This window comes from Mytilus galloprovincialis, chromosome 12 (assembly GCF_965363235.1).
Source record: "Mytilus galloprovincialis chromosome 12, xbMytGall1.hap1.1, whole genome shotgun sequence".
In the NCBI taxonomy this organism is placed as follows: Eukaryota; Metazoa; Mollusca; class Bivalvia; order Mytilida; family Mytilidae; genus Mytilus; species Mytilus galloprovincialis.
In genome coordinates this window covers 28,108,160-28,236,783 of record NC_134849.1, presented here as the reverse complement: position 1 = coordinate 28,236,783, position 128,624 = coordinate 28,108,160, and the positions used below count along the sequence as shown (strand labels likewise).

The following is a 128,624-nucleotide window of genomic DNA, read 5'->3' as shown; positions in this document are numbered from 1 at the left end:
GACATTGCAGGTTTACTGTTTTTTATACTTAATCATGAACCTCGAATTTCAAGTTTACTGACTTATTGAATTTCAAATTATGCACCGTTAATTTAGAATCGAGAAGTCCAATCCCATATTTTGAAACGAAAGTATTAGACAATACAATCCAATTCCAGTATTCAAAATACATGCAGCATTTGGCATCCGAGTTGGTCCGGTGACGCAGTTATCGTCCTTTGATTTTCGCTGTTGACCGCGTATAACTTGCTTTGTTTTACAAATGGTTTTTTTTTTCATACACACACCAAAAAAATTCCTTTTTTTATATTAAATAGTAATTATGGGAATGCTATTATATGAAAACAAAATTTAAAGCATAAATCTTTAGGTTAATTAGTGATTTGGTCCTGTTTGAATAGACCCCCTTAACATAAACATGTCCATATTATGAGGTAGAGCCATTAAACTTTTGATAAAATTTGTCCAAAAGAAGTCAATACGCTGTAATTATCTTATATCGGTAGAGTAGGTGTTTATTTGCATTTTATGTGTAAAAGAAATACACTACGAAATAACTGTGTTCTCGGTTTAATTTCTCCATAACCTTCTATAAATTCTAAATTCAATATTTGAATTTGTATTCATTATCAATAGCCATGTCGAACTATTTTCATTTCGAAAGCAGTACATTGTACTATTCGAGATTGTTGAGCAGATAGGTATAGGGGAGGGTTGAGATATCAAAAAACACGTTTAACCCCGCCGCATTTTTGCTCCTGTCTCAAGTCAGGAGCCTCTGGCCTTTGTAAGTCTTGTATGAGTTTAAGATTTTATTTTCTTGTGTATAATTCGAAGTTAAGTATGACGCCCATTATCACTGAACTAGTATAGATATTTGTTTAGGGGCCAGCTGAAGAACGCCTCCGGATGCGGGAGTTTCTCACTGCATTGAAGACCTATTGGTGACCTTCTGCTGTTGTTCGTTCTATGGTCGGGTTGTTGTCTCTTTGACACGTTCCCCATTTCCATTCTCAATTTTACATTAAAAAAGGACGCCTTTGTTTACGCTGCCAAAAACAGTTGGAATTCTACTTGAAAGCTTGAATTACTGCAAACCTTACTCTGGAAGCAAGAAACACAATTGTCACCCTTAAGATAAGGATTTTACATGTATAACTCAGGACTTTATTAAAATTATTTGTGCAATCTTCAGAAACTGTTTTTTACCTGATTATTTTGCATATGCATATGACATATAGGTCTCCGTGGTAGGTAAATATGAAGCATTATATGTAATGTTTACATAAGTTAATAAACGTGATAAAAACAACATATTTTGTTTGTTATATTTTTTATTTAGAACCTTTAGGCAAATTTTATGATGTTTCATATGCATTTAAAAATCGTTGAACTGCGTCTTAATGTAAAAATTATATAAATATTGCCTATATATACTTTCAGATAAACAACCAATTAAAACAATGCAAGATAGAGGAAGAAATGTATAGAATGCAAGACAACAGTGCAGGCATCTACATGAATGCAAATTGTAAAACGTTTTGAAAACAAAACTATGATTTACTTAACAGGGAGTATAAACAATCTGCAAATAATGTAAAATTTAATTATCTTGAATTTTCTTTTTAGGGGAAACGCTAGTTAGGATTCTTGAAATTGAACATACACACGCACATGGCACAGGCTGAACAGTTGTATTTTTTTTTATCTCAGTTATAAAAAAAGAAGATGTGGTATGATTACCAATGAGACAACTCTCCACAAGAGACCAAAATAACACAGAAATAAACAACTATAGGTCACCGTACGGCCTTCAATCTTGAGCAAAGCCCATACCGCATAGTCAACTATAAAAGGACCCGAAATGACAATGTAAAACACGTGGTTTCTGTGTTGTGTCGAAGTGCATGTGTCGGGATTAAGCGATTTTTAAATTTCATATCCTCCCTCTCCACTTTCATTTTAATTTTTGTCAGTCTACTAAATTAAATAAGAAGAAATAAAGAGTTTTGGTAATTTTGCCAGCTATGAAAAAAATGATCCATCGAGGTCCTGATAACACGGATGCAAGTATCAGATTATTATATGGATTTTTCATATCGCATGTATTATCAGCCCTAGGTTCAATATCCGACCAATAGCCGCATGGCTTTTGGGCTGATATTGACCGAGGGCTGATAATACATGCTATATGAAAAATGACATGTTATGATCTTTTTATCATATATGCTTCAACAATGGAGAAAAATAACAGATTCATATATTGATCCTTTTACGTGGTTCCCAAATAAAAGTTCAAAGAGTGTAAAGTTCACGGACTTCGGACCCCAAATTTAGTACTTTATTTGAACTGATATTGAACCTAGGGCTGATAATACATGCGATATGAAAAATGCCATATGATAATTTGAAATGATCATACAGTAAAAATCATATGTTATTAAGTCTAAGTAATGATAAAAACTATTATGCACCATTATACCTATATAAGTGCTACTAAAGCTAGAGACCGATTTCATTGAGCTTCAACTCCTCTGAAACCATATGCATACAAAGTCAGAATTATATATGATATGCTGATAAATATAGTGTTTTGTACTTCCTTAATTTAACAATCTTCCTTCCACAGAAAATGCCAATTTTTGCGAAAATATCCCCATTCGGAGACCATTATCGATTTGTTTATAAAACTCTTATGGGGACTTATACTGCCCGCTAACTCTAAAAACTCTTTGTTTGAACAAGTCACTAGTCTTGTTCAATTTACCGTGATTTCGCAGGCATCTTCTATTAAAATGCAATAAAAATCAGTAGAGGAAAAAACTCTATGATAACGGTATAATTGGTTACAAAGTCTTATAAGCTATCTCATGAACGTATACCCAACATCTTATTTTATCATTTTATCCTTATGGAAGTACCTTCAAATCCGGCCACTTGAGAAATTAAAATCCTATAAGAATAAGCCATGAAATATAACCATCAAGAAAAGGAAATATAACAATAGGAAACGTTCACAATATAAGATATGATATGATTGTCAATGAGACAACTATTCAAAGTTTTTTTTTAATGAATGTCTTTGTGATTACTTTTAAAGTTATTATTTTATATCAATCCTGATTTGATCTCGACTGTGTCCATTAATTGTGTAGTCTCGCTGCACCTGAGTTATCGTTCTTACTGCAAAATCTACATATATGCATATTTAGCGTCTGGATAATCGAGACTAAGAATTATGCAAAACGTCTGTACCTACCTATTCATCAGTGACAATTCATACCCCGTCAATCATACCAGACGTCCCAATGTGCTGAGCCTATCTATCGATAGTATTAATAATGTGTTCGTGTTCTGAATATTTCTGAAGTATTTGTCACTGGACGTTGAGTAAACGATATTCAATATATAAATTTCAATTAATTGAAATTTCATGGTACATTTATTTCAAGTTTAAGTTTTTGCCTAGAGTATAAATGCCATGTTCTACCATACGCTACTAAGATGGTGTTATTATAATGTTAAATATTTCTTATATTGTTTCTACAGGTCTACCTGGTAGAAGTTTGATGTGGTAGTTGTATTCAAAGGGTGGTAATTCAATTGTACATATTATACTTAAATAAATTTTAGAAACTGTTCATGTAAACTCATTGATCCTTTACATACAGGTAAACTAATTATTAAAGGTTTCTCTTATATTATTTCAACATTCAAATCAATTGGTTCAAAAATTGGTTGTGTTTAAATGAATTGAATGTTGCGGAGTTTGGTGTGACCTGCATTTTCGCTGAACTTAAACTTAACCTACAGTAATTTGTTTAGGGGCCAGCTAAAAATGAAAGTCTTAATATTTTAGTCCAGGCAATTTCTCCATTTTTTCTCATGGTCTTCATTAGAAGACTATTTTCTTAGTAGAAATAATGTATCTATACAGTGCAAGACTACAAAGACCTCAATAGAATAGTTTACGTTGCTAGAGAATAGTTTTTGAATTAAATCTTGGGATAGAAAGCTTCCCCCTCCCCCAGAAAATTGGTATATAAGGTCTCTTTTTATATTTCTGTTAAAAATTCTCTGAATTAAATCAAAATGTATTTTTTACAAGCCATATGCAATTATTTCGAAGATTTTGCAAATTTCCTAGTCAAAAACGGGAATTGTTTTAATTCTCTGATCAATACAATGATTATACATACAAATACAAAATCCTCCAACTTCATATCTTCGCTAGCCAAGGTTTACGGTGGAGAGGAGGGGAGTGGATCGTTACCCTTGGCTAACGAAGATGGCAACTTCAGGGAATTCACAAAATCCCTAATTTTACAGATTCTCTGTAGCATTGCTGCCTAGTAAATAATTTTATTCTCTTAATCAAATTGAGGTGCCATTTCATTTTAATTTGAATGATAGAAATATGACGTTTGATAAAATTCTATCGTAATTCTTTATATGTAGTGGTTTAAAAGGAAGGGTGAAATCGACAGCTAATTATCTAATGAACTTATCAATTTTTTTTAGATAGTAATAAAATTAAGAACGCAAATGTGAAATGTGTAAAAGAGATCGACAACAACCCGACCGAAGAGTAAAAAACCCGACGGGTGCCCCATAAAGAATATTTATGTGAAAAGACGATTACGGAAATATCCCTGAGTTCGGACGGACACGGATAAATGTGATGTTAAATTGAACTATTATTTTTTTTTTAGATCTCAGCCAAACTCCGTTGAATCATAAGTCTCTAAAATATGATTCGTGATTAAGGAAAATCTAAATTCGGCTTTTTTCTTTCCTCCCTTCTGACACTTCAGCGGAAACGAATTAACAGGGTCTAATGGTCATGAGTTACACATAAAGCAAAATTTTTTATATGATACAATAATTGAGAATGTACATGAATTTTTAATCTTTGTTTAAAGAATCAATTCAAAAGTCGAAACAAAAATTAACTATATATTTTTCTGAATCACAGCCATGAATAAGAGTTTATAATAAATTGTTACAGACTTACATTTAATTGTCCAGCTGCGCCATCGAATTATTACAACTACTTGTGACCTGGTCTCCTTGTGACTGGTACTGTGGCACAAAACGATTAAAATAACTAATGTCATTATAGTATTTGTCATCAAGTTAGTTTTTAGGCTAAATATTGTGTTTTGTACAAATTTGTTTCAATTGTAATTATTTTTTGGGTCGTAATAATTAAAACAATGGTTGTTGTATACAATACTGATTTCTCTTTTTTTTTGTGAGGTTTTATCAATTTTTGAATTCTTAACTATTAATAGTTCTTTTCTTCATATTTTTTTTGATAAGCCAATTATACTTGATTTTATTCAAGACAATGTGTTTCTAAAAACTTACGGATAATATTTTGAAATAGAAAAAATAAAAATAAGAAAATATATATATATATTATGATGTCAAATTCAAATTTAATTCTCTACGAAAAAAAAATTTAGTTTGAATAAGTATGAATCAATATTTTACTCTAAAGATCGAATATAAAAAAAAATCAATTCTATGTAAGTGTTACTTGCCTCTATAAATGTAAATTTTAATTTTGTATTTTAAAAAGTACCTTTGATCTTATAATAATTCAGAACAGAAAAAATATTGATAGAGATTGATATATTAGTCTTCGGTGCATGTTTTTTCTTAGATGTTATTGGCTTTGAACCAGCTGTCAATAACTGCGAGTAATCTTAGATATGTTCTTAGTTCAAAATTAGATTTTGTATGGTTGCCAATGAGAAAACTATCCACCAAAGTCAAAATGAAATGGATGTAACCTAAATATAAATTAGAAGAAATAGAAAAAATGTAATGGTAAAAGCAAGTCTCCTTTTTGTTGTCGGGATATATAAATACCCTGCTACGTCCGAGTTTTTTTTTATTATTATACATGTACAAATGTATGTATTTATGCTTTGTAACGATCTGATGAGTTGAGCCCTTTTCAAACAATCTTTATAGTTTGTTTTTATATTTATGCTAATAGACCAGTGTCTCTGGTACGGTGAGGGTTCCTGTCTCACAAACTAGTTGACCCACCACATTCTGTATGTGTATGTCTCAAGTCAGAAGCCTGCAATTGAGTGGTGGTCGTTTGTTGATGTATATTACATTTGTTTTTCGTTCATAATTTTGTACATAAGGCTGGACAGGCCTTTAGTTTTCCCGTTTGAATTGTTTTACATTTGACACAGTCATTTCGGGGCCTTATTGACGACAGTGCGGTTAGAGTTTTTGTCATTGTGGACGACCGTATGTCGACCTACAGTTGTTTTAATTATATATCATTTTGGGCTGATGTGGAGAGTTGTCTCATTGGCAATCTTATCACATCTTCTTATATTTCCTCATTTTTTTAGTTTATGGAAAACAAAAGAGATAAGACCTTTGGTTCAAGTAAATAAATCCAGATAGAGGATAACAAACAATACAAGTGCAAGAAGAATAAAAGACAACACGAAAAATTGTACTTCACAGACATGTATTTTTTTATTGCACTTTTCATATTCCTCATGTTTGACAGCAATTCCTAAAATTTAAAATATGCTAAACGAATTTTAAATTCAAAATATTTTTTAATTAGTTTCTTTCCTTGATCAAGTACAATTATAAACAATTTGATATTTGTTCGTAAATGCCACATAAATGTCACGTTGAACATGTACTTCTAGCAGGTGTACATACTCTAAGCTAAACAAAAGTATTGGAGAAAAGATAATTGAATATAAAACACTTCAATATGATTGATTATTTTTAAATCAAAATAAAGTAATGATACCTTGTCGATTAGTTTATCATGTTTCCCTTGTATATTTGTTATTTTATAGGTCTCGTGATCTCTCTTTACGTCTTAAAGTGCCATTCTTAAAGGGAAATTCCGCGATTTTTTACTTATCATCTAATTATGTTCATCTTAACATAAAAAACACATTTGCAAAGTTTTAAATTTATATTCCTTCTAATAACGGAGAAAATCAAGTATTTGTAACTTTTTTGGTTGAATTCTCGAGTGGGTCGTGACGTTTTAGCCCGATTTGTTGAATTCTGGGAAAAAATAAAATCTGTTTAACTCTTATAGCTTATCGACAATATACGTAATTAAAAGCGCACAGCTGACGAATGGTCGTAGTTATTAACCACAATATAAGAATGAACGAAAATGAATATGCATATACCGTTTTGTATTGATTGAATTAAACTCCTATAAAATTATCTCTAGTAAATGTTTTCGAATAAATTCCATTAATTATTGTTAAAAAAAATTTCATAAAATATTTATTGAACATTTTTACTGATATTGAACTGAAAATATTTCAGTTCTATTTACCGTTATTGTTTTGTTTATCATTTCAATGCAACTAATGTGTGAGCAGAGTGTTTATATTATTTTGTAAAGGTCACTGTATATTTCTCGGCTTGAGGTCAATTCGTTTACCTTGTAGCTATTTAGCCGCAGGTGTGAGTTCAAGCGTACACAGGTATGAATGTTGTTATTTGGAAAGGATAAACAGAAAGGATTAGAAAGAGTATGCTGTATTTAATACACTAGGATTTAATACACGATGAGAATAAAGATACAATAATTAAATTGTGTAAATTAATTGAAAATAAAATTCAGATTCATAATTCCGAAAGTGTATAAAAATAAAACGAAACAATTTTGGATTACTTTCTTAGCGGCAATTGGCGTAATCAAATATGAAGTAAAAAATAGTAGTTTTAACTAAATGCAATATTTCCCAATTTGATATGCCATTGCACATCTGTTTGATATCATTGACTTTACCGGAATTTCTTAACTTGTATTCAAATCTGCATGGCTGTGTTTAATGCTCATAAAACTATCGCAATTTTAAAGTTCTTAATTGAACATACAACATGCATGATTTTTTTTAGTTTCTTTTTAACATTTCATTCTTACATAATTAAATTCATTTGACAATCATTTACACGAACTTTTTGTGAAAAGAATACCAATGATCTAAGCTTAGGCATTATTTTTTTTGAGGATTTTTGTACATTTAAAAAAAAAAATCTATGATAATATTTGTGCAATGTTGAACATGATAGCCGTCATTAATCCAAATAAGTAATACAGTAGTTGTAATAAAACTTATATTTTAGTCATGCATAACTGATATTGACGAATTTAGAATAGTTCGTCCATACATCGTTGTTCTTGAAACAATCATTATTAGTATACATGTAAGTTTCCTGACGTATAAGCGCCATTGAGGATGAGCTCTAGAGAAAGCAGACTAGTAGCGTTTCGTTAGTTTGTTTGTTGGGAAAGGAGAGGAAATGCAACCACTTGTACAGATAAACGAAAGAATTACCATACACGCATTTATAGTCAACACAGCCAGAAAGAGTTCCCATCGTTGGACGGGGAAATGAAGGCTTCCAAGAATGAACAAGTGACATGTCTAACTCTGAACAGTTAGAAAACGGACTATCGACATCGACCGCTTGTTCTTGATATTTGAAACTACATGCATATATACGTATACGTTTATGATAGTGATGAGTTCTTGCGTCTGACAAAAACTAAATTCCTTCATGGTTATATCTTGCCATACGTTTATATTGGCTTGTAAGGTGATTACTCAAAATCGTTAATTGAAGATGTAGATTCATTTCAGTACAGAAATTTCGTCTATATATTAATTTTCACAAGTGTATACCACGGAGAAGCTCTGAAGGTACATTACTCCCATTTTGTTTGGGTGTGAACCATCGATGTTTACAGCAATATCAAAGAATAAGATGATGATGGTAGAAAGAACTATGGGCGTCATGTGGCAAATATTACATGCATATCGGACCATGAGTTGTCAATCTGTATGAAAAGATTTCCAATACAACCATATTATTGAGAAGGAATGTTTACATGCTATACTCTCGTACTAGTATTACAGGGTTCTTGTGGCGTCCACCTTAGACACACATCTTTTTAACGATGTTTAAAAAAAAAGACAGAACCAATTTAATGTCATATTTCCCTTGAATACCAAGAAAGAAAATAAATCGGATCCCGAAATTAATTTGAAACTTTGATACTCAATAGTTTCCCAGCAAAATATTCACATCCCTTGGGGATAATTAGTGTTCGTCCAGTGGCATATATAACAATTGTGATGACGAATTCCTTCCCGTTTGTTCGAGAACAATCTTATTGAAATATAAATCTGTGATTTTACTATGTCCCCAACTTCGATGAACCAAAGCAAGTTATACATCGACCTGTATTTAAATCAAATTGGTTCTCTTCGTCTTCTTCTTCTTCTTCTTCTGGTATACAATAGTCTATCGACATTCGATGATTACATACTGTTGGCATTCGTGGACTAGTCTATTTACAAAACTTTTACCCCAATTTATTCAAAATATATGTTTTTTTCTTATGTTCAATCAGAGACATATAATAGTATTATATGTCTCTGGAGACATATAATAGTATTATATGTCTCTGGTTCAATGTATACATGTATATATTTTAAATTGCGCTATAGTTCCGTTACTTTCTACCCAGTCGTATAAACGAATCGTCGACAAGTGCGTACATTTTTTTAAATCAATATTTCTGGTATGTTCCAATCTGTCCTTCATTATTGACAATGAGTATATATTACATTTTCCCAAATTCACCCTTGGAAAAAATATTTAAATAGATTTTAATTTCATCAAATCTAATTTTTTGGGTATTATTTATATTTTTATGAATAATATTCTTTACACCAGAAATGTTATTTATAAACAAGCGTATGAGTTTAGTAATGACAAGTAAGACAGAGTTGTATATTATACATCTGATAGTTCAAAATGGAAAGTTATAAGTTATCTGTACACTGATCAATACCTGCAGTGGTGAAACGATGCATGAACTTGCAAGCCCGACAGGAAATCGCTTGAATACCTGGACGTGTCACCTCACACCCCTCACAATACCTTTGGAAGTAATACCTTTAGCCATGCTGGTGATCAGATGAGGGAAGATCAGAATTTATTTGAAAAAAGTTTATTACTTTAAAGAATTGTGAACAAATTATATTTTCACGGAACACTTATTTATGATTTCAACTTTGACTTTTTACCTAATTCCAATATCAACAGTTTAAAAACAACAGACCATGGTAATTTAAAACTAGAGGCTCTAAAGAGCCTGTGTCGCTCACCTTGGTCTATGTGCATATTAAACAAAGGACACAAATGGATTCATGACAAAATTGTATTTTGGTGATGGTGATGTGTTTGAAGTTCTTACTTTACTGAACGATTTTGCTTCTTACAATTATATCTATCATGAACTTTGCCCATTAGTAACAGAGAACTATATTTGGTAAAAATTTACATAAATTTACCAAATTAATGAAAATTGTTAAAAATTGACTATAAAGGGCAATAACTCCTTAAGGGGTCAATTGACCATTTAGGTCATGTTGACTTATTTGTAGATCTTACTTTGCTGAACATTATTGCTGTTTACAGTTTATCGCTGTCTATAATAGTATTCAAGATAACCAAAAAACGGCAAAATTTCTTTAAAAATTACCAATTGGAGGGCAGCAACCCAACAACCAGTTGTCCAATTCATCTGAAAAATTCAGGGCAGATAGATATTGACTTGATTAACAATTTAACTTCTTGTCAGATTTGCTCTAGATGCTTTGGTTTCATAGTTATAAGCAAAAAACTGCATTTTACCCCTATGTTCTATTTTTAGCCGTGGCGGCCATCTTGGTTGAATGGCCAGGTCATCGGACACATTTTTCAAACTAGATACCCCAAAGATGATTGTGGCCTAGTAGTTTCAGTGGAGATTTTGTAAAAGATTACTTAGATTTATGAAAAATGGTTAAAGATTGACTATAAAGGGCAATAACTCCTAAAGGGGTCAACTGACCATTTTGGTCATGTTGACTTATTTGTAGATCTTACTTTGCTGAACATTATTGCTGTTTACAATTTATCTCTATCTATAATAATATTCAAGATAATAACCAAAAACAGCAAAATTTCCTCAAAATTACCAATTCAGGGGCAGCAACCCAACAACCGATTGACCGATTCATCTGAAAATTTCAGGGCAGATAGTTCTTGACCTGATAAACATTTTTATCCCATGTCAGATTTCCTCAAAATGCTTTGGTTTTTGAGTTATAAGCCAAAAACTGCATTTTACCCCTATGTTCTATTTTTAGCGGTGGCGGCCATCTTGGTTGGTTGACCAGGTCACGCCACACATTTTTTAAACTAGATACCCCAAAGATGATTTTGGCCAAGTTTGGATTAATTTGACCAAGTAGTTTCAGAGGAGAAGATTTTTGTAAAAGATTACTTTAATTTACGAAAAATGGTTAAAAATTGACTATAAAGGGCAATAACTCCTAAACGGGTCAACTGACCATTTTGGTCATGTTGACTTATTTGTAGATCTTACTTTGCTGAACATTATTGCTGTTTACAGTTTATCTCTATCTATAATAATATTCAAGATAATAACCAAAAACAGCAAAATTTCCTCAAAATTACCAATTCAGGGGCAGCAACCCAACAACCGATTGACCGATTCATCTGAAAATTTTAGGGCAGATAGATCTTGACCTGATAAACATTTTTATCCCCTGTCAGATTTCCTCAAAATGCTTTGGTTTTTGAGTTATAAGCCAAAAACTGCATTTTACCCCTTTGTTCTATTTTTAGCCGTGGCGGCCATCTTGGTTGGTTGACCAGGTCACGCCACACATTTTTTAAACTAGATACCCCAAAGATGATTGTGGCCAAGTTTGGATTAATTTGGCCAAGTAGTTTCAGAGGAGAAGATTTTTGTAAAAGATTACTTTAATTAACGAAAAATGGTTAAAAATTGACTATAAAGGGCAATAACTCCTAAACGGGTCAACTGACCATTTTGGTCATGTTGACTTATTTGTAGATCTTACTTTGCTGAACATTATTGCTGTTTACAGTTTATCTCTAACTATAATAATATTCAAGATAATAACCAAAAACAGCAAAATTTCCTCAAAATTACCAATTCAGGGGCAGCAACCCAACAACCGATTGACCGATTCATCTGAAAATTTCAGGGCAGATAGATCTTGACCTGATAAACATTTTTACCCCTGTCAGATTTGCTCTAAATGCTTTGGTTTTTGAGTTATAAGCCAAAAACTGCATTTTACCCCTATGTTCTATTTTTAGCCGTGGCGGCCATCTTGGTTGGTTGACCGGGTCACGCCACACATTTTTTAAACTAGATACCCCAATGATGATTGTGGCCAAGTTTGGTTTGATTTGGCCCAGTAGTTTCAGAAGAGAAGATTTTTGTAAAAGTTAACGACGACGGACGACGACGACGGACGACGACGGACGACGGACGCCAAGTGATGAGAAAAGCTCACTTGGCCCTTCGGGCCAGGTGAGGTAAAAATAAGAATATTTTCCGTATCAAGTTAGTTAGTCGGATTATCGGATAAAACAACCGTACGATTGACAAGATATCGACACGCAAAATTTTACGACTACATCGGTTACTGTAGTTTTGTTCCTTTGTGGTTCATAGACATACCGTTGTTATTAATCGGGAAAGAAGACAAAATGGCCGAACGCAGAGAATTGATACTCTAAATTTAAAATCGATGGTGATCGCTTATCTAGCGGAATAAAACTTTAATAACTATGAATTTGAGCATTTTTATACTGATTGAACATAATATCAATTTTTGATTTTTTTGCGAAGTTTCCCTTTAATTTTATCATGACTGAGGATGTTGTTAATATAGCCCGGTAATTAAGATACGATCCGGGTAAATTTATCGATCCTTTAAATAAACGATGTAATTTAAAAATATTTGAATATTGGTTTAAATATTGATTTTGTTTTCAATAAATTAAAACCATGCCAAAAAGTATTATACCCATATGTAGTTTCAAGGTATTACAAGCTGTCGATACTTATATTTCGGCATTGCACACTGACAAGTTCATGTCTGTATCTGACTGTTTTGAGTGACGTTTTTTTACATTAAATTCGTTGGATGTTTGATACGTATTAATTGATATTTTATGAGTTGTTATAGTGTTTGTATTAGCTGTCTACTTAGAAGAAGAGGGACGAAAGATACCAGAGGGACAGTCAAACTCATAAATCGAGAAAAACCTGACAACACCATGGCTGAAAATGAAAAAGACAAACAAACAACAACACACATGACATAACATAGAAAACTAAAGAATAAACAACACGAACCCCACCAAAAAACTAGGGTTGATCTCAGGTGCTCCGGAAGGATAAGCAGATCCTGCTCCACATGTGACATCCGTCGTGTTGCTTATGAGATCAAAAATCCGGTAAATAGTCTTAATTCGGTAGGTTACATTTATGAAAGGGAAGGGGACTGTAGTTACGACGTAAGGAACATATCATTTGTGAAACGGTTATTCCATAACGGTCAACCAACTCGTGATGGCGTCCGTAAAAACAGAGAGATGATTTCAACTTCACCATTTGGAACTCTTGATTTAATAGTTAACTTGTGAGCAACAATCCTCTATCAAGAAAATCACCATAGGAAATGCAGGCACGGGAATATCGTATCAATTGGGAGATATATACACCGTATGCAGGTGCTGCTGGAATGTTGCTACTTAGAAATGGAGAGTTCTGGAAAGCTGAAATCATCTCTTTTGTCGTAAAGTTTTGTTTTCAATTGACCCTCATTGTCAATTTTTAGATGTAAGTCAAGATATGAGGCCGAATTAACTGTATCTGTTGTATCCTTTATCTCTAGTTCAATCGGATAGATGCATTCGACATAGTCACAAAATTTTGAATTATTTAGTGAAAGAACATCATCTATATAGCGGAAAGTAGAGTTAAAGGATATTGCTAACTTCTTATCTTTCTTCCTAAGAAGTTCCTGTAGGAAGACAGCTTCATAATAATAAAGAAACAAGTCGGCAAGAAGAAGGGCACAATTCGTTCCCATTGGAATGCCGATAGTCTGTTGAAAAACACGTCCTCCGAACGTAACACATATGTTGTCAATAAAAAAAAAGGATCTTGGAAATGTCAGTTTCAGAGAATTTTTTGTTTGAATTACAGTGATCCTTTACAAAGTAGGATTTATCCCTTGCTAAGACAAGAAACTTGCTGTCTATTCTTTTTTATGAAACAAAGCAATACCAACTCTTTCAATTTATCTTTTAGTTTGGAATGTGGAATACTTGTATAAACTGTAGAAAAGTCAAATGTTTTAATACTATTACAAGATGAAAGAGAGTTAGATAGTATGTACTCTAAAAAATCTTTGGAATTTTAAAGTATCCACATCTGATTCACGCCACCTCTAGAATAGGCACAATAACTTTGAAGCCTGTCTTTGATTGCTGATAAATTAGATGTTAATAATTTAGAAAGGGGTTTCGTGGAGCACTTGGAAGACCCAGCAATATACCGTTGTTTGTAAGGACACTTATGTAGTTTAGGTATCCAATACAGTGATGGAAGATCCAGTTCATCATCTTTAGTTGCAATTCCAAAGGAACATAGAACAAACTATGATTATCCAGGATTTCCTCTTTGGTAAGTGTCGTGAGGGTATACATTTGTATGTTGGGTTTCCAAATGAATTGTCAATACCTAAATCGTTTATCAAGCAATTAATGTAATGAGTTGTACACACAAAAACGATGTTGTTTGGGGCTTTATCTGCGGGGACAATAACATATTTGTCATGAAGGTATGATAAGTGTTTTGCAACATTTAGGTCTTTAAAGATTGACGTAGCATGGGCCTTGATAGACCCATTCAGTTTCTTAATTCTGATTTGTATCAACGACCTCACTGCCTTAATCCATTCGGAAAGAAGGTCTACGTCTTCCTTCTCACGCTTAGCCCATTTCCTGGCATAATCCTCGACTGAATTTATCAAAATTTTAAAGTTGTATTTCCAATTGATGGATTTCTGCTCACAATAGTTTGGACCTTTCGATAAAACATTTCGTAGTGAAGTGTTATTAACAATGTTGAGGTCACCGGTAATAACGTGGCCAGCCGGAATATATGTGAATTGGGAACTAGCACAAGTGCAATCAGGAGGTTTAGACTTGAAGTCCTTGAGATCCTGCAAAACGTGTTTGTAATTAAAATTTTAGTAACTGTTGCAATAGGTTTGGTATAGGTATAAGACATGGTTGGTACAGACTGGTCTTTGAAATAAAGAGGTATTTTCGATTGAACTAATTTATGATGAATGATATTGCCTAAGTTGACGCCATCGAGACCTTTGTTGGCAAAGGAAAGATTAAGGAAAGATCTTTTCTCTTTTTCATCTTAGTAGACCTGTGTCCTTTTTTGTTGTTGTCAGGGACGAGGGATGGATAAATACACAGTCCCGTCCGGTCTGTGCTTTTGTTTGGTGTTTTTTCTTCTTTGTATCAATCTAATGGGTTGAGCCATTTTCTACAGTGATTTTTATAGATTGTTCTTATGTTGTACTGTTTTATCACTATCCTAGGTTAGGGGAGAGTTGAGCGCTCACAAACATGTTTAACCCTGCCACATTACATATATGTTCCCTTCTTAGTAAGGAGCATGCAGTTTAATGGTTGTCGTTGCTTCAATTTAATTTGTCATATTTGTTTTTCGTGAACTGTTTTGTTATAAGTTAATTAGTTTTCTCCTTTGAATTGTTTAACATTTTTTCATGTCGGGGCCTTTTATGGCGGACTATGCGGTATGTGGATTTCTAATTATTGAATACTGTACGGTTGCCTATAATTGAATACATTCACTTCACTTGAACTTTAACTTTTATAGCTGACTATGCGGTATGGGCTTTGCTCATTGTTGAAGGCAGTACGGTGACCTATAGTTGGTAATTTCTGTGTCATTTTGGTCTCTTGTTGAGAGTTGTCTCTTTGGTAATCATACCACATCTTCTTTTTTATAGTCTAAGAGGCTGCAGATAAAACTTTTCATGCATCTTTCTGGACCGTTATTTTCGAAGATCTCTGATAAAATGACAATAGCCCAAAATGTTTAAGGCCCTTTTTGGAATTTAATGTTCATTTATACAGTTTGTAACACAATAAATTAATCATTGTACATACATTTGAATAAAATCCATTTGAAGTTGCAAACTGGTAGATTTTCGTTTTCTGCTTTTTGGTCAGGTTGTTGTCTCTTTGACACATTCCCCATTTCCATTCTAAAATTTATTTAAGTTATTCTCTTTAAATGACACATGTAACCTTCGAAATTAAGTTCTTTTATGTAAGGAAACGTCTAGATTGTGTCAACATTTTTACATCTGTTATAGCTTTTGAAACTTTTTATTTCACTAAATATCTCACATCTCATTCTATTGACGCATGTATTTATTGTTTGAATTATCTCCCTTTAAACGTTTTAAATATACTTTTAAAAAAACTATTAAATACATTATCCACCGTTTTCGCACTTTAATGCTAAGATGCAGTACACAATCTCTGTCTAATCATGCAACTTTTATTTTATATAAAGTACACCATCTATAACTTTCTGGTATTATGTATACAAGTACGATATATATCTATTTTTGTGGCAACATGTAAAATATGAATGAAACATTAGCCCCTGGACGTTTGGCTACAAACAAAATCATGCATTTTTCTTTGCCTTCAAATTATATTAACAGTATACTATTCCAAGAAGAGAACTTCCCATACATGTACTTTTTATTTTATTTTTAAAATAAAGTATATGAATCAGTCATGTGAGTGTTGGATGATGCCTTTAATAACTTTTGTTTAAAAAAAACCCATCACAAACTACTGACTTAAACATGTTAAAAAGTCACTTTAGCATGTTTAATGACGGTTCATTATTACTGTATTATGGATACAGAGAGGAAATAACGGCGCGCTAAATTCTTAGATATGGTATAAATACACCTTGTCGCTATTTGTCTGCCATTACTGGATATCACACAGGTTCCCGTAAAATTTTGACGTCATAAAACAAAATATCTGATGCCACAATGGAAAAGTCGACCATTGTTGTATGCTTCAAAAGTTCAAGAGGCCGGGTCAGCCAGGATTGGCGATAAGGTGTATTGTGTTTTAAAGTGGGTGTCATTTTTATCATATGATCCGTCCTCACATAGAAATAATATTGGTTTACCATGTTTACAATGAGGCCATATACATGTATATTTACAAGATAAAGTGTAAATAAATTCAGTTTTGGTTGATGCGGTCAATTAATTTTGTTAAAACAACTCTCACTCAGTCTGATATATCGAAACCACTGAAATTTGTTTACAATTCAATATTTTGAATAAAAAGAGGACTTGCTGATATTCTAAATTGATGTGGAAATTTTTTTGTAGCCAATGTGTTCCAATATTCATTGATATTGCTGTCATTTGAATTATATACAATCCATCGTAATATGTATTACTATAAGGGATTTAGTATGCGGCTATATATATATTAAGATTTACATAACAAAGTGTAATTATGGTCAGTATTGGTTAATGCTGTCAAATATGGTCAGTTTTGGTTGATGCTGTCAAATATGGTCAGTTTTGGTTGATGCGGACAAATAATTTTGTTATATTCATGAGTCAGTCTGAGATATCAAAACTACTGAAATTAGTTTACGATTCAAAATTTTTATGAAAAAGAGGACATGCTGGCACTATAAACTGATGTGAGCATAATTTTATTTACCAATATTGCTTTCATTTAAACAATCCATCCTGATATAAAAATATACGTGATTTACTTTGCGGCTATTAAGATTGACATCATGTACATAATAAAGTGCAAATATGGTCAGTTTTGTTTGATGCAGACAAATTATTTTGTTATACCAGTCAGTCTGGGGTATGAAAACTACTGATATTTGTTTATGATGCAATATTTTGAATAAAAAGAGGACATGCTGGCATTCTAAATTGATGCAAATGAAATTAGGTAGCATTGTGTTCCAATATTTCTATCATTTGTATTTTCATGATTTTACAATCCATCCTTACATAAAAATATTACAGATTTACTATGCGACTATTAGAGTTACATAAAAAAGAGCAAATATGGTCAGTTTTGGTTGATGCGGTCAAATATGGTCAGTTTTGGTTGATGCGGTCAAATATGGTCAGTTTTGGTTGATGCTGTCAAATATGGTCAGTTTTGATTGATGCAGACAAATAATTTTGTTACATGATTACATGTTACTGTCAGTCTGAGGTATGAAAACTACTGATATTTGTTTCTGATGCGATATTTTTGAATAAAAATAGGAAATGCTGGCACTCTCAATTGATGCGAGAAAAAAAAATTGATTTCCAACATTGTAGTTATTTATACACTACAGTCCCTCTTGACCTAAAATTATAACTGAACTACTGTGCAGCTATTTAGATTTACATAAAAAAAAAAGCAAATATGGTAAGTTTTGGTTGATGCGGTCAAAAGATTTTATTATACGACTCAGTCTGAAGTATGAAAACTACTGATATTTGTTTATGATTCAATACCCCCCACCCTTTTTTAAAATGGCTGGATCTGCCCCTGCATGCTGGCACTATAAATTGATGCGAACAAAATTGTTTTCCCATATTGCTGTTACTTGTATAGTACAGTCCCTCTTGACCTAAAATTTAAACTGAAGTACTGTGCAGCTATATAGATTTGCAGAAAGAAAGAGCAAATAATGTCAGTTTAGATTGATGTGGTCAAAAGATTTTTGTTAAACAGGTCCGTCCGAGGTATGAAAACTACTCGTAAACAGATATTATATTTGGTTAATGAGGTCAGATAATTTTGTTATGTGATAACGAGCCATCCTGACTCCCAGAATAACAAATGTAAAACAATACTCCCCCCCCCCCTCCCCCCCCAATAATACTAATTAACAGCCTAATTTACGTACAAAAAAAATGAAAGAAAAACAAATATTTTATGTTACACATCAACAACAGAAAATCACTGAATTACGGGCTCCTGACTTGAGCAGGCACATACATGCAGAATATGGCGGGGTTAAACACGGTTCTCTTGCCGATTATAAATCTGAAATAAAACCGGCAAAATAGCAAAACTCTATATAATATTAATCGCTATTTTGCCGAAGCCTTTATATTAAGACAAATATTTCTTAAAACTTATAAATCAATTCTAGCCGTAGAATTTATAAATTAATTTTAGCCGTAGAATTTATAAATTAATTCTGGCCGTAGAATTTATAAATCAATTCTAGCCGTAGAATTTGAAATCAATTCTAACCGTAGAACTGACCAAAGATTTGGTCAGTTCTAGCTAGAACTGTCTAAAACTGTTCTAGGGTAGAACTGTCAGGATCAGTTCAAGCTAGAACTGTCCAAATCAGTTCTAGGTAGAACTGACCAAATCAGTTCTAGCTAGAACAGTTCTAACCTAGAACTGACTAAAAGGTGTCAGGCTGACAGTTCTCCTGACAGATTCTGACAGAATTTATGAGAGGTTAGAACTGATCTCCACTGTATATCTGTTATTAGGGCTGTAGGGTCTCAGGAGTCTATTTCATTATTCAAAAAATCTCCATTCCATTATTCAAATTTGGCAATTTTTAATTTTCGAGGTTAATTTTGGCATATAGTCCGTAACATCTCTAATGGTCATTGCGGCATTTATTGTTTATAACCATTTTGTTCCTCTATCAATAGACTTTCAAATGGTGCAAACATCTCCGTTAACTCTCTGGTGGATAGTTGTCTTACTGGTTGTCGTTTGTTTATTTGTTACATATTTGATTTTCGTTCATTTTTTGTACATAAATAAGGCCGTTAGTTTTCACGTTTGTGTTGTTTTACATTTGTCGGGGCCTCTTATAGCTGACTATGCGGTATGGGCTTTGCTCATTGTTGAAGGCTGTACGGTGACCTATAGTTGTGAATGTCTGTGTCATTTTGGTCTCTTGTGGAGAGTTGTCTTATTGACAATCATACCACATCTTCTTTTTTTATATATATATATATACCACGTCTACTAATTTTTATGTAACTAGTTCTTCGTTTGAAGTTACATGCAATCTCGTTATTCAATTACTCACGTTTGTTACTTGTTTTTGAACCAAATTTATTTGAATTGTCCGGCTGACTCTATTCTATAACGTACTATACAAAACCCTCAAATAAGGGTCAATTCTTTTAAACGAAGAATAGAGTATTGTTATGTGATTATAAAAGAAAAATATGTAAATACATATTCAAATAATATCGAAAATATAACATCTTTTTTTAAAACGAAACAAAGGACGTTTATCATTTTAATATATTAATATAACATAAAAATTCAATATTTGTGTCAAAATATTGACAAGAAAAATGTATAGGAAAAACAAAACTTTTGTGTCTACGTAAAACCGCTTATTCTAAAAATAACCATTTAAACCGACCCTTAACCTTTTGATGACGACAATTGATTACTACGTCAAAGTTATCCTTGGCCTCTGGTTCCATCGTTTTGATTCTATTTATACAATCTCTTAAAAGAGCACAGAATATGATTTCAGGTCAAGGAACAGTAAAAAGGCTATGTCCCAGATTTTGGTAAAATTTGCATACATGTTTTGCTCGATCGTTGAGCTATTGTGATAATGACTAGAAATCGAAAATAACATTTCTGTTATATTTGTTATACCCTAAAACATTAGTGTAGTTGATTTATTTCAAAATAGGTGAACATTTGTATAGAAAGCACATTAAATCGGCGAAAAACGTTTAACATTTGTTTTGAATCATATTCAAATTCAAAGATTTTTCTTAAAAACTTCTATTTTGATGATAAATAAAATTCCGTTTTTCTGATATGAAAAAGTCATATGGTCACTGTTCTGGATATCATGGAATAAAATTGTATAACGTCTCACCTGTCAAGGGAACAAATTATAAAGAGAGCAATTTAAAATCGTTAGCCGAGAAACAACATATTATATACAATATCATTGGTTAAGGTGGATCATCGAAGTGAATTTCCTCAGATATGATTTTCTTACACTTTACCAAAATAAATTATCATGCTTTATTTTCAATTCTTTTTAAAGGTGAAGATCAGTGCGCTATTTTTTACACTTCAAGTTGTGCAACATGGCCTAAATGTACATAGATTTAGTGTTCTTGAAAAAAAACCCACTTACTTGTAATTATAAAGAAATCAATGTGATAGACTTTTGAAATAAAATATGAGAAGATATTAAGTTTTATAAAATGCTTTAAGAAAATTAAAAAAAAAAGTGTATCACCGAACTTATTATCTTGCTTCAAGTAATGAATGGAAATTTCACTATTAGGGAGCTACCATTTGATTTTTTATGGGGGGCTAGGATGAAAAATTTTGTCCTGCATTTTTTTTAGTTGAAATCTCTGTCCTACCTTTTTATTTTTCACTCTATTCGGTCCTGACTTTTTTTTACCTAAATTGTCATCCTGCCTTTTTTTTTACTCAAAATTCCTGTCCTGCCTATTTTTTTCAAATTTCATCCTAGCCCTCCCCCCCCTAAAAATCAAATGGTAGCTCCCTTATTCTAGTATGAAATTTATTGTAGTTTTTATGAGTATTGTCTGCCTCTTTTTTAAGATCTTTAAATGATACAATATGAAATATTGAAATGAAAACCGTTTTCTTTCGAGGTTAAGTTTGGACAGTGCAGTAATCAACATACATTGTAGAACAAAATTTCAAACAACACAAAAAAATTGGTGCAAAACAACATGCATTTGCGGGTAATCTAAGGGTCATGTTGACATATTTTCTAATCTAGAAATCCCAATTCACTATTGAATGGACATTTTGCAATTATTCGGTGTACATGTACACTTGACAGCATTTGCATTTCAGCTCAAATTGTGGTAGAAAGAGTCCTGCTAGACACCCGACATATTACCCTCTACTTTTAGGGTGGTGCATCATGTTGCTCAGTTTTTAGTTTTCTGTGTACTGTATTGTTTGTCTATACGTCGTTTTACCTTGATGTTGTCTGTTTCTCTTCGCCGTGGGACTGCCATACAAATGAGAGGTTTGGCTAGCTATAAAACCAGGTTCAATCCACCGTTTTCTACACAAGGATATTCCTGTACGAAGTCTGAAATATGACAGTTGTTTTCCATTTTTATGCCCCACCTACGATAGTAGAGGGGCATTATGTTTTCTGGTCCGTCCGTCCGTCCGTCCGTCTGTTCGTTCGTCCGTCTGTCCCGCTTCAGGTTAAAGTTTTTGGTCAAGGTAGTTTTTGATGAAGTTGAAGTCCAATCAACTTGAAACTTAGTACACATGTTCCCTATGATATTATCTTTCTAATTTTAATGTCTAATTATATTTTTTATCCAATTTCGTGGTCCATTGAACATGGAAAATGATAGTGCGAGTGGGGCATCCGTGTACTTTGGACACATTCTTTTTTTTTATGTATTTGATGTGTTTGAGGTTTAATTTGATTTTGCCACTTAATAATGGACATTCCGTTTTGAATTTTCCCTGGGAGTTTGGTTTTAATGATTTTTTTTTATGTTTTATCTGATTATTTACATCGTTCGTTTGTTGCTATTTCATTAACGATCTATATTCTGACTTTTTTGGTGTATATTTAAGCATAATTTATTTATCAGTATTATAGTTTAATATTTGACTTGTTATGTGAAATCTTTGTAATCGGGTCAAATTTTTAATTGTTTGCTAGACCCCCAGTATCAAATATTGACGCATTATTTCTTGTCATGTGATGATGGTTATGAAACTTATATTTTTTCTCCGGGAGAAAGCTCAAGATTGAATCTACTTAATGAACTACTATTGTAAGTCCGAGATTAGTATACTCTGGCGTACAACGGCCGTAATCTCGGACTATGCTATGTATAACTAAGAAATATAAAACGCTGATGCGTACAGCACGTGATTTAGAACAAATCCAAAATGTAAATGTTTTATAACAATGTTGTCTAAAATAAATAGTGTTTTGAAAAGGCAATGTTCCGTACCCTGTTGGTTTAAAGCGTCGTTATATAAACATTGTATATCAACATTTCGTCTCTTAAGAAGATATAACGTATAAAGATATTCAGAAAATAATAATTACAAACTAACATAAAATTCTTAATATTATCCTAAAGTTAAACACCCTCCCCTTTAGAGGATTAAAGTCGAAGACTAGAAAATATTTTTCTATCGGTTTAATTAACGTTAAATGCAATCAAGCTGGGATCTTTCTGAACCATTTTAGTAGTAGATGACAATCTGGAGCCTATTAAACTGAAACAGAGGCGGATTTGAGGGGACAGGGTGCCCGGGCCCTTTTTTGTGGGAACTATTTGGTTGATTATATATTAGGGAATCACTGAAGCATGAAGGCAGTCAGTGATCCCACCCCTTTTTTCAATTTCTGGATTCGCCACTGAAAATCATTTTTTGAAATACGCTACTTTCTAAAGTCTATTTGAAAAAGGCGTCTTCCGGAAGTCTATGAGAGAAAGGCGACTTTCGAAGTGATCTCAGGTCTCCGGACGGGTAAGCAGATCCTGTTCCGTAAATCACACACTGGATCATCATGACTACTAACATTACATGCAAACTTAAACTTAATAAGGGAGCTACCATTTCCTTTTAATGTGGGTTCGGGGGGTGGGGTGGGGCTATGGGGAAATTTGAAAAAAGGAGGCAGGACAGGAGTTTTGAGTAAAAAAAGGCAGGATGAGGAACTTGGCAAAACAGGCAGGATGACAAGTTATGTAAAGTCAGGATAAACTAATTGAAAAATGCAGGCCCTAATACAGTGGGAAAAAGATAAGGACAGACATTTTTTTTATTTTCTAAAATACCGAACTCTATAAAATAATACACCGCTGTCTATTAGTATACATTATACAATTTATTTGTCACTTAATTTGTCACCTGTATAATTTTTGTATATTTGATAAACAAACTAATTTATTTTAAAACTAAATATTTAAATATCGTATTAAAAACTTTGAGTAAGTGAATAATTATCCTTTATGAAAATATATTGGTACTGAATTAACAATACGATATAATGACCCATGTCTACGTCACACCACATGCGACACTGATAGTTTGGATGACCACATGTAACATTGACCTTTTCTTCGATGACGAAATATTATATTTCAACCATACAGATTTGTTATCTTTTTTTAATAAAGCTTATGATAGTTAACTACAATGCTACAAGAAAGCATACACGGAATAAATCACTGAGTCTTTTAGTCAATAGCACATAAACATGTAGCAATGTCAAAAGCATTAGGGGACCAATTTGTCTTTTGTGAGGGGAATAGCACACTCTGAATTTCTGCAATTTTTATTAAAGTCCGTATGTACGTAACCAGTACTGACGAAATAAAATATGAGATTAGGATATATGGATGATTGATTTGCCAAGACAACTACATGTATATACTAGAGTTTAAATGAAGTGGATATGTACTGATTGTCAGGTTGTCTGCATGTTGATATTGTAAAATATCAGCTGCTAGTCACCATATGAAGCTTTTTGTCGATTGAGCGTATAGCGAACGGAATAAAAAAAGGCCTTCAAATTGTTACGAGCCTCGTAACAATATGAATGCTTTTTGAACTCGTTCGCTACGCTCACTCGACAAAAAACTTCATATTGTGACTCGTATCTTATATTTTATAATCTCAATATGCAGATAACCTTATAATCAATTTATAGGCTGTATTTGCGTCTTTGAAGTGTTTTCTTATTTTCACAAGCAAACCTGAAGATGCTTGATAAGTTCGACAAAGCCGTGATATGCAATTTTATTGAAAGCTGAGCAGAGTGATAAAGACAGTGGGATGGCCGATAACATCAGTTATATATCACCGTATACGGACATCAACAATGAGAAAAAAACAAAAGTTTTAAACCACTAATTCATAGCCGAAATTGCTTTCTACGTTATAATCTGCAATTTCAAGCTTCAAATAAAGTGGTAGTTATTTCGTGTCAAAACTATACATTGACCTGACTTGTGCTGAAAACACAACTTTAATTGCATATTAGAGCGTACTGGTTTCCGAAAGTTTCACAATATAAAAATCTGAACACCAGGGTAAGTGTGCCCTGAATCTGGACAGCGATGTTACAGCACAACATGTAATTAATCTGTAAAAAATCCGTTACAATTTACCTGAATCAAATAATCGATACGATGCACAAATCAACTCATTCGGCAATCCTCGGTAGAATCCGCTACTCTCCTTCTGGTACGGAATCGGCCGAGTTGAGACGAATGAAATCAACTTAGATAAAAACAATAGACAGAGGCACTTAAATGATAGCTAGTCATTTCGTACCTCAACCATTTCGTACTGAAAATTACCATTTCTTACCATATGGTTTTTTTTTCTTTTTGTATCATGACTATGACCCATAAGGAACAAATTGGTACCATATGGAGAGAGAAAAAGACGCAGGAGTAATCGCAGTTACTGAAATCTAGTTCAAAGCAACAACAAACAAATACAAAAAATAATTCATATTGTCTGTGACGAAAAATCTGAAGATAGTTTTTTTTTTTTGCCCTATTGCAATTGATATTTTCAAGTGCCAGATCTTTATTTAGTTAAGTTGAAAATAAAGCAAGTTCGTGCTAGCAAAAGACGAAAATATACGTGAATGCGATAATTACCATAACACTACTCAAATATATTGACAAACATACTAAAAGTATTGACACTCATACTAAAAGTATTGACAATCATACAGTATTGAAAAATACAAATGTATACTAAAAGTATTGACAATCATTCCGTATTGACAAGAATACCTAAAGTATTGAAAAGTATACTAAAAGTACTAAAAGAAGAAGGTCAAAGTACGATCTTCAACGCGGAGCCTTGGTTTACGAACAGCAAGCTAGAAAAACTTGGTTTGTCATTCTCGTGCCTGATGCAGAAGGGGTTGATACATATTGTAATTTGTAAGATAACCCTACTACAAGAGTCACCAAGGGACAATGCTTAATGGCGTGCCAAAGTTTTCATAGTACCAAAACATTTAAATATAAAATATGGGAATAACTTTGATATATATGATATAAATTATATCAAATATCATTCGGCAATCCTCGGTAGAATCCGCTACTCTCCTCCTTGAGGGTACGGAATCGGCCGAGTTGGGACGAATGATCAAATATAAGACCAAGGTCGTTTTCAAACGTTCTCTACCAGCGGGGGAGTTTAAGTTATATAAATTTGAAATAATTCTGACTAAACTTGTTTACTTTTCATTTATCCTTTCAAGGTAGAATGCTTTAACTAAAGTAACATCATACAATTCTTAGCATAAATATTGTTGTTTAATGTTAAATAGTTATTAACTATTAAACATAGTGCTAACAATATCAGTTCAACAGCTATCAAACAATATTTGTACATTAGACCTCATCATGATAGATGTATTGACCTTTCCAGTTTATTTCGGATTTGAATAGGTTTTTAAGAATTGTGACTCGGACAAACAAAAATCTCATATAAATTATAATATATATTTGAAACTTACATATACGATTTGTCTAGCAAACATATTTTTATGTGAAGTAGTTTGAGAAAAAAATTATGATTTTATATAACTAGACAGTATTATTCCTATGTGGTATGAAAATTCAGAAATTTTTGCGACACATTTTTTCTTTCGATTTTGTAAAAAATGCGAAAGTCGACTGAGTCTGAATTCTTAATTCTGATTATGAGAAAGTATCTTTATCGATACCTAGTCTAAATGTTAGCCGTATGTTATTGACATTGATAGACTAGAAAGGATTTCACAGTCATTTATTATTTCCACTCTTTTTGTGTTTAGGGAGCTACCATTTGATTTTTAGGGGAGGGGGGGGGGTTGTAGGATGAAAAATGTTGTCCTGCTTTTTTTTTTAGTTGTAATCTCTGTCCTGCCTTTTTATTTTTTACTCTATTCGGTCCTGCCTTTTTTTTACTAGCTTATCCTGACCTTTTTTTTTTTACTCAAAACTCCTGTCCTGTCTATTTTTTCAAATTTCATCCTAGCCCCCCTCCCCCCCCCCCCCCCCCCCCCCCCCATAAAAATCAAATGGTAGCTCCCGTATTTGCATAGCTTTTTATAATTTGTGATTGCTGTGCTTTAGTTTTTATGATGCTGCTTTAATGTTGCTTTTAGCTCTAGTGCTCATGCATGTATATAAAAAGTATTTAAATTAGTTCAGCCTTGCCAAAATGTTCATTAGAATTAAGATATATATGTTCTATGTCTTTTATGTTTTAATATTAGTATTGTGTATGTTTATTGTGTAAATGTATGTAGTTGTCTAATTGTGACATGCCAACTTTAAATAAAGCTTTGAATTTGAATTTGAAATTGAATTTATACACTTTTGAGTCCCCCTTGCATATATATAGTTTGTTTCCATAGTTACACCAGAGACATATATGTGTATATATCTCTCTGGTTACATGTATTTATATTTTCACATGTTACTAGTGTTTTATTGCTATTATAGTATATTTAAAATATAATGCTTTTAAAGTACATTATTAATATACAATCTATACTCTATAAAGAGATTGTGATTTAAGCATATACGCAAGGGTATATATTTGATTAACTTAGGGATAGCAAAAAGATTTTCTACATATCTATTTTAAGTCTGCTTTTAACTATGACGACCCTTTTTGTGTTATCGAACATTCATGAATTGTTTATTACTTTTAACTCCGACACTTTGAATATCGAACCGGATACTACATGTAAATGTAGCAATCGAATGTACATGTATACTGAATATCGAAAATCGAAATGACTACTAGCGACATAATGGATACTGAACATCGACAATCAACCCAGTGGCGTAGCTTGCATCAACATCATTTTGACAAAAAAAAAATTTTTTTGGAAATAAATATATAATGCAAGAGTTGGCAGCATAATTATAGACATGGTGGTATCCGAATGTAACAAGGGTGAGGATATAAGAATAGCGTCTAATCATTTTCGAAGCAGTATGCGTGGTTTTTCCTTTATATATATATATATGTTAACAAGATGGATAAGTCCTGGAACAATTATACTAAGTATAATAGTCCCAGATAAATCGCAGAAAATTGTTCTTTTTTAAAAATACCCTTTTCCATCTAGGTAAAAATATTAATTTTATTTTCAATAAAAGAACAGAGTTCCAATGTCCCCCGCATTGGACATATTTTATCTATTCAAGATACAAGGGCAAAAACTAAACAAAGTTTTGATTTATATCTCGAGAGAAATAAAAGCTTCAGAACAAATACAATAGGATTTACATTATAATTCATGTTTCCAAGGGGCATAATTGGTTAAAAATATTTGATCAGTATTTTTACTCGCATGTGTGAAAGACATTGCTGCAGGATGATATAAGTTCCACAAAAATCTGGCAAGAATTGTACACATGACAGCGCTAACAAGACCGGACGGATGGACGCCATGTATATACATATCCCCTCGCGGCAATTAGTTAGGACAAGTAATCAAAAATCACATTGGGAGGCTCAAATTCCGGGAAAGGGGGGGATTTTTACGAGATAGGTCATGCTGAGCTAACTGCAGACGAAAAAATGTCGTCGAATTATCGTCTAGGAAGCTTGTAATTAAACAAAGTAATTTTTCTCAGAAAAAAGTTTATCTACATGTCTGTGTAAGTTTTAAAATAAAAACTAGTCATTTAGTTATAAAAAAAAAATATGCATCAATTTTGTTTAATTTGAAGTTTCATTTAACTGTAAATTGTTTATTAATACTCTAAATTGTTTAAACTCGATAAGATACTTTAAAAGTAAATATTTCATAAAAAATACAGTTAATCAAAATAGCTAAAAAAAAATAAAATGATGAAATTGTCAACATCTGAAGTTTAATACAGCTAATAATCAGATAAATAAAACATTAAGCGCAAATTAATTCATCTTTTGCGAATGAATATAAGTTTTCATATATCAGTAATTGTACATGTATGTTTCATATCAATACTAGTATTATGAAATTGCAGCAGAAAAAAAAATTCGATGGGGAAAAGGATTTTTGGATAAAAAAACAAAAATACCCCCCAAAAAATTAACACAGATATGAATAATTAAACAAATGATCCAGTTCATAATGATATGTAGGTTACGTTTTAGTTTTCTCTGCTCTTTCAATCTATTTCACAGGCTTTCACAAGTGTTTAATTTTATGATGTATTAGGGGATCTTTAATCTGCTGTCATCTTTATACGTTGTTAGTCCTCGTTTATTGGTAATATCTATTCTATATGAGTTCTACATGTTCACCTTGTGTTTGAACGACTACATAGATTTAATTGTTGGTGGATTTTGGTTTGAAAATAGTGAAAATGACCCATTTAATGTTTGAATTACGAATGTCAACAATATAATCTGTTCATCAAACACCATTTTCTATGTATACATGTACTTGTATAAATCTTTTCAAGGTCATCAAAAGTGCAATTGTATTTACCGACAAAATTGGTGATTTACGTATTTTAATAGAGGGGGTAGGGAGAGCTAGGATGATATTTTGAAAAAGGAAGGACAGGAGTCTCGAGTAAATATAAAGGCAGGATGAGCAAATTTGCCCAAAAAAAAAGGCAGGATGAGCAATTTTGCCAAAAAAAAAAGCAGGATGACATTTTATGCACAAAAAAATGGATAAACTAATACAAAAGGCAGGACCGAATAGAGTGGGGGAGGCAGGACAGAGATTACAACTAAAACAGTGCAGGACAATATTTCTTCCCAGCCCCCCCCCCTCCCCCTCTCCCTTGCCATACATAATCAAATGGTAGTTCCTTCGAAAAAATACTGTCTATATAATCTAGGGATCGGCCATTCATCTTTAGAGCTTTTTTTTTCTCACGAGACAAACGGGATAATTTCTTTTTCAAAATCGAACTGTCGTATATTACCCATAATTTTCAATTAAAGCAAACTATTTAATTTTTCACTTCCCTTCTTAAAACTCTTTTTATCACGGTATTAAAAATAAGGAAAATTATTAGAAAAAAAAGATAATATAAATGAATTAGTCGGTGCCTAGGTCGCGAGGACGACATCAATTGTAATTTAAATTGTAGTACGTACTTTCTAACACCTATTCAATTGTTAAAATTTATTTTTGACTTTTATTTGCATTTCAGCTTTTTTTCTATTTGATCGTACGATTGTAAAACGATCCTGTTTCTATTGGTCCACAGTTTTCGGAATTTTCTTATTGTGTAAACAAACCGTGACTGGCGTATTAGGGTAGCGTGTATATAAGTAAACCTTGTTCAGAAACAGTCATCATTCCACAAGTAACGAACACTAGCAGAACACTAAAAAAGGTAAGTTATATATATATGGAGTGACTTGGTTATTAACTATTTTACTTGGCTGCTTTGCCTGTACTAAGTCAGGAATATGACAATTGTTGTCAATTCGTTGGATGTTTTTGAGTTCACGTTTTTTTTTCTATTTGAATTTTCGATTTGAATTTTCTCGGAGTTCGGTACTTTTGTGATTTTACTTTTTGCATTTCAAGTATTTCATAATTTTTTCTCGTGTTTAAAAAAATTGTTTATGAAAAAAGAGTAACGTATTAATTTATTAAGAACGTCTTTTATTAACTCATACCTTGATTTTTAACAGAAATGCTAATTTTACTATACGAGCACTCAGTCTGGTAAAGCATGTTCCAATATTATGGTTAATTGGTAAAAAGTTTAATTTTGATTTGGCCTATATGATTTCATATATCGAGAATTAATGAAGATGTTTAATTTTATAATGATTTTTTCGTTTTATTGTGTTCACAATTGCAAAAAAAAATGTTTTTAAATTATAGTAGGGCAAATAAACACTGTAAATTGGTAAATAAATATAAATGCTTTTTTTTTTTAAATATTTTTAAGAAAGACACACAGTTTGTAACGAATTCCCGCAGAAAAAAATATGCTTGATTTAGTTTTAGAAATTAAAAAGAATATATAGGAAATGCCAAGGAAATCAAGTGAAATTTAAAAAAAAAAAAGCATCTTATTGCATTTTCAGTTGATCATAGGTCCGCCTATTTCATAGAATTTATTGTTGAATATGTTATAATATTTTTTTCACAGTCAATAGCGTAATTGATATTATGGAACTTTTGTGTTTTGTTCCGTCACAAATCGTTTGATAATTTTAAGTTTATTCTCCAAGCACTGATTTTTTATTGGTTATATATAGGATGTTAAATTTTGCGATATATATCAGCCATGTTTAAGTAGTAGTAATTCGCTTACATGTCAGTTTCATATTTTCAACAATTTCAATGTGTACAAATGAAGCTGTGATCCTTTGGATTTCAGTTCGATTGACCTCATCTTAAACAAATGATGGTAAAACAAAACCTATAGAAACTTGTCTTTTCTTATGCTTCCGGAAATGGCAATCACCTTATTGAGTTCACATTCTTAAAACAAACCGATAAAAGATACAAACAGGATCAAAACAAAGAATAACCAACAACATAATCATTGCAAAGAATGAGACACGACGGACGACAAACAAAAATTGTATTTCATGAAAACATAAATAAAAGAAATGTTTTTAATAGCAACTAAACCCGAGACGGTTTTATTTAAATTAAAAAAATAACGGTTGAGAAACCCAAACACATTTTTAAGCTTATTTATGAAACAACATATAGATATTAATTCAAACTTTATATTCTTTTCTATTTGTAGCATAATGAAGTTGCTACTGTTAGCCGTTGCCATATTTGGCATTATCAACGCCAGAACTCTTAAACAGAGAGGACTTTCAAAGGACGATGAATGGTTTGAGCCACTCAAAGCATTAGCCACTGAAGTCATTGTCGAAACTTTCGATATTGAAGGAGTAAAAGATAAAGTTGAATCAACCGTCGACACCTGTATGCAAACAGCTGATGTTACAGATTGTCTGGAAGGAGAGGTTGATGCTGTGTCCGATGCTCTTGGAGGAGATGTATCGAAAGAGGACAGAGATGACGCCAGAGTGAAGGTCGCTGCTCTCGCCGACTTCTTAAAGGCTGTTTATGACACATGCAAAGATGTTGAGGATGAGGAAATCGGAAAATGTGCTTTTGAAGAAGGAAAGCGATTCTGTGCTGCATCTGATTTCGATAAGAAGAAATGTATGGGCGGTGTAATGTTTGTACTTAAAAAAGCTGGGGAAATTGCTAACCGAAAAGAAGACAAAAGAGGCGTATCAAAGGATGATGATTGGTTCGGGCCCCTAAGTGCTCTCGGAACCGAGGTAATTGTCGACACCTTCGATTTGGGAGGAGTGAAAGACAAAGTTAAACAAACCGTTGAAGATTGCATGCAGAAAGATGACGTAACAGCCTGTTTAGAAGGAGAGGTCGATGCTGTTTCTGATGCTCTTGGTAAGGATGTACCACAAGAGGCTAGAGATGACGCAAAGATCAAGGTCGCTGCTCTCTCAGACTTTCTAGGAGCTGTTTATACGACGTGCAAAGATGTCCCAGTAGAAGATCTCGGAAAATGCGCCTTTGAAGAAGGAGAGCGATTTTGTGACGCTTCCGACTTTGATAAAAAGGAATGCATGGGAGGCGTTATGTTTATTCTTGGAAAGGCAAAGAAAATGGCTGAGGAACAAAAGAATAGCGACAAGAGAGGACTTTCAAAAGACGATGAATGGTTTGAGCCACTCAAAGCATTAGCCACTGAAGTCATTGTCGAAACATTCGATATTGAAGGAGTTAAAGATAAAGTTGAATCAACCGTCGACGAATGCATGCAAAAAGATGACGTCACAGATTGTCTGGAAGGAGAGGTTGATGCTGTTTCTGATGCTCTTGGTAAGGATGTCCCAAAAGAAGCTAGAGATGACGCCAGAATTAAGGTCGCTGCCCTCGCCGACTTCTTAAAGGCTGTTTATGACACATGCAAGGATGTTGAAGGGGATGAGGAAATCGGAAAATGTGCTTTTGAAGAAGGAAAGCGATTCTGTGCTGCTTCTGATTTCGATAAGAAAGATTGTATGCACGGTGTAATGTTTGTACTTAAAAAGGCTGGGGAAATTGCTGCCAGAAAAGACTAAAGACAAAAAGAAAGGATAAGAAAGGAGCAGAAAAGGGAGACAATGAAAAAAACGTTAATTGAATTAATATTCTAAATTTATCAATATGTTTTTACAATGTGAAGTTATGATACTCTTTATTTTAAATATAGTATTTTTATTGTATTACTTTGCACTTTTTTCTACCGTTTCAGCAATTTTTTATTCAGGGATAGCTAAGTAAAATTAAAAAAAGGGATGTTGCATTATCGGTCTAAATAAAAGAAAGGAGAACAATACCATAGGGATATTCAAAGTCGAAAACAAACTGACAATGTCATGGCTAAAAAAAAGACAAAAAAAAAGAGACAAAAAACAGTAAACAAAACAACTTAAACACTCAAACAAGAACTCAGTCAAAAACTGGGGTGATCCTATTGATCCGCTAGGGTCAGCGAGACTTCTCAACATGTGGCAGCCATAATGCAAGTACAAACCCGGTTAGCAATTTTATAATCGGGGATATACTCATAAACTCGAAAAGGGATGCTTCATTATTATTTTTAAGTGAGGCGAACGCTGCAAAGGCAAACTCCGAAACAGTGGTGACGTTGCTTCGCTAAACTAGTCAATGTAGCGTAGTAAAGAGGACGTAACCGCTGTTTCGGAGTTTGCTAGAAAGGAATATTCAAACTCATATGTCGAAAATAAACTGTCAATTTCATGGCAAAAAATGAAAAAGAAAGAAAAGACCAACAACATTGAACGAAACATAAGAAAGAAATATAAAAACTGAACAACAAGAACACCATTAAAATGCGAGGGTAAACTTGGATGCTCTGGAAAAATAAGTACCTGTGTTTACGTGTAAATGTTATATAAGAGTAAGTACATCTTTCTAGAGGCTAATGATGTGTAAACTTGGGTAATCTCTTTCAAGTGATTACATGTTGCATTAGTGAGTCACTGACCATGTTTACTCATCATTTACACCTGGATAAACGGTATGTCATTCACCATAGTTTTCAACTCGAAACATATGTTATTGTTTCCATTCTTGGAGCCTGATGATTTCATTGCATCGCGCATTTATATATCACAGTGAAAGCTACATAGTGTTTAAATACGTGAGACGTGAGGCAAGGATACAAAATGAACATTCATTACATCGGTAACAAAATAATTCGGTAACATGATTAATCAAAGTTTAAACCAAATGAAAAATTCTATAGGACCAATCACACATTCAAGTATATGTAGATATGTAAATAATGACGAATTATTGACATTTGTTTGTTTTGAGCGAGGCAATTATTATCTTCAAATTTGGGATGAGAAAATTTAACAATAGATCAATTCAGAAACTTAATATAGAAGTATTATCACGATTAAAATATAGGGGTTGTAAAAAGAGGCATGGCATGTAAAAGTTTCATGATACTCTAAAAAAAAAACCCCAGGATCTTCGATTTGAATGTTCCGTTTTAAATCAAGGCAACAATAGTATACCGCTGTTCAAAAGTCATAAATCAATAGAGAGAAAACAAATCCGTGTTACATACTAAAACCGATGGAAACACATCAACTATAAGAGGAACAACGAAACAACAGAAACACTAAAGTGCAACAAAAATCCAAACGATAATGTCACACAAACAGTAACGAACTATAAGATAACAACTGCCATTTTCCTGAATTAGTACAGGCCTTTTTAAGAACAAATGGTTGGTTAAACCTGGTTCTGTGGCTAGCGAGACCTCGCGCTGTTATGGCAATGTTAAATATAACACTAAAAGGACAACATTACATGACAGGACTACATACAGTACAAATAAATGCAAGAGCGTTCAGGACATACGACTAATATAGATGTCGCTTATCATTTGTTATTCAGCACAGCCAGACAGGTGCCCTCTATTAGCGTTACTTATTCTGTAGGAGGGTCTGGAAGGGGTTAACAGAATTAGTATAGAAAATTGGGAAAATACGTGTTCTTTTTATATCTTGCAGTATAACTTGTCCAATGGTAAAATGCAAAAATTGTAAAACACAGTATTATAGTCCCGGCACAGATCAATATGTTTTGGTTTTCATGCTAGCAAGCATGTCTTCTAAAAAAAATTGTATTGTCCTTTATATAGTGTATATTGGATACTATATATCGATTGAGATGTTGTGGTTTATTTATCACCTCTTCAAAGTTTGTATTAGACTTTGATGTTTAAATATAATGGGTTCGAATATCACCGAAGACCAAACTAATATCGTGTAGGTTTGCTATGGTAAGAACCAAGAAACGACGAATACACTGCAATTCATACATTACTTCATAGTAAACGTAATGCTACAGACAGATAACTCAATAAATAATTGCTAAAACATGTTCTGCGTTTTCAGATCTAAAAGCTTATTTGTGTGAGGCAGTCCTTTTAACCAGAAGACCTAAAATAAGAATCTAACACTTATGTATACAAATAACATTTATTTGAAATGCAATGCTTTTGAAATTTTTTGTAGGTTTTGCATTGATTGGGGAATATTTATTGGTTCGATATCATTCAAAAACAAACACCTATAAAAGGTAAAAATTGAATACGATTATTAGCATAAATCTGACATACACATATACAAGTATTCCCCATTTCCTTTCTCAATTTTATTTATATAAAGTACCATGATCTTTAAAGTTAGCATAACAAAATACAAAATACTGTGGATTATTTAATTTCGTGGGGTACCTATTTTCGTGGATTTAGGAAAACGTACATGTTCTTGGATATTTGATTTCGTGGTTTTGCGAAAGTCGGCATACATGTCTATAAAAAAAATTCATTCGTTGAACATTTAATTTCGTGGTTCACCTTTACCCACGAAGTCCACGAAAATTGGAATCCAATGAATAATAATGAATCCACACTACATGTAGAAAGGTTGTATTAAAATAGGTATATACATATATCACCTTATGGTTACAAATGTCAAATATCATTTAACAATTCTTAAAACCAATTTCTTTGCCATAGTTTCTTCGATCTTTTCAACATTTTTTTTCTCATTTTTTCTATCCGTTTTTGATTTTTCTTGTTTTTCTTTTCGATCTTTTTTAATGCTTTTCGTTCTTCCTTTGACATCCATTTCTTGTTTTGCTTTACATATGGAAACTTGGATGGTGCTCCAAGCAATGGGTTGTTACCTGAAATCATATTATATATGTTATATATATAAAGGCGTAACTTTTAATGTTTTGCAATGAATGTTTAAATATGTAGATCACATGTGTATATTTAAACATTGTTAAACAAAAGGCGACGAAAATATTTCATAAACTGTAAATTTTACAGCCAATTACTAAATTGGCTTAGCTTTTTTACATATTGATAAAGATAAATTATAAGCTTGAATGATTTTGTCATTTAACAATAAACAAGACAATCATAATATACAACTCATTGTTGCAAAGCAAGTAACCTCTGTCATGTCTGTAGACTACAAGTATATAAGTGTGGTTGACAACAATAAAAACAAACATGATCACTTATGATTCCGACAGTCTCTTTGGTATCTTTTTACTTGCTCATACAGTGAAACCTGATTAAACCGAATCCTGTATAAACCGAAAACCTGTATAAACTAATCATGTTTGTAAGCACCGTAATATCAAATAATGTGCGTTGTGAACCTGATAAAACCGAACATCGGCCAAAACCGAACGTAATCTTAAGTCTCAAAGAGGTTTGGTTTAAACAGGTTTCACTGTACAACAATCGTTAACCGTTGTCTCCTGCATGTATCTGATTGTCCTGTTGTAATAGTTTTCGTTTCTTAGGCTCTTGTTTAATGTTCGAACTGCACAAGAAGATTAACTATGCTCGTTTCCACCATTTTCTACATAAGAGAATGTCAGTACCAAGTTGGGAATATGACATGTGTTATTCATTCGTTTGATGTGTTTGAGCTTTTGATTTAGGTATGATATTAATGATTGCTTGAGCTGTACAAGAAGATTTACTGTGATCTTGATGAATGTTTAAGTTGCACAAGCAGATAAGCTATTAGTATGCTCTTTTTGAATGTATGAGCTGCAAAAGAAGATTAACTTTACTCTCGTTGAATGTTTCAGCTGCACAAAACGATTAGCTATGCTCTTGTTGAATGTTTGAGCTGCACAAGTTAATAAACTATGCTCTTGTTGAATGTTTGAGCTGAACAAGTTAATTAGCTATGTTCTTGTTGAATGTTTGAGCTGCACAAGTGTATAAGTATGCTCTTGTTAAATATTTGATCTGCAAAAGTTAATTAGCTATGCTCTTGTTTAATTTTTGAGCTGCACAAAAGAATAAACAAACATATCTATCGTACGCCTACGTCGAAATGTCTTTTTAGTATTCCTCTTTTATAACATTGTTACTCTTCAAAAAGTATGCATACATATTTACCTAATAATAGGAATTAAAAAAAGCAATTAACTTTATCATTTATTTGCTTTTAAATTGAATATGTTCTACAACGTATGAAAATCTAAAGAAAAAAGGATCTTACTCTACATATTTGAGGGTCTTATTTGCCGACATTCAGAACAAAGAACGTTATAATAAAACAATCGGCCTTAGCAATGTAAACGAGGGACGTGTCTTTGAACTAATGGAATTAATTTTTAAAAAACTTCATACCATATCTATATTTCCTCTTAGAAAAACGTCGCATGTATTTCTTAAATCTTTTTACTGAATGTCTTCTCCATTTAGAAGATGAATGCATCCAATATCTAGAACGAAACGGTTTCTTACGTTTAACTGTCCTCCACGGACGTCTCCACCACCCTGAGTTCCAACTTAATCCTGTACAGAACATCCAACAATGAGCGTTACTAGTAGTAGTCTGTGTCGAGGTTGGTGGTGATGTCAGAGCATTGGTTGTTGAAGTCATTGTTGTTGTACTGTATACCAATGAGGTGAAGATGGTTGGAGTAGAATAGATAGTTGTTACTATGGTAGTGTCTTGATTTTTGGTCGTCGTTTTTGGAAAAATGGAAGTTGAGCTTATTGGAGTAGCTCTGAAATTAATAAATTTTCTCTTATGCATATACATAACAGGAAATTCGGACCAACAAAGGTGCAATTGAACTTCTAATATACCCTTTACTGAGACATTCATCCATACACAGGCTATAGCTTTACACAAGTAGAACACATAAACCTAAGATACATCATTTTAAAATAAAATTTTGAAAACGTTCAGTTCCGAAATATTCTATTGAAGTCAAAATATGTATAATTTGCGTACAATCTTGCCAATTATTAATATGGCACTTACATGTGATACGATTTACTTATAAAGTTTGTTTTTTTCTGTTAAACAGACTAAATACATAGATTTTGAAATGAGGGACTTCACAGACATTTATATAATCATAGACATTTGAAAAGTAACATTTAGAAATTTACCACGAGGGTCGGTTTAGAACTAAAATTTAAGACCGAAGAGATGCTTAATTAAACCATTGTCAACGTTGTGTGTCTATGTAACGTCGTCCAGTATACCTTTCTTTGTTGATACGAAGTTCCAGTGCTTTCATTATCAAATTATTTTTTAGAGAGAAAAATAAAAGTGATACTACTATCAAGGGACCCATTGAAGCAAAGGGCCTAAATGGTCAACTGGAATATTTTCTTTGAACCGAACATGATTTGGTTGACCTTCATAGAAATATGTGTCACAAATGACCACAGATATGTATCCCCTTCCCTTTCATGAATATGACCTACCGAATTAGACTATTTACCGGATTTGTAATCACTTAAGCAACACGACGGGTGCCACATGTGGAGCAGGATCTGCTTACCCTTCCGGAGCACCTGAGATCACCCCTAGTTTTTGGTGGGGTTCGTGTTGTTTATTCTTTAGTTTTCTATGTTGTGTCGTGTGTACTATTGTTTTTCTGTTTGTCTTTTTTATTTTTAGCCATGGCGTTGTCAGTTTGTTTTAGATTTATGAGTTTGACTGACCCTTTGGTATCTTTCGTCCCTCTTTTAACTTGTCATAGACACTATCATATCTTGTTTCCCGCGATTTAACATCACTTAATGTGCTGTATTTGCCGCAAGCAAACATAACGGGTGCCACTATGGAAGTTGGAACTGTTTTTCTTTAAGTAAAATATGTGTTCACCACAAGTTTTGTGTTAAAGAGGACCGTGTTTCCTTTGCATTCAATAATTTTCAGTGTTTTATTTTGAGACGTTATAATTTTCGTTTGTTTCTACCGATAAAGACATTCGTGTATTTCCTTCGTTTGCCATTATTTATCCGTGTTATTTCAAATTTTATCATTCATTATAGTGTTTGGGGATTTATATACGTCGATTCATCGGTATATTGTAATGCGTCCATTTCGTAATTTGTAGTGGCATGGTTTTGTGCTCCATCCCCCCTCCCCACCCATCAGACGAAGGATACAAACGAAAAATAGTGTTATGCCAAGTTCTGAAATGAACAAGAAGTGGAAGTTTTCAACGACCTTGACTGGCTGTACGGTCCTTGCATGTTCGGAAATGATCAATGATTAACTGGCCAAAATTCACAGATGTAATTAACTTTTTTTTTGTTCTTTAATTTATCAAAGCTTATAAAAACCTGGATGTGTCTTTTCTGAGGTCAGTACTCGATGTGATCATGATTTCGGTGAAGGCGTTCTTTGGAGACGACACCACATCACTTGCTGACACATCCATAGTACCAGTTGAATATTTCTGTGTGCTCGACATTGTTGATGGATATTCAGTACCAGTTGAATACTTTTGTATATTTGAAATTGTTGAATCAAACTCAGTACCAGTTGTATACCTCTGTGAGCTCGATCTTTGTGAATCCAGTTCAGTACTAGTTGAAAACTGCTGTATGCTAGACATTGGTGTATCCGACAATGATTGGATATCTGTGGATACAAATGGTGGCATGACTGATCTGGATGTTTGACCGGAAGTTGTAAAATTTAATGTTGTCCTTATATTGTCAGTGGTAGTTCTATCGAAGATCCTTATAATTTCTACAATACAAAGATTCAGAAATATTCGCGAAAGTTAAGGGTAAGCCTATAATGCGGGGGGGAAATGAGAAAATATTCCCTGGCAGAAGTTTGATCCTTACTATAGGTCATAATTAGAAAAAACAGAAAACAGAAAAGTAAAGTCTCAGAAACAGGTTTCTGCTGTTGTTTTTTTCTATGGTCAGGTTGTTGTCTCTTTGGCACATTCCCTATTTCCATTCTCAATTTTATTGGTTCTAATTATCCTGATATTCATACTTCAGAAATAAACTTCTATACAACATGTCGTATTTAATAATTAAAATCTTAAACTTTTCAGAAAATCCTGTAATAAGATTCATCAGATAGAGTTTAACATGAAACAAAGATGATATATTATTAAAAACATTTAATTTACTGTAACAAAAGTTTAACCAATAAAAATGGTCATGCATTTAAAACCTAATATACAGTGTCTGTCAAGAATCATAAAACATCACATATGATGACTACGACGAAGAAAACCTTTTTTTTTTAATTATCCAAAGCAAATAAATTGTGTTTTGTGAGGATTCCGACGCTTGAGAGAGTAAATAGTTTGCTTTCCCATACAATATCCGGGTGTTTTAAAATCATTAAGTGGTCAATTATGTCGTGAAATTGAATATATATTCGTGAGAACTAAATACATGTTAACCAAAACAAAACACATTATTCTACCTGTACTCAGGAACATGCCAGTAGTTTTCCATTTGTTGGTTAAGTCTTACGTTAAATTTTGTCAGTTTTATGAATTCCAATCTTTTTGGATTTACCTTGGAAGTCGGTAATTTTGCTATAGTTTTTTAAGTATCCATAGAGAAATTAAAGTACATGACTCTCGAACTAATGACAATCCACTTTGGCTGTAAAACGAGGTTTCCAAATTGTTGTAGTCGTCGAGGCATTGTCGCATTAAGTATTTGTAATTCGAGTAGTTCAAACTAATTAAACGAGTTTCGTTTTTTTGTTTCTTTGAAATTCATACATGATCATTCATGGTTACTAATTATGAATCATATGATGGTATGCCTGTCCACAAAACGAGAATACCTGTTGTAAAACTCTCAAAAGATGTGTTGTGGTATTTGGTCATGAAATTGGGAGCTTTTGAATACAAGTTTTCAGACACATAACATCAGATAGCAAAATACCTTGGTTTTAGAAAAACAGACAACACAAAGACAGCGGTCAACATATTACTTCATAGATAAAAAAAAATATTGCATAGGTAACACGAACTGCATCAAAGCTCTGAGTGGACTCAAGTGCTCAGAAAGAGGTAAGCAAATCCTGCTTCATTAGTGACAAAAAATTGTTTTGTCATTGTAACTGAACTAGTTAAACATGCTGTTAAAGTCTAACCTTCAATTTCACCTCCACGTTTCAAAGTTATCAGAGTAATTCAAATCATTGACAGTAAGCAAAAAGTAAAGTTACAAAATTACTCCGAGGAAAATTCATAATCAAATGGCAAAAACAAACGATCAAACACATCAAGCGAATGGATAAGAACTGTCATATTTCTGACTTGGTATAGGGATTTTTTTATGTAGAAAATGATGGATTGAACCTGGTTTTATACGACAAGGTTCAATCCAATAATTGAATTATACGATTTTTTTAAGATCATACCTGTTGTGGTTCGTTCTGTTAACATTTCGGATTCTGGTGTTCCGAAAGTAACTGAAGTCATTTCCATTTCTGTTGTAGGTTCAGTTGCAGTCGATGTTATAATAGAAGATTTCGAGTATGGTTTTATACTACATTTACGACAGCATCGTACATCTCGTGTATAATTATCGTAGGTAGTACACAGGCTGGCGTTACACAATGACCATCTATCACCATATTCGCATCCTTATGAAATTATGTAAATTTTAAGTCATTCATTTGTAATAAGACACTTCACGGTTAGTTCGGCCATATTAAATAGGGGCAGATTTTATTGAAAGAGGATTACTTTGAAATTATGGGTGGGAAATCCTATGCATGTTCCAAAAACTGCTCTGTGTTAATGATGTTTTCCCGTATTTTATACTATTTTTACCTCCATTATGAAAATCTGCCCCCTATTCAATATGGCCGGACTAACATTTCAGGATTGAAATTTAAAATTTGATAAAATCAAGATATATGAATGTATAACTACTTGCCAAAATCAATAACTGAAGGCACAGATAGCTTTTTCCCTACATATTCTTATAAATATACTAATTAATACTTCAAATTAAGATACCAGATCACAGGACATGATTTTTGACGTCCAGTACCAAATATTTCAATTCTTTTCAGTACAAGGGGAATAGACAACAAAATAGTGCAACTTTACCTCCAATACCAGTGTACTGATCAGCACAGGATTGACAGCAAGTGGTTCTGATCTGTGGCTGATAACAGTCAAACCCGCGAATGGATATCCTTTCCTTACATATATCATTATTGGGTGGTATAAACGGCTGATCTCCAAAAGGACAATCCTCTGTGAATACAAACAATAAGAAGTAAAATCACAAAAATACTTAACTCCGAGGAAAATTTAAAAAGGAAAGTCTCTAATCAAAAGGAAAAATCAAAAGCTCAAACACATAAACAAATGAATGACACCTGTCATATACCTGACTTGGTACAGACATTTTCTCATGTAGAAATGGTGGATTAAACCTGGTTTTATAGAATGTCAGGTTTCTATGGAAACAACAAGGTATGTTTTGAGATTTCGTGTTAGGACGTTTCTTTTTTTTCCGTTTGTTTCAAATTGAATCATTTCCAACGTGTCAAACATGTGGTGTGCAATTAAATGTTAAGGGACAAATTAAGCCGTATTTGGCACAACTTTTTGGAATTTTGGGTCATCAATGCTCTTCAACTTTGTACTGATTTGGTTTTCTACCTTTTTTGATCTGAGCGTAAATGATAAGTCGTATGTCATTTGTATGTAGACGAAACGCACGTCTGGCATATTAAATTATAAGTATGACAACTATTTAATAATATTAAATAAAAAATTCTATCGACAAATACAGATGACTTAAATTAGGCTCCATCAATATTTATAAAACCAAATTTTACACAATCATTATACAAACAATATAAAAAAGATATAAGGACGACAATGGAGATTACCTACCAAGCGTTTCATTGGCTCTTTCAGCAAAAATGCATCTCGCTTCAAAGCATAGCTGAAGAATAATTTTTAAAAATCGGCATTTGTAAAAGTTGCTCATATTTTATAAATAGTCAATATGATTACTTTTAGATTTAATGTAGAAATATTTCATAATTTCAGTATGAAAAAAAACTGGTTTCTGTTCTTTTCCAAGTTACACGTATTACATATAAATATGAAACTAATAATTCTATGATTGAATAAGTTTTATTTTGACATATTTCTTTTCTTTTTTTCCTCTTTATGTTGTACGCTTATCGCTGTGTCAATGAAACTTACTTTCCAGTAGCCAGTACTTCGTTACTGGCATGAAATATGGATTAAGTGTTATTAAAGTTTTCTGCTACAAAATTTCTAAAATTAAGGTATATATCTTCTTCAAGCCGAGCTCTGGTTCCTCGCCCGACTTTGGCTGTAGTTTTTTGTCCTTTTTAATTTATATCTCTTCTTCCTCGTACTAAGCTTTTGATTTTCAAATATTTTGGCCTCAAGCATCACTGAAGAGACGTTCATTGTCGAAATGCGCATACGATGCAGACAATTTGGTACCGTTTATGTTATTATATAATTACTGTAATTATAATATGTGTTACTGCAAAGATTTGCATCTGAGGGTGGTATTTTCTAAAAAAAAAATAAAAAATCATCAACTTACATATTTGTTCCTAAAGAAAGTTTCATTTAAAGCTAGTATTTTTCTTTCTTCTTATTGTCCATATAAAGGCAACAGTAGTATACCGATGTTCGAAATTCATAAATCGATAGAGAAAAAACAAATCCTGGTTAAAAACTAAAACTGAGGGAAACGTATCAAATATAAGAGAACTACGACTCAACAGAAACTTACACAACACCAAAATGTAACACACACAGAAACGAACTATAATGTAATAATGGCCATTTTCCGGACTTTGTACAGGGCATTTAATGAAAAACAAAAAACTTTCAAATTTGTAACTACATAGAGTACTGTGTCCAGGTAGTATTTCCTTTTCTCCAACTAAGTGAAATTAACAGATTTTTTACTAGACAGATTACCATCTCTAAGTAGTATTCCCATGTCTCCTTCTTATCTCAATAAAACTTACAGATTTGTTACGACACAGAGTTCCATCTCCCGGAAGTATCAAGCTACATATCTGGGACTGTGGTACGTAACAGTATGCCCCATAACATATTGAACCAAGATCAGACCCTTGTAAAGCCTGTTAGGAGTATAAATTAGGTATACATATGCAATAACAGAGAATTATTATAACTGATGGTGCGGATAGGACCCTTCATTTCTGTATTCTCTAATTTTTAATGTCATTTTCCCTATTTTTTATAATCTAGCACCCCGTTATTCTCATTTCTTAACCGGTGTTGTCCATCGTTCTTTTTAATCTGTAAATCTAAAGCTGTACCCTCATAACTGTCTTAAAATATAAATCCCGATCAGGTCTAGTCTGAAACTTTAAATATTCTAATGAGATTGCAGTTCATATCTTAAACAATGTTTGCTTTCATTGTGACGTTGTACACATTTTAGTGTACGAACATTACCCATTGTCCTTTAGATTCTGAAACGGCTGATGATTGGTTAAATTATCTAATGAAACTTAGTTTGTTCATATCCTAACAGTTTCATTAAGTTTTGATCATTCTTTTCTATGATGTGTATATGTACCATTGTTTGACTGTTTTATTTTTAGCCATGACATTGCCAGTTTATTTAGACTTATGAATGTCAATTTGGTATATTTAACATCTCCGAGGAGACGTTATTTAAAAGAATTGAACGATGGACAGTCTGTGGGCTGAATGCTTCTAACTACCTGATTGGAAGATATTACGAGACGTGAATCATTTTCATTAGCTGTATTGTTACACGTACCCTGCACAAGAATGATTCTGGACCATAAACAGTTCTACATTGGTCATCTATGTTTACTATGTCAGCTGACCTCTGACGTAAAAATTCTGGTACATTACCAATGTACTCTGATGGCTCTGCTGTCCACAAACAGTTTTCAGTCGTTCTTGAAGGAAAATACACAATATAGCTAAAACAATCGTCCCTTATGGTATTTTTCTAGTATGCATGCCATTGGAAATTAAAGATAAAAAAGGCAGAAAGTTGCTAAGAAATCATTTGACAAAAGTAACAAAACTTTCATAATCAACATTTGATATGAATAACGTCACCCCTCCTACCTTTACTGATTCATTTCTTATATAATTATAGGTTGACTAATTACTTAATAAAATCATAGTGTGTAAGAGTTAACGTAATCATATATACCTGTTTAGCATTCTTGAAACTTACTTTTGAAATAGTCTACGCCACCATTTTCAAACCTCACATATGTGTGTATAACAATTTTCTTAATTATTGTATTTTTTTTATTTCTAAAATTTGCTTTTCAGTATTAAATTTAACATTATAGTACAAAGTACATGTACACATTTTAGTATTATTTATATATAATAGTACATGTATACTTTTTCGTACTATAGTACATAATACATACATATTTTTAAGATCTGTGATGTACTTCTCAAAGTATTCAATGGAACATGATGAAAATTTCCATAAATTTGGAGCTTTACTTTTACTCGGAAAAGTAAATTTTGAAGTCATAATGTTCAGGTTGAATGGAAAACAGTTGTTACCATCGAAATCTTTTCTTGCACCAAGACTGAAAGAATAAAATATAGCAATATGAATTAAAAAATATAGATTGACATGATTGAGGCAACAACAGTATACAAAACACAACATAGAAAAAACAAAAGAATGAGTAATACGAACCCTACATACAACCTGGCTCTCATCTCAGGTTCCGTAAGGGTAGGAAGATCGATCCGTCTCATAATGTTTTCACCCGTCGTCTTGCTCATCTAAGTATAAATGCGGTGATCAATCATTATCAATGATGTCACAATCAAGGAAAATTGAACAGGTTTGTGGTTACAACAAATAAACTCATCATAGATACAAGGATAGATATTTTATATTTACGCTAGATGCGCGTTTCGTCTACAGAAGACTCTCGAATAAAAACATTGCAAAGGCCAAATAAAGTACGAAGTTGAAGTGGATAGTATCCGTCGTCAGCAGTGAAAAGGATATTCCATACAAGTAAAGTAACTCGTGATGGTATTCGTTACAGTGTAAAACAGATAACTTCAACTTAGGTGGTACCTAACACCACAGGGAGATAACTCTGTAAAGTCAGCTAAACGTTTCAATTACGTTGTGTTGTAAAAGGAATATTAAGCTTCTCAATGATCAAAATTGGTCTTTGTCAAACTGCTATATAACCAGTGTAATTTTTCAGACAAACCGGTTGGTTCAAAAAATTTTAAATTTTTAAATTTTTGTTAAAGGGTTAAAGTAAATACTTTGACAAAATTTTATGAAAATTAAACGAGCCAAATTAATTTTAGTGAAAGTGTTGGGTACCACCTTAAAGGTTGGATAAATAGCTTCCTGAAAGAAACAAAATTTTTTTTTTCGTAAAAATTATGATAGAAAACATTAGCCCTGGAATGTATCCTCCATTTTGATGTGAGGGTTGCATGTTGCTACATATAAATGGAAGGATACCAATTGGGAGGCTGATATCTTCTCTTTTCTCGTAAACTTTTGTTTGCAATCGAACCTCGCTGTAAAATACGAGATATAGGTGAAGATGTGAGGCAAACACACCTGCATTATGTTTTATCTCTTTTTCTAAGTTCGATAGGATAATTACATTTGATTAGACAGTAGACATATTTAGTGAGAGTACATCATTGTGAAGTTAAACAATTATACTGCTAGCTTTCTTTCCAGACGTAATAACAAGCTCCTGTATGAAGTCTGCCTCGTATGAATAACAGAACAAGTCGGCAAGAAAAAGAGCACAGTTGGTTCCAATGGGAATTTCGATATCTTTCTGAAAGACACGTCCTTCAAATGTACAAGTGTCAATTAAGAAATCAAGCATCTTGATTATGTCAGTTTCTGAAAAATATTTATTTGAATTGGAGTAAGAAATGACAAAAGCTTTCACTCCCTTGTCAGGAACTGTTGACCGTTCCAGCGCACCTTCTTTATTTCAATATTTGGCTTCTTATTTGTGTAACTTGATTTTTAATTGTCATTGAGGTGCTATCATGTTAATTGCTGTTTAGATGTTCGTCTTGTTTCATAAATAGTCTTGAAACGGAGAAACTTATATAACCTTCCAGGTTTTTTTTCAATGTCCTGGACTAAGTCAGAAATATGGCAGATGTTATGAAAAAGTCTGTTTCTATGTATGGCGTTTGTTTTTGTTTCAATTCAGTGATTATGTTGTTCCGTTGTTTTCCTCTTACAGTTAATATGGTTCCTTCTGCTTGAATTTGGAACCCGGATTTTTTTCTCTCTATTGAGCATAAACTAGCTTAATTGAACCGGATTGTGAATTTTTTTGTTTCCTACTTTCATTTTCCCACCGTCATTTTTCAAAGATGATTTCCTTTGCACGATATTTTTCTCTTTGATGCTGACTAATCCTATAGCAATTCGACGGATGCCATATGTGGAGTAGGATTTGTCTACACTTCCGGAGCACCTGAAATAACCCATGTGTTGGTAGGGTTTGTGTTGCTCTGTCTTTAGTTTCTACATTGTTTTTGTGTCATGTTGTTTTCTTTGTCTTTTTCTATTTTTGTGCTATGGTGTTGTCAGTTTATTTTTGACTTATGAGTTTAAATGTTCCTTTTGTATCTTTCGCCGCATTTCAATTACCCTTTTTAAAGTGCAACCAACTTATTTCGAAATGAAAGGATACTTTGTGAAAATTTAAGCATGGCTACATTTTATATCGTATTTGTATTTTTATAATTTAAGTATTTCTTTATTGAATTAAGAAATAAATACTGCATGCGTGGACATTGGCAATGCACAAAACATGAAAAATATCGGAAAGGAGTAGGTCCGGTAAGGCCACTTTTTGGCCCCAAAATATAGCAGTTTTACAAAATTGTAAACAGTAAACTTTTAGTTATTTATTGGACAGTAGAATGCTTCTGCTACATAAATATGGGCTGTTTTTGACAATACAGTGCACATATATCGGGTACTAGCACCATTAAGTCATGCTAAATCACTGAAATCTTCACAATTCTAGCATTTTAGTTAAATTTTAGACGGTTTTCGTGTATAACGAAAGTGGCCGCATTCGTGTTCATCCTTAATATTAAAATGTAATGAGTATTTGATGATAATACATAACATTATATAAAGGTTGAGGATGAACACGGATGCGGCCACTTTCATTTTTGACAAAAAAACATCTGAAAAGGGACATTTTTCATATTTGAGCTTGAATCGGATCGTTTTTAATGTCAGAATCAGTTAAAATCTTTCACATAAACTAATAGAATCAAATAAAATAGACACTTAAGTGTTTAAAAAGTGGTAAAAATCTTTCGTCAGATGAACCTGAAATTTGAGGCCAAAATCGGTCCTTACCGAACCTACTCCTTTGTTGTACAAAAGACATTCAATCTATGTGAAAAGACTTAGTACCTTCGTCCAAGTTCTTGTGCTGCAATGCCAATTGATCGTATATCAGAAAACGATTCCTCCACTACAGCGACTGGTCCTCCCATAGTTGTGGCCATCAGCGAGATATTTTGACAAACTGATGAAGGATAAGACAAGCCTATAATAAACCAATATACATTATTGATATTTCCAAAAAAATACGTTTTTACATTTTTCTGTTAGGTATTCATTTTGGTCCTGTGAACAATAAACTGCAAAGTGGATTGGTTTATTTTCTTGGAGTTTATATTTCGCGTATTACCAACCTTATAATTGAAGCTCTTTTCTGGACTTTTATTTTGGTCATACGCCAAGGGACATTTTTACGATTTTATCTGCATCGTGAACTTAGCAAAAGTTATACACTTTATAGTACAAGAACGCGATGCAACGTGTATTATATTGCGCATCTTCAAGTTTTATAATGTACAATCACGGACGATCTATGTAAATGTTTCAAATTATTAAGGTATATAACCATGCAATGACAAAGATTTCCCGAACCTTATACCGTTAAAATCATTTGGTAGCAATGGACCTAGAAGTCAAGCTGCGAGTGTTTAGAAGAGTTTAAAGCTGACAAGTAATAGCTTTTCTAAAAAGCTAATTATGTTGATAATTGATTTTATTTGTAGTACCATCCTTTCAAAATATCATTCTGCTGCAAATCGTATTGGGGTAAGAAAAAGTTGAACATTGGAAAGGCCAATATGGTATTTAAAAAGGGTTACAATTTTTGTGTATGCAAGTTGTGCTAACGATTAATTGTTTTTGAAGTTTAATTAACACACACGATGCAATTTTCGTGTTGCTAATTCTTTCATGTTCTATGTAATGGTTTGTGGACTTTTTTCTATAATAATGGTGTTGCATTTCTTCAAATTGATTCAGGTAAACGTAGCTGCACAATCAGTAAGCATCTAAAAATTATTATCTTACCTCCTATACATTTCCAGGAATATGATTGGTTAAAAGCGTCCGCGTGCAAACCGTGTATATTTGATATTAGGTTAGTAGGGAGGCGGGGCTTATCTCATACACGGTTAGTAGTGGAGTTACGTCCCTTTATATTCCTTATTAGGTAAGAAGGGGGCGGGGCTTATTTCATACACAGTTAGTAAAGGTGTTATGTCCCTTTATAAAAAACAAAACGGTACTAAGAAAAAATCTTAAAAGTTCAAACAGACGAAGAAATTGATGATTAAGATTGAAAAAAAATTCATAAAACACATTTAAGGTGGCTCGTGGGTACAAAAATTTTAGCAAAAAATTAAACCTCTATTTTTTCATTACAAATTTTATTTATTACACTATTAGTTGTTACTTTATGATATGGTACAAAAAACAACCCAAAAAAATGATTTGGTTTGGCCCCAGATGACTTTAAAAATTGAAAAAGCTCCAAATTATCTCCCTTTGGTGCAAAAATGCCATTTTTTGGCCTTAAATTTGAAATATCTTTTTTAACTCATCGGTGACCTATATTTTTTATTATTGTTTTCAAATTATTGTACATAAACTAAATAATTGTAAAATTTAAGCGATTTCTTATATTAGGTTATTTTTTTATTTCGATATTTCCTCTTTTCCTTCTATTAGTTCAACAGAAAAAAAGGACATTAACAAAAATGTATGCTTCTTCCAGAGGCAGATTTTAGCTTATATGAACGGTGACCCCATTTTTTTATTTCATTTTTATTTTAAGTATATGATAAAGTTCATTCATGAAAAAATATAGCGAAATCCTATATTAGAAAAAAAAAATTATTTATACCCAGGAGCCCCCTTAAACCTTACAAGTCGTTATTGTTGGCATCTGTTTTTGTAGGATCAATGGAAGTATTTTCTTAGTAGACTTTCTCATTTTGAGAATCACTAGTCTCAATTTCACACGTTAAGATAGTCGGTAAGATAAATTCGTTACATAGTGTGCTAGTGACGTAATACGGTATATATGGGGTCAGTAAATTCCATATGGGAATTCGAGCTTCGCTCTCACCCCATATCGAATTTACTGACCCCATATATACCGTATTAGGTCACTAGCACGGTATATATGGGGTCAGTAAATTCCATATGGGAATTCGAGCTTCGCTCTCACCCCATATCGAATTTACTGACCCCATATATACCGTATTAGGTCACTAGCACACTATGTAACTAATAATATCTTTCGACACATTGTTCATTTACCTGTATTTGAAGCTGATCCTCCATAAGTCAGATTGTATCTGGAATAAAAAAGAGAAAAGGGAATTAAAATGAAAGCTGACGACGAAGTGTTTTTTTTTTTTTTTTTTTATGAAAAAAACTAAACCAATGATTTAAACTTGTTTAACTGCTTTGACAGACAATCGAAATTCAATGTAAAACATGCTAATGTAACTGTCCCCTTTCAGGAAGCTTATCAGTGGAGAGTCGTGGTGTAGTGGTTAGTGCCTGGATTGATTCCCGGTCGGGGATGAAAATTTCAGGAACTGAATTTTCGGCTCTCCCTTGACACCATTTGCGAGTATGGTCTTCAGGAAACGATGATAGTCCGTCGAAAGGGGGCGATAAATGGCTGACCCGTGTTAAGAGAGAGACATATCTCTTGCACGTAAAAGACAACCTTGTAGATTTCGAAAAAGAGCAGGCTAATGCCGCTACAAGGCAGCACTAGCACCCGCGAAGTGAAAAGGGATTAATATAAGTTGCAAAACTTGTTTCCCAATCCACTATAAATAAATATGTTTAAACTAGTGGTTGTGTTAAGTATTAGGTGTCCCTGTATTTCACGGTTATAGTTAGGTTAGTGTGTGTTATACGTGGGTGTTGGGTTTAGTAACGGCTTAAATGTAACGGTCCCCAGTCAGTAAGCTCCGAAATCCTTACTCAGGCGCTTCTAGTTGTCCTACTGCCAGTTGTTGTGTTTAGTATTAGGTGTCCCTGTATTTTGCGGTTATAATTTGGTTAGGGTTTGTTATAAGTGGGTGTTGGGTTTAGTAACGGTAAGGTACGTCAAGATAGGTCAAATTGAATGTTTGTTCGTTCATAAGATGTTGAGAAATCTGTACTATCCTTTTTTAAAGGTTAAGAGATACGATTAGTTTAATGTAGCTCTATATTGGGGCCCTAAAGGTAAAATAATGTCTAGTGTTCAGGCGTTAAAGATTGTAAGGTAGCTGGTTTCGACACTTATGTTATTTTTGGAGACCTCACACTAACCTTTACATGTATAATTTGGTTTTAATGATAGAACATACACCAAACAAATACAATTCATTTTGAAATGTTACCTATACTACGGTCTCTGGTGGTGTATGCAAGTGAGGGGCGGATCCAGCCATTTTAAAAAGGGGATTTCCCAACCCAAAGTAAAGGGGTTCCAACTATATGCTCCCATTCAAATGCATTGATCGTCCAAAAAAAGGGGGATTCCAACCCCCATGACCCCCCCCCCACCCCTGGATCCGACAATGCAAGTGTTAATGTTGGCATTTGTCTACAAACCCAGAAAACAAAATGGCGTAGTCGAAGTTTGGTAAATCAGGTGTGGACACTATCCAGTTCAGGAATAGATCCAGAGCTGATGCTGTGTCGACCATTTCTCTGGAGGATCCAACTTCTGGCGCCTGTTTTATTTGTGTGGTCCATACAGAGGTTTCTGGTTTCTACAACATTTAAATAAATATCTTTGTTAACCATGTGTCTTGTACCATAACCGACGTCCGTAGTATTGTTTGTGGTTTTTATTCATGACAATTTTTTTTAAACTTGTTGTCTTCATATTTTTTCTTTTTAACTAGCTGTTTATTATCGCCTTAAAAACTACCAAAAATAAATAGAAATATGAAAAAGAAACATGTATCTTCTCCATAAAGTTGTGTCCGTGCTTTATCAGCTATTGCATTTTTAATTTTTCTTTAAGGAGGCTCGAGGGTATAAAAATTTCAGAAAAAAATCAAACATTTGTTTTTCATTACAAATTTTATTTCTTTCCTTTTGTAGTTGTTACTTTATCATATGGTACAAAAATCATTCAAAACAATCAATTCGTGTTGGCCCCAGATGACTTTCAAAATGTATACATCATTGAAAAAGTTCCAAATTATCTCCCTTTGGTGGAAAAATGCCATTTTTTGGCTCTAAAATTGAAATATCTTTTTCAACTCATCGGTGACCTATCTTTTTTAATATAATTTCCATATAAGCTGTACTTAAACTAAATTTTTGTAAAATTTTAGCGATTTCTGTAATAAATTTCTTTTTTTTATTTCGATATTACCTTTATTTCTCCTATTACTTCAACAGAAAAAAAACACCTTTACAAAAATGTATGCTTCTTTCGAAGGCAGATTATGAGCGCAAATGAACGGTGACCCCACTTTTTTATTTTATTTTTCTATTAACTATAAGATAGATAAAGTTCATTTATAGAAAAATATAGAGAAATCCTATATAAATGATTTAGACCCGCGAACCCCCTTAAATATACAAATTTCAGGTCTCTTAAAATTATAAAAATAATGATTTGATATATTTGAGACGAAGTGTTGAATTTAAATCTGACAGTTCACAGTCTGAGTTTAATCATACTTTATGATAAAAGTTCATACATTCCCTAAATGATTAAGAAATAATTGATGCAAGCTATACTTTCTTGTAGTTTTAACATGGGTAGGCATTATATTCGTGATTATTTTTGCCCGAGCGATAGTGAGGGCTAAAATAAACCCCGAATATAATGCCTTATATGAAATATATCAAATGCATGCCAATTTGATAAAATTCATTATTCTGTAGTAGTCAATATACGCATGTGCAAACAAATTTTATTGGATTTAGAGCAGACATTGGGTTTATTCACAAAGCGAAAGAAGCACGTCATATTAGAATTCTAAGTATAATACCTTTGAAACATTGAGATCGCTGTACTTCAGAGAAAACTTCAATTCTGAGCTTTCTATTCCTTTATAGCGTCTGTTCATCTGTTAAATAATTAAATAATAATGATGTGTTCCAAAGCTTGAACCAAAGAATAAATCGTACAAGCAGTGTACTTTTTATATGAAAGTCAATAAATTCATTGCAATTGAAGATTTAATGTGTGGGGGAAGTTTCATATTCTTGCAAGCTACTATTTGGCCTACGGAATTAAAATAAGTTATATGATTTTTAAAGCATTTCTTAGAAGTTCGTGGTTTATACATATGTTTTGTCATAAATTTGATACTTTTGTGATGGTGATGAATATCGCCATCAATGTATATTTAGGGAGCTACCATTTGATTTTTATGGGGGGGCTAGGATGAAAAATTGTGTCCTGCTTTTTTTTTTAGTTGTAATCTCTGTCCTGCCTTTTTATTTTTTACTCTATTCGGTCCTGCCTTTTTTTTTACTAGTTTATCCTGACTTTTTTTACACAAATTGTCATCCTGCCTTTTTTTTTTAACAAGTTTCTCATCCTGCCTTTTTTTTTTACTCAAAACTCCTGTCCTGCATATTTTTTTCAAATTTCATCCTAGCCCCCCCATAAAAATCAAATGGTAGCTCCCTTATGAAGTATCATTTGTGCATGCATGTTGCATTTGTTTTGCTATGTTGTTTGCTTATTTTTTTCTGATACGGGTTAACAATGTACAAAAAATAAGTGTATATGATATGATTGCCTGTAATAAGACAACTAAAGGACAGTTGTCTCATTGGCACTCACACCACATCTTCCTATATCTATTATATGTTTTAGTTGTTTTTTCTCCATCAAATTGGACAATACAACGTTATCTTGCTATGAAAACAATGTCAAATGTGTTAATCAGTTTAAAAAACTTTCTCTCAAAAGTAAAGTAGTAAAATACTAACTCCGTCAAAAATCCTTGCATAGTAAATTTCAATGTGGTTTTCTGCATCTGTCGCACTGCCATTAGAAAAGTCTAAAAACCTTAAAATAGAATACCAAATGAATAGAGACAAATCGGTTCAGATCTACTTTTTTTTTAAAAATGTTGTTGCAAATGACAAAACACATGAAACAATAGTTAAAAGCTTGATCGTTGCCTGCTTAACATCCTGTGGCAAATAGTTCTTGCATAATGATATTTAAGTTATACAATAGGAAATATATTATAAAAAGTGGGGCTACCGAGATGAAGGATTGACCATGTTGGCCTCTGTAAATATTTTTCCATTTTGTACCCTTAGTTTTAATGACACGCTTCTATCATTGCAATTTTATATGAGCGTTCAGCTTGGAGATGTATATTCAAAGAGGGGGGGGGGGGGGGGGGGGGGTCTTCAAAGTGCTGCCTGATGTTGTTACATCTATAAATGGAATCTCAATCTCAAACAATGATAAATTCTTCACTTTGACAAAACTCCAATTAGAAGTTTTAACTAATTTTCGTATACTAAAAAAAAAAAAAATTGTATAAGATACGCCATTCCCGTTATTTTCAAAATCAAAAATAAAGTAGAGACGACTTTTCATCATAATCTCATGTAAAAAAATCAAAACAACACGTTTAATAATTTCAATGCGTCCGAAGCGCTTTTCTGGATTTACCTTCATCAGGAACACTCAAAGCCAAACATTTGAAGTCCGAGGATGTATAAGTACCGAAATTATTGAAGAGCTATATGACAAAAATACCTACAACTGATATCCAAATTCATCTAAAGTCAACTTTGCCTGAGGGAGTTGAAACCTTAGTTTCCTAATTATTTCAAAATTTATAAACGGTCAATTTTAGTAAAGTTTGTTAAATCATGTCAGTACCAAAATACTGACTAATGAGGTGATGATACCCTCGGGGACTGATAGTCCACCAGCAGTGGTATCGACCTGGTCAACTGTAATCAGCAAGACTCAATGTGGTACCAGCACTTTGACTAAAATTAATTTGGCCCGCTTAATTTTCATTAAATTTTAACAAAATATTTTATTTGACCCTTTAACAAAAATATAAAAATTTCAAAAAACATGATCCACACACTTTATGTGATATTGATATTCGTGAACAGTCTATCTTCGTATGTGTAAGAGAATGATAATCCCATTCTTCATGATTATGTACGAGCAATAGCGAAAGAGACGACTTACTTGCCGTTTATATATGGCATAGTCTACTACAAACAATACCTCTATAGTTTAATTGAACTTACCGTTTGAATATGGCATAGTTTAATACTAACAATACCTCTATAGTTAGATTGTACTTACCGTTTGTAGATGGCGTAGTCTACTACAAACATTATACCTCTATAGTTAGATTGTACTTACCGTTTATATATGGCATAGTCTACTACAAACAATACCTCTATAGTTAGATTGTACTTACCGTTTATATATGGCGTAGTCTACTACAAACAATACCTCTATAGTTAGATTGTACTTACCGTTTATATATGGCGTAGTCTACTACAAACAATACTTCTATAGTTAGATTGTACTTACCGTTTATATATGGCGTAGTCTACTACAAACAATACTTCTATAGTTAGATTGTACTTACCGTTTGTATATGGCGTAGTCTACTACAAACAATACTTCTATAGTTAGATTGTACTTACCGTTTATATATGGCATAGTCTACTACAAACAATACTTCTATAGTTAGATTGTACTTACCGTTTATATATGGCGTAGTCTACTACAAACAATACCTCTATAGTTAGATTGTACTTACCGTTTATATATGGCGTAGTCTACTACAAACAATACCTCTATAGTTAGATTGTACTTACCGTTTATATATGGCGTAGTCTACTACAAACAATACCTCTATAGTTAGATTGTACTTACCGTTTATATATGGCATAGTCTACTACAAACAATACCTCTATAGTAAGATTGTACTTACCGTTTGTATATGACATAGTCTACTACAAACAATACCTCTATAGTTAGATTGTACTTACCGTTTGTATATGGCATAGTCTAATACAAACAATACCTCTATAGTTAGATTGTACTTACCGTTTGTATATGACATAGTCTACTACAAACAATACCTCTATAGTTAGATTGTACTTACCGTTTGTAGATGACATAGTCTACTACAAACAATACCTCTATAGTTAGATTGTACTTACCGTTTGTATATGGTATAGTCTACTACAAACAATACCTCTATAGTTAGATTGAACTTACCGTTTGTATATGGCATAGTATACTACAAACAATACCTCTATAGTTAGATTGTACTTACCGTTTGTAGATGGCATAGTCTAATACAAATAATACCTCTATAGTTAGATTGTACTTACCGTTTGTATATGGCGTAGTCTACTACAAACATTATACCTCTATAGTTAGATTGTACTTACCGTTTATATATGGCATAGTCTACTACAAACAATACCTCTATAGTTAGATTGTACTTACCGTTTATATATGGCGTAGTCTACTACAAACAATACCTCTATAGTTAGATTGTACTAACCGTTTATATATGGCGTAGTCTACTACAAACATTATACTTCTATAGTAAGATTGTACTTACCGTTTGTATATGGCATAGTCTACTACAAGCAATACCTCTATAGTTATATTGTACTTACCGTTTATATATGGCGTAGTCTACTACAAACAATACTTCTATAGTTAGATTGTACTTACCGTTTGTATATGGCATAGTCTACTACAAACAATACTTCTATAGTTAGATTGTACTTACCGTTTGTATATGGCATAGTCTACTACAAACAATACTTCTATAGTTATATTGTACTTACCGTTTATATATGGCGTAGTCTACTACAAACAATACCTCTATAGTTAGATTGTACTTACCGTTTATATATGGCATAGTCTACTACAAACAATACTTCTATAGTTAGATTGTACTTACCGTTTATATATGGCGTAGTCTACTACAAACAATACCTCTATAGTTAGATTGTACTTACCGTTTATATATGGCGTAGTCTACTACAAACAATACCTCTATAGTTAGATTGTACTTACCGTTTATATATGGCGTAGTCTACTACAAACAATACCTCTATAGTTAGATTGTACTTACCGTTTATATATGGCATAGTCTACTACAAACAATACCTCTATAGTAAGATTGTACTTACCGTTTGTATATGACATAGTCTACTACAAACAATACCTCTATAGTTAGATTGTACTTACCGTTTGTATATGGCATAGTCTAATACAAACAATACCTCTATAGTTAGATTGTACTTACCGTTTGTATATGACATAGTCTACTACAAACAATACCTCTATAGTTAGATTGTACTTACCGTTTGTAGATGACATAGTCTACTACAAACAATACCTCTATAGTTAGATTGTACTTACCGTTTGTATATGGTATAGTCTACTACAAACAATACCTCTATAGTTAGATTGAACTTACCGTTTGTATATGGCATAGTATACTACAAACAATACCTCTATAGTTAGATTGTACTTACCGTTTGTAGATGGCATAGTCTAATACAAATAATACCTCTATAGTTAGATTGTACTTACCGTTTGTATATGGCGTAGTCTACTACAAACAATACCTCTATAGTTAGATTGTACTAACGTTTGTATATGGCATAGTCTACTACAAACAATACCTCTATAGTTTGATTGAACTTGTCGTTTGTATATGGCATAGTCTACTACAAACAATACCTCTATAGTTAGATTGTACTTACCGTTTATATATGGCGTAGTCTAATACAAACAATACCTCTATAGTTAGATTGTACTTACCGTTTGTATATGGTATAGTCTACTACAAACAATACCTCTATAGTTAGATTGTACTTACCGTTTGTAGATGACATAGTCTACTACAAACAATACCTCTATAGTTATATTGAACTTACCGTTTGTATATATGGCATATACTATTACAAACAATACCTCTATAGTTAGATTGTACTAACGTTTGTATATGGCATAGTCTACTACAAACAATACCTCTATAGTTAGATTGTACTTACCGTTTGTATATGGTATAGTCTACTACAAACAATACCTCTATAGTTATATTGAACTTACCGTTTGTATATATGGCATATACTATTACAAACAATACCTCTATAGTCTTACCATTTGTATATGGCATAGTCTACTACAAACAATACCTCTATAGTTAGATTGTACTTACCGTTTGTATATGACATAGTCTACTACAAACAATACCTCTATAGTTATATTGAACTTACCGTTTGTATATATGGCATATACTATTACAAACAATACCTCTATAGTCTTACCATTTGTATATGGCATAGTCTACTACAAACAATACCTCTATAGTTAGATTGTACTTACCGTTTGTATATGACATAGTCTACTTCAAACAATACCTCTATAGTTATATTGTACTTACCGTTTGTATATGGCGTAGTCTACTACAAATAATACCTCTATAGTTATATTGTACTTACCGTTTGTATATGGCGTAGTCTACTACAAACAATACCTCTATAGTTAGATTGTACTTACCGTTTGTATATGGCATAGTATACTACAAGCAATACCTCTATAGTTAGATTGAACTTACCGTTTATATACGGCATAGTCTACTACACACAATACCTCTATAGTTAGATTGTACTTACCATTTGTAGATGGCATAGTCTACTACAAGCAATACCTCTATAGTTATATTGTACTTACCGTTTGTATATGGCGTAGTCTACTACAAACAATACCTCTATAGTTAGATTGTACTTACCGTTTGTATATGGCATAGTCTACTACAAACAATACCTCTGTAGTTAGATTGTACTTACCGTTTGTATATGGCGTAGTCTACTACTAACAATACCTCTATAGTTAGATTGTACTTACCGTTTGTATATGGCGTAGTCTACTACAAACAATACCTCTATAGTTAGATTGTACTTACCGTTTATATATGGCGTAGTCTACTACAAACAATACCTCTATAGTTATATTGTACTTACCGTTTGTATATGGCATAGTCTACTACAAACAATACCTCTATAGTTAGATTGTACTTACCGTTTATATATGGCGTAGTCTACTACTAACAATACCTCTATAGTTAGATTGTACTTACCGTTTGTATATGGCGTAGTCTACTACAAACAATACCTCTATAGTAAGATTGTACTTACCGTTTATATATGGCGTAGTCTACTACAAACAATACCTCTATAGTTAGATTGTACTTACCGTTTGTATATGGCGTAGTCTACTACAAACAATACCTCTATAGTTAGATTGTACTTACCGTTTATATATGGCGTAGTCTACTACTAACAATACCTCTATAGTTAGATTGTACTTACCGTTTGTATATGGCGTAGTCTACTACAAACAATACCTCTATAGTAAGATTGAACTTACCGTTTATATATGGCGTAGTCTACTACAAACAATACCTCTATAGTTAGATTGTACTTACCGTTTATATATGGCGTAGTCTACTACAAACAATACTTCTATAGTTAGATTGTACTTACCGTTTGTATATGGCGTAGTCTACTACAAACAATACCTCTATAGTTAGATTGTACTTACCGTTTGTATATGGCGTAGTCTACTACAAACAATACCTCTATAGTTAGATTGTACTTACCGTTTATATATGGCGTAGTCTACTACAAACAATACCTCTATAGTTATATTGTACTTACCGTTTGTATATGGCATAGTCTACTACAAACAATACCTCTATAGTTAGATTGTACTTACCGTTTATATATGGCGTAGTCTACTACAAACAATACCTCTATAGTTATATTGTACTTACCGTTTATATATGGCGTAGTCTACTACAAACAATACCTCTATAGTTAGATTGTACTTACCGTTTGTATATGACATAGTATACTACAAACAATACCTCTATAGTTAGATTGTACTTACCGTTTGTATATGGCGTAGTCTACTACAAACAATACCTCTATGGTCAGATTCGCCGGCGATGTAGTTGCCATTAACGCTTGTCGTCGGTATCTAAGTCGAGCTGTATAGTAACCAATATCAGTTGATAGTGACAAAGCATTTATCCTTTTATATATATTTATTTACTTTAAAATGATGAAAACTTCTGTAAACTTCTAAGTAAGGAATTCGCCGTTTCAGAATCTAAAGCATCATGGGTAATTTCATTGTTCGTACCCCAAAGTGAAAATAACGTTACGTCATTGGTTGAATTTCCATTGTTTATAACGTTTTAAACCAATCAAAACGCTTTGGTGCACGCTTTTGAAAATATTACCCATGATGCATTAGATTCTGAAACGGCGAATTTGAAATAGAAATATGAATGGCATATTAAAGAAATATCAACTATAGAAATGAAATGAAAATTCTAAAAAACAGAGATGTCGAGTCCGTTTTTTCTAATTTATTTTATTTTCAGCAATTCCATATCCTTTCTAGTAATGCGTATCAACAGTTAAAGCTATAAAGTGAATACAGTTAAAGTTGAACAAATCAAAATTAAACAAAATGACTATCACTGGAAAATTAATCTATATTCATGTATAACAATAATAATGTTGAGTTGATAAAGCCTAAGCGCAAACATTTTAGCAGTCAAACTGGTTATATTCGTGTTAAAGCACACGTATGGCAAGCCGTTCTCGTCAAAACTATGTTTAAACCCTTTTTTCGACAAAAATACACACTGAGATTTAAAAACCTAAAATAACACACTGAGAAATCGAAATTACACACTGAGATTTAAAAAAATAAAAAACACACACTGAGAATTCAAAATTACACACTGAGAATTCAAAATTACACACTGAGATTTTAAAAAGACACACTGAGATGAAATAAATTGAAAAACACACACTGAGATTTCAAAAATACACACTGAGATTAATATGCAAATTACTAATGAATATTCATGAAATGAATTATTCAACAGATTAATATCTTGATCTCAAGAACTCTTGTCATTATAATGAAATGCGATTCCTTTAACCAACATTCGTATTAAATTTCAAGACTTAATATCGCTCATATTCATAAGTTTGTTGCCTATAATTCAGATCATTACTACTACCAGTAATTAAACATGGGTCCCTTTTCAAAAGTCTTCCAACAGTTTCCTTGATTTCGCTAGTTAATCTTTTATACTTTTGTTACGTTTATATGCTATAATAGACACTTGGGTAAAAATTTCACTGCATTCTTTTGAAGATTGTTCCAATGTTTTCTTATAATTTTAATAAAGTTTTTCACAATTTGGTTATATTTTGTAATAAGAGTAAGTGAGTATTTTTCTTGTTCTTGTATTTCTAAAGTTTTTTTTATTAATAATTTGGAACCAAATCGAAGGACTAACGAGTTCTGTCCCCTTGTTGTTTTAAGCTTGTAATAGATTCAGATTAAGTATGCTAATTAGATATGTGCGCATAAAAAGTGCGCACAATTCTCAGTGTGTAATTTTAAATTCTCAGTGTGTAATTTCAAATTCTCAGTGTGTGTTTTCAGTTTATTTATTCTCAGTGTGTCTTTTTGAAATCTCAGTGTGTAATTTTCAATTCTCAGTGTGTAATATTCAATTCTCAGTGTGCATTTTTCATTTTTGTAATCTCAGTGCGTCTTTATGAAATCTCAGTGTGTAATTTTTAATTCTCAGTGTGTAATTTTCAATTCTCAGTGTGTAATTTTCAATTCTCAGTGTGCGTATTGAAGTTTTTAAATCTCAGTGTGCTTTTTTGTAATTCTCAGTGTGTAAATTTTTCGAAAAATGGTTTAAACATAGTTTTGACGAGAACGGCTTGCCATACACACGGTCTTTCAAGAGCTACATGCACATCATATAATCCCAAACATGCGCATAACTATAACATTTTCACGCACATTATAAGTACTTTAACCAACGTACATACTAAGTAATTGGATAGATACATAAATGAATTAAATAGATAGATAAATAGGATGTTATTTAATAAATGAGCATTGAGATTATCTCGTAACTACTTAAAAAATGTAAATATTTTTATAATTAAAATTGAAACCATTATCTGTCTTCTAAGTTTAATATCAAAATGTCATAAAAAAGATTTTAAATCAGATTAAACAATGTTTTTACAAACCTATAAAAAGTTTGTAAATTTTCCTTACCATGTTTTGAATTTTCCTCTTGTTTAGAACCTAAAACATACATAATCAACTATTTAGAATTAGGTTTAACTTAAAAAAAAAGATAAATCTATAAGGTGGTTGGTAGTGATATTTTAAAGTAACTCAACAAGTTTCCGGCTTTCACAGTATACAGAGCTGTGTTCCCTGTAACCACATTGCAACGAACCGTTTTTCATACTTTAATAGCATAACGAACACTGTTTCCTGTATTCACAGTTTAACGAACCGTGTTTCCTGCTTTCAGAGTGAAACGTTTCGTGTTTCCTGCGTTCAGAGTGAAGCGAACCGTGTTTTCTGCGTTCTGAGTGGAGCGAACCGTTTTCTGCGTTCTGAGTGAAATGTATCGTGTTTTCTGCGTTCAGAGTAAAACGAACCGTGTTCATGCGTTCAGAGTGAAGCGAACCGTGTCTTCTGTGTTCAGAGTGAAACGAACCGTGTTTTCTGTGTTCAGAGTGAAACGAACCGTGTTTTCTGTGTTCAGAGTGAAACGAACCGTGTTTCCTGCATACATGTATGATGTGCATTTTTAGATTTTCATTCACTAGAAATGTTCACAAACAATATTATAGTTGGAAACAATGGGAACAAAAATATTTACACACACTTGTATCTTTATGAAAGGATAAGGTTTAAAAGGAATAGTCTAAATAGATATAATAGGAAGATGTGGTATGAGTGCCAATGAGACAACTCTCCATCCAAATAACAATTTATAAAAGTAAACTATTATAGGTCAAGGTACGGCCTTCAACACGGAGCCTTGGCTCACACCGAACAACAAGCTATAAAGGGCCCCAAAATTAATAGTGTAAAACCATTCAAACGGGAAAACCAACGGTCTAATCTATATAAAAAAAAATCTATATAAAACCCATCTTCAAAATTTTGATCAGGAATTGTGTTTTTTTTTTTTATTTTTCAGCAGAAAATTTACCTTTTCAATATCTAGTATAGAACATAGTCACTGTGGTAATATCTAATTCTAAAAATGAAAGATTATTTCTTAGAAATTTGTTTTATACATGTTAGGGGCAATTTGGCAATTTGACATGAAAAGCCGAAATCTCGCCTTTTTGCGCATTCTCTACAGAATATTGATCTCTCATGCAACATTTTCAAATTTAAAGTATTGATATAAACTTCCAAAACACGAGGAAATTGGCTCATTTCAAAATATAAATAACACATTTCGTTCATATTTGAAACTAACCTTTTAAATGTAAACCCTTGCAGCAAGTGATTATCAACCACAGCAGAAAAAAATCTTTCATCGTTTTAAACATCCCAGCATAAAAGCAGTGCATTTGATACTATCCAAAACCCCCGATTGTATTCTAAAAAGTTTGAACAATTATCCGATATGGGAAGCTTGTAAGCCGTCACATGAAGGTGTTAAAATTGACATGTAAGGATGTATATACCTGTAAAAATCACACCTTAAGTTTTAGGTTACATTACATGTTAAAAACACAATCTTGTGATGGGACCTAGTTCTTGAGGAGGATATTGACGGATTTCTATTTTATGCAATTGTGTTAAGGAACATCATATGTTTGTTCTTGTATGAATATACCTAATGTACTATTTATACCAATAAAAGCAGTATATGTCAATGAAACAGAAACCCAACAACACATTTAACGCTTCATAATTTGATTTTTTTTTTGTTGATTTACGCTATTTTTGTGTTAATTTACGGTAAAACATTATGGGTATAAAAAAATAAAATAAAACAAGAATGTGTCCAAAGTACACGGATGACCCATCCGCACTATCATTTTCTATGTTCAGTGGACCTTGAAAATGGGGTAAAATCATTAAAATTAGAAAGATCATATCATAGGGAACAAGTTTCAAGTTGATTGGACTTCAACTTCATCAAAAACTACCTCGACCAAAAACTTTAACCTGAAGCGGAACAGACGGACGGACGAACAGACGGACACATATACCAGAAAATATAATGCCCGTAAATGGGGGCATAAAAATCTCAGTACTGTAACTGAATGATGTGCATACATGTAACTATAAAAATCACACCTGGGGATTAGTGTTACAATAAATGCTATGCATCTTGTGATGCATGGGACGTAGTTACGGGACTTGAGGAAGATATTGACCGATTTCTATTTTACACAGTTATTTACAGCCGATTTCTTTCAGTGTGTAGCTTTTGGTTAGTCTGCTTGCTAGCTGAACCGTGCAGTTATTTTTACGTTAGGTAAACTACCCTCCTCTAAGAATAGACTAGTCCTAGAGATAACCAATCTATGTCTGTAGGACAAGGCTACTTCTAAAGTAGGGTATAAAAAGAAGATGTGGTATGATTGCCAATGAGACAACTATCCACAAAAGACCAAAATGACACAGACATTAACAACTATAGGTCACCGTACGGCCTTCAACAATGAGCAAAGCCCATACCGCATAGTCAGCTATAAAAGTCCCCGAGTATACCTTATCTATAATAACTTCACGGTTCAGCTAGTAAGCAGGCTAACCAAAGAAAAAACCTTTAGCTACACACTCAAAGAATTCGGCTGTAAGGGAACATACTATGTATTTCTTCTGTTCTAATGTATTTGAAATTAATACAAATAAAAGGAGACGTCCGACATGTGTCAATGGCAAAGCAAACCAACGACACGATTACCTTTGAATGATCTATAGGGTACTTTTAGAGCTGATTATACAGTATGGTTTTGCTCATTAATGACAATCTGACGGTGATCGACCTATAATTGCTATAATCCAGCTTCATTTGAACTAGGTTGAATAGACGTCTCACTGGCAATCCTACCTTGTTATTTTCAATATTTAAGTATAAGAACAAACAATTTCTATCATTTGAGAAATATTGAGTTATATCCAGAAACACACGTGCAAACTCCAATTATTTCCACCAGGGACTTTCTTTACTATCTCTAAGCCATTATATACATTCACTCCATTTGAACTTTGGTAGATAGTTGATTAATTATCAAAACATGTCTCCTTATTTCTATAAACAATTATATTACAATTTTGCAGTCCTACATTGTAGGTCGTACACTCTGCTTCCTATCATGTTACATGTAAGAACGTTGTTAATTCGACTAGCCTGTCATCCTCGCCCAATCTAATACATCGTGATGTGAGCCAGGAACCCAGGGTATTAATTCAACATACAACGTAATATCATGTAATTTAACCAAAACATACAGGTGGGCCTACAGAAAAGAGAATGGGCGTAAGGAAAAAAAAGGAAAGAAAATAAGGTTCACAAATAAAAAGGCAGGAAAATAAAAGGACAAAAATGGCGGTACCACGATTTCCCGAGAAATACGAGAACCTTTATAATACCCCCATAAGAAACTGATATATTCCGATAACAAAATGTTTTATGGTGTAATGCTATTTTTATGGTACCGTCGTTTTTGTCCATTATTTTCCTATCTTTATTTTCTTTCCTTTTTTTCCTTAATTATCAAAACATGTCTCCTTATTTTTATAAACAATTTACAATTTTGCAGTCCTACATTGTAGATCGTACACTCTGCTTCCTATCATGTTAAGAACGTTGTTAATTCGACTAGTTTGTCATCCTCGCCCAATCTAATACTTCGTGATGTGAGCCAGGAACCCATGGTATTAATTCAACATACAACGTAATATCATGTAATTTAACCTAATCATACAGGTGGGCCTACAGAAAAGTGAATGGGCATCAGAAAAAAAAAAACCAGAAGAGAAAATAAGCTAGGTGCTTAAATAAAAACATAGGAAAATAATGGACAAAAATGGCGGAAAAATACCGAAATAAAGACCTCCACTTTTACTACTTGCAATTCAGAACTGCATTAAATTTGTTTGTCTGGTCGTCTGTATTCAAAGGAGACTGATTTGCAATTGGCCGTTTCAGAATATAAAGCATCATGGGTAATTTCATTGTTCGTACCCCAAAATGATAATAACGTCTCGTCATTGGTTAAATTTCCATTGTTTATGACATTTTTAACCAATCAGGACGTTTTGGTGTACACTTTTGAAAATATTACCCAGGATGCATTAGATTCTGAAACGGCGAATTGACACTTGTACTTCTGGAATAACTATACCCACAAGCTCAATACTTAGCCCTGTGATCTAAAGTTTTATTATCGAGGCAACTTCGGATGAACAGAAAAATAGGATACCAGGAAATCTGGCAAATCTACAACGTAATTGCTTAAAGATGACTTGTGTTCGTGTTTTCTGTAATTAGCTATTCAGGAATTTCAAGTCACCAATCATGTCAAAGTTGGTTAAAATTAGTCCACTAGTTTCAGACCGGTGAAGATTGACAATTGATTTGTGTTTAACGTCCATTTGCCAATATTATATGTATATCAGGACAAGATCACATTTAAGATATATTTTATGAACCCTGCTTTGTCGAAATTTGACACAATAAACCAGATTTGTTGATGCTAGTTCATAAGGTAGCAATCCACAGGACGACTTGTCACCATTACAAGACATACTATAATTTTAACTCTGAACCAACTAGTTTTTGCTACTAGTATTTCTCCTAAATGCTGTGTCATTGGCAGACAAGCAACACATACCAATTGTAATGCAACAACGTTTGTAAAGTTCATTTTGATTGGATAACGTCACTAATTTTCATGGCATCAATTGACAATTGATGCTATGGGACATACACGCAAGCTCAGACGATATATGAGATTTTTTTTTAAAATACATGTTTTAATGTTGTTTTCTGTCAGTTTCATTAGAATGGAGATAATAATATAGTATTTTAAGCACGCTGTCATCAATTTGTGATTTGATGGTCGCAAATACCTGTACAGTAGATGCCGTCGGAGCTTAGAATGCAATACAGTTATCTCCTAATTAACAAGTCTTCAGTTTGGTCAGGGTGGGGATCTTACAGACAAGCATGTCACAACAATCAAGACCATCCAGGGTGTTCAGACAACAAGATAAAAATATGGTTATCCTATCAGGTTTCAATGCTACTACCTACCACCAATACAGCCGTCTTAACCAACTGTTCAACTTTACGACAAAACGCATTAAGTGTGTAGGTAAAGGTAATATCTTTGGTTAGCTTCTTTGTTAGCTGAACCGTAAAGTCAATATTAAGTTAGGTATACTACCCTCCTTTCAATGTAGTTTAGTCTTACAACGATGTTTTTGAAAATTGGCCCATCAGTGCTAACATTGCCTCGGAAAAATACATTCTTAAATTTGTCTGAGAGGAGAATTAATATTTTTGAAAAAAGCATGCAACATACATGAAAACTAGTCAAAATATTGCCCATAAATGAAGATTTTAAGTTGACTAATTTTATTGTTTTTGTCTATTATTTCAAATAGATATAAGATGTGGTCTAACCAAGTCACAATTTGTAAAAGTAAACCATTTATATGGGTCAAATTATGGTCTTCAACATGGAGTCTAATAGCTATAAAAGGGAGTAATTCAATTGTATTGGTTGCTTTTTTCAACTTTGTTGGTCTTGTACTGCTGATCCTTTTGCTGTTGATAGTTTCTCCAATATCCTCTTTTCCCCTCCCGCCCAACATCACCCTTCTATAAGCTAGTTTTGGACTTCATCCAACCCACACAAAAATGAAAGGAAAGTAGAATAATAATGAATGTTTTTGTTCAGTTTCTGTATATGATAAACAAAAATGTGTCCATAGTACACAGATGCCCCATCCACACTATCATTTTCTACGTTTAGTGGACCGTGATAATAGGGTAAAAACTTAATTTGGCATTAAAATTATAAAGACCTATCATAGGGAACATGTGTACTAAGTTTCAAGTTGATTGGACTTCAACTTCATAAATGGGGCATAAAAAAAACCCAAACAAATTGTTTTTAAAGTTTCATTCCAATTTTAATCAACAACACAACTTCAATGGTGACTCCATTGTTATCACAATAACCATAGGTAAATATTGATGTAATACAACAGTTTGAGACAATATCAAATAGAGTAGTTCAGGACTGTCTCTATCAGCCCTAAAAATTACAATGAATTTAAGGTGGTATCAAACACCTTCACTAGAATTAATTTGGCTTGTTTAAATTTTCATAAAATTTTGACTTAGTATTTACTTTGACCCTTTGACAAAAATATGAAAAATTCAAAAAAATTTGAACCAACCGTTTTATCAGAAAAATTACACTGGTTATATAGCAGTTTAACAAACACTAATTTTGATCAATGAAAAGCTTGATATTCCCTCAACAACACAATATAATTAAAACGTTTAGCTGATTTTACAGAGTTATCTCCTGTAGTGTTAGGTACCACCTTAATGTCAGTAATAATAATTCATTTTTAATGAAAAATATCTGATAAATACAAAATTGATCAGCTCTGACACATGTGTTTAATCAGGAAAATTGATCAATAAAATTATTGTTTAAATATTCTACTTTTAAAGCTGTCTTTACTTTTGAAAAAAAAAGAGTACAAATATGTCTCGTTTATCTAAATTTGTTAATTCTATATAAGTGAAGGTATTTGAAATTCTGATTTTAGGAGTCAACTTTCAACCTTCCTTCCCCTACCCCTTTCCATTAGTATGATACAATATTTTGAGACAATATTAAACTTTAACGTGGTTCCATTACACTGATTTTTTAATATGGAATATCACTTTGTGAATCGAAATGTTGTCACAATGATAGTTAATTTTATCACTGGCAACAATATTTTGTTGTGTGATGCAATATTTTCCCAGGAAAAACTCATTATAACGGGATATGCCAGGAAAATCAGAAGTTTGCGAGTTAGATTCAATTTTTCACATTTCCATAAATTCCACCATTTTGAATGGTTGAAAAGGTATTTGAAAAAAATAAGATAATTGCATGAATAACTATATGGATGAAAACACTGCTGCCAAATTTTGAAAACCTTAAAAATTTAATATATTTCACAGAGGAATATAATAGGGGCAGAAAATATCAAAATCCTGAAATTTGACAAATACATGTAACCATAAATTAAATAATGTACTACAAATTATTATTTAAATATTAAAAAAATAACTAAGAAAAAAAAGAGCATACTATGATCATTGTTTCTACCGACAAAATCAGAACAAGAATGTGTCCACAGTACACGGATGCCCCACTCACACTATCATTTTCTATGTTTAAAGGACTGTGAAATTGGAATAAATTCTCTAATTTGGCATTAAAATTAGAATGATCTTATCAAAGGAAACATGTATACTAAGTTTCAAGTTGATTGGACTTCTACTTTATCAAAAACTACCTTGACCAAAAACTTTAACCTGAAATTTGCACTATCATTTTCTATGTTCAGTGAACCGTAAAATTGGGGTCAAAACTCTAATTTGGCATTTAAATTAGAAAGATCATATCATAGGGCACATGTATACTAAGTTTCAAGTTGATTGGACTTCAACTTCATCAAAAACTACCTTGACCAAAAACTTTAACCTGAAATTTGCACTATCATTTTCTATGTTCAGTGAACCGTAAAATTGGGGGTCAAAACTCTAATTTGGCATTTAAATTAGAAAGATCATATCATAGGGCACATGTATACTAAGTTTCAAGTTGATTGGACTTCAACTTCATCAAAAACTACCTTGACCAAAAACTTTAACCTGAAATTTGCACTATCATTTTCTATGTTCAGTGAACCGTAAAATTGGGGTCAAAACTCTAATTTGGCATTTAAATTAGAAAGATCATATCATAGGGCACATGTATACTAAGTTTCAAGTTGATTGGACTTCAACTTCATCAAAAACTACCTTGACCAAAAACTTTAACCTGAAGCCAAAAACTTTAACCTGAAATTTGCACTATCATTTTCTATGTTCAGTGAACCGTAAAATTGGGGTCAAAACTCTAATTTGGCATTTAAATTAGAAAGATCATATCATAGGGCACATGTATACTAAGTTTCAAGTTGATTGGACTTCAACTTCATCAAAAACTACCTTGACCAAAAACTTTAACCTGAAGCCAAAAACTTTAACCTGAAATTTGCACTATCATTTTCTATCAGTGAACCGTAAAATTGGGGTCAAAACTCTAATTTGGCATTTAAATTAGAAAGATCATATCATAAGGAACATGTGTACTAAGTTTCAAGTTGATTGGACTTCAACTTCATCAAAAACTACCTCGACCAAAAACTTTAACCTGAAGCGGGACAGACGAACGGACGGACGAACGAACAGACGGACGAACGGACGCACAGACCAGAAAACATAATGCCCCTAAATGGGGCATAAAAATGATGATGAAAAATATAAGTAATTTCCCTTGTTTAAGTAAAATTATCTCTCTTACTAAGTAAATTAAGGGAGATCATTAGTAGATAATTAATATAACCAAAGGTTCAAACAATATTTTTAACACCCAACATTAAAAAAAAACTTTTTTTTGGAGATCCTTAATATAAGTGACTCTCTCTCTCTAATATAACTATTCGCAAAACTTATCCTTGCTCCTCTGACCATATTCTCTTAACAAAAATAAATGACAAAAATAAATTTCAATTAATTATATCAATGACAACATATTTAACTTTTTGACTACATGTACCAGTAAGTCTTTATGTACCATTTAATATACACAATATCTAACAATAATTAATAACCAAAATATTGCACAAATAGAACTTAAAAAAAAAAAATAATTAACATTTATTTAACTGGCCACATTTAAACAAATGCACAAATGCTTGTTTATAAAGATCCACTAAAATCTCGCAGTATTTTACAATTATTGTCATATAAATACTACGATAAACCTGTGTAAATCCAAATCATGGGTAAATAAATCACAAAAACCCTGTTTTGCCTAAAATAGATTACTCAAAACATAAATTTGTGTAATAAATTATATACTGCAGCTGTTCTACTTGAGCAGTAACATTGCATTGATTGTATACTGTAAACCAACTTATTTTCACGGATACTTTATTTTGCGTTTGGCCCTTTATAGGGGTAAATTCAGTAAATAAATATATGTCATCAGGGACCGCCCATTTGGGGGAGAGCTTTCTGTCTAAAACTGAAGTCATGTGCTCTTCTGATTGGTAGATAATGTTTGTAATAAATATTTTTTGGTAGATGGATCAAAACTAGAGTTGAAAAAAAATTAAAAAATGAATGCTGAATGTACTAATTTTTTTCCCTACATGGTTGAAAAGTAATGGGGGTCAGTATAGGAATTCAGTGTGAATCTACATTGTTTGTAAACAAGGCCATGTGAATGCCCAAAAATGCTGCATGACCCTATGTTTTTATTGTTGCAAAAGGTAGGGCTACATTTGTATTTTCATGAATGATATATGAAAGTTTTTAATTTCTAAAGGTAAATCAGGTATAAATTTATTTCCACACATAGATTAGCATTAAAGTTAATGGGAGATGTTTTACTGAATATACCCCTCTAGTCCACTACGCAGATATTTAATTTCACGATTTTCTAGCTTACTTGGTGTGTTTTAATAAGGAAACAAGCGAGTTTTACATATTCGCAATAATTTTTTTACGCTTAATTTTTCTACTCATGAAAGTGGCAAAAATCAGTTGGTTTACAGTAATCATTTGTGATATATACAGTCACTCACTATATTATATCAATTCTAGAATATTTAGAATAGGGTTATAATATGATCATATTATTAAATAGCAAAGGTATATGTACTGAAGGAATATCCATCTAATGAGGTCTTTACTCATTTAGCCATGTTTATTCATTAAAATATTATGTTTTTTTCCATAGCAAAATGATCTTTGAAACCCTAATTACTTATTGTGTATTGTCTTTTAGTTTACATTCAAATCAAATATTTGATATAAATAAATAAACAATAAGTGTGCACTGTCTAACGGTACTCAGATCTGTTCATATTCTTTACTATAGTCAATATACTTATGCTATTTTTACAAGATGAAAATATAAGGGGAAAAAAAATGAAAATAATCTGCATTTCAGTACCAAAATATCAGAGCTGTTACATAAACCCAAGGAAGGCTAAAGTCTCATTAATAGGTGTTTTATGCATTGTAAGTCGAAAAATAGATGGATTATTTTTACTTGGTTCTCAAAGTGCCTCCTGAGTACCCTATATGTTTAATGGAGCAGTTCTAATTCATTGAACTGACCTTGTCAAAACTACAAATCTGAAAAAAATACTATCAAATAAATGTAACTGGGATTTCTTCCTTTCAACTGTTTTCTCTGGATTAAATAAATGCCTTCTGGAATTCTGATAGCTTTACTCATAAAACAGCATATAGGAATATTGCATTAATGTGTTGTTTTAAGGTGGTACCTAACACTTTCACTAAAATTAATCTTTGATAAAATTTTGACAAAATATTTACTTTGACCCTTTAACAAAAATATAAAAATTTCAAAAATTTTGAACCAACCGTTTTGTCAGAAAAATTACACTGGTTAAATAGCAGTTTGACAAACACCAATTTTGATCTTTGTGAAGCTTATTATTCTCTTTACAACACAACGTAATTAAAAAGTTTAGCTGACTTTACAGAGTTATCTCCCTGTAGTGTTAGGTACCACCTTAATTATTATAGATATGTACAATTATAAAGACAATATCTAGCCTCCAGCAAAAATGAAAAGAATTATGTTGCTATAACACAATTTAAAGAAAAATATCAAAAAAAGCACCTTTGAATCATCTTGAAGATAATGTATTTACAATTCATTTCAATCCTTTGGTTCATTGGGGGTACATGTAATGGTTTTTCAAACCTCTGTATAATGTACAAGCAAAGACAAACACAATCTTCCCTGACGACACAATAATGAACAATATAACTGAACAATATAACAACAATAAACTCTGATGCCAAAAATACAACACAATATTGGCATATCTTTTCAATACAAAATATACATCTTTTAACAAAAGTAAAATTGAAAAAAATGTCTATAGTTGTGTATAATCTGCACCCTTTGTACCAACTTCATATTTTAGATAAAAAAGTGCAGAATATACATGACCAAGTACGGTATCAACATATTTACTAACCTTACAAGACACTCATGGGTCAACATTTATTCTCTCTTTCAATAAATGATTCTAATTTTATACTAAAAGGTGAATAACTTTTCAAAAGTCAGCATTCATTTTCTCTCTCAATAAATGATTTTAATATTAATTACAATTTAATATATATAAGTGGATGACACTTTAAAAATAACATGAACAAGGATTTAAAGCATTTAGGCCAAATTAAAAATATGTGTGTTTCCTAATTCCCTATGTACTCTATATTTCAAGCTTAGAAATAATAGCCTACCTTAAAGTTTTTTTGGTCATTTTTAAATAAGCACTGTTACTTTCAGAATTGCTCTCCCATAGACTCAATTTAAAAAAAATTGTAAAAACAAAAAAATCCATACCTACCTACCTACCTACCCTATTTTTTCAAAGATGTAATAGGAAACACACCTATCATTTTATTTTGCTTGATAAGTAAATCAGCATTGTCTTTAAATCAATCTTTGGTTATCGACATAAACATCATAGTGCATGGCTCAATGTAGTTGCATATTTTTCATTGGAAAGGTTATTCTATTACTTACAGAACTCTTCTGGATTTTTTTCTAAACAATCTATCAAATTTTTTTATCATCAGAAAACAAAATGTGTTTAAATAACAATATTTCAAAAAGAAACTCATATCTTTATTTTATAATTCATTTACCCAAATTAAAACTTCAGGGGAAAAAATGAGACCAGGGACAAGTATGATTTCCTTTGATAGGTACCAACTTTGTTTCACAATTTTGTGGAGATGAAAAGAAGGTACGTAATAAACATAACTGCGCACTATACACTGCAAAATACGGTAGTATATTTACTTTAATATCAGGATTTCTTTTGGAAGGATCAAAAGTGTTCATAAGTATTTACAACTCCCTCAATCATTACTGTACATAATTTATCAACTACAAAATAATATATCATAAAATTTATGATAAACTTAAATGTATATGACTAATAAAAATAACGAATTAGTGAAAAAGAAAGTCAAAAAGTATTCAAATACTATCAATGGAAAAGTAAGTGTAAAATATTGCAATTAAAACTACACATGAGAACATTAAGTCAATTTAATATGATTCCTTAGGGGTATAAGCTCTACTCATTAGACACTTTACTACATTGCAAAATATTTAAATGGAAGGTAGAACTGCTGAGAAATATGCCTTAAATATGCCTGTAGTTTAGAGGACATTTCATCCCCCCCCCAAAAAAAAAATTAAAAAAATAAAATCAGAAACAAGACTTTTCAATCTGGAGATTTACAACATACTGTAAATTCAGAAATTATTGCAAAAAATGCAACAGGGTTATAATTGTAATAATTCAAACTTGTATTTTGAAATTTTCTATATGAATTAATCAGGATTTTTCTCAATATTGCAAACATAAAAATCGCATTTTAGTTTAAAATGACAAAATCGCAATAATAAATGCATGCAATAATTTTGAAATTTTCAATATCAATCAATCAGGATTTTTCTCAATATTGCAAACATAAAAATCGCATTTTTTAGTTTAAAATGACAAAAATCTCAATAATAAATGCATGCAATAATTTTGAAATTTTCAATATCAATCAATCAGGACTTTTCTCAATATTGCAAACATAAAAATCGCATTTTAGTTTAAAATGACAAAATCGCAATAATAAATGCATGCAATAATTTCTGAATTTACAGTACTTACTTAATTTGAATCAGTATTAAAAGCAGATGGACAATTATCATTGCACTACATAACCCTGCAGAAGCAAAAGATATAAAAAACACCCTAACTAAAAAATAATTAATGCTGAGGAAAGAAAATTGTTAATATTATACAATTATAATGTTAGAACCTTTTTTTAAAGGAACATATATAACAATTATAACTTTTGTTAATTTTTCCCCAATAAATATAAATATATTTGGCACATTTTATTACTTTTATATCTAATATTGATTTTAACTGAAATTTGCAAGCATTGTAATAAATTAAGGATTTGCTTTTCATCCAAAATATGCATTTAATTGGGCTTTACAAAATTAACTCCCTTTGACAAATTTTCATGACATTTCAGTTTCATATTTATTATTTGGAATTGCAATATAAAACTTTTATACAAAGATTTAAAAAACAACAAAAAAAACAGAATTGGATATTTCTGTAAAAAATATTCAACCCTCATCTATTTGTTTTGATGTCAGATGAATAATTTTTCACAGTAAATATTTTAAAACATTTTGCAGTACTTTTTAATTATGTCTACTAAGTTTTAGATTGCACTTCCAAATAATAAGTGAGAAACTGATATTTCTTTACCAACAATTTATGAAGAAAAATGAATTTTTACAGCTGAAATGTGCATTTTATGCAAGTGCAGGCTATATATTAATTAACTTAATTTATTTATCATAAAATATCAAAGGGAGATAATTTTCTATTGCTCTATTAGGGTAATATAGCCAGATTGAGCTATTTTAGCTCAATCAACAAATAAACGGATAATGTTAAAATTGGTAATCTAAAGTGGAAGATAGATATCATTTCTTATTAAAATGTCTTTTTTATGCAGATATACAGAACCTGTTTTTCGTCTACTGAAATCAGTTTATGAAATAAACATATGCAACAAATTCTTGCTAGTCTATAAACAATGTCTTAAAATGATTAATAATTTCACAATAGAACTATCACAATATTGAACTATGTATATTTGACTTTGGTGATCTTTCCAGAAAACAGAAAGTGTGTATTGTATACAATATATATATTTCGCAAATGTTTAAATATTAAACTATTACTAATTCAAGTCAAAAAGTCAATAAAATTGAGAATGGAAATGGGGAATGTGCCAAAGAGACAACAACCTGACCATAGAGCAGACAACAGCAGAAGGTCACCAACAGGTCGTGTAATTTAAGATTATATTCTTTAGTGTGAACAATGATTTATGAAGTTTAATTTGCTAGTTTATTACACAGAGCATAAAAAGTGGTGGAGGATATCATGAATACCAGAAAGGTATTCAAATTCACTAGAAAGTAGAAAAATCCTATGGCAAACAGTAGAACAAAGACCAAATAATACAAGACCATATTACACTACATAAAAAACTAAAGACTGAGTACCATGAGGCCACCAAAAACCAAAGGTGATCAAAATAGCCACATACAAATTGAAATTCATAACATTTTGTTAAGTACCCACTGAAAGAATAATACTATGCTATTCATACTGGCCTAACAAATCATTGGGCATTTAACAAAGGGGTGACCAAAAAACATATTGACTAGTTTGATTATATATACAGTTTCTTTGGATTTTTTTATTTTTATAGATACAAATTTTGGTGAATTTAGTAAATAATCATTTGATGAAATTTTGCGGATAATTGATTTGGTGGTTTTGGCAATTTAAAAGTCTGTATATAAGCCTAAAGAAAATTTATCATTCTCTGAATATAAAAATTGAAATTCACTTAAGGATATACTTAGGTGAGGTTAGGTGAAAATTAATGAATTAAGAAGTTAAAATTGATACTATAAGCTGGTAGAGCATCAATTAAGGATAAAGATAAGCTAAAAATATTGATAGGTCATGGACCTCCTTTTCGAGATATTTGAGAATTAAAATATGGCGGGAAAAGGCTGACTCGGACTTTTACCTTATATTTGCATTGGTATTATTTGGTCTCAAAACAAAAGAAAGAAAAATTAAGAATCTTCTAAAATTTTGGTAAATGACCTTTCATGAGCTATTTAGTCTTATGTGAAAAAATAAATGGGTGTTATGGGGCAAAATGTTTTACATTGTATTGTATGGAAAAACACCAAGGAGTCCGAACATTTGTCACATATTCCAAAACCTCACCTAAGTACATCCTTAAATACATGAAGGTATCACTCATATAATAATGAACCCCCAAGTAATATTATATCATGGTTCAATAATAAAAAAAAACCAAGCAACCTTACTTTTACTGTAAATTCAGGAATTATTGCATGCATTTATTATTGCAATTATTAATCTTGTAGTTTTGTCCTTTCTTACAAAATTGCAACAATAAATGCACTCTATAATTTCTGAATTTACAGTATAGTTAGACAAAATGAAACTGTCTGATTAAGATGATTACTATAATTATTATGAGCCCTTCTAAAATAAGGGTAAAAAAAAACCAAAATAATGAAAATACTACAACCTTTATAAGGAACATAACTTCATTTTAAGAACTTTGAGCATAAAGCCAGACGTCTCAAGAACTGCTTAATTTTATTCCAGCATTATAAAACTTAATATAAATCTCTTAATGTCTAGCTTTCTAGATGACTGTATGGCTGGCTGCCTTTTCTTTTCTATGACTGAAGTTTGACTCAGTCGATTATGTTTGTGTAGTGCCTATGTCGAAGCTTTTGTACTCCTCTTGATTCTGTAAAACTTGATCTAACTCCCTGAAACTGTGTGAGGGACTGTTACGTGAAACATGAATCTTCATTAAGCTTTGAGTTTGATTTTATAGAGTTTGAGCTTGAAGCCAAGAAGTTCTGTAAGAACAGCAGAAAATGCTGACAGTACAACAACTCTGGTTATATTGTAAATCACTGGGTTAGCTGTTATCCCTGATACTTTAAATGGACTTTCAAGTTCCTGAAAAAAAATCAATATAAAACATTTCTTAAAGTCATAAAGAATAATAGGCTAAGCTTATAAAAACAAATCTGTTGAAAATCTGGTTCTTTCCAAGTATTTTGACTTGCTACATCACTAAAAACTGTAAACAAATAAAAAAGCTTGCTACACTACCAAAACTGTAAACAAAAAAAATCATCTCAAAAGGTCATAATTTCCTTCAAAATAGTTGATCGATACTTGCATACATCATGTAGCAGCAGGGGACATGCTGAGATTTAAGATTTTACTACATTAAGTTTTGTGTTCTTTCTAAATGAGTTCATGAGTTCATTAATCATGGTATTTTCCCTCATACCACCACAGAGAAAGGCAAATAAATGAATTTGACAAATAAATAGCTAAGAACAAGTCAATCACAGGGAAATTTCTATAAAACTATAAAAACGTCAACCTTGAACTTTTAGTAGTACTGTATAAACAACTTAGAATGTAATGTGCATTAATGTGCATTAATGCACAAGTTTATTTTTGTGGGTATACATTATGGTTGATTATTAAAACTAGAGGCTCTAAAGAGCCTGTGTCGCTCACCTTGGTATATGTGAATATTAAACAAAAGAAGCAGATAGATTCATGACAAAATTCTGTTTTGGTGATGGTGATGTGTTTGTACATCTTACTTTACTGAACATTCTTGCTGCTTACAATTATCTCTATCTATAATGAACTTGGCCCAGTAGTTTCAGTGGAAAATGTTAGTAAAAATTTACAAATTTTATGAAAATTGTTAAAAATTGACTATAAAGGACAATAACTCCTTAGGGGGTCAATTGACCATTTCAGTCATGTTGACTTATTTGTAAATCTTACTTTTCTGAACATTATTGCTGTTTACAGGTTATCTCTATCTATAATAGTATTCAAGATAATAATCAAAAACAGCAAAATGTCCTTAAACTTACCAATTTAGGGGCAGCAACCCAACAACGGGTTGTCTGATTCATCTGAAAATTTAAGGGCAGATAGATCTTGACCTGATAAACAATTTTACTCCAGTCAGATTTGCTCTAAATGCTTTGGTTTTTGAGTTATAAGCCAAAAACTGCATTTTACCCCTATGTTCTATTTTTAGCCATGGCGGCCATCTTGGTTAGATGGCCGGGTCACCGGACACATTTTTATACGACTGCAAAAATTGAAATTTTTTTGGTTGTATATTGGTATGATGTTCAGGCGTCGTCGTCGTCCGAATACTTTTAGTTTTCGCACTCTAACTTTAGTAAAAGTGAATAGAAATCTATGAAATTTTAACACAAGGTTTATGACCACAAAAGGAAGGTTTGGATTGATTTTGGGAGTTTTGGTCCCAACATTTTAGGAATTAGGGGCCAAAAAGGGCCCAAATAAGCGTTTACAGGTTATCTCTATCTATAATAGTATTCAAGATAATAACCAAAAACAGCAAAATTTCCTTAAACTTACCAATTCAGGGGCAGCAACCCAACAACGGGTTGTCCGATATATCTGAAAATTTAAGGGCAAATAGATGTTGACCTGATGAACAATTTTACCCATGTTAGATTTGCTCTAAATGCAATGGTTTTTGAGTTATAAGCCAAAACCTGCATTTTACCTCTATGTTCTATTTTTAGCCATGGCGGCCATCTTGGTTGGTTGAACGGGTCACCGGACACATTTTTTAAACTAGATACCCCAATGATGATTGTGGCCAAGTTTGGATTAATTTGGCCCAGTAGTTTCAGAGGAGAAGATTTTTGTAAAAGATTACTAAGATTTATGAAAAATGGTTAAAAATTGACCATAAAGGGCAATAACTCCTAAAGGGGTCAACTGACCATTTTGGTCATGTTGACTTATTTGTAAATCTTACTTTGCTGAACATTATTGCTGTTTACAGTTTATCTCTATCTTTAATAATATTCAAGATAATAACTCAAAACAGTAAAATTTCCATAAAATTACCAATTCAGGGGCAGCAACCCAACAACGGGTTGTTCGATATATCTGAAAATTTAAGGGCAAATAGATGTTGACCTGATGAACAATTTTACCCATGTTAGATTTGCTCTAAATGCTTTGATTTTTGAGTTGTAAGCCAAAAACTGTATTTTACCCCTATGTTCTATTTTTAGCCATGGCGGCCATCTTGGTTGGTTGACCGGGTCACCGGACACATTTTTTAAACAAGATACCCCAATGATGATTGTGGCCAAGTTTGGATTAATTTGGCCCAGTAGTTTCAGAGGAGAAGATTTTTATAAAAGATTACTAAGATTTACGAAAAATGGTTAAAAATTGACTATAAAGGGCAATAACTCCTAAAGGGGTCAACTGACCATTTTGGTCATGTTGACTTATTTGTAAATCTTACTTTGCTGAACATTATTGCTGTTTACAGTTTATGTCTATCCATAATAATATTCAAGATAATAAACCAAAACAGTAAAATTTCCTTAAAATTACCAATTCAGGGGCAGCAACCCAACAACAGGTTGTCCGATTCATCTGAAAATTTCAGGGCAGATAGATCTTGACCTGATGAACAATTTAACCCTGTCAGATTTGCTCTAAATGCTTTGGTTTTTGAGTTATAAGCCAAAAACTGCATTTTACCCCTATGTTCTATTTTTAGCCATGGCGGCCATCTTGGTTGGTTGGCCGGGTCACCGGACACATTTTTTAAACTAAATACCCCAATGATGATTGTGACCAAGTTTGGTTTAATTTGGCCCAGTAGTTTCAGAGGAGAAGATTTTTGTAAAAGTTCACGACGACAGACGCCAGACGCAAAGTGATGGGAAAAGCTCACTTGGCCCTGTGGGCCAGGTGAGCTAAAAAAGGGATTATTTGTTGATATTTCATTTAATAGTTTTGCCAAAGTAAGCATATACGCCTATAATTAATTTGTACAACTTTAACATTACAATTCAAGTTAAGGTAGTATGGGTGTCTTTTGCCATAATGGATTGTAAATGACAGAGAACCTAATAAGGGTCCAGATTTTCAAGTGTAGATTATTTTTGCAAAATTTTTATTTTTTTCATTGGCATTTTAAGAGGAGGTAACTCTGAAATAGTGCATTTTCCGAATGAATTTTTAGACAAGAGATTTTGCTATTTTTTATTTTAGCCAATGAAAAATGTACTGTGAACCTTTTTTTTTTCTTCTCAAAAGCATTTTCTAAAAGCTATCTTCTCATATTTTATTTTACAATTCTATGATTTAGTTTAGTTTCTAATCAAATAATGATATTTTTTTCAGTATAATTCATCCATTATCTGTCATTTTGTCACAACCTGTAGCTTGAGATCATTTTTATTATATTTTCAAACATATCACAATATATACTATGTTTTGGCAAAGTATAGAAAAATAGTATTATTTAAAATTTATACTCCCATACCCCATTAAACCTATACCAACAGAATCTACAAAATTGGTATCAACCAAAAAACACAATGAATCCAGAGTACAACAACACAAATGAAAACTCACCTTGAGAAGATCCTCGGCTAGTTTTAGTACATTAACAAGAAACCACATGAAAACCCACCTTGAGTAGATCCTCGGCTAGTTTGAGTACATTAACAAGAAACCACATGAAAACTTACCTTGAGTAGATCCTTGGCTAGTTTGAGTACATTAACCAGAAACCACATGAAAACTAACCTTGAGTAGATCCTCGGCTAGTTTGAGTACATTAACAAGAAACCACATGAAAACTTACCTTGAGTAGATCCTCGGCTAGTTTGAGTCCATTAACCAGAAACCACATGAAAACTAACCTTGAGAAGATCCTCGGCTAGTTTGAGTACATTAACAAGAAACCAGAAACCACATGAAAACTCAACTTGAGTAGATCTTTGGTTAGTTTGAGTACATTAACAAGAAACCACATGAAAACCCATCTTGAGTAGATCCTCGGCTAGTTTGAGTACATTAACAAGAAACCACATGTAAACCCACCTTGAGTAGATCCTCGGCTAGTTTGAGTACATTAACAAGAAACCACATGAAAACTCACCTTGAGTAGATCCTCGGCTAGTTTGAGTACATTAACAAGAAACCGAATGAAAACTCACCTTGAGTAGATCCTCGGCTAGTTTGAGTACATTAACAAGAAACCACATGAAAACCCACCTTGAGAAGATCTTCGGCTAGTTTGAGTACATAAACAAGAAACCACATGAAAACCCACCTTGAGTAGATCCTCGGCTAGTTTGAGTACATTAACAAGAAACCACATGAAAACCCACCTTGAGAAGATCTTCGGCTAGTTTGAGTACATAAACAAGAAACCACATGAAAACCCACCTTGAGTAGATCCTCGGCTAGTTTGAGTACATTAACAAGAAACCACATGAAAACCCACCTTGAGTAGATCCTGGCTAGTTTGAGTACAATAACCAGAAACCACATGAAAATCCACCTTGAGTAGATCCTCGGCTAGTTTGAGTACATCAACAAGAAACCACATGAAAACCCATCTTGAGTAGATCCTCGGCTAGTTTGAGTACATTAACAAGAAACCACATGTAAACCCACCTTGAGTAGATCCTCGGCTAGTTTGAGTGCATTAACAAGAAACCACATGAAAACCCACCTTGAGTACATTAACAAGAAACCACATGAAACTCACGTTGAGTAGATCCTCGGCTAGTTTGAGTACATTAACAAGAAACTACATGAAAACTCACCTTGAGTAGATCCTCTGCTAGTTTGAGTACATTATTAGCTACCATGAGTTCCTCTTTCTTGTGAGGTTTCTGTTCCATCTGTAGATACAAGTTAATCTGTTCTGTGATCAGTACAGATAGGTTACGATACTTTTTGTTGATCTTGAGACCAAGCGTGAGAAATCGAAAGAGATAGACACCTAGTGTCATACTCCAGAATAATAATTCCCAGTTACACAGGAAATCTAAATACGTGTCTGCATCTTTTAATAACTGGAAAATACAATTTCTTAAATAAATATGCTGTAATTATAGATTTCATAATAAGCTATCTAATTTCAACATGCATGTAATAAATGAATAATAAACAAGTTTCTCTATTTTTTCGTCAATTTATCCTTTTCTGCACACATTGTATAAAAAAAATTAATCAACCTGTGGTTAGTTTGATCTCAGTTCTTCATTGGTTAAAATCCGATTATGACGCCAAATTTTCTTGCTTTCATCTGAATTTCCTATTGTGACAGCACGAAAAAAGGTGACCATGTCTGATGACGTCACATAGAAAGAACACATCTTTTTGCAGATCAGTCGCAAAGCAGGATAAGTTTGCCTGCGTATTGTTTGAAAATCATTAGAGAAACAGGTTCCACCACCAAATCTCGTGTAATACGATATTTCTCCACTCTGGACAGTTAAATTTTAAATATTTAAAACGCTCCGCGAGCCTCACGTTTTAAATTTGAAAATTTAACTGTCTCGTGAGGATAAATATCGTATCACACTCAATGCAGTGGTAGAATCTATATTTATCATTACTATTTAAATCAAATAACGAGAGCTGATATCATGTTGTTAAACCTATATATATTTCTCCTATGGTCAATACTCTTTTTGTGATAAAAGTTAAAAATTCTGGAAAACATTGATCTTGTCTTTTGTATACCACGAGTGATGTCATATGTCTAATTCTAGTGTCAAACTTTTAACATCAGCCATTTTCAAACTTTTTGAAAGCTTCAGCATGTAAAAAAAAATTGAAAAAAAAGGAGATTTTCAGGTGAAAACTTTGAGTGCTTTGTAAGAATTTGCATATCATTGAAGAAATCATACAATAATGTCAGTTTCCATGAACGAAATGTACATCGATATCATCTTAACCTTTGAAAGTTATCAATGACCTTAAAATAGCCAATGGAAAGGTAGTACTATAGTCTAATGCAGGGCTTCCAAAAAACATTTGAGCCAGCCGGACATTTTATATCTGATCCCGATTTTAATCCCTTAAGACTTGGTCACAAAAGGCAATTATGGTAATCAGATGGCCATTCCAATGATAATGACATTAGATTAAAAAACGATTTTAAACTTTACTTTGATATGAATTTGATGTTTGGATGTAAACTGTTAAATTGGCAGTGCATCATTCAAAGTGTGCACATCAGCGTGCTCATATCTGCCATAGACTCTTTATTTGTGCAAAATGACATGTCAAAAACTTTATTTTCGTTTTTAAAATCACGTTTTTCTAAAACCGGATGTTGACTTGACAATGGTAAAACATGGACCATAAACGGATACGTAAAATCCGTGTACATTTACAAAGCATGACTGAGTGAAGAAGCTCTTTCCACGTTATTTCTTCAACAAAATACTTGAAATGAACGTTTAAATACAGGTATCAATGATAATTTTAGCATTTTGAAGAAATAAAGGATGCATAATTAAATTTCCCACCTTTGCACATGCACACACGTGTTCTAGCTCATTCAACGTAGTTCTGACGATTTTTCATTTAAACCTTTTAAAATTTTTCATCAAATCATGTAGATAAATTTATTTCTTATAATTTTAATCTTTTGGACTAAATCAATGAGCTACAAACCGCTGAAATGTAAGAAAATAATTGTGAATAGACCGATCAATTTATACAATGTCTGGTTACGACTGAACATTGTTTACCTGTCAGCTGAACAGGTAGATATCACCTGTCCCAACAACTAATTAGCCTTGATTAAAATTAGAAAGTATTGAAGTAGGGGATGTTTCGATAGTAATTAATCATCATGTCACTTTTATGACCAGAAATGTGTGGATGCTAAAGGCAAAAGGTTGGGTCAAAAAGATCGTGAATTATGTGAAAATGACTGAAAAAGCCTTGAAAACTAAAATGTATATGACCGTTTCATGCTTTGCCCAGCCGGACTTTTACCGGACATTACACAAATGTCCGGAATATATGACCGTTTTGGAAGCCCTGGACTCTAATGATGCTGGATAAGCCAATTAAATTAACACAGTTTTCGTATCACTTCCAAAACCATGTGTCTTGTCTGCTGTCTGTCAAATTTTAATGTTGACTGCAAACAAGTTTATCAACCAGAAGACAGAGCGACAGCAAACCAGATTTATTAATATTTGTGTCCTGGCATTTTTAAATATCACAAGAACCATAATTGATGAACGGTTAAAGTGAAACTCATCAATATCAGACTTGACCTCCATTTTGTCATCAGTAACAACATATTAAAATTTGAAAAGCTTTGGTCGAATGGTTCATGAGTAAATGAAACAACATGACTGGTAACACAATTTTTCAATCTTTCAAAAACCATTTCTCCTGAACAGAAAAAATGAAAATCGCCATTATTGAATTTGACCTCCATTTTGTCATCAGTAACAACATATTTGAATTTTAAAAGCTTTGGTTGAACAGTTTGTGAGTAAATACACGGACACAACTGCAAACACCATTTTCAATCTTTCAAGAACCGTAATTCCAGAAAAGTAAAAGTCAAAATCTTCATTCTTAAACTTGACCTCTGTTTTGTTGTCAGTAACAGCATATTAACATTTGAAAAGCTTAGGTTAAACGGTTCGTGAGTTAATGCACAGACAGGACTGAAAACGTCATTTTCCAATCTTTCAAGAACCATAACTGGTCCGAGAACACAATTAATTCGTAGTGCATTTCTTTTAGAACATAAATGAAAATTAAAAAAATCCCACCTGCGCTTTCTCAATGAAATTTTTACAGTGTGTTGTACTACTTTTGGGACAAGTTATATCAAAATTATAGAAAACTTCATCGCCTCTAACTCAAAATATGGACAATTTTGTGTTTAGGGTGTCTTGAAATCTTTTGACAGCTTCCGAAGTGCTAATTTTTAACCTTTTTCAGCTGGACCAAATCACTACTTTCCTGTAAAATTCTGGACCCAAATTTTTTTACAGTGTAATTTCACCCCACTACTTACAATTTGAGGCATTAAACATGGAGAAATAAATTTGGAAGGGGTTTAAAAATTATTGGCAAGTAACCCACTGTTAACAATAGGGACTATATTCGTGAACAACGAAAATCAAGGGACGACAATTGTGGTCTCGGACCTAATAGGATAGAAAGAGTTGACAAATCTTAAAAAAACTTGGTATGACCAAAGCTTAATAAATTATAACACTGCTTGCAAAGTTTCATAACAATAGGATATATATTATAGACAATATGTTAAATTCTATACTCATCTTTGCGTGTTAAATTTTGACGTTAAAATTGAATAATTTCAACTATCAACATTTTGGGCTTTGAAAATTAAAATATTGCCAAAAAATACTTTTTAAATGCTCTAATATATCATTTATTATGTACTTAAAGCAATAGAGTACTCATTTGATTTATCAGACTTAGCATAATTATTCAAAAGTCAAATTTATATCAGCCTGGGCCTAAAAATTGAGGTTTTTCAATGAAAGGGGGCCTTACATGAAGATGTAATTTTTTCCAGCAATTTTAAATTTGTGAAGCTTTTTGGTTATAAATAATCCTTACATATGTATTGAATGTACTTTAAATGGAAAGAAAAGTCACAAATAACACATCATATTAGTTTAAAAGGGTCTTAAGCCAAGTAAGACTGGAAAAAAATAAGGGTCAATTTAGGCCGTGCCACATATTTACATTAAAAAATGCATATTGAGGCTATAAGAAATAAAAAATTGTGTCTTTTTTATCATTTCTATACTCATGTGACATGATACAACAAATCTGAGCACAGAAAGACTCTTGCAATTAACTTTTCTTACAGACAGTATGGTCTGATACAAAGAATTTTGCCTTTTTAATGAAAAACTTGAATGCCATTTTAGTCTCAACAGGCTTATATTTAAACCACTTGCTATCCTACAGAAGAAAAGAAAGATATTATGTGAGATGGAACAGGTACAATAGACATTGTAAAGTGCTTTTGATACAAATTTAGTGAGCTCTTGATTGTGGACTTCAAATTTTATGTACCAAGAACCCCACTTTTGACTTCATCCAAACAGGGCGTTAGACAAGGGTCATTTATACAACACATTTTGTACATATTGTCTGAGATAATCTTCTTTTCTGTAGATTCTGAGTTCATAAACAAGTAAAAGAACTAGATAAAGGCATAGAAACACAAGTATTGACACATGAAAACCTTTCAGATAGAAAGTCAGGATGCCATGTTTGCATCAATATTGAAAAAGCCTTAAAATGCCTATTTTGACCATAAAATGCTAAAATTTGTCATTTTTGAAGAAATTCTATAAAATAAAAGTTTAAATCCTTTAGTTTCATGCTATTTGACAAATTGACACCACCAAATCATTTAGGGAAGTTGCCAAAGTACAGATTCTATATTTACAGACTTCACCTCTTAGGTCCGAGAACACAATTAATTCGTAGTGCATTTCTTTTAGAACATAAATGAAAATTAAAAAAATCCCACCTGCGCTTTCTCAATGAAATTTTTACAGTGTGTTGTACTACTTTTGGGACAAGTTATATCAAAATTATAGAAAACTTCATCGCCTCTAACTCAAAATATGGACAATTTTGTGTTTAGGGTGTCTTGAAATCTTTTGACAGCTTCCGAAGTGCTAATTTTTAACCTTTTTCAGCTGGACCAAATCACTACTTTCCTGTAAAATTCTGGACCCAAATTTTTTTACAGTGTAATTTCACCCCACTACTTACAATTTGAGGCATTAAACATGGAGAAATAAATTTGGAAGGGGTTTAAAAATTATTGGCAAGTAACCCACTGTTAACAATAGGGACTATATTCGTGAACAACGAAAATCAAGGGACGACAATTGTGGTCTCGGACCAACTCCAGAACCGTAAAAGTGAAAATCGTCATTATTGAACTTGACCTCCATTTTGTCATCAGTAACAACATATTTGAATTTTAAAAGCTTTGATTAAACAGTTCATGAGTTAATGAACGGACAGGACTGGAAACACCATTTTTCAATCTTTCAAGAACCAACTCCAGAACCGTAAAAGTCAAAATTGTCATTATTGAACTTGACTTCCATTTTATTGTCGATAACATCATATTAAAATGTAAAAAGCTTTGGTTGAACAGTTCATGAGTAAATGCACAGACAACATTTATGTAATAAAAAAATCTTCACATTTTAACCTGATTTTTGTGACAATAGTGTCGGTTATTGATTTGGGGATGTACAGCAGGTGGCCGGCCAGGCGGCAGCCAAATGTTGTCCGTGCATTTACTAATGAACTGTTCACTGTATATGCAGTCTTTTGATGTCATATGAATGCTTCTGTCTAAGTTTTCAAAAATTACAAGAACTTAAGACAATGCTATCGTTGTTTACTATCACCTACCTGCAAACACATTAATGTTATGAGCACTATGGTGATTAGGAATGACGCTGATACAATCACATCTACAGATCTTTGGGGACCTCGTTTCTGAAGGAAAACAAAATACAAAATTTACCAAAAGTAATGATTCCAGAATAACCTATTCTTAATTTGATATTTTTATTCTTATCTATAACCATGGAAGTATTATTTTGACAGGAACTACTACGACCCGACTTCAAATGTTTCATCTGCGATGACGCGCGCAATTTAATAACATGTTAATGAGCTTGAAACATGGCACATTATTTACATACCAGCGTGTGGTGCCCACCAATATTGTCATTCTCGGTTGCTTTCGGAATTACAGAAATAAACGAAGAAATCGAAAGTTGTGATAAATTCTTAGGAAACAGCAATCGGCAAACCTCGGCAGATTCCGTTACCTTATATTTGCATATGTGTGCCGATTGAGTGATTGGTGGATTAACGCGAGTCATCATTAATTCTATAGAAAAACACATTGACGATGGAAATTTGTACCAAAGTTATTGAATAAATGCCCCATTTTTATTCATTGATTTATTTTTCGGTAGAAATTGCACTTTATGTTATATATATCGCAAGTTGTGATTATATAATAACTACTGTTTACTCCACTGAGTGGCACACATTTCCTGCATATTTAAGACAATTGTAAATGATCGTTCTGATAAAATCAAAAGATCAAAGAGATTTTAGATAAATGTAGAAATTATTAAGCTTCTCTCTAAATCCAGGGTAAGATCATTGGTTGGTATATACAAATGTTCAGCCATAGATGTAGTATTACATCTATGGTTCAGCTGAACCCCGATGTGTTGAAATTTTTTTTTAGTACTGCGACTCAAGGATTTGTATAGTGACATTATACAAATTCTTGTGCGGCTGTTTAAAAATATTTACCAAGATCATTTGGACGGTTTCATTTGGTCGGATAGTGATAACATATTTTAGGGGACAGAAATGTATTATATAAATAGCTATATAACGTAGTTAGATCTCTGTTTTATTCTGCTGTATTTTGTTGATTGGTACGTACTTGCTCGATTAATTTTCGTATTGTAAACTGGAAATTTCTACTTTCCAGGATTATCCAGTAACTTAACCATATATATTACTCTAAACTACACAGTTTTAATATTCATGAAATATATTTATTGTTAACCGGCGGTAACCGGAACACACCTTAATCGCGATTTAAACTTCACACACAAACTAATAAAATAATGTCACTCACTATTTCAAATCGTTGTAGACTAATTAATTCTGGGCCGATTTTCATTTTTTATGCATCAGTCGATTTGTTTAAATAAGTAGTTCACGAATAAAGGTCTACCGACGCGATTGAAATAAGTAAAGGTGTTTTCCGACAGGTAATATTGTTAAGCTGTCTCGATTTAAACCACGTGATTGATAAGAAGTATCTCTGGTCAATTTATGACCGCGGCATCGTAGATAGTCACAAAAGAAATTAACGACAGCGTACTAATTAGACAGTTCCCATATCTTTTCTACAGGGCTATCCGGGTTATAAATAAATGCTAATTAATCGTTGTAGTTCCTGTCAATATAATACTTCCATGCTATAACACAGTCTTTCAAGTCATATGACACTTCAAATTAAAAAAAAAAATGATGTAATTTTTTTTTAAATAACTAATTGGCTAGTTTTTGTTATAAAACTTATAAACATTTACTTTTTTCTGAAAAAATTTCTTTAATTGTCCAAATTTTGAAGACAATAATTCGCTGACAAAATTTCTGTAGGCAGAAACCTCAGCACAACCTTTCTTGAAAATGTCTGGAGATCGCATTACACAAGTGCGAAGGGGAAAACCAATGTGGCAAAGAGTCAACAAAAGTAAACAAAACCATTGTGGCAAAGAGTCAACAAAAGTAAACATATCTCCTTCATCGAAATACACTATATCTTTTTGTACAATCAATCTATCAGTCAATCTCTAGCCCATTACTATAAGATATTTTACTACTGTGATTTTTACTTACCTTTAAATAAGACCTGATAGACAACCAAGTTTTAATATTTCGGACTTTATTCAACCTGAAGTGTGGCATATCAAATTTCTTTGCCCTCCTTGATGATGTTAAGTAGCAGAAATGTTTTGCATACAGTAATCTCTGGAAATAAAAAAGATAACTATTTTGCACAACAATCTACTTGATTTAGCAACATTTTTCTGGCTGTCTTCGGAATGTTGTAATTTGCTTAATTTAGAAAATAAACTTTTAAATTTATTCTGTCTATAGTTAACCTATAGTGTCTTGGATCACTGAGAACATCACTGATAATAAATTCTGCAGGCCTCGACAATAACGCTTGTCCGATTGTCCGGTACCAGAGGTAAAAAAGGTCGGACAAGTAAAAGCTATACCAAGCTTGTCCGATGGGACAAGTAGAATCATTCTGCAGAAAATAAATTTGAATCAAACTTTGATGAACAAAGTATAATTATTAACAAAAAAAACAAGAAAAGAAGATTTGTTTGACATCTTTCCTTTTTAAACTGAAACTAATTGAAACTTTTTATTTCTCAAGACCCCTCAGACTTGCAATCGATAATTTAAAACTGGTTCTTTGTCAAGTACTTTTAACAGGTAAAAAGCACACTTTTCTCAGAAACCAGTCTTACCGATCCCATTCAACCATGCGCTTTTTAAAAGACAGTTTGTCACCAGCTCGGAAATGATTCGGCTCCAAGTTTAATAGACAGTTGGGCACCGTAGGAGACATATTTCATAGACATGATTGATATACAGTTTGGCAAGGCAGTAGACATTTCTGGACCAAGACAAATCAGAACTTCTTTTCCTAACTTATTTTGTTGCTTTATAATAATTAATACCAATGTCCATAATATATTTTTTAAATAAGAATGAGGAAATTATTTACCATAAAAATCATCAAATCATGTTTGATCTTTATGTAGAAAAAACAATACTTGCAATGCAGTGACCTATAGTTGTTAATTTCTGTGTCATTTGGTCTTTTGTCTCATTGACAATCATACCTCATATTCTTTTTATTGATTGCATTTGAATAAACTTTAAAAAAATAGGATAAAAATCAAATGAGTGTACATTTAGAGGCCAATCAGATGGTGCCTCATGTGCAAAGTATGATGAGACTTTAGCATTGATAAAAACTAAAACCTAAGTCCTGTGACACAACTAAATTTAGTTGTTCATGGCTCATATCTTTTAAAAGTATTTCAAAGGATATAAATCAAATTCTGTTCAATTTTTTTTAATTCATATTGTTCCTTGAATCAACTTGATATGCAAAAAAGGTTAATATTAAGATTTTTTTTGGACATGTTACAATTTCATTCGGACAAGTAAGTTTTGGTATGTACTTGTCCTACTGGACAAGTTGAACCAGATGCTCCGCAGGGCGTAGCTTTATACGACCGCAGAGGTTGAACCCTGAACGGTTGGGGCAAGTATGGACACAACATTCAAGCTGGATTCAGCTCTAAATTTGGATTGTGATTAAATAGTTGACACAGCATAGGTTTCCGACACAGAATGAATGTGTTCTAATGAACTTAAAATTTTTGTTTTCTCTTAGAGCAATTCACTATGCTGTTGAATATTAATCCTCTCAAAAAAATGTTTGAAGAAATTTTCTTTTTTATCTATGAAATTTCAAATGAGAAAAATTGAACCCAATTTTTTTAATCACATCCCCCTTTCCCTTATTCCAAAACTAATCTCAATTAAAATTTCTAATGGAGTTTGCAACAATAACTACTCATTTAAATACATCATAAAATATTAAGATGTAAAAAAACTGCTTGTTATCACTGAATGGTAAAGATTATTTTAATTTATCAGTTGGTAGTAAAAAGTGAATATACATTGTATATTGTATATAACAAAGATTTAAGTTGATTCTGGACAAAGAAAGATAACTCCAATTAAAAAAAAATCTTGCTATTGCACAATATTTTGCAATTAGATATTTCTTGCTTACTATTCTGGACAAAGAAAGATAACTCTAATTAAAAAAATATTTGCTATTTCACAATATTGTGCAATTAGATATTTCTTGCCATTGCGCAATACTGTGCAATTGAAAAGACTTGCTATTACACAATACTTAATATAATAATTTTAGATCCTGATTTGGACCAACTTGAAAACTGGGCCCATAATAAAAAATCTAAGTACATTTTTGGATTCAGCATATCAAAGAACCCCAAGATTTCAATTTTTGTTAAAATCAGACTAAGTTTAATTTTGGACCCTTTGGACTTTAGTGTAGACCAATTTGAAAACAGGACCAAAAATGAAGAATCTACATACACAGTTAGATTTGGTATATCAAAGAACCCCATTTATTCAATTTTTGATGAAATCAAACAAAGTTTAATTTTGGACCCCAATTTGGACCAACTTGAAAACTGGGCCAATAATCAAGAATCTAAGTACATTTTTAGATTCAGCATATCAAAGAACCTAACTGATTCATTTTTTGTCAAAATCAAACTAAGTTTAATTTTGGACCCTTTGGACCTTAATGTAGACCAATTTGAAAACGGGACCAAAAGTTAAGAATCTACATACACAGTCATGACAGTTAGATTCGGCATATCAAATAACCCCAATTATTCAATTTTGATGAAATCAAACAAAGTTTAATTTTGGACCCTTTGGGCCCCTTATTCTGTTGGGACCAAAACTCCCAAAATCAATACCAACCTTCCTTTTATGGTCATAAACCTTGTGTTTAAATTTCATAGATTTCTATTTACTTAAACTAAAGTTATTGTGCGAAAACTAAGAATAATGCTTATTTGGGCCCTTTTTTGGCCCCTAATTCCTAAACTGTTGAAACCAAAACTCCGAAAATCAATCCCAACTGTTCTTTTGTGGACATAAACCTTGTGTCAAAATTTCATAGATTTCTATTAACTTAAACTAAAGTTATAGTGCGAAAACCAAGAAAATGCTTATTTGGGCCCTTTTTGGCCCCTAATTCCTAAAATGTTGGGACCAAAACTCCCAAAATCAATACCAATCTTCCTTTTGTGGTCATAAACCTTGTGTTAAAATTTCATAGATTTCCATTCACTTTTACTAAAGTTAGAGTGCGAAAACTAAAAGTATTCGGACGACGACGGCGACGACGACAACGACGCAGACGACGATGCCAACGTGATAGCAATATACGACGAAAAATTTTTCAAATTTTGCGGTCGTATAAAAAAAAGTTATTGTAGAGGCCTGTTCTGTCACACAACCTCTGAAGTCAACAAAAAAATGAGAAGACTATTTAGTGGATAACATAAATCAAAAATTTTCAAGTGCTTTTAAAATGTGCTGAATCTTAAACAGTTAAAACAAGCATTATACTTTTTGACTCTCCTGATGTGGCAAGTTTTAAGGTATATTTTCAATGAGAACTGTTAAGTCCGTCTCCAGGTGCGGGATTTTCTTGCTGTGTTGTAGATCAAATTTTGGCCTTCAGCTCTTTTTTTTAACTCTTTGATTGGGTTATTGTCTCTTCGACACATTCCCCATTTCCATTTTTAAAATCCGATATTATATAAACTAAATAATGCTTAAAATGCTTTCAAAGTAGTTTGTATGGCATTTAAGCACATATATATACACAAAACCACAACATACTGGATGACAAAATGGATGACATCCATTAAAGATTTCCAGTAGTCTCTTGTTCTTTCAATCCCAACATCGGAAACTATTAAAAATTGGCAAGTATCTATACTATTAAACGAGAAGACCTCATTTTGGGTGTCGCTTCTCTTCCTTCCACAATAAATCAATCATCATGCCTCTGTGTTCTTTAGGTAACATGCATAGTCGCATTTGTCATCCATTCTTATGATTATTCAGATTGAGTTATTTTGGGAGAAAAACGACAAAAAGGAGTCCGGATATGATTTCGTCATCGGACTGACTTTTAGTCATAGATAAGACTTCCGGTTTTAAAGATGCACAAATACAACCAATCGTATGATAGATAACAAAAATGAAAAATAAATAATCCAATCAGAGCGTTCTCCATATCATGGTGTTTAGATCGCAAGAACCACTACTATTATACCTTCTTATAGAGGACAATTATTTTTCGCGTTTATCTACATGTAAACTACGATTATACTACTTTAATATATAGAGACTCTCTGTATTCTGTCTACTGTTTTCTTTGAAATGTTTACTATTTAAGGGGTCATACCAGTTGTATATATATTAAAATAAGTAAAACATTTGACACAAGTACAACCAATCGTATGATGGATAACAAAAATGGGAAAAAAAATAAGCCATTCAGAGCGTTCTCAATATCATGGTGTTTAGATCGCAAGAATCACAACTATTATATATCTCCTTAGAGAGGACAATTATTGTTCGCGTTTCATATCATGGTGTTTAGATCGCAAGAACCACAACTATCATACCTCCTTAGAGAAGACAATTATTTTTCGCGTTTATCTACATGTAAACTACGATTATACTACTTTAATATATAGAGACTGTCTGTATTCTGTCAGGGACTTTCTATCTTAGTATGTTAGTATGTTAGTATAGAAAGTCGGCCCTGATTCTGTCTACTGTTTTCTTTGAAATTTTTACTATTTAAGGGATCATACCACTTGCATATATATTAAAATAAATAAAACATGCTCAACTTCATCTAAAACTACCTCGACCAAAAACTTTAACCTGAAGCGGGACAGACACGGACGGACGAACGAACGGATGTACAGACTAGAAAACATAATGCCCATAAATGGGGCATAACAATTTATTGTTGAAAGAGAAAATAGTGATTTGGCAAAAATGAAAGTAAGGTAGAGATTAGAAGTAGACAGGATCTTTTTCGGGGCGTCGGGATCGAGTGTTTTTAAGCTCGGGATTTGGGGATTGATCCTTACGGGATCCGGGAATATATTTTTTGATTTCGGGATATGCATTTCTTTAAATTCTGCATCTCGGGATTTCATGGTTTTACGTCCGGGATTTCGGGATCAGGACCCGTCCGACCACCCCTCAAATTAGCCTTAGTCATTTATACATGATTCATATCCTACCATTGGCATGTTAATAAGGCTCTCAAAAGAAAAAGAAAACACTGATGGATTGTCCTAGAAGCATATTTTATTAGACTAATAATGGTCTATATATAAGCAGTTACATTTATTTCATGTTTGAAACGGTGTAAATTGTTAATTTGATTTGACTTTTACCAAAAGAAGCATTGTAGCAAAGGAGAAGAATAATTGTGGTCTGAGGCCAGACACACGAAAATAATTGAATTTAACAGAAAGGAAACAAATATCGGACTTTGGAAAAAGATAGAGGGCTTTTGATACCTTTTATGAAATTCTCCATACATAATATCTTTTACAAAAAATCATCCTGCAACAGTCTACAAGCTGTATATGCCCGCGATTTCGTGGGTGTGTTCTAGTCTTAATTAAATTTAGAGTCCTGTGAAGATTAATTCGTTTATTCTAAATTACCTGTTTAAATGTTCTGTCAGCCACAGACAGAAGGAAAAAGAAAACAGAACTTAGCCAGAATCTCTGTACAATGCCATTCATCATGATAAGATTCAACCTACAAAAAACACACATTTTTTAAATAAGATATCATCCTTAAACAAGAATGTGTCCAAAGTACATGGATGCCCCACTCCCACTATCATTTTCCATGTTCAATGGACCGTGAAATTTGGTAAAAAAAAACTAAATTGGCATTAAAATTAGAAAGATCATACCATTGGGAACGTGTGTACTAAGTTTCAAATTGATTGGACTTCAACGTCACCAAAAACTTTAAACTGAAACTTGCACTTTCATTTTCTATGTTCAGTGGACCGTGAAATTGGGGTCAAAAGTCTAATTTGGCTTTAAAATTAGAAAGATTATATCATAAGCAACATATGTACTAAGGAGCTTTTTATAGCTGACAATGCAGTAGTCTTTTGTGGATAGTTGTCTCATTGGCAATCATACCACATCTTCTTTTTTATAAGTTTCAAGTTGATTGGACTTCAGCTTTATCAAGAACTACCTAGACGAAAAACTTTAACCTGAAACGGGACAGACGGACGGACGTACAGACCAGAAAACATAATGCCCCTCTACTATTGTAGGTGGGGCATAAAAACACACATATCCTTTCTTTCCTACTGATATAACTTAAGTAACTATTGATAAATTATACATAGAAATTTCTTCAGCTGGAAGCAAATTATTTTTTCTCTCCTTTTCAGAAAGTTTAATTTTCGACTTATTTGATGATACCCCCACCCAAATATTATGGTTAACAGAAAATTGTTGCGTAAAGTCCAAAATTTTTAGCTTGGCTATCATGCGTTAAATGATACGAGTGTTCGTTAAACAGGAAGTTGTTGATTAATGAATCTGAAAACACATCACATAGTATAGCTGACACATATATATATAAACCCTGAAACCAAATTTCAAAAATCCTTATGATGTAGTTCCTGAGACGAAAAATATTCATGGGAAGGACCGAAGACAGACAAAGGTAAAACAGTTAACCCCCACTTTTTCAATTTGGGGTATAATTACTCATTTAGGAAATTCTACACGATATGTCTCTGTTTTTGCATAGATCATTAATTTGTCACTTAGGTCAAAATTTGATGCAGACATAACTAAACAATGTCAATTTGAAACACCAAATGTTGAAAAAAAAAAATTCATTATGAAAGTCATCAAATTTGATTAAACGAATTTCGCCAAGTTAGATCTGTGAAAGGATTTTTACTAACCTCCATGAATTATGCATCAAACAGCACCAAACTTTGGATAAAAAAGTTATGATTTCCAGACTCATTAAGCTAGGAAATTCTTTGACATGATAAAGACGGAATACTAGCGGTACGAGACACAATAAGACAGAGAATGTAAAGCCTATGAGTATGTAGTCTGAACTCTCTGGAATATCGTCCACTTTCTCTATGATGGTCCAGCCTAACTCTAAGGCAGTTAAATCTACTTTCTGACATTCTCCCTTCTCCCAGATGACGCAGCTTACTGAAAAAGTAATTATATCTATATACTGTAAATTCAGAAATTATTGCATGCTTATATTACATGTATTATTATTGCCATTTGCTCAATGATCAAAATCGACGTTTGTCAAACTGCAATGTATACATCATGTAAATATGCAATGTATATTGCAATTATCATGATTTTAGGGTTCAAATTTCTTATTTTTTACATTTTTGTCAACACATGAGCAGGTCATATATTTAAAATTGTGTAAATTTCTTATGTAAATTAGCCGAGCAAAATCTATTTTGATCAAAGAGTTGAGTATACCCTTAAAAGAATGAGTCTGATATTTTTAACTAACTAAATGCTAACACAGATTTCTCCTATACAGATCTATACAAATAGGATGATATTTAAGCAGAATTGTAGAACATGTAAAATCAGGTGTTTTAACACCCTTGCTGCTTTTACATACACCAAAAACAAATCTGTATTCATTGTTCTTGTTTGAAATTTCTTTTGTTATAAGTGTTGGTGTTTCAGAGAGTTTTCCTTAAACTGTTGTAGAAATACTTTTATCGCTATTTAGTGCATTTTTCTTTTCATCTTTTTTTGTGATAATTCTCATATCATGCTCCTCGTTTTAGATGGAAAAATTATCGCTAGAAACTAAGGAGGCCAAGTGACGTTGCTAACGAAATTGACATGAAATTGACACGTCGTCATAGGTAAAATAGCAATAAAAAGATTATCATTGGTTATCTCAACTCGATTACTTTTCTAACTTTTGCTGTACCAGCTCAAGCGAGAAAATCAATCTCATTGAGATGATCAACGATAATCTATAAATATTTAATACAACTGACCTTTATCCGGTGGTACATAATGGTGACCTAAAGCTGAACTACTGGTAGGCTGTAATAATAGTCAATATTATCAATAATAAATATTACTTATTAATTGTGATAACTTATAAATATCATGTATATGATATATGCTAATAAATTAAAATCTGCAACTAATTTAAATTCCTGAATTGATTTCAAATCAAGTCTATACAATTATCATGATATATATCTTTTATAAATAATGAGATGTCAGTAAATAAATAAAGCAATACATATTGCAACCGATCTAGAGGTCTTCATATTTCAACACTAAGAAAATAAATGTGTTTCAAAACACCTATAAATAAACTAAAGGGTAAAATAATTTTGATTGTACTCTTCATTTTAAAATTTAGAAAATGTTGCCTTACAATAGAAGTCTTAGATACTTCATTTTATTTTTTATTAATTAGTTGTTCATGTTCAGGATGTTGTTACCATGGTTATTGACTTAGTTTTCAGACACTGTGAGTACTCTCAGATCTGTACCTTTTGTCTCAATTTTTTGCTAGTTTTGTTTTTGTATTGTACCAATCTGAAGAGTAAAGTCCTATTCAACTGATTTTTTTAGTTTTTATGTGAACTGTTACATCAATGTCAAGTTTGAGGAATGGTGGGACACCAGCAAACATGTTTAACCCCTACATTCTGAATGGGGCTGTCCCAAGTCAGGAGCTTGTAATTAAGTGGTTGTTTTATATTGCTGCATATCAAATTTGTTTTTCATTTGTTGTCTTGTACACAAGGTGTTGGTTTTCTGATTTGAATTGTTTCACATTTAGTAATGCTATGTGGTAGGGTCTTTGCTCATTGTTGAAAGCTGTACCAGGACCTTCAGATGCTTATATTTACATCATTTGGGCTTTGGTGGACAGTAGTCTCTTTGGCAACCATATCACATCTTCTTATTTTATTTATCATACTAATATCATTGTTCATAAACTTCTGCTATCTATGAATTAGTATAAAGTTGAATGTAATACACATTCCCATTAACCTATATCATGTATATACCAACATAGCTTGGGTTAAAAAGTTTGTATTATACACAATTGGAAAAGGTATTTGAAAGGTAGTACTGTGAAAGTATTTTATTCGTGGGGAACCAATTTTCGTGGTTTTCGTGGACGACTTGATCGGGCTTATATATTGAATTAGTGTCATCACTACAATTAACACAAAGGTGCAACAATTTAAATGTTTACTTTTCAATTTCCTTTAATAAAGACAACTTGAAATCATTGTTTCTAATGGCTTCAATTCTTCACTCTCTTTTTTTTTTTAGAGAAATAAAATCCATGAATTTAAGAACCCAGGAACATGTAACTTTTGCTCTAACCACTAAAAATTGATACCCATGAATTAAAGTACTTTCACAGTATAATCATATGTATAACTCATAAAATGATTTTCATTTATTTTTCCAACAGAAATAAGGGATTATCTTATATAAATACAAATACTGGTTGGTGATTGCTCTTTTATCAGGTTGATCCCTACATTAGTGAAACATTAGACAGTTTAAGTAAAAAAATGGTGAGTGAAATGTACTTTAAGAGACAATTGGTTTTGGAACCTAAACTTTAAATGTTATTTTTTTTACGTTACTTTTAGTTTAGTTCATATTTTTATGCTGTACATAATGTTTATTTTTCTTATGTAAAGATGATGTCTTATTTTACTATGTACCAATTTTAAGTCTGAAAATGTTTTATGAATATTTTTACTTGTCTGTATATATTCATTGCATATGTTGTTAGACGCATTTGTGGATACCCTGTCCACAAGTGCCCCCGTTGTAAAGGGGTAGTTTCTAAATAAATATATATATATATATTATTATACAGGCTATACCTAAGGTTACCTTCAGTCTTTATACTGTCTTCAAATTAAATATACTGTAAACAATTGTACATGTACAATCATTACTACTTTAACATGAATATAAGCAAGCAATAGTTTATTATCACTCATCATATAAGCCTGTGATTTAGCAAAAATATTAAAACTAATTTCAAACTGTGCATTAATGCATTAGCACATACCATTATAATAAGCCTTCTCAAAGTTAATACACCATTCAACATCAAATTGAAGTCAAACGTTCAACCAGTGAAAACAAAATGTTTGTTGATGAAAAGATAACAAGAATGTGTCCCCAGTACACGGATGCCCAATCCGCATTATCATTTTCTAATGTTCAGTGGACTTAGGTGCGGAACCGTAACTCTTATGGTCCTTTTTTTCATTTTTTTTTTAATTTTGTGGACCATGGTCCGCAAATAGTAAAAAAATAACATAAGGACCTAAGAGCTACGGTTCCGCAGCTACAGTGGACTGTGAAAATGGAGTAAAAACTCTAATTTGGCATTATAATTAGAAAGATCATATCACATGTATCATAAGGAACATGAGTACTAAGTTTCAAGTTGATTGGACTTTAACTTCATCAAAAGCTACCTCGACCAAAAAATTTAACCAAAACTTTAACCTAAAGCAGGACGAACAGAAGAATGAACAGATGCACAGACCAGAAAACATAATGTCCATAAATGGGGAATTAAAACGGTGATAAATAACTAGTATTGTTATTATACATGTTATAGTTTCTATCATAAAAATTCTTGAGGTCAAGCTAAAATCGTTTTTGTTTTTTTTAGCTGATGGCTCACTATATACTGATTTTTGAGTCTGGATATTTTACTACCTCTTTTATTCATAATTGTTTTATTACACCATGCTATACTCTAACCTATCATATAAAGTTAAGCCCAAGTATCTTATTTCATATGTATTATTACATTTTACATGTTTTGAAGTGTAATGTTGCATATATTTTTCAATGACACAAGATTTCTACACTAGTAACAACGAAATTTGCAACTTTTTCAGTTTATTGCAGTGTAAATGAGAATACAATAAAATTGAGAATGGGAAATGGGGAATATGTCAAAGAGACAACAGCCAGACCAAAGAGTAGACAACAGCCAAAGGCCACCCATTGGTCTTCAATTTGACAAAGAGAATTAAACAGATTGGTTGATTGGAAGGAATGCTAAAAACATTCAACCTAAACATCATACATGTAAATAATGACTATCGTAATCTTTAAAAACTGAACATGGTGCAAGACTATTCTGTCAAAAAACATACATTTCCCACTTTGCCTTTATTGCGCAAGGTCCCCGAACATACCGGTAGAGGTCTGTTTCATGCATTTTTTTGGTTAAGCACTGTTTTGTTTAGTGTCAAGAACATTCTCTTAAATAATCTATGTAAAATATCAATAAATATAAAATCAGTTTACCAACCTAAAAAAGATTTTCAGCCAGAATGCAGGAAACAAGGGAACTTTTATAGCTTGCTATGAGGTATGAATTTTACTCACTGTTGAAGGCTGTTACATGACTTATAGGAATAGTTATCAAAGGTACCATGATTATAATTTAGTACGCTAGACGCGCATTTCGTCTACATAAGACTCATCATTGATGCTCAAATCAAAACTGTTAAAAAGCCAAACACGTACAAAGTTGAAGATCATTGAGGATCTGAAATTCAAAAAAATTGTGCCAAATACGGCTAAGGTAATCTATTCCTGGGATAAGAAAATCCTTAGTTTTTTTCGAAAAGTTCAAAGTTTTGTAAACAGGAAATTTATAAAAATAACCACATAATTGATATTCATGTCAACACTGAAGTGCTGACTACTGGTGACACACTCGGGACGAAACATCTATTGTTATTTGAACTCGTGTGGTTAGAGGTCTCATTGGCAATCATACTACATGTGTACTACATCTTCATATCTCAAGATTTTTTGTTTTCTATAATAATTTAATATCTTAATCATACAGAGCTTTTTAAAGCATGCATAACCTCAAGCACACATTAAATGACTTTTATACTAATTATAAATAGTCACTCAGTCTATTTTTAAAAACACATTGATTAGTATTTCAAGAAAGATTTCAAGAAGAATCAAAGTCATCCTGGTTAAATATTATATTACAGAAGAAGGCCAAATGAAAAATATTTTGTTGTTCCAGTTAAGTGCATAAATCAATGTATATATCATGTATATATAAACTGTCAATCATGACTGTGCAGCAATTCAAAATGATGAAATAAACTAGAGGCTCTCAAGAGCCTGTATCGCTCACCTGATTCTACTTGGGTTTTTGAAATCATATAAAAAAATATAAAATTTGGCTAAAAGTAACAACACTTGGCCAGCACCTAATAAGAAAAGGAACATTCATGCTATGTTTGATTTCATTCAATTCAGTGGTTCTTAAGAAGAAGACTTTTGTATGCATTTCCCATAGGGTCCTATGTTAAACTAAGTCCCCCCACTGGCGGCCATCTTGGATGTTGCAATGACAACAAAGTAACAACATTTGGTCAGCATCTCATTAGGATATTCATGCTATGTTTGGTTTCATTCCATTCAGTAATTCACTAAAAGAAGACATTTGTATGCATTTCCCATAGGGTTCTATGTTAAACTAAGTCCCCCTGCTGGCAGCCATCTTGGATGTTGAATCGGCTACAAAGTAACAATACTTGGTCAGCACCTCATAAGGAACATTCATGCCATGTTTGGTTTCATTCCATTCAGTGGTTCTCTAAAAGAAGACATCTGTATATATATTTCCAATAGGGTCCTATGTTAAACTAAGTCCCCCTACTGGTGGCCATCTTGGATGATGGATCGGCTACAAAGTAACAACACTTGGTCAGCACCTTATAAGGAACATTCATGCCATGTTTGGTTTCATTCCATTCAGTGGTTCTCTAAAATAAGTCATTTGTATGCATTTCCCATAGGGTCCTATGTTAAACTAAGTCCCCCGTTGGCGGCCATCTTGGATGATGGATCGGCTACAAAGTAACAACACTTGGTCAGCACCTCATAAGGAACATTCATGCCATGTTTGGTTTCATTCCATTCAGTGGTTCTCTAAAAGAAGTCATATGTATGTATTTCCCATAGGGTCTAATGTTAAACTAAGTCCCCCGCCGGCCGCCATCTTGGATGATGGATCGGCTACAAAGTAACAACACTTGGTCAGCACCTCATAAGGAACATTCATGCCATGTTTGGTTTCATTCCATTCAGTGGTTCTCTAAAAGAAGTCATTTGTATGCATTTCCCATAGGGTCCTATGTTAAACTAAGTCCCCCGCTGGCGGCCATCTTGGATGATGGATCGGCTACAAAGTAACAACACTTGGTTAGCACCTCATAAGGAACATTCATGCCATGTTTGGTTTCATTTCATTCAGTGGTTCTCTAGAAGAAGTTCAAAATGTAAAAAGTTAACGACGACGACGACGACGACGGACAACGGACGCCAAGTGATGAGAAAAGCTCACTTGGCCCTTTGGGCCAGGTGATCAGCTGAAAATGAGATTTTAATTGATATAAGTCATGATATTGTAAATGATTGGGATAAGGGGTGCACTGAAATTACATCTTTAATAAAATAAATCTTTTATTTGAAATTATAATTATACATGTCCTCATTTAACATGTTTAATCATGAGTGGTAAACAAATTAAATAAAAGATAGCTCTCAGACATGTCAATAGACAGAATATTAATAGAATTTTTCAATTAATCAACATTGCTTCAAAAAATGTATCAAACATTAAAAAAAATAATTTCGAACATCTTAAATTACTATCACCATTGATCACACTTATCATGCTTATATAAAAGGTCTGATGTTTTTTTTTAGTAAAACATTCGACTGTTTAATTTAAATCTAAAACCTAAAACTGATTTTTCCATTTGAGTACGTTGTACTTTGAGCAAACTGTAACAAAGTATATTTTTTGCTTGGCCAATATATAGATACATTGCCTGTATGCCAGATGCTAATTTCTGATATATATCTCTTACCTCTGCGCTTCCCTAAGGAAAACGATAATCATATAAAGTTTTGATGAAGAAGAAAATAATATTTTAAGGACTAGCAGCTATAAATTGATTCTACAATAAAAGCCATGCAAGCATTTCATTGGATGATCATTTTTCTTTTCTCAATACAGTATTTATATGATATTTGTAAGTTTGCTGTTTCCTTTGTAAAAATTATCAAAAATTTACATATATAATACAGTGTGACAGTTTATTATGAAAAACACTAACATATCAAATTTGCTTATAACATTCAAGATTGGTATGAAACTAAAATTCTCTTAAATAGTCCATTTTTTATTTTTTTTTTTTTTTTTGCGGGGGGGGGGGGGGGGGGGAACAGTTGAGTGAGTGAGCATTTAATAAAAAAACCTTCTAAAAATGTAATTTGAAATTTGTAAATTAACCAAAATAATAATAAACCAGTAAAAAGAGTATTCTTAATAAAATTGTTCATCCACTTAAAATTTTATTATGTTTATATAGTACAAGTTTATAAGGTACTTAGAACATGTAGAATTCTACGTACCTACGTACAAGCTTGACAATAATCCCATACGATATTCAATATATGTATGTATAACAAATGTACATGTACTGTAGCTGTCTTTTGTTTGGAAATAAGACTATGCTCATCATTATTTATTCAAGTTGTTCTTGTGAATGTATCATTGAAAATATTTTTCAAATTACCAAATATGATGTGATGTTACTTTTGATGTTAAGGGCGGAAAAAAAAAATCGATGTCAAGTCATATATTGTTACCATGCTAGAAAAGGCCAGAAAAGATAAATTCTTAGATTCTCATTTCCATTACGCTTTCAATTAATCTCCCTTATTAACGCATACACATAGAACGTTGTTTACTCTATATTTTTGACACATACATTGACATACATGTATATAAACACAGATCATTTCAACTGTGACTGTAATAGTCATGAGAGTTAATTGCTGTCTTTAATATTTTTTAAAGAATTAAGTCTACTTTCCCAATCTCCCCAAAAAATTACAGGAGAATCTAGAAATTATTTTTCATGGCCTAAAAGATAAGAGTTGGCTATACATACAGGTTGAAGGAGATTTATTACATGTATGTTGCTCTCTCCTGCCGTTTGATTGGCTGATGAAGAGTTCAACACTGTTGTTGATGTTTCTTGCTCCGCCTCATTTCCAAGTTCAACATCTGATCCACAACTACTAGAATATGTGGAGGTGGTGTCATCAGATTGTACCCTATCTTCCCAATCAGAGCTGGTCAGCTAAAATAAAGAATAATAAAACATTTATCATGTTTATGTTAAAATTTTATATTTACTGTTTACAAAGCTTTGCATTTCATGCATTTTCTGTACTACAATGTACTAACTTAAGGATTTTCTTCCCAAGGAATTTATAACGGAGGTCTCATTGGGGGGTTCTGATCCTGGTTCCCATTTTACTGTTTTGTCAGATTCCTGTATCCCGCTTACACTATGTACGTAAGCAATTCTCATTTTTTTGGTAATTTCTGGTGTCCTGCTCGACTTCATTTCCTGTTTTCATGGCACAATAATTTGACTTTCACATGTCACGTTTACAAAAAACCAGCAATCCTGTGTCATGCTTAGGCCCCATTGAGACCCACTTTAACCAAAGTTGTATTTAGCAGAACCTTTTGCAATTTTGGGTCCTCAATCATATCAATAATCTAAGACAGTTCTTTATTTGGCTTTTGAACCTTTTTTTTAAAGCGTTACTGAAGAGTCTTTTAAAGATGAAACATGCATCTATCATTCACAAATTTAATCCTGATGTATATGGCAAGTTCATTATGCAGAGATATTTTGAATGATTTTATATATAGGAATCTTCCTAACGGAAAAACCTTTTAAATCACTTACTGTCAAAATTTATAGGCAGCATGCAAAAACATCAAATTATCAAATGTGGTCAAATAACTCGATTCAAAAGTAGAAGACATTGTAGAAGTGGAATGTTTTCTTCAAAATTTTGTTTCCAACATGTTTTCTTGCTAAAAAATATTTTTAATCCACAGTCATGACAGTGCCCATAAATTAAGCCATGTCAGTAAAACAAATGTTTGTGATTGTCAAATCCAAAATGAAGATAGTAACTTGGCAACTACACTGCTGTTATTCCTATTCTAATGCATTAAAATAGAACTTGAACATCACACAAATTTACCTTATGGCCACTAGTATGACTAGCTTGGCTTGTTTCACCATCTGAGGAGCTGATATCTTTCTTTAAACTTTCCTTATTTCTAGTTATTATTCTCTTAGTTCTATAGAATGGTCCAGACTCACTGCTTTCATCTCCAACAGTATGGCTACGTCTTCTCAAGCCCTGAAGAAGGACAGTTTTAGCCTTTAATTGAGTTTCTTTGTCCGATTCAGACCCAGAGTTATTTCTTTCTGGATCAGTATCTGACATCACTTCCTTTTTAGGTTTCGGTATTGTGGAAGGCAGGGGAACAGATTCTGACCTAAACAATAGAGTTTTGTTCGTAAAATCAATTCCACTATCCTCGCTTTGAGTTTCTCCATGTCTTAAAACATTCAACTGTTCCCTTGGATTTCTATAAGAATTGGATCCTGGTTTGTTGTCTTTGGCTTGCACTTTGTCTGACTGTTTGTAATCTGTTACCCCACTGCCTCCTACAGCAAAGTTATCCAAATCACTGGTACCTTCATACTCTAATGTATTGGACTCGGGAGCAGAACTGGAGCTTGTTATAGAGCTCAAACTATCTATAGATGGGTTCATAAAATCCACAGCTTCCTCTGCAGTTAAATTTTCCACTTTACGAATTGTCCCATCAGTAAAATTAGGAATTTTTAGTCCTTCAATAATATTGTCACATTTTTCTGCCAAATGCATATCACTGGACAACACGTCTATACCTGTGTTGCTATGGCAACTGTTATGTTTATGTTTTTTAGCACCATTTTCTTGATTTGAAAAACCACCTGGACAAAGTTTTAATTCTAATTGACTTTTTCCTTTTTTATCAGTATCAATTTTACAATTTCCTGTGATTTCTTCTGGTTTCCCAGACAAGGAAGGAGTCAAGTTTTCAAGATTATCTCTAGTTATATCCTCTTTTGAATCATTAATAGTTTTTTCTATTTCTGAATCAAAACTCTCTGCTCTTTTGAGAGAACCATTATTCTCCTCGTCAGTTGTGTATGTTTCACTATCTTGACTTTCCTGTTTTTTAATTCGATCATCCGGAACAATTCTTAACGCTTCTTCTTGATATGCATCGCTCCAACTAACAGACTTACTTTCAATTCCGCCATTTTTCTTTGGTTTGACAACAAACTCTTTATTTTTCACAACTCTCTTTGGACGTCTGTCGACACTAGGAGGTGACTTTCTGTCAAGATCCTGTGGCAGTGTCGAGGAAATTCTTGATGGTTTTTCACCACCATGATTAGGTGATGAAGATGATAAAGTCCTTTTCCTCCTGATTTGGAATTCTCTACAAAAAATTCAAGAAAAGCTACAAACATTTATGGAATTATCTTCATTTAGTTTATTTATATTCACTTAATATTTTTTTGAAATAAAGTACCATTTAATATTATCTCATGATGTATCAATATTGATACTAGTGGTTTGGTTCTTTCTTTTGTAGTATTAATCTAATTAGTCTACAAAAATACTCATTAAATCAATCTTTATGACAAAAGCATTATTTTCAGAAACGTTTTTTTCATTCGAAGTGAAGGTAATATAAAATGTCATTTTTAGACCACAAATAAATGAAAAAAATAGCCAGATTTTTATAGAAATCTTTTCTTGAGACCTGATATTCCTTTAACACTTACTTTTACATCACAGATTTGAAATTCTATTGAGATTAGATATTCACCTTAAAGATTTGATTACCCGTTGAGATCTATGTTAGACATGAGACTGGGTACAACTGGTGTACTGTATTGAGATTGATTCATTTTATAATGTTATTAAACACATGTATGAATCAAGTAAATCTTGTGTTAAAATTTAATCCAGAGTAACAGATTTTTTCCAGATAAAACTTGGAGTTAAACAAGGGGACAATTTAAGTCCCAATCTATTTAAGTTATTTATAAATGACTTGCCAGAGTATTTAAAAGAAAGTGAAGACCCTGTTATTCTTAATGGGAAACCAGTTAATTGCTTATTATATGCAGATGATTTGGTCCTTTTATCAACATCTGCTAAAGGATTGCAAACAAGACTAAACATCCTAGAAAAATATTGTAAAGATTGGTGTTTAAGTGTAAATCACACCAAAACAAAGGTTCTGATATTCAACAAAGCAGGCAGACACATTTGTGAAAAAATTACTTATGAAAATATGTTCATTGATAGTGTTAATAAGTATAAATATCTTGGTTTGCACTTTAGTGCATCAGGGTATTTTCATATGTTCAAAATGAACTGTATAAAAACTCCCTGAAGGCTTATCATAAATTGTACAAGAATTTATTATCACTTAATCCAAGCATAAGTACCAGCTTACATGTATTTGATCATACCATAAAACCAATACTCCTATATGGGTCTGAAATATGGGGAACTTTTAATCCATTATCAGCAAGATTCAGAAATGGAACTTTACCATTTGAAAAAATCTATTCCAGTTTAAAATGTGAGCGACTACATATAAAATTTTGTAAACTTGTTTTAGGTGTTCATAAAAAATCCATGAATTTTGGAATTTTATTCGAGCTAGGACGATTTCCACTATACTATGATATGATTAAATCCATGTTAAATTACTGGTATCGCTTGGAAAATCTTGATTCCCAATTTTCTCTTCTTAAAGATGCTTATGTAACATCACAGAATCTTTCTCATTCAAAAAAAACATCTTGGTATGGCTCTATGAAGTCAATTCTTGAAATGATCCCAGACATCAATCATCTATCTTCACCATTACCAAAAATTAATAGCTTCAAAACTAATATGAAAAAAAAATTAAAATCATATTTCATAGACTTTTGGAACACTGAATTGGTAAAGCATTCAGATGGTAAACTTAGAACTTATGTTACATTTAAATCAGTCTTTGGAAGAGAAAAATATCTTTCCATTATTGGGAATTTTGAACAGAGACGAAGCTTAACAAAGCTCAGAATTTCATCATACCACTTAAGAATTGAGTCTGGAAGGTATCAGGGTACTCTCCTAAATGACAGAACTTGTACTCCTTGTAACTCCGGAGATGTGGAGGATGAATATCATTTTTTATTCCAATGTGTTAAATTTAATGATGACCGCAATCATCTATTTCAAGAGATAACTAAAAGTTGCCCCAATTTTTTAACTCTTAACGCCAGAGATAAACTGATATGGCTTATGAACACAGAATATAAGTCTATTCTCACTGCTGCATGTAAATTTATTTCGAAAAATTGTTAATTATGTGGCTTTCTTGTCTGCTTCAGACACGAGGAGGACTGCGTAAACACCACAGCTCCTTGAGTACCGCCCCTTGGTGTCTGTTGCAGTAGGGAAACCTACACTATTCTAAATACCTATTTACTGCAGTGCATGTTATTTGCTGTGAATATACATGAAATTTTTCCATTTGTGTTTGTTTTTCTGCATCAGATACGAGGAGGATTGTTAGAGCTTTTAAGATCACAATCCTAGAGCATCGTCCCTTGGTGTCTGTTGCAGCTAAACAATCATTTATTTTAAATTTTTACATTTTCAGCAAAATATTATAAAATCAAGTAAATAAATAAATCGGGTTTGCCACATCTCTGGAGTAGCAACTCTCAAATACTTTTTTATTTAACAAATAATACCTTTATGACTATTTCAATAGTTTATTTTACAATGTTATACTGTATGTTGTATCAATTATATATGTTATGTGTATATGCCCCCCTGGGGACCTAATTTGGAAAATAAAATTTATCTTATCTTATCTTATCTTAAAGATATCCCTTTGAGATCTATGTGAGACATGAGACTTGGATACAACTGCTGCATTATATTGAGATTTGATATTTTACCTTATAGATTTGATATCCCTTTGAAATCTGTGTGAACACATGACTCAGTTACAACTATTGTTTTGTATTAAGATTTGATATTTTACCTTATAAATAGATTTGATATCACTTTCAGATCTATCTCTGTGAGACAATTTGATATTTTACCTTATAGATTTGATATCACTTTAAGATCTATCTCTGTGAGACAATTTGATATTTTACCTTATAGATTTGATATCCCTTTGAGATCAGTTTGAGAAATGAGACTGGGATACACTTGTTGTATTACATTGAGATTTGATATTTTACCTTATAGATTTGATATCCCTTTGAGATCTGTGCGAGACAATTTGATATTTTACCTAATATATTTGATACCCCTTTGAGATCTGTGTGAGACATGATACTTGGATACAACTGCTGCATTATATTGAGAATTGATATTTTACCTTATAGATTTGATATCCCTTTGAAATCTGTGTGAACACATGACTGAGTTACAACTATTGTTTTGTATTGAGATTTGATATTTTACCTTATAGATTTGATATCACTTTCAGATCTATCTCTGTGAGACAATTTGATATTTTACCTTATAGATTTGATATCCCTTTGAGATCAGTTTGAGAAATGAGACTGGGATACACCTGTTGTATTACATTGAGATTTGATATTTTACCTTATAGATTTGATATCCCTTTGAGATCTGTGCGAGACAATTTGATATTTTACCTAATATATTTGATACCCCTTTGAGATCTGTGTGAGACATGAGACTTGGATACAACTGCTGCATTATATTGAGATTTGATATCCCTTTGAAATCTGTGTGAACACATGACTGAGTTACAACTATTGTTTTGTATTGAGATTTGATATTTTACCTTATAGATTTGATATCACTTTCAAATCTATCTCTGTGAGACAATTTGATATTTTACCTTATAGATTTGATATCCCTTTGAGATCAGTTTGAGAAATGAGACTGGGATACACCTGTTGTATTACATTGAGATTTGATATTTTACCTTATAGATTTGATATCCCTTTGAGATCTGTGCGAGACAATTTGATATTTTACCTAATATATTTGATACCCCTTTGAGATCTGTGTGAGACATGAGACTTGGATACAACTGTTGCACTATATTGAGATCTGATATTTTACCTTATAGATTTGATATCCCTTTGAGATCTGTGTGAGAAATGAGACTTTGGATACAACTGTTGCACTATATTGAGATCTGATATTTTACCTTATAGATTTGATATCCCTTTGAGATCTATGTGAGACATGAGACTGGGATACAACTGTAGTGGAGTGAATATAACCCAGAAGTAACATCAATAATATGGGGAAAAAGACTTCACATAATGTCAGCTCCTACAAAAGATAAAATATCAACATATGTCAAACATCAATTAAATGCATTTATACTTAAAAATTACTTTTTATTGCATGGCCACACAATGTTTATGTATGATGTTTGTTTAAAACTACATGTGTTGGATGTGTTGAATGTCCACGCCTGCAGTCTTGTTGAAAAAAGTCAGAAAACTCATACAAAATGCAAACTTGACCTAGGCCTATAGATCATCTAGATCTTTGTACACAAATACACCAATAATCAGCTCCAGAGCTTTCAGTCATAAAAACTTTACTCAGAACTCAGGTACAAAATGTGTGCTAGAAACACCGTATCCAGTATTTTGATTGGTTGATTTTTGACGCTGAGTACAATCATCACGCTCCAAATATTTATGCAAGGCCAGATCTGCAGGCATTACCAAAAAAAGAAAATATCTGAACTTTTATGACTTGTTTTTTTAATCTAAGGGCTGAAATTTTACCAAAAGTCCTTCAACCAGAATGAAACCTATACTAGGTCTGTAATTAGTAATCATAATACACTTATGTACCAAAAGTAGGCTCCAGACCTGCAGGCACTGAAATAACGAATTCGGACAAGTGCTGTCATTTAGACAAAATTTGTCAACTAGAAAGAAATGCAAACTCAATATGTTTGTCTGGAATAAATGAAGATGAACTTTGAAATACTAAATCATAAGCTCCCATTTGTAAGTGAATAAATAAGCTGATACTTGGGACTGGTTGTCCACTGTAAATTCAAAAATTATTGCATACATTTATTATTGGGATGTTTGAAGAATGGACAAAAATGTGAGATTAATTATTGCATTATCAAGAAAAGCTGCATACAGATATATGTATCACATTATTTGCATTAATGAAACCCTTGCAATAACTTCTGAATTTACAGTAATCAATATATAGTTCATTTATATTTTTTGTGGGATAACATATTAGTTACTTAAGACATTATTTCGGTCAAATAAATAGACTGCCTAAGGTACAGTAGTATTAAATGCATCAGGCTTAAATTAAAATATTGTTTGTTTGCAGTTTACCGACCGACCCTTGAAAATCCTCCCGACTGTGAAAATTTTATTGCTTTAAATTTGAAGAAATTTTTTTTAATACCTCTATTGACGCAATCCGAAACTTCGGGTCCTTTCCGGAAATGATTTAAAGTCTGGGTCAATTACGCATTTCAAGTTCGGTTTTTCTTAGCTTCCCGTCAAGCGTTCATGTGACCATTTAATGATAAAGCACATGGAAATTGTTTACAGGTATCCATGAACACGGAGGAGTACTTTACGCTGTCGTCTCGTGTCAATTTTAAGACAAATAACAAACAAAAAAGTTTATTAGTAAACTGTTTATACAGATTCAGGCACATGTAATGATGTGTGATGATATCATTGACGATGATGCAGCGGATATGAGGGGGGGCAAGGGGTTTAACTGTTATGCTGTTATGTGGCAATTTAATTCTTTGTTATCTGTTATTCTGAAAATATATTTGCTGTTAGCTGTTATTGTCTTATTCATTGTTAGCTGTTATTGGGCTTTTAGTTTTTCGTTATCTGTTATTGTGATAATGTATTTGCTGTTAACTGTTATTGAAAATTGGAATGTTAGCATTTTTTTGACAGCCAATATTCGGTAGAAATTGAATATCATTGGACATTGGGGTCTACCACTAGTAATATGTTGGTCCCGTATTCGGAGAAGGATTCCATTAACATATACCCATTACAGAAGTGAGGTCCAGGACAATTCCAGTATATCTTATGATTATCCTTTGTAATAAATTCCATTTTTTTTAAACATGTATTTAGAATTATCTTATTTTTTTGTATGAGGATAATGTTCCATGTTTCCCTTACCAACATATTAAATCAGAACAATTATTAATATGGCAAAAAGGAAAACATATGGCCAGGAATATCTGACAAGAATCTCAATTAAGGACTAGGTCCTTACAACCAGTTAACCTTTTATATAATATGGTACATTGACTTAGCTCTGTGATTCTTTTCAAAGCAGAACCAAACACATTGTACAATGAAAGTTCCAACCATGTACTGGGTCCCGAGGCAGCACATAGCTCATTACAAACAAAGATTTATTTCGTCTTCAAGCCATTGCTCCCCTACTAAACTATGTATTCTACTTACTAGTACACTTGGTCCAATCAATAGCCTGATAAATAATTGTTCAAATTGAGCCTTTGAAAATAATGGAATATATTACTTTTGAAGTGTCAAAATTGGTTTGAGGTACTTAATAAATTGCATGCTTATAATTGGTGCTTTTGATTTTTCTACCCTATATATATATTGACCACTTTGCCTCATAGTCTTATTAAGAAAAATTCACACACCTCATTAAATGGGCATTTAGAAAAAGTCAGAATGCGAATATATATATTCAAACTCTTTTAGGTCATTTTTTAGTAGCAACAAAAACAAGAACTATGTAAAATTAATACCATAACAGCCCTTGAATTTTTACTAGATATCATTTTTGTCTCTTTGACATATTCCTCATTTCCATTCTCAATTTTATTACACACTATTTAAATTACAAGCATGTGTGAGTTTCTACAACTGTATAAAAATTATTCTATAACAAATAAACAGCTACGCCATGAGCGCATGATACGCCCGTCGCCCTTTTTGAAATATTCGATAACTTCTTTATGTCATTTCAGATATTTATAAAAATTGAAAGGGAGCTTCAGTCAATATATACAAACAATACACCAAAGTTTCATGCGAACTGCTGAAATCATTTTTGAGTTATTGACCGAAAACTGGAAAATACCACCCTTTTTTAATGAATAAAACCCCATAACTCAATAACATAAAGTCTAAAATTAATGAAAATAGAAAGGGCGCTTACAACAATAGCTATAAACAATTCAGCAAAGTTTCATGAGAACTGCTGAAAACGTTTTTGTGTTAATGTCCGAAAACTGGAAAATCATCCCCCTTTTTAAATAACAAAACCCCTCAACTCTGAAACGTAAAATCTAAAATTTATAAAAATTGAAAGGGAGCTCATGTCAATAGAAAGTAACAATTCACCAAAATTCCTTGCAAATTTGTGAAAGGATTTTTGAGATATCAGAAAACTGAAAAAAAACCACCATTTTTATTGAATAAAACTCCATTACTCAGAAACTTAAAATCTGAAATTTATGAAATACGAAGGGGAGCTCACGTCAATAGATATAAACAATTTCCAAAAGTTTTATGCAAATTGGTTAAAGAGTGTTGGAGTTAATATTCGACATGTTGACGACAGACGGACAACAGTATTCCATAATACGTCCTGTAAACGAGCGTATAAACATATATTGAGTAGTAAACACATTCTAGATACACAATTTTAAAACTGTGACATGTTCATAGAAAATGGAATTCATTACAAAGGATTATACCCGTAATAAAAAATACTGGATTTGTCAAGGTCCCGACTTATTTTAATATTTCATTTACTGTTATCTGTTTTTGTCCATTTTAATTCTAATTCCTTGTTATCTGTTATAAGCCAAATCAATTTGCTGTTTTGCTGTTATTGGGACCCCCCTTGCCCCCCTCGGATATTCATAACTGACACGATAACCATTCTGTCTCAAACAAATCGGGTTCAGAATCTTTGGAGCCTGACTTTATGGAACCAATTTCAGTGGTTAAATAATTCGACAGCAGCTTGAAGTATTGCATATTTTCTACAAATTGTTGTGAAGACGATAAAGATGAAACCACTCCTCCGTGACTTAAATCTTCATGGATATCTGTAAACACGCCTGTACGGAGGAAGGGCTCATTTGAAATGTTAATGGATATAGATCATGCCAAATCAATAATAAGCAACCCTAACTACACAAAGATGTAGAGAAAATGAATGGTTAGCTTGAAAAATAAATATACTCTCTCTATATTAAATCTATCTTCGATTGCAATGAGTATGCTCCTTTAGGATAAGGGGGGCTGCACCACTCATTGCAATTATTCTCTTTCTTACAATATTAAATATACCCAAACTGTGTGGCCTGTGTGAATTCTATTAAAACATGTCCTTAGGAGCTATGCTGCCAATTTTTTTTTATGCATTAAAAACATTTCAGTACAGACCATTTACTTTTAATGGGGTGCTAAGGATTTCACCCCAAACTTTAGATTTCTTTGGTTTTCATTAAAGCCTGGCAAAAATATAACCTTATAATCACATATAATTAAATATTGTTAGAAATATGAAAACAGTCGGATGTCTTAATACTTTTTTTTTCAAGTTGCCTTTTTTTTCAATTGAGGAAGATTCAATGGTTATTTTTTTTTTTATTAAAAATACACTCTTTAATAAGGCCAAAATAAAAAGATTGTATGTTTGCCCAAACGCGACCGACCCAAAATAAACCCGCCGACTCAAATTCTTTTTTTGACGTTTTTTTGAAGAATTTTTTTTTTCAGATTTTTTTGGGGTCCGCTCCGTCATTGTACAAAACTTAATGTTTGTCGTCTTTGCGTTTGAAAGTAACTGTGAATAAGATTAAAATGAAATGAAATAAAATGAAAGTGTATAAGAGACGCAGTTAATCGATTTTCGATGTTCTCTGTTTTTATCTTCTGATTTAACAAACGTAAAGAAGTAAAATATGTGAAGTGGCACAGTTTTTTTATGCTGTGGTTGTCTGTACTACCAAACCCTTATATGCTCAATGCTAATTTCGTCGTGTTATCGAATATCTGATAAGAATATTCAGGTAGATTTGTTCAAAACCATGTGCAATCGAATATTTTCAATGTTATTCTGACAGGAAATGGATCCGGAAGTTGCGAATGTACAATCTTGCAAGAAGATTTTGTTTTTACTGAATAAAAAGGAATTATTTCTTGATAAATTGTTGTCTTTAATTACAATTTTCCTTTATCATGTAAATTAGATGCCCTTTTATTCAAATAGTTCAAATTTACAAGTCTCATTAAACAAGATCAGTACGTTGCTGTTTGGGAGAATTTGATAAAACTATAATTGCTTACAGAATCAGAAATATAATCTTAACTGAATGTAACTCCTTCTGAATAATTTATTGCAATATAAATCCCTTTTGACAAGAGAAATCTGACTTTTGTCCGAAATATTTTTTTCACATGTGCAAAAGTAAAAACATGTTATGGAAGCCTCTAGAACCATTACATAAAAATAAATAGTCTTCAGAAAACGTTAACTTTATGCAATTATATTTTATCAATAATGATTATTTTCAAAAATTTAAACTTGATTATTTAAAGAAATAAAATTATAACAAATACGTTTTTAGTTTGGAGATTCTACAGAACATGCTTTGATCTATTTATAGCCAAATTAGTTGACCTGTGTGATAATGTAAAATATAAATTTGTTTTCAAAACATAAAAAAAACACAAACTAAGGATGGTAGATAATAATGCATATAAATATTTTAGGACATTTAATCTATTTTAATAGAAATAGGATTTAAAAACTGCAAACAAATTTAATCATTATTAATACATATAATCAGCTGATATTTTTTTACACAAACATCGTGTTGATGGAACTGTTGAAAATCACTTCATAAATCCACCAGCCCTTTCACACAGCTAGCAATTGTCAGGGTTATAAACATCTCAGGATACAAATCATATAGTAGACTAATTTATTTATAGAGGTTTTTAAATTCATGGCTTTTGGTTGTCTCTACAAAGGTTTGACGAAAAAAAAAGATATACTGTTTTAAGATCTTTTAATATTTTGATGCAAATTCTGATAAAAAAAAAAAAAGAATTTGCCTACCTACCTACCCACACCCAGTCATCATGGGTCGGGTTTGGGCAAACTGAAATATTTTTAATTGTGGCCTAATTGTCTTATAAATCTATAATATATACATTTTTCTGATGAAAATACTCTACTCATGAAAACATTCTAGTCAAGAAGCATACATGTCTGAATATATTTCTTTAAAACAGTTCTAGTCATAATGACATTCCTTGTTTATAAGTGTTCCAGTATTTAATAATTATATCATATTTTATGTCATAAAATATGATATAATTATTGATATTTATAACTGCACATTTCATTGTTCGAAATGTGCACAATGATATGCTATGTAGTATTGTTCAATTGCTACATCATTACTATTAGTATACTAGTTGTATGGGCCGTTGCCAATTATTGTAATTGAGTTTGTGCCAATAAAATATTTGTATTTGTATTGTCATAAATTGGATAATGACACTATGTTAAAGTTTTAGTTTTGGTTAAAAAGTTTTTTATCTGAAAATGCCTGTTCATTTGATGTTGGTTTTCAGCATGTCCAGTGTTTGTTGTTTTAAAATGTTTTTTTTTTTCTTCACAAGAAACTTGGTTTAGTGTAACTGCTTGTTTAAACTGTATTTTGGCTGATAAAATAAAATATTTTTCCTACCTACCGACCCTTCAGTCTGAAGGTACAGTCGGAAAACAGCAAACAAACATATTTTTAAGGTTGGCCTCATAATAATGTTTTAGTCTCAGGAGAGGGCATTATCAATTTTGAAATTAATACTATTGTCACAAGGGCAGTCTGTTTGTAGTATTGCACTTTTATAGGCAGATATTTTGTTTTTTTTCATTAAAGAAAAAAATATAATAAATGGGAATGTGTCCATGGGATACAGATGATGCCCCCACTTGCATTTCATATAGTAATAAAGGGACATAACTAAAGAACCATAAAAGTGACACTACCCAAATTTGTACTTGATCTGAGTTCAGTGGAAATAAGCATTGTATATAAGTTTCATAACATTTGGTTGAGGCAAACTGAAGCAAGAGAATAGAAACAAAAATTTCAGCACTTTTTCCATTTGTACAGGGGCATAACTCTAGAACGGTTAATTCAAATTTGATCTGTGTTTTGTGGTAATAAACATTGTGTATGTTTTATAACATTTGGTTGACATGGTTGAGGCAAACTAAGTTAAAAAAAAAAGTTAGAGAACGGAAACCAACTTTGGGACGTACGTACATACATATTTACAGACAGACAAGGGTAAAACTTAATGCCCCCTCCATTACGGCGGGGGCATAAAATAATAAGGGAAGTAACTCAAAACTAAAATCAATAGTTTTCATGAACTGCCTGATGGAAGTTTTATTTATAGCAGATTATAAAATGACTCATAACTATGCCTTCACCAATAATAAATATAATTTTAAAAAGTCTTATATGATTTTTTTTTTTTTTTAATAAATGAAATAAACTATATTATTGTCTAGTGAGGATACATCTTGTTACACATGATCTTCTGATTCAAATGGTGCTTTTTCCCAGGAAAAAACTTACATCACCATTGAAGTAAATATCTTTATGTCATAATATCCTCATGATCCTATGACATGCTGTCCCCAAAATGATAATAATAGGTCAACCAGAACAATTCATTCATAAAATCAAAATTGCATTCTTGTATTGGTACTTGAACGATAATGACTTACATCTTGTGCTAACTTAGCACCCACATTCTGACAGAACACGATAGTTGTCAATAACTGTAATGTATACAGGATCAACAGGAAGGCAAAAAATCTTTTGGAAGTCTGCTGTAACCACCTAAAGGAAAAGAAAACATGATAGTTGTCAACAATTGTAATGTATACAGGATCAACAGGAAGGCAACAAATATTTTGGAAGTCTGCTGTACATATGTTACCACCTTAAGAAAAGAAAACACAACAGTTGTTATTTCTTTTAATATATAAAAACAAAAAAACTATCTTGTTAAGTAAGGTTGGTGCTCACATCTACCATGTCTACTATGAAAAGAAGCCAGTATATTAAGTTTTTTTACATTTCTTGATTAACTGCCCTTTCCACATGCTCCAGGAGAATAAATAACAGATTTATGACACCAAGAAATTTTAAATTCAAGGAGCAAACAAATGCCCATATCATACCTCAACCTTTGCTTTCAATTGATATTACTGTAAACTACTTTTAGCAAGTTGTTTTTTATACACATGACTCTGGTCCTTAGAAATTAAATTTAATAAAAGTTGTCATGAATATGGTAAACTTTAATCTTTTCTCATACAAATAAATCAATAAAGTTAAAGACTTGCAAAAGATAAATCACTGAAAAATTGGTAAGAAAAACTTAAAAGCAAAAAAGTATCGTCGAAAAATAATTTGGTTAGTACTACACAATAAACTTATTAAGAATTTTTTATTTGCTTACCATTTATAATGAAAAGGAAAGAACAATACACGGCTAATAGCTTTGTGTGCTATGTACGTCCATGATACCTGTGGCTTGGCTCTAGTAAATGTTGAACCTACAATATAAATTTATTTTATGTACATTTATCTATTGTTAATTATATATAAGGCATCAATATTTTTAATCAATCCTGAAGACAATTCATATTGTTAGATAGTCCATTTAAGTGCCACGGTCCACAAAAAGCACATCTGACAGAGAAAAAAAAATTACTTCATGTAATGGAATATTATACAAATATATCATGCTTACAAGGGGTATTTGCCAAAAATACCGGTTGAGAGGTACAAATTTCAAGAGCCGTTAGGATGAAAAATGGATGAATACATATCGAATTATGGACAAACAGATTACATTCAGTGATCATGATGATGGTTGTTCAAAAACATTAGCTGTTGTTTGACTTTTATTTTTTTGTTTTCCCAAAGTAAAGTGAATGTGATCTTGATTAAGGGTGAGCACATGTATGTATAAGTGATATGAAAGAGCAATGTTTATCTTCTTTTTATATTTTATATTTTACATGCGTTCCCATTTGTAATTAAAACTACAATTCCTCGAGTATATTACCTCTGATTAAATCAACATCTATGAACTCAGTTTTGGCTCTTACTGATCTTCTTGGAGCATTTCTGATACCCTGAGAAGAAAAGAACACATAAAATAAAAATCATGTGACGACTGTAAGAAAATGGTCTGTAATATTTGTTCTTGTTGTCTTTTTAAAGGTCAGAGATAGAATAGCATTGTTTCTCTGTCATGTATATTGCCTTTAGGATAATAAGAGACAACACAGGTAAATTTCTTTTTGTGTCTATTTCTTTTCTGCATATATTATGCACATGTGATGAAGAAAGATATGTTTCTAACAGGTACATGTATGCTGAAATAATTTCATGAGGCAACTGATTAAAGGTACATGTAAATACACAAGTGAATCCATTTATTCATAATTTTTTTATAAACAAATATTTAACCCAAAGACATGCTCCTGAAAAAAATCATATTACATTTGAAATTATTTCCTTTTTTTAATCTACTGGTTTGAACAGGGAATTTTCTATATTTATATTTTAACATGAAAGCTGCAAGTGCATATTAAATTCATCTATCTCCTGGTCTATTAACTTGCAATTCACAGATAAAGCATGCTTCAATTTTACATTTAATGTGACAGATATAAAATCGTGTTTTAAAATGTGTAATTTTATTTTAAATTGTACAAGAGCTGGTTCATTGTTATACAGAGCTGATCTTCAGTGATTGTCGTTTGTTGATGTGGTTCATTAGTCTTTCTCGTTTTTTATATAGATAAGATTAGACAGTTGGTTTTCCTGTTTGAATGGTTTTACACTACATGCACTAGTCATTTTTGGGGCCCTTTATAGCTTGCTGTTCGGTGTGAGCCAAGGCTCCGTGTTGAAGTACTTTGATGTATAAAAGTTTACTTTTACAAATTGTGACTTGGATGGAGAGTTGTCTCATTGGAACTCATGCCACATCTTGTTATATCTACTGACATGAAAAGTAAATAAATGTAATAAATATATCTTTACAATTACAGGTTAAATTTTCACATTATATGTCATTAAAATTGTCAATACAACTGTCCTTGGTCTTTGTAAAAATAGTCGCTATACATAATTTCTTTTACAAGAAAAAGTACACAACCTCTGCCTTTGTGACATTTAAGACCTAAATTTACAGAATCTTCAAGACTTGCAAATGAGTTGCCAATATAACAAATATATTACCAAATATTGAAGAATGTGTCCATGGGACACAGATGACCCCACTTGTAAACACAAGAATGACAAACGTGTTGCCTCCCAATTTCCAACTTGATCTGTGTTTTGTGGTTATAACTAATAAGCATTGTGTATTATAACATGTATAAGTTTCATAACAATTGGTTTACTTAATGGATGGACAAGGGTAAAACTGAATGCCCCCTCAGTCGTGACAGGGGCATAAAAAGTTGACTTTCCATAAACAATAATTATTTCTTTTGTCTAAAAGGCAGATAAATTCTAAAACTTGAGCTACATCTTGGAAGTTGAACTCTCCTACATGTATAATTGGAAGTCAAACACTCCTACATGTATAATACATTTGTAGATCATACTTACCCTTAAAACTTTACGATCTACACTCTGTTCCCACAATTGTTTATCATGAAGACCAATCTAAAATTAAAACAGTAAATTACAATTACCAAACATGTGTATTGTATCTAAACTCAATATAATTTTCATTTACTTGTGTGAAAAGGCAATCTTGTTTTACTATTATTTGAGACAAAAATGTCTATGCTGTGTTTTTCTTTCCATCAACATGTAGCTCGGCTCCAAAAAAAATACAAAGTTAGCATACCCTTTAATGTTTTTTTTATTTTTTGCGGGCAACCAGGAATTTAAATGTCCAACAAGGCATCGATTTGGAAGATCCACAAAAATCAAATATCCATGAATACACAATTTTTACCTGAGTCACAAAAATTTGTACCCACCTACCATGCCTGCATACATGAATCCACAGTATTTGTATTTGTTGCACTACTGTTCCCAATGCTGTGGAATGTGGATTCATTATTATTCGTTGGATACCAATTTTTGTGGGTTTTGTGGGAACAGGTGAACTACGAATTCAAATGTTCAGCGAATTAGAAATTTTCTATTGGATTTGTATTCAGAGATTGGCAAAACCACGAAAACAAATATCTACGAAAATGCAAAATTTCTTAAAGCTTTAATCCATGAAAATTGATACCCACTAAAATAAATGAAGCCACAGTAACTCAAATAACTGGAATAAAACCTCTTATTTTGCTGTAGTTGGTTTGACAGAATATTTGTAATGATTAGAAGGATGTAGTTTTTATTCTATTTCCTACATTATGTTGACCATGCTTTCTTTAAAAAATGAATGTGTATATTGAATTAGCATGATCAGTGAATCAGAACAAACTACATGATTGTATGACCATTGCAGTGATTCAGTTGGACTTTGAGAATTCCAGGCAAATGCCAGGTAAAATGTATATTTCTATTCTTCTAAAAGTTTCTTCTGAAGTAAACTCAATTTAAAAAAAATTTCGGGACATTTAAGGAGAAAGTGGGCAAATATCATGTGACCAGTGCATAGACGATTCACTGCATTATATAGAAAATAAAACAGGAATAATACCTTTATTTGAACCACAACCAAACAAGACATTGGTCTAACCATGTAAAGTCTTTTGCTTATTAATTGTGTTATTGTTTTGAACATAAATCAGGCCGTTAGTTTCTATGCTTGAATTGTTTTACATTTGCAATTTTAAGGATTTTTATAGGTTACTATGCAGTATGGGTTTTGCTTATTGTTTAAAGCTATAGTAGCCTCACAGATGTTTACTTATAATTCCTCCAATGGAGAGTTGTCTAATTGGCAATCAAACCACATCTTCTTATTTTTATATTATATATACCTTTTTCTGATACCATGCTACAGAGTCATGAATTTGGTCCATTCCTTGATGGACCCCTTTTTAGAAAGTCTTGATTGTAGTTTTCTAGTCTAGATGATCTCTTAACTGATGCAATACATGTACATGTATCTTCCTTTATTTCAAATACAGTTACACATGGAAAAATGTACAGATTACATAATTTATATAGTTATTCTCTTAGTTGTCTGATAGAACGTCCATTAAGTCATCATGAATCTGAAATGAGATAAAGATAATTATTAAAAATGTTTTCTCTTGAATGTTTTCTTCACCAGTATCATGATCATTACAGGTTTAACAGTTACAAATATATTTTGACAATTGTTCATGTTTATCATGAAAACAGTTTTTGGGGCATTGGACAGATAAGACACATATATACTACCCCAAATAGGAAACAATGTAAATTGTGGATTCAAAAATTTAATAAACAGCTGTGCCATGACCGCACGATACGCCCGACGTCTTGTGTGGAAGTTTTATGCAATAATCATCAATAGTTTCTGAGAAAGTTTTAAGCAATAACCATTTATTGTTTTTGAGACACGGCGGGACATGTGAACCCTCCCCCCCCACCACCCTGTTTTTTTTTACAAAAAACTAAATATCACTAAAATAAAATTTTGAATCAAACCAAAAAGTATACAGATCTTTAGATTAATACAACAAAGCAGTGTGTAAAGTTTTACGCTGGACAGACAGACGGACTGACACCGGACATTTGTATACCATAATACGTCCCGTCAAAATTTTGACGGGCGTCAAAAAGTATACAGATCTTTAGATTAATATAACAAAGCAGTGTGTAAAGTTTTAAGCAATAATCATATATTATTTTTAAGATACAGCGCAACATGTAAAAAAACTCTCCCCCTTTTTTACAAAATACTCAATAACCCAAAAATGAAATTTTGAATCATCACCAACAAGTATACAAATATTAAGATTAATATAACTAAGAAGTGTGAAAAGTTTTAAGCAATAATCAAGAATCGTTTTTTGAGATAGGGTGTGACATGTGAAAAAAAAACACACCTCTGTTTTAGTTACAAAGTGCCGCAACTCAAAAAGTTTCAATCTTATTTTTACCAAAAAGTATACAGATCATTTGACCATTATACGAAACAACTGTATTAAGTTTCATGAAATTTGGATAAGTTGTTCTCAAGTTACGGCGACATGTTTTCACCGGACAGACAGACAGACACTGGACATTTGTATACCATAATACGTCCCATCAAAATTTTGACGGGCGTATAAAAATTAAAACTGGTACTTAATCCCTCACTTAAGCAGTTGAGGACTAGCTACTTATATGAAAGCTATATCCTACCATATCCAACACGCGTTAACTTTATAATCTCTAAAGTTTCATGATAAATGGCATGTCACATGGTGTGAATTAGAAATTGTCTTTAAAAAATTTAACCACATCACATGCATGTTTCATAATGAATGCAACATGAATTTTAGCTATAGTCAGACAATCAGACTCGAACAAAATTCGAACTTGATCTGTAACTGATGATAAAACTATATACCAATTATTAAATCAATATCTTCAAGCATGACAAAAAAAAGTGTGGAAAACTGATTATTTAAGTGAATTTTCTAAGTCCAAGGACCATAACTAAGCACAAAATCATCAGACTGCAACAAAATTCAAACTTGATCTGTAACTTGTCACAATAAAACAGTATACCAATTTTCAAATCAATATCTTCAAGCATGATTAAAAAAAGTGCGGAAAACTGATTATTTGAATGAATTTTCTAAGTCCAAGGACCATAACTCTGCACAAAATCATCAGACCAGAACAAAACTCAAACTTGATTTGTAACTTGTCATGATAAAACTATATACAAATTATCAAATCAATATCTTCAAGAAGAGAAAAAAGAGTGTAGAAAACTGATTATTTTAGTGAATTTTCTAATTGTCCGAGATTCTGAAGCTAAGTGTTGCAGATTCCCAAAATGCAATAAGGTTTATTTTCATTAACATTATACATGTAACATGTGCACGTGTTATGCAATCAAAATATATATATATATATATATATATAATTTATATGCGTTTCTCGTTTTTTATTTTATATAGATTAGACCGTTGGTTTTCCCGTTTGAATGGTTTTACACTAGTAATTTTGGGGCCCTTTATAGCTTGTTATTTGGTGTGAGCAAAGGCTCTGTGTTGAAGGCCGTACATTGACCTATAATGGTTTACTTTTTTTTAAATTGTTATTGAGAGGATTGGATGGAGAGTTGTCTCATTGGCACTCACACCACATCTTCCTATAAATCTACATAATGCTGGTCGATAAGTAAGTTTGCCTGTACCTCTGTTCATTTAATGCTATGTTATCGCTGAAGTGTCGGTTACAGACCAGAGTGCCTTTAAATCAATGAACCACTGGTATCTATTGACAACTTTCAAATTTGTGCACTTTCCCGTAAATTTCCTATGTCACAATGCTTATGCTTATGCTTACCCACCATTTTCTTATATAATTGGGTGATAAAGTTTTTTAATTGCATTATCAATTCCAATTCACCCCTCATGTTAATATCAAATTGGGTTTTTCACCACCAAGCACCTTAATGTATTGGGTTTTTTCATCAACACAATATTGAATATTTAGGCAATATCAACCCCAGATTTCTTTCCATCTTGAATATGTTTCTTTCTTTGTTTAACTGTTTTATTTGGTTTAGAGTTAGGGTTAGGGTTATTTGCTAGCTGTTTTATTTGGTTTATTCACTGAGGAGCAATTGTAGGTTTAATTTGTGTCCCGTTTCAAACCTCCTGCCAGTTTTGTATTTTCTCACAAAAATGGATATGTGTATTCACAGGCACTCGTCTTATACCTTTATATAAAAAATTCTTTTATCAGAACTTTTGGTTTCTGATGCTTTATCATGTCATAATTAATTTGGCCTTTCCAACTGATTACAATTACATAATGTTTGTGGACAAAAACAATGACCAGCTGATGATAAACTGTTGTACGTGTTTGCGCTGTTTGCGGGGTGTATATACTCCATATAATGAACAGTTATTTTCATTTGAAAATGTTTGTTCTACAAGTGTGATCGTTACCTCTTTAAAAATACTGTCACTTAATTTTTTTAAGAAATATTCATGGTTATCTTGTAAAACCGCACACAACAGAGTCCTCAAATGAACTTGACATTTTTGTTCGACTATTTTTACCTTTAAACAGAAGAACTTCGACAACATATTTTGGCGGGAGTTTTGAAATGCTATTGATCAGAAACCTCATCAACATACTTATCCCCATTTGATAACTGGAAAGGGACTAAGAGGATATTTGAATCAAATGTGAGGACCAAAATGATTGCAAATTATTTTTTCATTGTTTGAAGCGCTTCTTGATAATGATATATTCGAAATGAATATATAGATGATATATTTACAACATCAGACTCGGACTTCTCTTGAACTGAATTTTAATGTGCGTATTGTTATGCGTTTACTTTTCTACATTGGTTAGAGGTATAGGGGGAGGGTTGAGATCTCACAAACATGTTTAAACCCACCGCATTTTTGCGCCTGTCCCAAGTCAGGAGCCTCTGGCCTTTGTTAGTCTTGTATTATTTTAATTTTAGTTTCTTGTGTACAATTTGGAAATTAATTAGTATGGCGTTCATTATCACTGGACTAGTATATATTTGTTTAGGGGCCAGCTGAAGGACGCCTCCGGGTGCGGGAATTTCTCGCTACATTGAAGACCTGTTGGTGACCCTCTGCTGTTGTTTTTTATTTGGTCGGGTTGTTGTCTCTTTGACACATTCCCCATTTCCATTCTTAATTTTATTAATTATTGATCCGGCATTATTGTCAGTTTATTGTTTCAATTGTGCTATAGTATACTGTATGCCATAACCATTTAATGTAAATGTTTTTGTGCAAATAAATATTGTCTATTGTCTATTGTCTATAATTACATTTTGAATCTGAAAGTAAAAGTAAATGTCCCCTACGAAACAGTACATAAATTATGAAAATAATATCATTTTAAAGAGTATTTAAGATTGCAATTTTTGTTTACAAATAGGTCTATAATAGAGGTATTCAAAATAACTCTTGAGATAAAATTTTAGACAAGTTGATTTTCATTTTTTTTAGGTCTGAAATTCACGCTTTTATTGAAAAAACGCCCATATATGTCTCTGACGAAACTTTGGCAGAAATTATCTAGTGATATGAAGGCAGTAACATCCACGTGAAATCAATTACATAATATGTCATATAGCTGTAATTGGCATATCGGAAGATGTCGATTAGAAAGTAGACAATGGAGCTCGTAAAAATGTTTTGCAAATTTCAATCCATGCATGCATGCCAAGAAATTGCCTCCGTTGAAATTCTGCAAACACCCCATAGAGCAAATTATGTATCACGTCATACTTTGAACCACACTATTATTTTATTTATTATTATTACTTTAACTGCTAAGTCAGTGTTTGTTATATCTATTTTGCGTGACTGTATTTATGCATCCCGTCATACTTTGAACGACAAAATTATTTCATGTCTACCTGTGCGAATTTCAAACGCGCAATTTTACACCAGTACCCATACCCTCCT

At 32.3% G+C, this 128,624-nt stretch overlaps 3 protein-coding genes across 3 annotated transcripts; 1 reads left to right on the top strand and 2 right to left on the bottom strand.

The window, feature by feature from the left end:
* The first annotated feature begins 30,295 nt into the window (after positions 1-30,295).
* Positions 30,296-33,154, top strand: LOC143055297 (uncharacterized). The gene is made up of 2 exons (XM_076228433.1): positions 30,296-30,395; positions 31,776-33,154. Exon 2 carries the CDS (start codon positions 31,780-31,782, stop codon positions 33,133-33,135), a length of 1,356 nt encoding a protein of 451 aa, XP_076084548.1. The 5' UTR covers positions 30,296-30,395; positions 31,776-31,779; the 3' UTR covers positions 33,136-33,154.
* A 7,219-nt stretch (positions 33,155-40,373) lies between these two features.
* Positions 40,374-54,802, bottom strand: LOC143055288 (uncharacterized). The gene is made up of 8 exons (XM_076228423.1): positions 54,729-54,802; positions 53,777-53,854; positions 52,377-52,537; positions 51,078-51,115; positions 48,867-49,002; positions 45,980-46,005; positions 41,791-41,859; positions 40,374-40,462 (listed from the first exon to the last, which is right to left on the bottom strand). The coding sequence occupies exons 2-8, from the start codon at positions 53,852-53,854 to the stop codon at positions 40,374-40,376; spliced, it is 597 nt and encodes a 198-aa protein (XP_076084538.1). The 5' UTR covers positions 54,729-54,802.
* A 21,423-nt stretch (positions 54,803-76,225) lies between these two features.
* LOC143055289 (protein PHTF2-like) lies at positions 76,226-127,209 on the bottom strand. The gene is made up of 16 exons (XM_076228424.1): positions 127,113-127,209; positions 123,993-124,229; positions 122,653-122,709; positions 121,094-121,163; positions 120,482-120,578; positions 119,742-119,856; positions 112,120-112,247; positions 107,049-108,348; positions 105,932-106,123; positions 98,915-98,963; positions 97,820-98,084; positions 96,540-96,636; positions 91,036-91,167; positions 89,008-89,094; positions 83,367-83,618; positions 76,226-78,663 (listed from the first exon to the last, which is right to left on the bottom strand). Exons 2-16 carry the CDS (start codon positions 124,032-124,034, stop codon positions 78,511-78,513), a joined length of 3,036 nt encoding a protein of 1,011 aa, XP_076084539.1. The 5' UTR covers positions 124,035-124,229; positions 127,113-127,209; the 3' UTR covers positions 76,226-78,510.
* Positions 127,210-128,624: the final 1,415 nt, after the last annotated feature.

Excerpts from the sequence above, each read along its gene's own strand:
- LOC143055297 (XM_076228433.1), top strand. The coding sequence starts at position 31,780 with ATGAAGTTGCTACTGTTAGCCGTTGCCATATTTGGCATTATCAACGCC.
- LOC143055288 (XM_076228423.1), bottom strand. The coding sequence starts at position 53,854 with ATGAACAGACGCTATAAAGGAATAGAAAGCTCAGAATTGAAGTTTTCT. Across the intron at positions 46,006-48,866 it reads GCACAAGAACTTGGACGAAG|TCTTGGTGCAAGAAAAGATT; the intron begins GTACTAAGTCTT and ends TTATTCTTTCAG. Across the intron at positions 40,463-41,790 it reads AACAGAACGAACCACAACAG|GATTTTCTGAAAAGTTTAAG; the intron begins GTATGATCTTAA and ends ATCTTATTACAG.
- LOC143055289 (XM_076228424.1), bottom strand. The coding sequence starts at position 124,034 with ATGGACCAAATTCATGACTCTGTAGCATGGTATCAGAAAAAG. Across the intron at positions 119,857-120,481 it reads TTTCCTTTTCATTATAAATG|GTGGTTACAGCAGACTTCCA; the intron begins GTAAGCAAATAA and ends CTTTTCCTTTAG. Across the intron at positions 106,124-107,048 it reads GTCATACTAGTGGCCATAAG|CTGACCAGCTCTGATTGGGA; the intron begins GTAAATTTGTGT and ends TCTTTATTTTAG.